The following is a 144,179-nucleotide window of genomic DNA, read 5'->3' on the forward strand; positions in this document are numbered from 1 at the left end:
AACTTAAAAAATTTTGTGAGCAATGTGGCTCACTAGCTGCCAATCTGTAAACTCCAAATGCTAAAGAAATGGAAGTGTGAAAAGTGTGACAATTGAAGCATGTACAAAGTAAAGTGGTGGCATGGAGGAAGCAGTAATGAACTTTTTTGGTGAGGTGGGGTATAAGAAGCTTCCTGGGAAAAGAGTCTAAGGTTTACAAGACTAGAGAAGACATTCCAAGAGGGAGGCCCACACAAACCAAATACTGAGCACACACCATATGCTGGGCATTATGCTAAGCACTGGAGATAAAACAATGCATAAAACACATCTTCTACAGTTATGGAGCTTGTGCTCTGGTGGAGAAGAAAGAGATTAAATGCATCTTTACAAGACGAGGTATGCCAGGAAAGACACTGTCTTTGGCAGTGAACACCAGGAGATACAGCCTAGTCCTGGGTGCTCAAGAAAGGCTTCTCTGAGGAAGTGATATATAGGCTGAGACTTGATGGGAGAAAAGAAAAGAATTTCAGGTAGAGGGAGGAACATATGGAAAACAGCAGAGAACATGGAGTTTCCAAGAAGCTAACAAAAGTCCAGTATGGACTGAGTGGAGAGGAGCAAAGTGAGTGGAGCAAGGTAAACCTAGAGAGACTGGGGGCCTGATGATGAAGGCCTTTTCAGGCCAAATTAAAGATTTTGGAAGTCACTGATTGAAATGAGATGCTTATAGTGATTTTTTAAGACACTACTGACTGCATTAAGGAGAGACTGATGTGGAGGAAGAAAAGTGTAGGCATAGGGAAACCACTAAGGAAAATAATGCCATCATCCAAGCAAAATAACATGGTCATTTACACTGGATGAAGCAGCAGAGATGGTGCAAAGTCAACTGACAAGAGATATTTAGGATGTGAAATCACAATGTTGGGAATTGATTAGATATGGGCTGGGCGTGAGGTAGAGAAAAGAGTTCAGGAGGACTCCTTGGTTTCCAGCTTGAATAAATGGATGAGATGGTCGTCTAAGTGTGATGAGAGAAGCAAAGTGAGGAGTGGGGATTAGCATGAAGATTTTAGTTTTGGAAATGTTATTTTTGAGGTATCTCGGGGATAGCCAAGAAAAAATATTTGGTAAGCAGTTGATTCTTGTGGTCAATGCTGTGATGAACCACCCAGGTTCCCTTCAAAAACAAAAGACTTATTCTTGGGTGCTGGGAGCTCTCAATTATCAGCTCCCTAAGGTGGTTGCCTCAGCTGGAGAGAACTCTTTCTCCCAAGGTCACAACTCCTTCCGAGGGTGGCACACATCAGTGACTGGTCAACAGGAGTTATAAAGAAAATCCCCCCTCACCGCAACTCAGAACAACTTTAAAGGGCGATCCAAGCTGCAGAGCCCTCCATGGAGTTGGCTGACGCCACTGGTTGAAAGTTCTTTACAGCTCAACTTCTCCCATCCTGCTTCCTTCTTTTCCCTTCCACACATGTGGATCCTAAGAGAATGCCCTAAAAACCATCTTGGCTGCTAATTTCCATCTCATAGCCTGCTTCCCTGGGAACCCAATCTGTGGGAGTTTATATAAACCTGGACATCAGAACAGTGTACTGTGCCTAATTTGGAGTCATCAGTTAGTAAACATTGATTAAAACTAAGGTACTAGATGAGTTTATCAGGGTGAGGTTAGAAGTAGGCCTAGTTCAGGGTTTTGAGGGTATCCAAAGTTTAGTGATTGGGTATAGGAAAAGGTATAACAAAAGAAGTTGATAAGGAATGGCTGGACTGGTCGAATGAAAACCGGAAGAGATGAGGACTAAAAATGCTGTTGGGATACTTGAAAGGAACAGCATCGTTAAGCATGAAATTGAGATGGGAGCAGGTTGAGGAAGAAGTGTAAGGTACAAAAAAAGAGGGACATGAATGTAGTGAGCTTGGCATTAAGTGTGACAGTGAAAGGGAGAGAGGTAGGGTGGAATGGAGGGAGAGACAGCATAATAAAGGAGTTCTTTTTGAGTAAGATGGGAGAAATTCGAGCATATTCAAATTAAATGAGAGTGGGTCGGTAAAGAAGGACAGTGGAAGATATGGGGAAAATATTGTATAATAGATGGCAGAGGTTTCCTGGAAAAGTGAGAAGAGAGAGGACCTAAGCACAAGTAGAGAATGGCTCTTGGCTGGAAGGGGGGACTGAGTGTGTGGCTGGAATGAGGTGATTTACGTCATGTTTTGTATTTCCTCTGTGAAGGATGGGAAGTCACCTGCTGAGAATGTGGAAGGATATTCGGGGAGAGAAGTTAAAGGATTTGGAGACCAGAGAAAGTTGAGAAAAGTCATGTGGAGAGAGAATGAGAGGATAGCAGAAGTAAAGGATTGCTTGACAAAGAAGCACAATTCTGCAGGTTGATTTGGCAAACTGTAACTGTTTCATTGAACTATCACTTTAATTAGATGTGTGAGGTGTTGAGAATAATGGTACAATGACCATTTTGCTTTTTAGAGAACTGTATGTTGTAAGATAATTTTTATCACGATGAATACGAAAGCAAACTTTGCTTAGGTGATTTGCGACCCTTGTAGTACAGGGATGGTGTCAAAGATCCAAGAACTGCTAACATGGTGATTGCCCTGGGGGATTCCAAAGCTTAAAAGGGTGCTGCCCAGTTCTGCAGAGAGAAATTTTAATTTTTCAAAGGGAAGCTAAGAATTGATAGATATCTGCCTATTTCTTCATTTAAAAAGGAAAGATCAAAACACTGGAATACATTGCACATTAAAACTGAATTCAGGGGAACTCAGCATGATTCCTTTGGAGAAAAACTGGAGTAACTGGAGAGTGTAAAAAGTCTACCTCGAACTGAGAAGTAGTTTCCTAACATACTTCTTCTCAAATATAAATTGAAGGCTAGTTACTATGCAAGCTTCACTATGACAAGGATTTTAATTTGTTTTTATATACTTCGAAAACAGCTTATGAGAAAATAAAAATTCAGTTTACATATTTACTTAACATCAAGTAAATTTTTCTATAACCAGATATTTTAAATATTACAATTTTAAAATAATTTATTATTTTTCTCAAATATGAGAGCAACTCTTTTGACATCATAGGACAGTTCAAACAATACAAATGTAAATAGGATAAAGAATGAACATTCTTTTTATTCCTCCCAATACCCCAGATCTACTCTTCAGTCCGGAGATTAGCACTGTAAAGAATTTGCTCTGTATCTTTCAGATGTAAATATACACACTTAAATATGTATTTATATACACACATGCATATTTTTATTTATATATATTAAAGGGGATACACATTGCATATCATACTGTATATATTGTTCCAAGACTTTCATTTTTACTTGATATACTATAGACCTATCACCATACCAATTCACATGGATTGATCTTATTCTTTATAATATCTGAATAGTATTTTATAAGCTGGAGGTAACATAGTTCACTTAATTATTCTCTTATTCATGGACTTTTCAATTTTCTATCTTCCTCATTTCCTTCCTTTCTTCCTTCTTTCTGACCTTCTCTCCTTTCTTCTTTCCTTCTTCCCTCCATTCCTTCCTTCATAGGTTATAGGAGGCAGTCAAATAATATAATTTAAAGCTGAAATGAAATAGTATAATTCTAAGTATATAAACGAACAAACAAGCATAAACACCAAGAAAGATATTAACATTCAATAAAATTAGATAATATAGGAAAAGAAGGGAAAGGGAAGGAAGGAACAAGTTCTAAGTGAATTTTATGTATTTCTCATGATAGAGACAAATAGACATTGTCCAAAACTTGTGGGAATAGGGTATGATTAAAAGATATTAGCATAAAGATAACTACCTGAAAAAATACATTCCTTTCTAAATAGCAAAATAGATAGAAAAACAATAGCTGCAGCAACAACATAATGAACAAAGGGACCACATGGTGAAAAACTGGAAAACTACACAAATAATCTGTAGTTACGACAAACTGTGAAAGAGCTTAACTCACCTACTATAAGAGAAAAAGATTTTCTAATTGAGCTGCAAAGCAAAACCCCACTCAATGTATGAAAGACACAACTAAAACTAAGTTCTTCAGAATAGTTAACAGGAAAAGAAAGGACACAATCAAGAGTGAGAAGGCAACCAATGGAATAGGATAAAATATTTGCAAATCACATATGTGATAAAGGATTGTGTCTAGAATCATAAGTCAAAATAAAAAGACAACCCACTTTAAAAAAGAACAAAGGATCTGAATAGTCACTTCTCCAAAGAGTATGTACAAATGGCCAATAAACACATGAAAAGATGCTCAACATCACTAATCATTAGGGAAATGCAAATCAAAACCACAGTAAAATACCATTTTAACACCTTTTAGAATGGCTACTATCAAAAAGCAGATAATTTAACTATTGGCAAGGATGTGGAGAAATTGGAACACTTGTGCACTCTTGGTGGGAATAGAGAATTGTGTAGCCACTATGGAAAACAGTGTGATAGTTCCTTAAAAAATTAAAAATAGAATGAACATACGATCCAGCAATTCTACTTCTAGGAATTGAACGTAGGGACTCAAAGAGATATTTGTACACCTATGTTCATAGCTGCATTATTCACATCAGCCAAACAGTAGAAACAATCCAAATGTCCATTGACAGATAAATAGATAAACAAAATGTAGTTTATACATACAATTCAGCCTTAAAAAGGAAGGAAATTCTAACATACTACAACATAGATGTATCTTACAGATATTATGTTATGTAAAATCAGCCAATCACAAGAGGAAAAATATTGTATGATTCCACATATATGAGGTACCTGGAGTAGTCAAATTTATAGAGACAGAAAGTAGAATAGTAGTTGCCAGGGCCTCGGAGGAGGAGTGAAAAGGGAGTTTCTGTTTAATGTCTACAGTTTCAGTTTTCCAAGATGAGAACAGTTTTGAAGATGGACAGCGGTGATGGTTGCATAACAACGTGCATGTATTTAATGCCACTGAACTGTACAGTTAAAAATGGTTAGGGTGGTAAATTATATATGTGTATTATACCACATATTTTTTAAAAATCAGGTAAAAGTACAACAAATTCAAACAAAAAGAACGACAAGGATGCCAGTCATGACAAGGTGGATATGCTGCCACAAGCAGTAAATGAGTCAAAGAAGCTTCAACTGCAAAGTAAGACACAATTCAGTTATGAATATCTATACAGGAATTAATACAGCAGTAAATTTTATAAAGCAGAAACCATATAAGACGGGTAGTAAGAAGGCAAGTTAGTAAATTTTTTAATCTAAAATACTTCAAGTGAATAAAATATAAGTAAAGGATATAGAAGATTCTAGCAAATAATCAATAAGATATATCTTAAGGATTTATGTCAATTCTGTACCCTAATAATAAAGAATATACTTTATTTTCCAGCATACATGAAACAGTCATGAAAACTGGCCATGTATGTTAGGCTATAAAGAAAATCTAAATTCCAAATAGATTAATATAAGCAATGTTCTCTGATCATAGTGCAATACATTCACAACTTAAGCAAAATAAAAAGGTCATTCTCCCTAAAAATGTACAAATTTTCTATTAAACAACTCAGGTCAAAATGGAACTATAAACAAAAATTGCAGAATTTCTAGAAAAAAATAATGAAAACATTACATAGAATTTACTGGCTAGAGCTAAATGTACTCAGAGAGAAATTATTAGCTTGAAAAATATATGTGAATTAATATAAAAATAATAATAAATGGATTAAACAACCAAATCTGAAAGCTAGAGAAAGAAAAATAAGTAAAGCCAAAGAGAAAAGGGAAGAAATTAACCCAAATAAATAGAAACCTTAATGAAATAGGAAACATAAAAAGAGTAAGTAAATAAAAATCGGCTTTTTTTTAAAGATAGCAAAATAGACAAATGAAGAAAGATGCAGATAAACACAAATATAAATAACAAGAAATGATATGGAGTAAATAACTTCTCAACTCACTGCAAATTGGTCTCTTGCCCCATTATTCAATTTATTCTCATCTGGAAAATTGAGGGAACACCTGTACGTCTCAGCCTTCATTTTACTATGTGTCTCTGCTACAGTGAATAGTGACTATTCCTTTCTTCTTTTTTTTTTTTTTTTTTTAATTTTTTGTTTCTTGCAGTAACATTGGTTTATAACATTGTATAAATTTCAGGTGTACATCATTATACTTCTATTTCTGCATAGATTACATCATGTTCACCACCCAAACACTAATTACAACCCATCACTACACACATGTGCCGAATTATCCCTTTCGCCCTCCTCCCTCCTAAAAATCAATACAGGCATAGATTTAAGCCTCTGTTTTGAAGCTTTGGGAGAGTAGAGCTTTGTCAGAGGTGTGTGGAGTTTCATGTGAGATCTACAGGAGTTTCAAATGGTTGCATTTAAGATAAGAACCTTTATAAGAAATGCTGGTGACTGTGCCTTGACAGCTAAGCACAGATTGCCTCATCCTTTTCATGTTATCTTTTATATAATAGTTGGGGGTAATGTGTTAAACGGGTTTTTCTGTATGTTAGGGGTTATTTGTGTTAGGTACTTTCATTTTTTTTTTTTTTTGCAACCGTCTTTCCTTGGCTCCCATCCCCGCACTTTGTCCTGACGATGCTTCTTTCTCTTTGACCCGTGTTCTCGTCCTTGGTCACAGGCTTTTGGCTCCTACTTCCTTCCGTTAAATAACCTTGAACTTACTCAGGGTCTCATCATCTGCTCTGTGTTCTTCTCAATCCACATCCTTTCCTGAACCTCTGCTCAGAGATTCAGGCTCATATATAGCCTAAAATGAAATATTATAAATTGAATTTATTTTACACTCACCCACCAAACACACATGCACTCTCCTCTCACTACAGACATCATCATTTACCAATTCATCAAGGTCATAAACCTGACATTTGTCCTGGATTCCTGTCTTCATTTTGTCCTTGGTCCCCTTTAATTCAATCATTGTCCAGTTCATTTCATCTCCCAAATATTTCTTGAATTTGCAGTTCTCTTCATTTTCACTACCGCTGCTCTGGTTCACGTTTTCATCACCTCACGTCTGGCCTTATAAAATACCCTACTCCTGATTTGTTTCTCTGCCACTAGTCTTGTTTCTTCTCTAATCCGTGCTTCACACTACTTTCAGAATAATCTACTAAATACAAAAGCATCTCAGTCGCCTGGTCAGGAGTATCTAATGGCACATAATCGACCCTTTGCTTGGCATTGGCAATGGATTATGGGAGAGGTCATTTGAGTGAGAAACAGAGCAAAAAACTCACTTCCCAGCCCTTTGGAATCAGGCCTGGTGATATGATGTGGGGCTTTCCTTAATGGGTCATGTGAGATTTGTTTGACACGTTCCTGTCCCCCGGCATGGACCACCAGATGGACTGAGTGAGATCAACTCAGATCAGAGCCCCCAACCTGAAATAGATGTGATGTGCGAATGAGAAACAAACCTTTGTTGTTTTAGGCATTGAAAAAGATTTTTATATATGATTACGGAAAATTTCAAATATACACAAAAGTAAAGCGAAAAAAGAAAAAGGAAATTTTTTGTCAGTCCTATTCTACTTAAAATCCTGCAAAGTCTCTGCTTTCCCATCAGGAAAAGCCCAAATTTTTTATCTTGTCACACAGGCCCTCCGTAAGTTATCTCTTTTCTATCACATAGTCCTTGTTCCAGTGTGCTCCATAATATCTATTTATGCTCTATAATATCAATTTGAGTGATATTTCTCTTCAAACAAAATGTTTTTCATCTCTGTAGTCTTTGGTAATTTGATTTCCTCTGCCCAGAATGTGGTACCCATCCTACCCCCTCCTACTCAGCAGTTTAGACTCGGATCACAGCCATCTCCTTCAGAAAGTGCTTCCTGACTCTCCTTCCTCCAAATTGGAGATGTCCTTCATCTACCCTCCCACAGCAACCTGCACACGTTACAGCATTTCTCATTGAAAGCATCGGTTTGATAGATAAATGGCAAGCAATGGGATATACTGGAGCACATGAGGAAGACATTTGGGGTAAAACTAATTCAGCCTGAGTTTGTTTTTCCAAAAGGGCCTATTGCCTGCATTGTGTATCTGCTTTGCCGTGTCCCAAAGAGAAGAGTAAATGCCCTTAAGATAAGGATGCAACTTCCCTCACACTGGCATTTCCTTAAGGATAAGCATTTCTCCCTAGGCTAGGATTTGATTGCTGCAGTCATTCTGGGACCACCCAGCTCGAGACAACAGACCGCACACCAGCCACGCCCATCGAAACAGCAGACCTGCTCCCCCATGTGTCCATCAATAGCTATTCTGGCAGGGCAATCTAGCAGGGCAATCTTGTGGCTATTGTAAAAGGGACATTGTAATCCTATGTGATACATGCTCTTTGACGGTATATAATGGCTCCACTTTTTCGGTGCCCTTCCTTGGGGAAGGGCAAAAGTTGGCTCATAACAAACTCACCCCAATTTTGATTTATAGATTGATTATGGATTATTTACATCGACAGGTTCATGAATGTCGTCCGCACAAGAACTTCACCTCCTTGAAAGAGGGAACTGTGTTATGTTTACATCCCCCAATCCTAGCATGGTTCATTCAATCTACTTTAATAATTCTTTGGCCTGAATTCATAATTCCTATCTTACATACAACACTTTAGGAAGACTGGATAGCAGAGTCATGGCCTAAGCTTCATACTGTGCCTCCTGTCAGAAGCAGGTTCTGTCTTCTCTCTTTCTTGCTTTTCTCCTTATACTCACCTCCCCCTCAGCCTCTGCATCTACATCTTATTCCACATATGGCCTTCTCCTTGGTTTAAGGCAAAGGTTAGAGTCTCTTCCATTCCTCAAATTTTCTTAACAACATGGTTGGCTCAGACTGAACACTCTGATATTGGGGTGGCAGCTCGTATCTTATTTCAGTTCTTTAATCCTTGTCCGGGTTGCTTTGAATCTGCCCAACACATAGATATTTAAGAATCATTTGGAGACTTGTGTAGAATTTATACACAAAATTTGGGGTCCTTTTTTTGCTGTCTCTAGTCTGATCTTCCCTCTTCTCTCCTTTTTCAGTAGACATGATTGCCCCATACTCTCTTCACTGGCTCCACTGGCTAGATGGCTGTGGACTTAAAAAAAAAAAAATCAAAGGTTTAACTGCATTGCAGGGATGCTGACTGCAGACTCCTCTCAGGCAGCAACCTGTGAAACTGGGAGATTCACCTAGCTCCCTTGTCTTCTTTCAATTAAATACTCCCACCCAGACTCTGCATGCTGTTTTTCGTTCTGCTATGCATCTGTGTATTTGGTTTTCCGGTTTTGATTGGTGGTTAGTTTGGATTTTGTGCAGAGTTTATAGTCGTTACCTCTTAGAAGCTTACTTGTGCATTTTGGAAGCAGAAGTTGTAGATATGCTTTACGGTCTGTTTTATTCTCCTTTAAAAAATATGTCTCTTTTTACTTTTAAAGAATCAGTTGAGGACATGATATATGAAAATTTAGACATAATATAAGGCTCTGAATGATGTTATCTTCTCAATAGCAAATTTACTTTGCTCCTAGCTGACAACTAGGCTAGAAACACTCACTATCTCACATCACCTTTATCCAACTTACACTGATGTGGTTTTGAGCTGGACTTCAGTCCCTAGGTGGGCTGGTCTATACCTGGTTCTCATCTACTCTTATTTTTCAAGCCTCTAGAGTTCTCTGTTCTCTGACAGCCTCCAGAAACCAATGTTTGCTTTTCTAAACCCCAGGGTCTGTTGATAGCTAGGCTCATCTTAGTCCTTTTACCACTACTTTTAAATCAGCAATTGCTTCAGGAGGAAAAGTACCTCCTAAGCCCTGGGGTGATGCCTCTGGGCTTTCATTCTCTCTTGAATCTTGGCGCTGCAATTCTTAAATGTCTTAGTAGCACACTGCTCCATTCCGACAGATTTTACAAACATGTTCATGTATTTATAGTTGCTACCAAGAAGAGGATGGAGCCAAAATAATGCAATCCATCTTTCATGGAAGAATTTCTATTCTTAGGATTTTTAAAAATGCATATTGAGGACTGGCCCAGTGGCGTAGTGGTTAAGTTTGTGTGCTCCACTTCAGAGGCCAGGGATTTGCAGGTTCGGATCCGGGCGTGGACCTACACACCACTCATCAACCATGCTGTGGTGGAATCCCATACACAAAATAAAGGAAGATAGGCACAGATGTTAGCTCAGGGCCAATCTTCTTTAAGAAAAAAGAAAAAAGAAAAATGCATATTGAAAATGTTGAATACAACATGATGAATTTTCATGATGTCAGCAACTTAGTTGGATTTGGTTCAATGAAAGTATAGAGACAAAGATAGATGGATTTATGTAGCTGGATAGTTAGCTGAGTAGGTTCATAAGGCAAAGAGGGTAAAATGTTAACAATTGTTGACTTTAGGTGTTTCAAGAATTGTTGCATAGAAATGCTTATTCAAATCTTCTGTACGTATGCTTGTCATAAAAAAGGTAATAGTTTCCTTTCAAGGCCTCCCCCTCATAATTGAGGAGGAGAAACAAAACTTTTACCTGCAATCTTCCTGACCAAGAGGTCAGTCATGTTAATAGGCAGCAAGTGTGAGTTACAAGTTCTTATTTTTTATATTCAATCCCATCAATCATTGAGTTAGTATAAATTCCTTATAAATTCTGATACTATCTTAATTTTTTTTAAAAAGTTTTTAATTCCCAGTGTTTCTCATGATTTTGAAGTGTTGACCACTGTGTTTTTTGGAATCACTTTATTGAGATATAATTCACATACCATATAATTCACTCATTTAAAATGTACAATTCAATGTTTTTTGGTATAATCCCAGAGTTGTACAATCATCACCACAATCAATTTTAGAGTGTTTATCACTTTTACGTGTCAGCCGCCACTCCCTCTGCTTCAGCCCTAAGCAACCACTGATCTACCTTCTGTCTCTATATATTTGTCTATTCTGGGCATGTCACATAAATGGAATCATATAATATGTAGTCTTTTGTGACTGGCTTTTTTCACTTAGCATAATGTTTCTGAGATTCATCCATGTTATAGTATGTAATAGAACTCATTCCTTTTTTTACGGCCAAACAATATTCTATTGTTTAGAAGGTTGTTTCTACTTTTATCTGTTATGAATAATTCTGTGATGAACATTCATGTGCATTGTTTTTGTGGACATAAGTTTTCATTTTTCTTGGGTATACATCTAGGTGTGGATTGCCGAGTCAATGGTAATGCTATGTTTAACTTTTCAAGAAAGTGCCAGATTGTTTTCCAAATTGAGTGCACCATTTTACATTCCCATCAGCAGTGCATGTGGGTTCCAATTTGTCCACATCCTTAACAACACTTGCTACTATCTAACTTTGATTATAACCATCCTACTGGATGTGAAGCAGTATCTCATTGTGATTTTGATTTGCATTTACTTAAGTATTAATGATGTTAAGCATCTTTTCACGTGCTTATTGGCCATTTGTACACCTTCTTTGGCGAAATGTCCCTTCAGATCCTTTGCTCATTTTTCAATCGAATTATTTTTCTTTTTATTTTGAGTTGTGGGGGTTCTTTTTATATTCTAGATACAAGTAGTTATCATATATAAGATTTGCAACTATTTTCTCCCACTCTGTATGCTGTACTTTCATTTGCTGTATGGTGTCCTTTTAAGTGCAAAGGTTTTCAATTTTGATGAAGTTCAATTTATCTATTTTTTCTTTTCTTGCTTCTGCTTTTGATGTCATATCTAAGAATCCATTGCCAAATCCATGGTCTTGGTGATTTTAAGCCTTAATTTTCACCTGTGTTGGTAGTTATCTTTTTCATAGATACTTAAAAAAAAAAAACTTCTGGCCAAAAAATATTTTAACTGGGAAATGCTGCTGTGGGAGATGAAAATTTGGCCACCCTGAAATATGTCACTTTACCTTGATTATTTTCTCTGATGGACATTTGACCTCCCCGACCAACTGCCTGAAGGAATTTAACTCTGGGTATGGACAGACTGGCAGGGTCCTCACTAAGCCCATTCTTTTCAAAGTTCTGTTTACCAAATATTTACATTTGTAAAGATGTCTCCCCCTCTGTGTAGTGGGAAGATGGGGGAGATGACCTTATCTGTGAAAACTCTTATCGGGACGGAAGAAGACTTAAATCTACATACTCTTGATTACTATAATTCCTGCCTCTCCAGCCACATTCTCTATAGGTGGCCCTGCAAAGCATTGTCTGACAAACATTTACATTTCCCTCTCCATGTAAATTGTCTTCTTCCCCTCTGAAATCCCAAAACACCACCCACCCGCAGCATCCTCCTTTGTCTTTAGCTGAAGATAGTATTTAAGATGAGAATCTCTGCCATTGTGTTGAGACACTCAGTGTCCCTGGTTTCTCCCATGTATACATGTTATTAAACTTGGTATTATTTTCTCCTGCTAACCTGTCTTGTTAATTATTTGGCCAGCCATAAGAACCGTAAGGGAAAGGACAGAGGGGGATTCTCCCTCTTCCCCTATCACTATCTAAAATACAAGAACATCCGAAGTATATTTCTAAAGCCTCCTATTCAGTATTTCCCAAATTATGGTACATCAAAAAACAATGGGGCCATTGCATGAAGTCAGCATCATGACCTACAGGGTCTTTACACTCTCCTCTTGTATTTTCTTTGTCTCTAATCACAGTTCTTGATAACTCTCTTTTGACTGTAAAAGTAATACATATTCAACATGAAAAATTGTAAAACACAGGAAACATAAAGAATTTGGAAGTATTCTAATTTCTTAAAACTATTAACCTCAAACCATGTGTAATTATTACAGCCATCATTTGTATTTCCTCTCAATCTTTCTTCTTTAACCATTTCTACAGATCTAGATAATTCTATAAATGCAATATTGCAACCTAATAATTTTCACTTATAATCAGTTACCTTTTTGTATGTATATATCATCTCTTGACTATATTAGAAGCTCTACACTAGGATTTGACTAAATTTCAGTTTTCTTTAATCCTTTAAGGGGTATTTAGTATTTGATGGATAGTTATGCTCACATTAGAGGACTTATAAATAATTATTAACACTTGCTGCAAGCATAAGAGGTGAAGTTTTTGTACTTTTATGAAGTGATAATAATACAAAGATAGAGATTACCGTAACAACTCCATTTCCTTTGAAACAAAGTTGAGTCTGTCGAGGAAGAGAGAAAATCCCCCTCCGCCCTTTCCCTTAAGGTTCTTATGGCTGGCCAAATAATTAAAAGACAGGTTAGCAGGAGAAAATCATACCAAGTTTAGTAACATGTATACTTGGGGGAAACCAAGGAAACTGAGTTTCTCAACACAATAGCAGCGATTATCATTTTAAATACCATCTTCAGCTAAAGAGAAAGGAGGATGTTGGGGGTGGTAGTGGTTTGGGATTTCAGAGGGGAAGAAGACAATTCCTATGGAGAGGGAAATGTAAATATTTGTCAGACAATTCTTTGCAGGGCAACCTATAGAGAATGTGGCCATAGAGACAGAAATCACAGTAATCAAGAGTATGTAGATTTAAGTTCTCTCCTTCCGTACTGATAAGAGTTTTCACAGATAAGGTCATCCCCATCTCTTCCCACTACACAGAGAGAGATACCTTTACAAATGTAAATATTTGGTAAACAGAACTTTGAAAAGAATGGGCTCAGCAAGAACCCTCCCAGTCTGTCACTTTTAGGCATAACTTTGGGGGAAGGTTAAAGTTTCTTTCAGAGACATTAATCAAGGTAAAGAGATATATTTCAGGGTGGCCAAATTTTGATCTCCCGCAACTCAGAAAGCCTTGAAGTTATCTTTTAATTTCAAACAATTTGAAGAGGTTAGATGAATTAAGTACTGAAGTGAGGGTACATAGCCTCTTTCTGTGGGTATTATATGAATAGGAGACCCAGTACTGTGATTTGCCCAGGTATAATACAGTCCTCCTAATAAGTGAAGCCTTGCTGTCTCAGCTTATAAATTTGTGAACTTTTGAAAATCTAGGGTTCTCAATAAAACTGAGATAAACAGTCCTTTAAAGAATAAGAACGATAACTACAGAATTGACTACATAATCTATACTTATAGCATACGGGTGGGATTACTTTTAGGAATACAGTCAGAGAAACTATGCTTGTTTCATGCACATACGAGATCTTCAAACTCCCCTTCCTGACAGATTACTCAAAATGATTATGTTGATGTCATTGCTTTATGTGGCCATTTACATTCAAATTCAACAAAATCCTCTGTTTTTGCATAAAGTTTTTTGTTGTTTATCCATTTTAACTGTATGTTATTTTTGTTCATGTTTTCTTTGTATATTACCCATGCATCTGAAAGAAGAAATAATAAAATAAATTATTAATAATATATTTTTTCCCTTTCTAAGAATAGCCATATTGCATTTAAGAATATTTTGGAATTAAATAAAATTATGAAAGAATATTAAAAGATGATATTTATTGAGTTGTGCCAGGTATTGTTGTTAGTACTTTGTATGTATCCTTCTCTAAACACTTTGCATTATTTCCCTGGACTGAACATGAGGAGATAGAGGCTCAGAGAGGTTGAATATTTTTTCCACAGTCACATAATTTAGTGAGTGTTTTGAGCCAGAATATGGACCCTGGCAGTAGGACTTCAAAGCCTGTGCCCTTGATTACTATGCTTTACTTACCTAAAAACTGCACATCAAGTAGGATTCAATTAAAATATTCTGTGATCAATTTAATGTGTTCACGATACAACATTGTTTTTCACAATAGTATCATTCACCTTCCTTTCCTAACTCAGGATTCTTTTTATATTAACAGTTTCCACGATGTACACAGTGTGAACACTGCAAATATATTAACATTTTACTAAATAATATAGTAAAAGTAAGTTGATTTCCTTCTATCATACATACAGTTCAGAAAGTGAACTAAAGAAGACACAACATATCTGAAAAATAATCATCTCTTTGAATGTTCACTTAGCATATTCTTGCCGATAACTATTTGTCAATGAGACTAAAAATTCTATCAGCTTTTATATTGTTTCTTTAGAGCTCCTTTTCCACAATGGAATCATCTGTGGATCTTAATTTTTGTAACACTTTGATTTCTGTAGAAAAGCAATGTTACCTTCCCCCATGATCACTGACTCCACTCATTCTTTTTTAAATTCAGCATTTTGAGAGACAGCATTCCCTTGAGTAAATAGCACACTCTAGCACTACTAGGCAGCATGTTCTCTTCAGCCCATAATGTCTGTTATAGGAGTTGTTCACTGATGGTTAAATAAGCCAAGGGATTAATTTGAGGAGTGATGGTGCTCAGAGCAGGCCACCCCAAGATGCTGGGTGCGGTATGCGGATTATTTCAAGCTGAAGACAACAAAGACTCAGAAAACTCAAGAAGAACATTTGAATTTCCCCTCCCAAACTGCCTAAAGAATTTAAAATAAAAGATCTGCTTCAGGAAGGAGTTATTATCATGATGGCTGTAATATAATGTAAAATAGATGTTATAGTAGAAAAGGCACCAAGCCCCTCTTATCAAAAATTCTGTCTCTCCCTGGCCACATTCTCTATAGGTGACCCTGAAAAGAGTTGTCAGACAAACATTTGCATTTCTATCTCCCCGTGAATTGTCTTCTTCCCCTCAGAAATCCCAAACCACGACCCACCCCCAACACCTTCCTCGCCTTTAGCTACAATACTTAAGCAAGCAGCTTAGACAGAAGGACGAGCTGCTCATTTCTGAGTTTCTCCCATGTATACATGTTATTAAACTTAGTATTATTTTCTCCTGCTAACCTGTCTTGTTAATTATTTGGCCAGCCATAAGAACCTGAAGGGAAAGGGTGGAGGGGGATTCTCCCTCTTCCCCTACAGGAGCCATCCTAGGAAGTGGCAACCATAAAGAACTACTTTTTGTACCTAGATTTATCCATGCCCAGGGGATCCCAAGATACATTACCAAGTATTTTCCCGATAACAAATGGCAGACCAGTCCTGGTACTGTTAAGGTGAGTTTGACCTTCTTTCTCCTGACTTTTCTATAGATAAGAGAGGCCACCATATTATACAGTTTAAATGCATGGAATTTGGAGCCAGATTGCTGTGTCTGAATTCTGGGTCCACCTAATTACTCACCAAGTGGCTTGAATCAAATACTAAGGCTCTCTGTGCCTCTGTTTCTTCATCTGTAGGCACAACTTGTCAATAATACCAATTTCATAAGACTATTGATAGAAGTTAGGTAGTTTCTATTTGTTACTATTACCAACAATGAGGCAATGAATATCCTTGTACATACATTCTCCACACTTGCAAGAGTGCATGTACAGATTAGTTTTCCAGAAATAAAAATCATTAGGTCAAAGGATGTGTGTCTTTAAAATTGGAGACTTATTCCCAAACTGTGCTTCAAAGAATGTGCCCCAGTTTATAATTTCAACAGAGACTATGAGATTGGTTAATTCCCCGCACCATTGCCAAGTCTTTGTATTATATATATTTTTTTCCTTTTGTCCATCTCCTCATCAAACATTGACACTTCATTAAAATCTTACTTTGGTGTAGATAAGCATTTTTTCATTTTTATTTGTCATATTTGTTTCATTTTCTGCTTATGTACTTTACACATTTTTCTACTGAGTTTTTATTATTTTTAGGAATTCTTACATGTTAAGGATCTGAGAATTCCCCCATAACTCACTAATTTTGAGGTTATCTTTAGCTCTTCTGTCTTTTGGTCCAAATTTTCTTGCTTACAAGTCAAGACCCTAATCTGACCCTTGCAGGGCCTTAAACAATCTTCCCAAATTATATGTTTTCTCATTCTACTATAACCACATGTTCTTAGCGGACTGATTGTTTTAAAACACTACATCAGAAAACCCCAATTAAAAAATTTAATTGCTCTCTATACCCTAACTGTGAACCATCCACATAAGTTTATGTTTGGCTTTGGAAAAAACTTTTCTTCAGAGCTATCTTGAATCTTCTATTCCAAGGAAAATTTTAGATCATTTTCCTTGAACAGTCTACATGACAATGGTGGGGGTTTTTTTGAATGTTGTTCAAAGCGTTGTTTCCCGTTGGCATTCATCTACTTATCAGTTACTCCAACTTAAATCCTTCAAGTTTCCTCTGAACTCTATCTCTTCATTGTAGCAAAACCATTGAGATGATACTTCTGCCTTATTCTGACTCAACATTTTCTGAGTTTGGTTCCCACATTATTGTAATGATATCCTATACAAAGGGACTCACACAAGAGTGACTAGTGGCTTAAGGCATAATGTAGGCCACAGCAGCATCGAGATCATTGTTCACTATAGAAGATAAGAGAAAGTGGTATAGTCAAAGTGATGAAGTCTCAAGACTGTAAGGAGCTTCTTCTCGAGCCCCGTGGATTGAGGAGTTGGCAGTATTGAGAACTGCTGCAAGCACAGGTCCTTATTTACATGGTGTCCCTTTTAGGAATAGAAAATAGAAGGGCTTTATGGAATCCTGGATTTTCCCACTTAGTCTGGAATAGTCTGGTGTTCAAGATTTTAATGGGGTTACCATTATTATTGAGATACATTTCTTTGTATTTTGTCCGTTTCAGTTTTTGAGACCAGTAAAAGAAGCTCCCATAAAACCTGCATGTGACTCTCCTTTTCATAAAGTGTCGACTATGTTCATTTTTCTTAATGCTATGAGGTTCACTTAGTTTTGGGGAGACTGAACATATGTATTGATGTCCTTGGGTAGAGGAAGAAGATAGAGTAAAAAGAAGGGATAGTGCAGATTTAAGAAATGGCTTACTAACTCTTTCAGTTTGTCTACCTTCTTTACTGGAAACCCGGGGAACACACAAGTAAAAGGCCATGTCCCTAAAGTCAACTAAGAGTTCCACCAGAGAAGATTTCAGGTTTACAGGTAGAAACTTATGTACCAATAAATGACAACTAACTCCTAGACCAATATTTTGCAAATGGTCTCTGTGAAAAACCCTCAGGTGTTTATAACATGAAGATATTTAATGGTGTGAGAATAGGTTCCCTGATTAAATAACACTGGATTTTATTTATGGAGCTTTATAATGCACTTTAGTGTATTTAGGTATCTTAAAAATTTATTTATAATTTTTAAAGAAACTTTCTTCCACTTTGTTTAAAGCAGACTTTTCAAACATTTTTTCTTATATATTTACATGTCAGACAAGTTTTCAGCTGAATGAAATTTAAGTAAAAATCATCCTGTGAAATTAGTCCATAAAAATTATACTATAAATATCAAACCTCAAACTCCAGGAGAACATGAAGAACTCATCCATGCACTTTGGTGGTTCTGACCACTGTCCATTTCTGCATGTTACATTTGTGGAGCCCCAGAGTTCATAGAAGGGTTGGCAATAGTACCCAAGAGTTGATCCTGGAGGATATACTGATAAAGGGAGTGAGGTGATATCTCCAGTGTTAAGAGGTGGAGGGGGCCACATTATTGGGTAGACTCTGGAAAATAACATTTATGTGTTGAGAGAAAATCAATACGTAGTTTAAATGAAACAATATAAATAAAGTTCCATATATCATATCTTCAATATCTTCTATGATTTCTGAGAACTCAAATAACTCATTATAGAATTTCTATCATGCAACCTGATAACCAAAAAACATTCTAGCACTTCCTTTCACCTTAAAGTAAAATACATATAAAATAGGTATTAAGTATATAAGTAGTATAAGGGCATATAAGTATTAAGAATAGTTTTCATGTGAAACATAACAGACAGATGAGTAAACCTCTGGTCTATTTTTCCCACCCTTGATTAAAGTTTTTATTTCAGGAGGAAAGATAAAAATAAATAACTCCCTTCCTGTTTCTTTTCTCCAGGACAACTGTTATTTCATGCAGATAGCATGCAATAGCATTTTATGCAATAGCATGTATTGATCATATCAATATATGATCATAAACTTTTGATTTCACTGAAATGAATTAAAGACATACTGTTCTGCATTTATTTTTTGACTGCAAATAACATCATAGGCATCTTTCTCTGTAAATAAATGTTTCAACTTCATGTTAAGACTGGCTGGGACATAGTACATTGTACTGATTGATCTCCCTATATATCATCAAAGATGTAGATATAGAACGGCCAAATAAATAATCTTATACCAAATAACTTGTTCTAACTCTTGTTTAATTGAGTTACCGCCCCTGCTCTATTCTCAGACTAATTCCTTCACGTGGGCACTAAATTCCTTCCTCCTAAAACTAGGCAAGGAACCTCCTCCATGGATTGTCCCCTTTTTTCTGTATCATCAATTTCTCCTTCCCTACTGAATCATTCAACAACACACAAACATGCTAAAGATGTCACAACTCAAGAAAGTAAAATTTCTTTCATCCACACCCCCTTTCCAGCTACTGCCTCATTTTTCTATTCCTTGTAGAACAAACCTACTTGGTTTCTATCCTCCCTGATCTTACTTTATCGCCCTACATTTTCTCTCTCTTTTTTTTTAATTAATTTATTGAGGTCACCTTAGTTTATAACATTGTGTACATTTCTGGTGTACATTATGGTGTACATGTATAACATTTCTGGTGTACATTATTATACTTCAGTTTCTGTATAGACTGCATTGTGTTCACCACCAAAAGTCTAGTTTCTATCTATCACCATAAATATGTGCCCCTTTACCCCTTTCACCTTCCCCCCACCCCCTTCCCCTCTGGTAACCACCAATCTGTTCTCCTTATCTATGTGTTTGTTTACCCTCCAGATATGAATGAAATAATACAATATTTGTCCTTCTCTGTCTGACTTATTTCGCTTAGCATAATATCCTCAAGGTCCATCTATGTTGTTGTAAATGGCACAATTTTGTCTTTTTCATGGGTCAGTAGCATTCCATTGTATATATATATATGCCACATCTTCTTTATCCACTCATCCATTGATGGACACTTGGGGTTGATTCCAAGTCTTGGCTGTTGTGAGTAATGCTGTAATGAACATAGGGGTGCACATATCTTTTTGAATTAGTGTTTTCACGTTCTTTGGATAAACACCCACAAGTGGAATAGCTGGATCATATGGTAGGTAGTTCTATTTTTACTTTCTTGAGAAATCTCCATACTGTTTTCCATAGTGGCTGCATCAGTTTGCATTCCCACCAGCAGTGTATGAGGGTTCCCTTTTCTCCACATCCTCTCCAACACTAGTTATTTCTTGTCTTGGTTATTATAGCCATTCTGATGGGTGTGAGGTGATAGCTCATTGCAGTTTTGATTTGCATTTCCCTAATAATTAGTGATGTTGAATATCTTTTCATGTGCCTATTGGCCATCTGTATATCTTGAACACACTGCAATTAGGTATTCACCCTTTACTGAAATAACTCTAAGCTAACTTACCAGTGACTTTTAGGTAGCTAAATCCGTTGTTCAATGATCAGGCGTCTTGCCCAGTTCTAAGCAATCTTTGACATGTTTGATGTCCTGTTGAATGACATTTTGAAATACGTGTTTTTGAAATAGGCTTCTGGGACACCAGTTAATATTGATTTATAATAAGAAACAAATATTTGTTCTTCCTGTTTCTGGCACAGAGCTCCTAAAACCCTTGGAATTTCCTAAGTGATGAGAACAGTAAAGGTGTCTATTTTTATGTCAGTTAGGTGACTTTTGGAAAGCCCTTAGGTTACCTAAGGTTGGGCTGGTTGTCAGGAGAACCAACCATGTGATTAGAGGGTTGTAACTTTGTGTTCCACCTCCTTGACCTTCGGGGAAGGCAAAAGAGCTGAAGGTTGAATCAATCACCAATGGCCAATGATTTAATTAATCATGCCTATGTAATGAAGCCTCCATAAAAAGCTAAAAGGACAGGGTTTGGAGAGCTTCCTGGTTGGTGAACACATGAGATTTGGGAAGAATGGCACATGCTCTGAGAAGGCAGGGAAGCTCCGTGCCCTTTCCCCATGCCTTGCCCGATGCATCTCTTCCATCTGCCTGTTCCTGAGTTATATCCTTTTATAATAAATTGATGATCTAGTGAGTAAAATGTTTTTCTGAGTTCTGTGAGCTACTCTAGCAAATTAATCAAACCCAAGAGGAGGATTGTGGGAAGCTCCAATCTATAGCGGGTAGGTCAGAAGCACAGGTGACAACCTGGACTTGTGACTGGTATCTGATGGTGCAGTGGGAGTAGGGAGCAGACTTCTAAGACTGAGCCTTTAAGTTGTGAAATCTGATGCTATCTCTGGGTAGAGTATGAGAATTGAGTTGAATAGTAGGACACCCAGAAGGTGTCAGACTTGCTTATTGTATGTGTGGGGGAACCCTCTCTCACATTGTAATTGAATCCTAGAATCATTTTACCAGCGTTCCCTAGTTTTTCCCCTACAGTCTTGTCTGGATCCTCCTCATTGCCCAGATCTCTAATAATGCAAAGTCTTCAAGGCTCAGTCCCCTTGACCTCTTTTCTTTTTTAACTGTTTGAACTCTTTATGTGATCCCATCCAGTCCCATAGCTTTAAATTTCATCTATATATGAGCAATTACTAAATGTGTATCCCAGCCCTGATCACTCTCAAATTATCCATTCTACATCCTAAGCTGGATATTGAGTAAATACATTTAATAGAATTGAGTATCTAATAGGGATCTCAAACTTGATTCTTCTTTGATCGCTGTTGGAAATATCTCTCAGAGAAATAGTGAAAAAAAGTGATAGAATTGGGTAGCTAAATGACAATTTAATGCTTCAGAATGTAGTGTAATAGTTAAGCCATAAGTTACATGAACTGTTCTTTAGATAAAGGAAAGAAGATAAGTAACCTCTTTTTAAATGACATTATTTAGAAATAAACTACTAACCAATGCAGTGTGGTAATGGCTGCCATCATCCATTTTTACACACAATTTCTTTTGCTTCGTGAAGGAGATAATCTTCTTTATAGAGAACAGCTACTTTTTCTCCATTGTGATAATTCACTGTGGTTAGCATAATCTAAGCATTAGGTATCTGAGACGGAGGTGGGCAGAGCGATTTCTTTTTTTCTACAAAATATTGGAATTAAATTCTTTGATTAATAAAAGCTAAGGAAAAACAGCTCAACAAGATAATGTTTCCATATAAATGAACATCCAATAATACATATATGTACATGTATATACGTATATACGATGCTATAGTAATAAATGCACTTTATGTTAACATAGTTTATGGTTAAAAAGCACTTTTGTGCTATAACCATTGGGTTAAAATTTCTCAGGTACTCTGTGTATCTCCTATCCATTATTCTGTCAGTGCTCTTGTATAATTTTCAAATTCAATTTTTAATTTTTTTCTAGCTAACCCATATGATTCAAAAGAGTTATACATATGTGATTCAAACAAATTAGAACAACAACAAAAAAATTAAAATGGCAACAGTAATGCTGAAATCAACTAAGACTTTGCCTAATAACCTAACCCTTTTTTTTTCTGTGAGGAAGATCAGCCCTGAGCTAACATCCATGCCAATCCTCCTCTTTTTTGCTGAGGAAGACTGGCCCTTGGCTAACATCTGTGCCTATCTTCCTCCACTTTATATGGGACGCTGCCACAGCATGGCCTGACAAGCAGTACATTGTGCAAGCCCAGGATCCGAACCCAGGCCGACAGCATAGAGCGCGCACACTTAACCGCTACGCTACGGGGACAGGGCCGGCCCCAATAATAACCTAACTCTGGATTTCAATAAAAGATGGTCATCATTTGCATTTTCTTCTAAACATGACAATGGCAGATGATGGATATAATTAGAATGTGTCTGTTAGCCTAGGAATTAACTTCTTTTTGGTTGCTTGGTTTGTTTTTGGTAAAAATTTTAAATGGTCAACTTGGATGCCAAAGCATTATTGTCTGAGCCACAGTCTCATCTCCTAACCTAAACTTATATGGTAGTCTCTTTTAGCTCATTTTGTCCAAGGCAGAGGCTACTCTCTAGTGGCAGTTCACTTCAAGATTATTGTAAAGAAAGTGATAGATATCTTTTTTCTCCCACTATACTTTTTCCTTTTAAAACCAAAATGGAAGAATGAGCTAATCTCTTTTGGTTTAACTACATTTAAAAATATAACAATAATTTATAATAAATATTTAATAAATTATCTGAATAGAGCCTAAGGTCAGTATAAATTAAGCTAAAGCATGCATACTACCTGAAACCTGAATTTTACATTGAATTGTTTATTTTCTCAAGGGAAGGAAGGTATTATAGCATTCTATAGTGCAAATCTTCTAAACAAAAGCTATGTTTCTGGTAAAAACTAGAGAGATATCTGGGAGCTGGGCTCACTCATGCATATTCCTATGTTCTATATGACTTGCTCTGTTTATTTATTGATTTAATAAATATGTGAAAGGAAAGAATTTAATTCCAGTTGCATCATTATTCTAGTCAACATTTAACAGGACCAAGTCTTTTATGATCTGTTTTGGTTTAATAACTAACTCTGCAAAAGAAGGTAAAGATTAGCCTGATATTATTGCTATTGTACATTTTTGATTAGCAAAGCTTGACTCAGGCTTGAGGACAAGCTACGGAGAGCACATGAAAAGAGAATATCAGACACATTCAATCAATAAATGGGGCTGGCTACTATGTTGTTTACGACGTAGAAGCTTTCCTACTTAGATGTCTCATTTCCTTTTTGTTTAGGTATTTTGTAGTGTCATTCATTAATTTCTGTTTTGTTCAAACATTTTTATTTAAATACAAAGTCACAAGGATGAATACTTACTGGATTACAACAAGGCTCTTGAATGAGCATCAGGCCTGTGCTGCCAATCTTGGGAGTCAGCAATTACCTGCTATCCTCCTCCTAGAAGTTCCAATGCAGGGAAATGGGTAGGTTGAATTTGTCTATAATCTCAAACATATAAATAATGGTAAAAAATTGTAAACAACACCCCAACTAACCAAGTTAGATGTTCAAATATTCATGTAAATACAATTGCTGTTATACTTCAGGTAAAAATAAATTATGCATGATGATCTCAGTTGTCCAACTTACTTTTCCTGCAAAATTATGGACATTGTCTTTAGAATTTCACCCTAGTGTAGGTATAGTCTAGTCAAAACAGCACTGATATAAGAACTTAGAAACAAGTTCCAGTTTTGATTTTGACCAAGTTACTTCTTGGGGCTTTGTATTCCTGATTTGTAAAACGAAGGACTTTATTGTCTTTCTTAAGAACAAATCTGGCAAATTGTGTGACAAATATTTGCCACTTGATAATGTCCTCACCTAATCTCTACCTGCCACTCACCGCTACTTTTCAAAATTGTTATTAGACTCTTCTTTCAACTTGCAGTAAGGCCTCCCTCCCAGTTTTCTACCTCATTCTGGGGATATAATTTTACTAACTATAAGTACAACCTTTATGAAAATCAATTTGATGCAATAAATCAAATTTTTATGATTTTTCATCTAGCTCATGTTGAATATTTGGAGGATTCTAAACACCACTGTTAATAAATGTGTTCTTGTAAATTTTATAGCATTTTATAGTATTAAAACTATCAGTAATCTGACAACCAGCAATAGAGGAATGGAACATTATGCACTGCCGTATTTCATATACAAACATTTAGGTTCTAGTGTTAAATCAACAATACAGGATAGATATTAATGTATGTAATATGGTTAATAATAAAGTACCATTGAAGTAGAATTTTTTTAAATGCATGCTGCTTCTCCACATAGGCAGATATGTTTTATTCCAGAGTCACTTGAGTGGCTCTCTGAGACAAGCATAACACATCCTTGGAGAATGAGAGTAGTAGGATGTTTTGTTTTTGTCGTTTGGCAAAAGCTACTTTTTTTCCCCAAATGGAGATGAGAGTATGGATAAGCTAGAAAGGAGAAGGGGGCAGTCAGGAAGTGGACAAATTTATATAAAACTCCCTGGGATTTCTAGGTAGCAATGGATCCGTAATTCTAATCTCTTTTCCCCAAGACTTTGTGCAGATCTTGTCAAAGTGAAGGGCCGGACCAAGGACTAGTGTATGGAAAGGGAACTCAAGACTCCAAAGGGAACTCAAGGGGAGGAGAGGTGGACATGCTGACCTCATCCCAACACTGAGGGTCAGTGGGAGAGAGAGTTCCTGGATGCTTTATCTCAGGTTTCCTGCCCTAACCTCAGATTTCAGTAGGGCCCTTGGAAAAGATTGACAGATGATTTTTGTTTTCTGAACTCTCAGAAATTTCAATAGTCATGCCAGCCTTCACATCACCTGTAAAAGTTCTTTAAACGTTCTGCTGTTTTATTCACACCTGTGTCTCTGGTGGCTTTCGCATCCTCTCACTGTTCCAGGAAGGATGAAAGCAGCCATGTGATGTTGTTTCCTTGGAGAGACATTACTTTCTGAAATTTCATTCATTGAGTTTCTTTGTGTTCTTAGCTCTCTGATGGACTTAAAAAACGTCTATGATTTTATAGTTCATCTTGAGTATCCTTGGTTTTAGAGTATAAGTAACGTCTTCTTTCTTTTCTTAATAAAAGAAACTAAACTTTACAGTTTAATGTTACTCTTGTGGCATGCCTAGTGTCATTCTTATCTCCAAGCTTATTTTTTCCTAAAAGATGAATGCTTTTAAGGCTATGAATGTCACTCTCAATTTTGGTTATGTTGCACTCGATAGATTTTTACTATGTGTTTTTATAATTATAACGTAGTTCTTAGTATTTTAAACACTATATCATTAGGTTATTCAGAAGTGAATTATTTCACAAAATGAAGGGTAGGGGAGTAGATAAACGTTATTATTACTTTTAAATATTATTTCTTTGTGGTTATAGAAAGTGATCTATAGAGTTTTAGTACTTAGAATTATTTTGTGGTGCAATGATTGGTTAATTTGAGTAAACATACCATGGGTATATAAAAGGCTTTAAAATTCTTGAAACTCGCAGAACAATATTCTACTTCCTTATATAGAAATAAAAATATATTGAACAAACAAAATATTTAATAAAAATAAAAATATCATAGTTGTTTTAAACAAATTATCTTTTTGAAATTATTACTTATTTAAAATTAATAATATATTCCACTTTTTTCCCTTTGCAATTTCTAATGACATGATACTCTTTTGTTAAGATTTAGTATTTCATCTTGTTAATGTATATTTTATACAATTTATTTCAAAGTGCAGCTTTGGTAAATTCTATTAGTCTTTCCTACGTTTGAGAATTTAATTTGTAATCATTAATGAACAATATTGGTGTATAGAATAATTGGTTGCCAATTACTTTCTTTCAGTACTTTGAAGATACTACTGTTTTCTTCTGGATTCTTTGTTGCTAGTGAGAAGTTTGCAGTCTACAATCTTCTCTACTTTATCTTATTGTCATTTCTCTGGAAGCACTCTGTCTTCTCTATATCTGGTTTATTTAATCTAATATGGTGTCCATTTTATAATTGTTTGTGATTTATAATCTTATTGCTCAAATTAAATGATTTGAAAATAAGCCTTTGAGGAATGTGAGACTTATTCTTAGGGAAATAATATCTTAATCAGATACATTTTTCTTCCCAGCCTACTTTCTACTTTTGGTCCAGAATTGCCAATATCTGTCAGTTATCCTTCACAGTGTTTAATTTGTGTTTTAGTTGTTTCTGAATATCATTGAAGATTGAGTTTTTGTTCTATTTTTATGATTCTTTTTTTTTATTTTATGGTTTTGAGACACTGCAGTAGAGTAAAATGGCTTTACTCCATCATCTTTACTGGAAAGCCAGGGTTCTTAAATGATAATGTTTGTCTGAAAACAGTGTTACCAGTAGTTTCTAACTTTAACTTCAACTTAAAAATTGTATGTCACAATAAATAATTTAATTTAAAAACATACTAATTTTAAGAGAATTTTTCTGGTGAAGAAGCAACAAGATCTACATCATCATTAAAATAAATTTTACCTGTGCAGTCTGGTTCAGAATCCCATTTCCCATTTATGCAGACCATTCGTTATGTATCTGTGCTTCGCAATACATCTGTAATTTACTCTGGCATTATGATTAAATTCATGCATATATGAACTGAATAGTCCTCTTGAATAAAGCCTTGGTCTTTCATGCCTCTTACGTTGGTATGTTGCTATAAAAAAAGAAAATATTCTTACATGATAAGAATATTAAACAGAAACTAAGCAATTATCTCAATAAAATATCCAAAATATTAATGGTATAATTAAATTATGTTTGATGCTTTTAAGCAATGTCATATAAAATTATTCTTAATTTCATTGTATAAAGTAGGCTATGCTGTTGAAAAAATAAAAAAGGAAACAAAAAGTTGTATCCTATCTTTGAACGACGGGAAAATATGTCAGAAGGCCTTTTGGGACGTGAGAGTGCAAGATGGATTTCTCTGGTCCAAGGTTTTGACTGGAAGATAGTCCTTATGGAACTACACTCAGCCTAATTTCTAAAGGCTGGGAAAAGGTATATATATATGTGATTGTTTTCCACTAAATCATGTTAAATAAATATCTTCAAAGCACTTAAATAATAAAAACAGGCAAAACCCAAGTCAATCTGTGAAAAGTACAGTATTAGTAAGGAGACAGAAATCTGGATGTCCCTTGAGGTTCAATTACCCTTGCATTTCAGAAGCTTAGCAAAGACTCTGACTTAGTAAGCCAGAGTGTGCTCAAAGGAAGAATTTACTGATAATAAGACTATTGAGCCTCAGAACATGCATTTCCAATAGGTCTCTTTCTTGTCTAGGTAGTTTTTATTGTTACATCTCTCCCCTTTGTCCGTAAATATATAGATCGTTAATGGAATTTTTTCCTTAGTGTGTCAAAGGATAGGATAATGAGACATAGAGTGTTCTGCTATGTCTCACTTAAGTGTTTTTCTTCAATAATCCCTATTTTAAATTTACCCCATGTGATGCTACTGATTGGATGTCTGTGTCCCTCATATAAAAGTTAGTGACCATGAACATATACAATTTACACCTTCTTATAACAGAGTCCAGGCTCCTGCGGGTGAAAGAAATTCCCTCTCAGTAGCTCATCATGGTCGCCAGTGACCAGGTATCCGCCAGGCTCAAAGGGGTGCAGCAGATACAGTTTTTATCACCAGAAGTGGGTAGGCCAGTTGATAATCCAAAAGTCTAGGAGATGGGAGAAGGGAGTGGTTCTGGGTTTTCCATTTTATAATCTAGAAGAAGAACAGCAGAGAGTCTGCTAGTCTTTAAAGCTCAGAATTAAGGGCTTTAATATATTGGGATTGTTGGAGATAGGACAAAGAAGCCCAGTGTCTGAGGATGTCAGGAAAAGAACTTGCAAATACTTATGCGTTATAGCTGAAAGCCCAAGAACTGCTGGAATGCAAAGTGAAAGCAGAGCACACAGCCTGATGGACTGATAGAAAAACCTGGAATGTATTTCACTACTTCTGTGGAGGAAACACATGGACGTGTTAATCAGAAAATCTAAAATAGAGTTATGAGAATTAGGGGCACAGGAAGAGCAAGGATCAGGCCTAGTTCCTGGGTCTTGCTCTCCCATTCTTCCCCTAAGAGCAGACTCCAAACACCCCAGAAAATAATAGAACTCAGGCTACATGATTATTATTTTGGTTGTTGTTTCTGGACCACACAGAGGTATTTTACTGAGCTAAAGCAATGAAATAAAAGATTAAATTGTAACTATTTGTAGAAATAAAATATCCAAATTCATTTTTAGATCTAATATGGGAATTCAGCAAGGTTGCTGGAAACAAAATAAATATGCAGAATTAAATTACAATCTTGCACATACAGCAGTCCCCCCTTATCTGTGGAGGATCCGTTCCAAGACCCCCAGTGGATGCCGGAAACTACAGACAGCACCGGACTCTATAGATACTATGTTTTATCCTATACATACATACTTACGAGACAGTTTAATTTTTAAATTAGGCCCAGTAAGAGATTAACAACAATAACTAATAATAAAGTAGCACAATTATAACAATATACTGTAATAAAAGTTACCATAGATCTTAGCAAACTCAGCATGTGATTTTTTTCTTTCCTTATTGAGAATTTTTGCCTTTTCACTTAAAGGAAGCAATTTATGGCTTCTCATTGGCATACCCGAATTGCCAGCATCACTACTCTTGTGCTTTGGGGCCCTTATTAAGCAAAATAAGGGTTACTTGAACACAAGCATGGACATACCGTGACAGATGATCTGATAACGGAGATGGCTACTAAGTAAATAACAGGCAGGTAGCACATGTAGCATGGATACGCTGAACAAAGGGATGATTCACGTCTCAGGAGGGATGAAGCAGGATGCGTGAGATTCCATCAAGCTACTCAGAAAGGCACACAATTTAAAACTTATGAATTGTTTATTTCTGGAATTTTCCATGTAATATTTTCGAACCATGGTTGACTTTGGATAAATGAAACCATGGAAAGTGAAACTGCGGGTAAGGGGGACTAACTTAATGTGTAACTCTTCAAATACATAAATTAAGAAAAGATCCCATACATATATTTAGTATATAAATTAAGAAAAAATCCCAAAGGAACTGGAGAAGAAACTTATGCAAAAATTATTTTAATGAGAAATTTATAAAACCATGTGTAAAAGTTTAATATAAGACCTGAATGGATAGATAGATGTATTATATTCATGGGAGGAAGAGTCAATATCAATAAGATTTTTATTCTAGCCAAATTTATAAATATCATATAAGTCCAATCAAAGTTGAACCAGAATTATCAAGGAATTTCACTTTAAACTACAGATGGATTAGGGCATTGTGAAGGATAGTCAAGATAATTCTAAAAATTAAGTAATAAAGGTTATTATAAAGTGGTAATAATAACAATTTTGCCTTATTAGTATAAGAATAGACAAATAGGTTAAGGGAATAGAATAGATAATCTAGAAATAGATACACTTATAAAAAAGTTGTTGGTACATGGCACATGTAAAAATAAATATTAGTAGAAAACAGAAGAAACAATTTGTTAAGTATTGATATAGTTAGTTTTCAACATGGGGAAAAAAGCACTCTAATACAACATAAAAATCTCAGACACATTAAAGAAATAAATCTTAGTAACAAGATCATAATGCTTAGGGAAAAAAGGGAGTATCATTATGTACCTATAAAAGAAAGGGATTCCTAAACAAGACACATACACAAACACACATACACCTGAAAAAAAGAAAAATTGATATGTGGGTTTAAAGGAAAACTTCTCAATGAAAAAGACATCACAAAAACACTCTAAAAAGCAAAAATGCTGGGGACCAGCCCAGTGGCACAGTGGTTAAGTGCTCGCACTCTGCGGCGGCGGCCCAGAATTCACTGGTTCAGATCCCGGGCACACACTGATGCACCACGTCTCAAGCCACGCTGTGGTGGCGTCCCATATAAAGTAGAGGAAGATGGGCATGGATGTTAGCCTGGGGCCAATTTTCCTCAGCAAAAAGAGGAGGATTGGCATCGGATCTTCCAGGGCTGATCTTCCTTACTAAAGAAAAAGCAAAAATGCTTTAAAATATTTGCAATATAAATATGAGAAGATTCAACTCAGACTCAAACAAATCTTAAACCCATAAGAAGACACAAAATAAAAGAAAAATGCTCACTGTACAGAAAAGAAAATCCTAGCTGCCAACACATGATTGTACTGATGCTCAATATTACTATTATTTAGAAAAAAATAAAATTAAACAAATATAAGATAATGATTTTGATCTATTGACTTGGCAACAATTCAAAAATATTAAAATATCAAATGGTCACAAAGAGAAGTAAAGTCTCTGTGCATATCTGTCAGTAACTTGTAAGACTGGAAATATCTACACCCAGGACCCACGAACTGCAATTGTAAAGGTAAACTTTAGGAAATATTGAAGCATGTCTTTTATACCAGGACAAAAGTAAATAACTCCCATTTTGAGTAGGGTAATAAAATAATAAAACATGATACATTCTTAAGGTAGACTACAACACAGTAAAATTACAATGGTGAAGGAAAAAACACTTTGCAAGTAGACAATGTTTTGTTTATGTAAATTTAGGAAAAAAAGCACAAAAATCCCACCCTACAATTAAAAAAAAAAATTGATGCATGTATATACATGTAAAAACTAAAAAGGAGAATGGAAAGTACAAATTCTCCTCATGAATGGGATTTCCTCTTGGGAGGATGAGAGTAGAATGGATGCTTCCATTTTTCCTTCAATGTTTTTATTTCAATGTTTTATCCTACTATAAAACAAAATGTTTGAAGGTAAGAATATCAAAAATGCCAATTCTGGATAACAGGAGCATGGATATTTTGCAGTATTCTCTTTATTTTTCTCCATTTATTTTCAACTGAAAAAAAAAATGAGTCTAAGTACCTCAGCTATATCTCCTCATCAAGAACCTCTCTGGGCCTAGAACTGGTTTTGGCTGAGGAGGAGAGATATGAGGATAAATTTCGAGACATTAATTCAACTAAAATGTCAAGTAAAGCCTATACAGGCTTCCTATGTCTATGACAAAGGCTAGACCAACAGAACGTAGAGTGCAGATGTGCAAGACAAAAAAGAAAACTGGCACCAAATGGACCAGGCCCTAGAAGAGGAGCCTATGGAATGGTGACCAAAAATAATTATGATGAGTTGCTGTCACAGAATCCTAATGCTTTAAATCTATGCAAAGCTAAGTGAATGATTACTAAGGCGCTGAATCAGGCATTGAGTCCATACAGTTGGACCCTGTTCTTCTGGTCCTTTACAGTCTAAATGGGAAGACAAATATCTATGAGCTACAAGACAGTGTGATTCTTGTTATAATAATTGTACAGACAGCATAGTGCAGAGATTACATCATTCTAGTGGAGTTTCAAGATGAGAGTGTGGGTGGTAGAAAATGAACCAGGAGAGGTTTCAGAGGTGAGTGAATTTTGAGTTGAGTCTTGAAGGTGAATAGTTTTACATGTGATTAAAATGGAGAAAGATATTCCAGGAAGAGAGCAAAGACTGAGGAAAGGCACAGAGGTTTAAAAGAACATGGCAGTTTTGCATAGCTCCATCATATAGTGAAGGTGGGACATGGCACATGTTCCAGATACCTGGAACAAGTGTTCTGGGATTATTTTAAAGCAGAGGTCTCAAACTTTCTTGGTTCACAGAGCCCTTAGCATTGCAGTAATTTAGCATAGTGTTCATAGGCCAAAGGAAATCCCTAACAATTCAGCTTATTAGTAATTAGGAGAAAACAACTTAATAAGTGTCTTATATCCCAACACTTTAATACCTGATGGGCACCAACACATGCTGCTGTAAATATATTTATTGATTAAAAAATTATAAATCGTCAAATATAAAATTGAGAAATGTAGTCTCACCAACACATCTATGAAGCTTAGTCCACAATCCATCAATGCACGTAATTTATTGTTTCAAATCATTGTATATGTATTTCTGAAATTCAACTCCACTGAAACTGCATGTTGATAGGGAAGGACAAAGGACTGGACATAACCATTCTCAAGTTCAGGTATATATCTATGTTTTCACTTGTTCTAGAAAAATATAATAAAAGACATGCTGAGGACATCAGCATCATAGCAGAGTGAGCTTTCCCACTTAGACTCTCCCTGCCTAAGATACAACAAAAAGAATATTCGTATACCAACAGAGGACATTCACACAAGACAAAAGATGCCTGAGAGACCCACGCAGACTTACATCGGAAGGTAGAGATACAGGTACCCCTAGAGAAAGTGGTAGGAGGTAAGGAGAACTCCTCTCCTTCCCCACTGACAGCAGCCTTGGGACTAGGACTGCTCAGCCTTCTGAGAGACAGGGGGGAGGGGCTGCCCTCTGTGGAGAAACCTTTGCTCTCCAAGTTCTCTCACAGCCTGTGAGAAATTCCCATATGGAGGGTACTGAACTGTTGTGGGGGTGCCTTCATCAGGCTAGCACCCCAGAAGAACAAAAAGTGAGGCAAGACCAAGAAGCCACCGGGATAGAGTAGGCAAAAGAAGGATCCCCTCCCCCCGCCCAGACCACTAGCACAACTGGTTGGCCAGAGCTCCCACAGATCATGGCAGGCTCATAATACACAGCTCTTGACCCCCACCCAGTGGCAGCAGGTGGAAGATGAAACCAGATATTTTCAGAATGAGGATAATAAGCCCAACCCTTAAGCAGTATGCAAAAATATATTAAATCTCCAGACCAGAAGAAGGAAAATGACAAGCACCAGGAAAGCAATCAGCAAGGCACAGAATTTTCTAACCTAAATGTTACAAAATTCAAAATAGCTATCATAAAAGAGCTCAACAAACTACAAGAAAATACAAATAGACAACGCAATGAAATCAGGAAATTCTTCATGAAAGAGACTGAAACTCTAAAGAAAAATCAATCAGAAATGTTGGAAGTGAAAAACACAATGGAGGAGATCAAGATAAATCTGGAATCTTTAAAGAACAGAGCTGACAATATGGATGACAGAATTAGCAAAATTGAGGAAAGGAATGCAACAATGTTCCATATGGAGGAGGAGAGGGACCTAAGACTAAAAAGAAATGAAGAAATTCTCTGAGGAATATCCAACTCAATTAGGAAATGCAGCATAAGGATTATAGGTACTCCAGAGGGAGAAGAGAGGGAAAAAGGAGCAGAAAGATTGTTCAAAGAAATAATAGCTGAGAACTTCCCAAACGTGGGGAAGGAGCTGGACATACAAGTGAATGAAATCAATAGATCTCCTAAATATATCAACATGAAAAGACCCTCTCCAAGGCATATAGTAGTAAAGCTGGCAAAAGTCAATGATAAAGAAAAAATATTAAGGGCAAAAAATAAAAAAAAAAAATAACATACAAAGGAATTCCTATCAGGCTCTCAGCCAATTTCTTGGCAGAAACTTCACAGGCTAGGAGGGAGTGGAATGATATATTCAAAATTCTGAAAGACAAAAACTTTCAGCCAAGAATACTCTATCCAGAGAAAACATCCTTCAGATATGATAGAGAAATAATAACTATCCCAATTAAACAAAAGCCAAGGGAGTTCATTGCCACAAGACCCCCACTACAAGAAATGCTCAAGAAAGCCCTCATTCCTGAAAAAAAAAAAAAAAAGATAAAAGGGATACAAAGCTTTGAGCAAGGAGAAAAATAGGTAGACAAAATCAGAAAAATTGCAGCTCTCTACCAGAATAGGTTAGCAAACACTTAATTATAACACCAATGATTAAGGGATGGAAAACAATAAAAATAAATATAAACTCATAACTTTAAACACAAGATGTCACAAACTGTGATAATAATAACAGAAGAGGAAGAGGAAATGGATGGAATCGACTTAGTCTAAGGAAATAAGAGGCCATCAGAAAATGGACTACCTCATCTACAAGATTTCTTATACAAACCTTGTGGTAAGCACTAAAAGAATAAACAGAATAGAGACACATATGATAAATAAAGAGAAAACTAAGAAAACCATCATACAGAACTACCAAACTGAATTGGCAGTCTGAAACACACAGGATGAGAAACAAAGGAGATGTAAAGAACCAGAAAATGAGTGATAAAATAGCAACATTAAGCCGTCATATATCAATAATCATTTTAAATTCAAATGAGTTGAATTTTCCAGTCAAAGGACACAGAGTGGTGGGATGGATTAAAAAACAATATCCAACAATATGCTGCCTCCAAGAAACACGTCTCACCTCTAAAGACAAACACAGACTCAGAGTGAAAGGATGGAAGACAATACTCCAAGCTAATGGCAAACAAAAGAAAGCAGGTGTTACCATACTTATATCAGACAAAGTAGACTTCAAGATAAAACAGATGAGGTGGAAGTCAAGATGGCGGTGTAGGCAGACTCTGGTGAACTCACCTCCTCCCACAGACACAGCCAATTTACAACTATTCATGGAAAAATTACCGCTGAGACAGAACTGAAAACTGAATAAGAGGAACTCTTGCAACAAAGGACAACCCTAATTGAGGTGGAAGAGGCAGAAACTCCCTTCAGGAGAGAAAAAATGCCACCTTCACAAGCCGCCACCTGCACGGCTGCCCTGGAGCAGCCCACAGGTATGCAGCCCTCCCTGGAGGAGTGGGGCCCAGAGCCAGGGAGCACCCCTGCTGTGGGCGTTTTGTGGGCCAAGCAAAACTGAGATGAGTGGCAGAATAACTGACTTTGCCTGCTACTAAAACATTGGGGAGTACCCCCAGAAAAGCTGGTTCACAAAGAAATTAAAACTGGCTCTAAAGGGCCCACAAGCAAACTCACCCGTTTCAGAAAGCAACAAAATCACCAGAAAGAAAGGTGCACAGTGCTTTGGTAAAAAGAGATTCACCTAATAGGCCCTGAGTGTATTTTGGTGAGAGGTGAGACCTCTCCAGGGACTGGGACATTGGCGGCAGCCATGGTTGTGGCAGGGTGTGGGTGTGCGGACACAGACGCCATTGGAGTTCTCCCTGAGGCCTGCTAGCCCAGGGTCTGCCCCACCCACTAGAGCACTGATTTAATCCAGCTCTGCCAGAGCAGACAGCCCACCCTAGAGACTGGCCCCACCCAACAACAAGCCCTCAGGCAACTTGTGGGCCTGCATAGATTGGTGACTGGATTCTCTGCAGCCTGGCAACTGAGCAGACTTCAGTGGGGCAGGGCATGCACAAGGAGCAGGTAGAGACTGTGGGGTGGTGGTGGAGTGTGTGGAGCTCCCGCCGTGGAGAAACTGGGTCCACTTCAGGAGGTTGGGGCGTGCACAAGGGACAGGACTTTGTTGACTGTGTGTGTGGGCCTGTGGGTGGCAGGGCTTGTCAGCTTCAGAAGACTTGTGCTTTTCAAAGACCCGCATAGGGGGTTTGCACCACCTTCCATAGCCTGAAATATTTGGGTGCTCCAGTGCCTGAGGCCAGCCCCACCCAGCTGCAATCCTCAGAGAGCTGACAAGAGACCTAAAGGCTGGAGGCTTATAGCAATTGTAAGCCCCTGAGCCTAACAACCTGCCACGCTGGGGGCCTACTCATTTAAAAGAAATACTGCAAGACAAATGTGGTATTAGAACTTGCAGCCAACTGTGCTGGGGCTCCCCACACCTGATAAAGAGACTGAAGGGCCCACAACAACTACAAGCAGCTGAGCATTACAACAGCTGGCTAGGAGTATAACTTGGCCAACCTGGGTGCCTACAGGGAGAGCAAACAGGCCACAACAGAAGGACACACATAGCCCACATAGGGGTCACCCCTGGAACATTGAGAACTGAGGGAAGCACAGTGCAAGCCTCCTAAGGCATCACTTATATAAGGTCACCTATCTAAGAGCAGGAGACGTAGCTCACCTACCTAATACGTAGACACAGGGAAAAGGGCAAAATGAGGAGGCAAAGGAATACATTCCAAATAAGGGAACAGGACAAAACTCCAGAAAAGGAACTTAGTGAAACAGAAATGAGCAACCTACCCGACAGAGAGTTCAAACTAAGAGTGTTTAGGATGCTCACTGATGTGGAGAGAAGAATAGATGAACTCAGTGAGAATGTCAACAAAGAAATGGAAGATATAAAAAAGAACCAATCAGAAATGAAGAATAAGATACTGGAAATGAAAAATTCACGAGAGGGACTCAAAAGCAGAGTAGAGGGTACAGAAGAACGGATCTGCGAGCTGGATGAAAGACTAGAAGAAATTACCCAAGCTGAACAAGTAAAAGGGAAAAGAATTAAAAAGAGTGAGGACAGTCTAAGGGACCTCTGGGACAACATCAAGCACACTAACATCCATGTTATAGGTGTCCCGGAAGGAGAAGAGCGAGACAAAGGAGCAGAGAATCTATTTCAAGAAATAATAGATGAAAACTTCCCTAACCTAAGGAAGGAAACAGACATCCAGGTACAGGAAGCACAGAGAGCCCCAAACAAGATAAACCCAAAGAGGCCCACACCAAGACACATTATAATCAAAATGTCCAGAATTAAAGATAAAGAGAGAATCCTAAAAGCCGCAAGAGAAAGACAAGTTACACACATAAGGCTATCAGCTGACTTCTCAGAGAAACCTTAGAGGCTAGAAGAGAGTGGCACGATATATTTAAAGTGCTAAAAGGAAAAAACTTACAGCCAAGAATACTCTACCCAGCAAGGTTATCATTCAAAATGGAAGGAGAGATCAAAAATTTCCCAAACAAGCAAAAATTAAAGGAGTTTGTCACCAAGAAACCAGTGCTACAAGAAATGTTAAAGGGACTGATTTAAGGGGAAAAGAGAAGACCACAAATAGGAAAAATTATCTATTTCCATGATAAGAGGGTAATGGATACAAATGTACAAAAAAGAGGTTAGATATGTATCAGAAACATAAAATGAGGGAGGAGGGGAGGTAAAGAGTAGAGCTTTCAGTCAGAGGTCAAACTAAAGAGACCATCAAGTCTGTATAGCAGGAGAAAGGAACAGAAGAACTACTAAAACATGGAGAAAAAAAAAGTTAAAAAATGGCAGTAAGTACATACTTATCAATAGGTACTTTAAACGTCAAACGACTAAATGCTCCAATTAAAAGGCAAAGGGTGGCTGATTGGATAAAAAAACAAGACCCACATATATGCTGCGTACAAGAGACACACTTCAGACCTAAAGACACTCCCAAACTGAAAGTGAAGGGATGGAAAAAGATACTCCACGCAAATGGCAATGAAAAGAAAGCTGGGGTAGCAGTACTCATATCAGACAAAATAGACTTTAAAACAAAAACTGTAAAAAGAGACAAAGAAGGGCATTACATAATGATCAAGGGAACAATCCAACAAGAGGATATAACACTTGTAAATATCTACGGACCCAATGTATGTGCACCTAAATATATAAAGCAATTATTAACAGACATAAAAAGAGAAATAGACAGTAACACAATAATAGTAGGGGACTTTAACACTCCACTTACACCAACGGATAGATCATCCAAACAGAAGATCAATAAGGAAACATCGGCCTTACATGACACACTAGAACAGATGGACCTAGTAGATATATACAGAGCATTCCATCCAAAAACCGAAGAATACACGTTCTTTTCAAATGCACGTGGAACATTGTCCAGGATTGATCACGTATTAGGCCACAAAACAAGTCTCCATAAATTTAAGAAGATTGAAATAATACCAAGCATCTTTTCTGACCACAACGGTACGAAACTGGAAATCAACTATAGGAAGAAAATTAGAAAAGCCACAAATACGTGGAGATTAAACAAAATGCTACTGAACAACGACTGGGTCAACGAAGATATCAAAAAGTACCTGGAGAAAAATGAAAATTAAAATTCGACATGCCAGAATTTATGGGATACAGCGAAAGCGGTTCTGAGAGGGAAGTTTATAGCAATACAGGTCTATCTCAACAAACAAGAAAAATCTCAAACAATCTAACAATGCACCTAAAGGAACTGGAAAAGAAGAAGAAACAAAGCCCAAAATCAGTGCAAGAAGGGAAATAATAAAAATCAGAGCAGAAATAAATGAAATAGAGACTAAAAAATATTAGAAAAAATGAATAAAACCAAGAGCTGGTTCTTTGAAAAGATAAACAAAATTGACAAACCTTTAGCTAGACTCACCAAGAAAAAAAGAGAGAAGGCACAAATAAATAAAATCAGAAATGAAAGAGGAGAAGTTACAACAGACACTTCAGCAATACAAAAGATTATAAGAGAATACTATGAAAAGCTATATGCCAACCAATTCGACAATCTGGAAGAAATGGATAAATTCTTAGAATCCTACAACCTTCCAAAACTGGATCAAGAAGAGGTAGAGAATTTGAATAGACCAATCGCCAGTAAGAGATCGAAACAGTAATCAAAAACCTCCCCAGAAATAAAAGTCCTGGGCCAGACGGCTTCTCTGGAGAATTCTACCAAACATTCAAAGAAGACTTAATACCTATCCTTCTAAAACTCTTCCAAAAGATTGAGGAGTGGGGGAAGCTCCCAAACTCATTCTACGAAGTCGACATTACCCTGATACCAAAACCAGACAAGGACAACACAAAAAAAGAAAATTACAGGCCAATATCACTGATGAACATCGATGCAAAAATCCTCAACAAAATACTAGCAAATCACATACAAAAATACTTTAAAAATATTATACACCACAATCAAGTAGGACTTATTCCAGGTGTGCAGGGATGGTTTAACATTCGCAAATCAATCAACGTAATACACCACATTAATAAAATGAAGAATAAAAATCACATGATCATCTCAATAGATGCAGAGAAAGCATTTGACAAGATACAGCATCCATTTATGATAAAAACTCTGAATAAAATGGGTATAGAAGGAAAGTACCTCAACATAATATAGGCCATATATGACAAACCAAGAGCTAATATCATCCTCAATGGTGAAAAACTGAAACCCTTCCCTCTAAGAACAGGAACCAGACAAGGATGCCCACTGTCACCACTCCTATTTAACATAGTACTGGAAGTCCTAGCCCGAGCAATCAGTCAAGAAAAAGACATAAAATTGATCCAAATTGGAAAGGAAGAAGTGAAACTGTCACTATTTGCAGATGACATGATTTTATATATAGAAAACCCTAAAGAATCATCCAAAAAACTTTTAGAAGTAATAAACGAATACGGTAAAGTTGCAGGATACAAAATCAACATACAAAAATCAGTTGCATTTCTATACACTAACAACAAAGTAGCAGAAAGAGAAATTAAGAATACAACCCCATTTACAATTGTAAATTACATTTACAATTCTTACAAAAGAATAAATATAAAAAAAATAAACAAATGGGACTACATCAAACTAAAAAGCTTCTGCACAGCAAAGGAAACCATCAACAAAACGAAAAGACAACCTAACAATTGGGAGAGGATATTTGCAAACCATACATCTGATAAGGGCTTAATCTCCAAAATATATAAAGAACTCATGCATCTCAACAACAAAAAAACTAACAACCCAATTAAAAAATGGGCAAAAGACCTGAACAGACATTTCTCCAAAGAAGATATACAGATGGCCAACAGACACATGAAAAGATGTTCAAATCATTAACTATCAGGGAAATGCAAATCAAAACTATGATGAGACATCACCTCACATCCGTCAGATTGGCTATAATTAACAAGACAGGAAACAACAACATGTTGGAGAGGATGTGGAGAGAAGGGAACTCTCATACACTGCTGGTGGGAGTGCAAACTGGTGCAGCCACTATGGAAAACAGTATGGAGATTCCTCAAAAATTCAAGCATAGAACTACCCTATGATCCAGCTATGCCACTGCTGGGCATTTATCCAAAGAACTTGAAAACACCAATGCATAAATATACATGCACCCCTGTGTTCATTGCCACATTATTCACAATAGCCACGACTTGGAAGCAACCTAAGTGCCCATCAAGGGATGAATGGATAAAGAAGATGTGGTATATATACACAATGGAATACTACTCAGCCATAAGAAACGATGAAATCCAGCCATTTGTGACAACGTGGATGGACATTGAGGGTATTACGCAAAGTGAAATAAGTCAGAGGGAGAAGGTCAAATACTGTATGATTTCCTTCATTATGTAGTAGATAATAACAATAATAAACAAACACATAGAGACAGAGATTGGATTGGTGGTTACCAGAGGGGACGGGGGGATGGAGGAGGGTGAAAGGGATCATTCAGCACATGTGTGTGGTGATGGGTTGTAATTGGTATTTGAGTAGTGAACATGATCTAATCTATGCAGAGATAGAAGTATAACGATGTACACCTGAAATTTATACAATGTTATAAACCAATGTTACTGCAATAAACAAAAAATTAAAAAAAAAAACAGGGAACCTCCACCAAGAAGACATATCACCTATAAATATATATGCACCCAACACAGGAGCACCAAAGTGCATAAAGCAACTATTAACAAACCTAAAAGGAGATATTAACAACAACACAATAATAGTAGGGGATCTTAACACCCCATTTACATCAATGGATAGATCATCCAGACAGAATATCAATAAAGAAATAGTGGACTTCAGTGAAAAACTAGACCAGATGGACTTAGTAGATATATATAGAGCACTCCATCAAAATACAGCAGATTACACATTCTTCTCAAGTAGGCAGGGAACATTCTCAAGGATAGACCATATGTTGAGAAATAAGGCAAGCCTCTATAAATTTAAGAAGATTGAAATCATAACAAGCATCTTTTCCCACTGTAATTCTATGAAACTAGAAATCAACTACAAGAAAAAAACTGGGAAATTGACAAAGATGTGGAGACTAAACAACATGCTATTGAACAACCAATGGATCATTGAAGAAATTAAAGAAGAAATCAAAGAATATCTGGAGAGAAATGAAAATGAAAATACACTGTACCAACTCATACGGGATACAGCTAAAGCAGTCCTGAGAGGGAAACTCATAGCAATACAGGCCAACCTTAACAAACAAGAAAAAGCCCAAATAAGCACCTTAAGCTACACCTAACGGAATGAGAAAAAGAAGAACAAACAAAGCCCACAGTTAGCAGAAGGAAAGAAATAGTAAAAATTAGAGCAGAAATAAATGAAATTGAAACAACAACAACAACAAAAAACAATAGAAAGGATCAATAAAACAAAGAGCTGGTTCTTTGAGAAGATAAACAAAGTTGACAAACTCTTAACCAGACTCACTAAGAAAGAAAGAGAGAAGGCTCAAATAAATAAAATTAGAAATGAAAGAGGAGAAATTACAATGGATACCACAGAACTACAAAGAATTATAAGAGAAAACTATGAAAAACTATATACCAACAAATTGGACAATCTAGAAGAAACGGATAAATTCTTAGATTCATGCAACCTCCCAAAACTGAATCAAGAAGAAATAGAGAATCTGAATAGACCAATCACAAGTAAAAAGATTGAAACGGTAATGAGAAACCTCCCAAAAAATAAAAGTCCGGGGCCAGATGGCTTCTCTGGAGAATTTTACCAACCATTCAAAGAAGATTTAATACCTATCCTTCTCAAACTATTCCAAAAAATAGAGGAAGATGGAATACTTCCTAGCACATTCTATGAGGTCAACATCACTCTGATACCAAAGCCAGACAAGGACAACACAAAGAAGGAAAATTACAGGCCAATATCGCTGATGAACATCGATGCAAAAATCCTCAACAAAATATTGGCAAATCGAATACTGCAATACATTAAAAAGATCATGCACCATGATCAAGTGGGATTTATACCACGGACACAGGGATGGTTCAACATCTGAAAATCAATCAGTGTGAACACCACATTAACAGCATGAGGAATAAAAACCACACAATCATCTCAATAGATGCAGAGAAAGCATTTGACAAGATCCAACAACAATTTGTGATCAAAAACTTTCAACAAAATGTACCTTAGGAAAGTACCTTAACATAATAAAGGCCATATATGACAAACCCACAGCCAACATCATAATCAACAGGGAAAAACTGAAAGCCATTCCTCTGAGAACAGGAGCAACACAAGGGTACCCACTCTTGCCACTCTTATTCAGCATAGTACTGGAGGTTTTGGCCAGAGCAATTAGGCAAGCAAAAGGAATAAAAGGAATCCAAATAGGCAACAAAGAAGTGAAACTTTTGCTCTTTGCAGATGACACGATTTTATATATAGAAAATCCTAAGGAACCCATTGGAAAACTATTAGAAATAATCAACAACTACAGCAAAGTTGCAGGGTACAAAACCAACTTACAAAAATCAGTTGCATTTCTATACTCTAATAACGAACTAACAGAAAGAGAAATCAAGAAGACAATCCCATTTACAACTGCAACAAAAAGAATAAAATATCTAGGAATAAATTTAACCAAGGAGGTGAAAGACCTATACAATGGAAAGTATAAGACATTATTGAAAGAAATCAATGATGACATAAAGAAATGGAAACATATCCCATGCACATGGATTGGAAGAATAAATACAGTTAAAATATCCACACTACCTAAAGCAATCTACAGATTCAATGCAATCCCAATCACAATCCCGATGACATTCTTCACAGAAATAGAACAAAGAATACTAAAATTCATATGGAGCAACAAAAGACCCCAAACAGCTAAAGCAGTCCTGAGAAAAAAGAACAAATCTGGAGGCATCACAATCCCTGACTTGAAAATATACTACAGAGCTATAATAATTGAAACACCATGGTACTGGTACAAAAACTAACACACAGACAAATGGAACAGAATTGAAACCCCAGAAATAAAACCACACATCTACAGACAGCTAATCTTCAACAAAGGAGCTAAGAACATACTATGGAGAAAGGAAAGTCTCTTCAATAAATAGTGCTGGGAAAACTGGATAGCCACGTGTAAAAGAAGGTAAGTAGACTATTTTCTTTCGCCATACACAAAAATTAATTCAAAATGGATCAAAGACTTGAAGGTGAGACCTGAAACTATAAAACTCCTGGAAGAAAACATAGGCAATACACACTGACATTGGTCATAGAGAGATCTTTTCGAATTCCACATCTACTTGGACAAGGGAAACAAAATAAAAAAAATAAACAAGTGGGACTTCATAAGACTAAAGAGCTTCTGCAAGGCAAATGAAACCAGGATCAAAATGAGAAGACAACCCACTAGCTGGCAGAAAATATTTGCAAATCACATATCCAACAAGGGGTTAATCTCCATAATATATAAAGAACTCACACAACTGAACAACAAAAAACAAACAACCTGATCAAAAAATGGGCAGAGGATATGAACAGACATTTTTCCAAGGAAGATCCACAGATGGCCAATAGGCATTTGAAAAGATGTTCAACATCACTAATCACCAGGGAAATGCAAATCAAAACTACACTAATATATCACCTTATACCCGTTAGAATGTCTATAATCTCCAAGATAAAAAATAACAAATGTTGGAGAGGTTGTGGAGAAATGGGAACCCTAATTCACTGCTGGTGGGAATGCAAACTGCTGAAGCCTCTATGGAAAACTGTATGGAGATTCCTCAAAAAATTAAAAATAGAAATACCTTATGATCCAGCTATCCCACTACTGGATATTTACCCAAAGAACCTGAAATCAACAATCCAAAGAGGCTTATGCACCGCTATGTACATTGCAGCATTATTCACTATAGCCAAGAAGTGGAAGCAACCCAAGTGTCCCTCAACTGATGACTGGAAAAAGAAAATGTGGTATATATATACAATGGAATACTACTCAGCCATGAAGAAAGATAAAATCGTCCCATTTGCAACAACATGGATGGATCTGCAGGGTACTGTGTTAAGCGAAATAAGCCAGACAGAGAAAGACAGACGCCGCAAGACTTCACTCATATGTGGAAGATTAACACACAGAGAGAACAGTTTGGTGGTTATCAGGGGGAAGGGGGTTGAGGGGTAGGCACAAAGGGTGAAGAGATGCATTTATATGGTGACTGACAAATAATAATGTACAACTGAAATTTCACAATGTTATAAACTATTATGACATCAATTAAAAAATACTTCATCAAAAAAAGACATGCTTACCTTTAAAATATTTTAAATCTCTTTACATATGTATTTATATATAAGTGCAAAGTACAAGTAACTGTTCTATTTAAAAATTAATATATATTTACCAACACAATCGGGCAAAGTTGTCCATTCTCCATTAATACATTGTATTTTCTTAGGCCCCGTCATTAGAGACTTGGGATTGCAATCAAATTCCACCATTTCACTGTGTCCACCTTCTTCTTTCCTTTTCTTCTTAATTTTACCATCGGGGAGTTGAGGAGGTTGACCACACTATTTTACTTGCCCTACCATAAAGAAACTGTGTAAATGATGCTTAAATAGTCTCATAATTATAAATCTGGCAAAATGTGGAGTTACTATTTTGGTTGACCTAGAACTAAATTACATTTATACTACATTTTTATTTTTTTCAGGTTTGTTTTTTCAGTGTACACAGTGTAATGATTATTCTTTTTCTCAAATATTGACTTTTTATTATGAACAATTCTGAACAAATTAAAGAAGAAAAATATTTAATGAACACATACACTGATCACCTATATAGGAACGTGACATTTTGCCCAATTTGCTTTACTTTTTTTTTTGTGAACTAACTTAAAGTAAATGACAGACATAGTGAGATTTTACTTCTAAATTCTTCAAAATGCCTGTCTAGGAAAAGGACATTTACATAAATATATAAAACATCTTATTACATTTCTTCAAATTAACAATAATTTTTTGGTACAGTCTTATATTTTTTCTATATCCAAATATCCTGATTGCTTCTACCCCAATACCGTGCAGTTCATTTATTATAACCAGGATATTAAGTTGTCCCCTTGAAGATTTTAAAGTAGGTCAACAATCTGAATATTATATAAAACTAAGTATTTATCAAAAATGTATGATGTGCACATATAGTTATAGTTTTTGTTAATTAATATCTATAAATATATAAAATATTTGATCAAAAAATTTGGTGAAAATAATGTCATCTGAAGCAAGTAACAAATCATCATTGTTTTATGTGGAATAATCCATATGTATAACTATTTTACTATTTTATTAATTACTTAATACAAGATAATAAGACCCATACAGTATTTTTTAAAGTATAATATTTTTTATTGAGCCTAGGGGGAAAAATTCTAACACTTCTCAATCCCAGCTACTATATTTTGATTTATAAAATCCCATTACATATTTTAAAACACAGAGATACAATTACCCCTTGATAAAGGAAATTTAAATACTCTATACAACTCAGTTACTATGGCTAAGCATCTCTCCTTCTTTCCAGTTAAAATACCATTTTTGCCATTTTTTTTGCAGTTTGTCAGATTATGGATACAAGATACAATAAAATACATAGACCTTAATATAAAATAATATAAATTAATATAAATTGTTTCTTCACTTCTAAACTAAATATTGACCTTTGCATGTTGGAAAATTAGGTGACCATCCAAATTGGTAGCATTGAGCTCAGTCTGGCCCAACTCTTATAAGTTTTTCTCTGAAGGAATATTTCAACAGATCTCCAACTGTGTATTTTTTACGTTTTGGATGAGCATCTACATTTGCTTCTGAAAATGGAAGAGGACATTCTATTTCTAAAAATAAAATTAAAGTAAATGGATATGTGTGAAATAATCATTGCAAAAATAGGTTTAATATATGCTATATGAAAACAACATTCATGGGGCTTCACATACAGAGGGACATATAGTCTTGCCTTCAAAAAAAATAGTAATTATTTACCCTCAACAAATACGTGCAAGACCCTTTAGGGAAATTAGGATATTGAGCAGCAAGGTAAAATTCTGTATGACAGTCTCTTCAGGATCATAATACGTAAGTCCTGAGAAGTTACTTGTAAAATAAATTATTTAATTTGTTTAACAATAAAAGCTTCATAACTTTTACTATTTGTTTATAAAATAGAATATGAATAATTTTCACACTTGTCACATGAAATTCATTCTTTCAGGTAATAAAAATTAACATGCAACATATTTACTTACTTTTTTTCATTAAAAATGATAGTTATGTTTAAAAAGTAGATAACTGGTATACTCGAACAACACATCTCTAATAAATTTTAAGTAGGAGGAAACATTAAAAAGCAAATAATTCCTGGGGCCAGCCTGGTGGCGTAGCTGTTAAGTATGCATGTTCCACCGCAATGGCCCAGGGTTCAGATCCTGGTGCGCACCAACTCACTGCTTGTTAAGCCATGCTGTGGCAGCATCTCATATAAAGTAGAGGAAGATGGGCATGGATGTTAGCTCAGGGCTAATCTTCCTCACAAAAGGAAAAAAAGCAAATAATTCCTAATTTTACAAATGAACTAAATATCATAGACTTTTTCAAAAACACAGGGCTAGGTTGCTTCTAGGTTTTCTGAATCTTTCCATTATACTCAACTGTATCTCTAATATGTTTATAAAAACTAATGCATTATGAATACCTTCTGACAAAATTAGAAATGGATATATATGAATATATATGTATATTTTTCTCTCTTTTTTTTTGTGAGGAAGATCAGCCTTGTGCTAACATCTGCCAATCCTCTTCATTTTTTGCTGAGGAAGACAGGCCCTGGGCTAACATCCATGCCCATTTTCCTCTACTTTATACGGGACACCGCCACAGCATGGCCTGCCAAGCAGTGCGTTGGTGCACACCCGGGATCCGAACCGGTGAACCCTGGGCCGCCGCAGCGGAGCTTGCACACTTAACCGCCTGTGCCACCAGGAAGGCCCCCTATATTTTTCTCATTTAATCTATTATTGATAGTTCATTTATAAAATTAGATGTTGAAATTCACATGTGAAAATAACACTGAAGACAAAATAAATACTCTCAATAAATCAAGCAAGCATCACAAGTATAATGAAATATTTTCTAATTAAATAATCTCAGGAATATTGTTTAAGCTAGCCAGTTTTATGTATTGTTATTGGCAATTTAATAGTTTAATAACAGTTTATTTGTGCATATCACCTTGGGATGTAACTCACTCAGCTTCTATAAAATTTGCACCCCTGTATCTCTGTATGTTATTCCAATATTTTGCATGATAATTTTTGTTGGTTGTTAACATTATTTTTCTTATCCAATTGTAAAAAAAAAAATGCCATTGAACTTAATTGATCTTGATGATGTAGGATTTTCCAGCTGCTTTACTTGTGTATAGTTATTATATGGTGTTGTAGACAGAATAATGGCCCCCAATGATGTCCACATCCTAATCCTTGAAACCTGCAAATATGTTACCTTTCATGGAAAAACAGACTTTGCAGACATAAGTAAGTTAAAGAACTTGAGATGGAGAGACTATCTTGAACTATCTTTGTGGTGATGTGCCCAATGTAATCACAAGGGTCCTTATAAGAGGGAGGCAAGAGCGTCAGAATCAAAGTAGGAGATAAGAGAGCAGAAGCAGAAGTTGGAGTGATTTGAAGAAGGAGCCATGAGCCAAGAAATGCAGATGGTTTCTAGAAGCTGTAAAGGCAAACAGACAGATTTTTTTCCTAGGACCTCCGGAAGGGACCTTGATTTGACACCTTGATTTCAGGACTTTTGACCTCTAGAACTGTAAGATCATAAGTTTGTGTTGTTTTAAGTAATTGGGTTTGTGGTCATTTGTTACAGTAGCAGTAGACGACTAATATACAGAACAAAATGTACAGCCATATTTAAGGAAGGGTATGATTTCGCATGACCTGAAGGCATTCTGTGCCTTGTTTAAAACCAAGATTCTGTGCAACACCAAAAGTGAACTACAATGTAAACTAGACCTCGAGTGATTATGTTGTGTCAACACAGGTTCATCAGTTGTAACGAATGTACCACTCTCATCAGTGATGTTGATAAGAGAAGAGGCTATTGCCTGTGTGGGGCAATGAGTATATGGAAATTTCCGTACCTTCCCCTCAATTTTGCTGTGAAACCTAAAGCTGCTCTAAAATAATAAATTTCTACCCCGAATAGCCAAAACAATCTTGAGAAAGAACAAAGTTGAAGGCACCATGCTCTCTGATTTCAAACTATATTACAAAGTTATAGTAATCAAAACAGTATGGTATTGGCATAAAAACAAACACATAGATCAGTGGAACAGAATAGAGAGCCCAGAAATAAACCCACGCATATATGGTCAGTTAATTTACGACAAAGGATCCAAGAATATACACTGGAGAAATGATACTCTCTTCAATAAAAGGTATTGAGAAAACTGGACAGCCATATGCAAAAGATTGAAACTGGACCACTATCTTACACCATACACAAAAATTAACTCAAAATAAATGAAAGATTTGAACATAAGAACTGAAACCATAAAACTCCTAGAAGAAAACATAGGCGATAAGCTCCTTGACATCAGTCTTGGTGATGATATTTTGGATTTGACACCAAAAGCAATGGCAACAAAAGCAAAATCTGACAAGTGGAATTACCACAAACTAAGAAGCTTCTGCATAGCAGAGGAAATCATCAACAAAATGAAGAGTGAACCTACTGAATGGGAGAAAATATTTGCATATCATATATCTGATAAGTGGCTAATATCTAAAATATATAAAGAACCCACAAAATTCAATAGCAAAAAACCAAACAATCCAATTAAAAAATGGGCAGAGGATCTGAATAGACATTTTTCCAAAGAATAATACAGAGGGCCAATAGGTGCATCAAAAGGTGCTCAACATCACTTTATCAGGGAAATGAAAATCAAAACCACAATGAGATATCACCTCACACTTTTTAGAATGCCTATTAGCAAAAAGACAAGAAACAGCGAGAGTTGGTGAGAATGTGGAGAAAAGGGAACCCTTGTGCACTGTTAGTGGGAATGTAAATTGGTGCAGCCACTACGGAAAACAGCAGGGAGGTTCCTCGAAAAACTAAAAGTAGAACTATCATATGATCCAGCAAATTCCCTTCTGGGTATTTTACCCAAAGGACATGAAATCACTGTCTCAAAAAATTATCTGTAACCCCATGTTCATTGCAACGTTATTTACAATAGCCAAAATATGGAAGCAAGCTAAGTATCCATCAATGGATGGATGGATTAAAAAAATGTAATAACACACACACACACACTGCAATATTATTCAGCCATAAAAAAAGAAAATTTTGCCACTTGTGACAACATGGATGGACTTTGACAGCATTGTGCTAAGTGAAACAAGTCAAACAGAGAAAGACATATACTGTATGATCTCACTGATATTCGGAATCTAAAAAAAAAAATAAAACAAGCTCATGGATACAGAGAACAGATTAGCGGTTGCCAGAAGTGGGGGATTTGGGGGTGGGGGAAATGGGTGAAGGGAGTGAAAAAGTACAAACTTCCAGCTATAAAATAAATAAGTCCTGGAGTAACAGTATGGTGTACAGTATACACAGTATGGTGACTACAGTTAATAGTACTGTATTATATATGTGAAAGTTGCTAAGAGAGTAGATCTTAAAAGTTCTGATTACAAGAAAAAAATGCTGTAATTATGTGCGATGATGAATATCAACTAGACTTATTGTGGTGATCACTTCACAATATGTACAAATATCAAATCATTATGCTGCACACCTGAAACTAATATAATGTTATATGTGAGTTATATGTCAATTATATCTCAGTTAAAAAAATAAAGTAAAATTATACTGTCAAAAAAGAAAATAAAGTCCTTGTAAAACAAACCAATAAAGAAATCAAACAAAAAAACCTAGTTTCTGACTATAAATTATGAGTTAATAATCAAATGACAGGGGAAAGGAAGAAGGTCAAGGAGCAAAATATTTCAAGTTGCTGTAGGATGTGTAACAAAGTATAACTAGTAACTACAAACTATAACTATAACTGTGTAAGCCTAGTTTTGAATTATTTGGCAGTTTGACTTCAAGATGCTTTGACAATAGCTTTCATGTTGGTCATCAGTATGACAATATGTGCGGCATATACCAACCTCATTTTGGATAGACTATGTATTGTTCGAAGATCTGTTATTATATCAATAGTTAACTTTGGTTTCTGAAAGCTATGTTGAGACACCCTGAATTTTGATTATTGTTCCTTAGGAAATATCTTTATATAGAGCCTACTAAAAAGAAATACTTTCAGAATTGTTTTTATTTTCTAGAAGAAAAAATACTTACCATAGCATGTGGGCAAATGGGACCAGCATCTTCACCACATACTGTGGAAGCCGCAGTGCGTCCATCTCTGCTTTATATCCACTGCGGCTCAGAGTCCAACTTGTCGTTGAGTCTAAGCCACGTGCCCTTACCTTTGTTTCTGACACTCACTAATACTGACATATCACAAGATTCTAAGGGATTTTTCAAAATCAGTGTTTTATTTCTCATGTTATCCCAAGCACACAATAAGCAGACAAAAACCTTTAGCAATCGTTATGTACTAATGAATCAATTACCTTTTAGAAAATATCATTACTAGTATTTAATAAAAATTGATTTTACGTACGTTTTCCTTATACATAAACTCTGAATAAATTACACTATTTTTTAAATATATATATTATACTATATAAATATATATGTATGTATATATATTTATACATATTTATATCTATCTTCTATAGCATACTATATATTCTAATAGTAATGCAGTAAATATCAGATATACATATATATACACACATATATGTATATATGTTATATATGGGCTATATGATATATATATATATCCTTCTGACAGAACACATTAGTTCTCTGGGTTGGAATGAACTAAATAGTTTATTACTCACAGAGCGCCGTGGTGCCAATTCTCTGAGCCCCAATCTCTAATTCATCAGACTCCAATCAGTCAGATGCAGTGACAGCCTGATGTTATTGTGCTCATGAAGTGGCTTTGCACCATGGGAAAGGAACCTCAAAATTATAAAATTTGGAGCTTTTATAGGGCAGGTGGCACATTGGCCCACCCTCCCCTCAGGTGAGAGAGGGACCTTTGCTCTGGAACAGAGACAAATCTTCTTGGGAGGGGAGAGGAAGGCCTCCGGGTTCGTACTACTCTGAAATATAAGCAAATGGCTCCATAGAGATGTCTCTGAACCTTACTGGAGGTATGTGTGCACTGTCTCTAACTCCCAAGGCATGTTTGCTGTTTCATCACCCGTTAGCCAAATTTGTCAGTGCTCTTTGTTCAGAAAGTCTGGACTATGCAGAAGTGTGAAAATATTCATGGGGAATTGTCTCCTAGACATGTGATGTAATAAATTAATTGAAGTATGAAATGCATGTAGAAAAGTGTAAAAATCATAAGTTCAGGGGCCTGCCCAGTGGCGCAAGTGGTTAAGTGCGCACGCTCCACTTTCTCGGCCTGGGGTTCGCAGGCCCCAATCCCCCCTCGAGCACTGACATAGCGCTTGTCAAAGCCATGCTGTGGTGGCGTCCCATATAAAGTGGAGGAAGATGGGCAGGGCTGTTAGCTCAGGGCCAAGCTTCCTCAGCAATAAAAAAAAAAAAAGAAAAAAGGAGGATTGGCATCAGATGTTAGCTCAGGGCTGATCTTCCTCACAAAAAAAAAAATTCATAAGTTCAATAAATTATTACAAAATAAGCACACCTCTGTAGCTACTATCCAGGTAAAAAAATGGAATATTACTCACATTTTCAGTCTCCCATGACTCCTCCCAATCACTATCCCGCTCATTACTTCAAACACCACAGAATAATTTGGCCTATTTTAAAATTTATGTAATCAACAGGCACGTGTATCAAAAAACAATTTCTGGGGTTTGAAAACAATATTAAAAAATCTTTTCTTTCAGTGATAAAAAATAATAAAATTTATGTAATTTTTAAACCTCATTTTTGTATTTGTGAGTGCCAGCATTGTTTTGGGGATTAGCTATAGTTTATCACATTATTTCATTATTTAAATATATCAAATTTTTAAAAGTTAAGTACACATTTTCAAATCATCTAAGAGGAACAGCCTGTGGTAACTTGTTATTCCAATATAATTACTAAAAATTGAAAACTGTATACTTGCATATTACTTTGCCCATATGTCAAATCCTCCGAAAATCACTGTTTTGTAAATAAGCCAAAGAGGACCCCTAAGCCGTTTGCTTCTTCATACCTTGTTGATCATTAACTCAGACTGAGAGCACCAAACTCAACTTCTTTTTTTGTGTGTGAGGAAGATCGGTCCTGAGTTAACATCTGCCAATCCTCCTCTTTTTGCTGAGGAAGACTGGCCCTGGGCTAACATCTGTGCCCATCTTCCTCCACTTTACATGGGACGCCGCCACAGCATGGCCTGAGAAGCAATGCCTCAGTGTGCGCCCGGGATCCCAACCCGCGAACCCGGGGCTGCCGCAGCGGAGCGCGCGCACTTAACCACTTGCCCCACCGGGCCAGCCCCCAAACTCAAATTTTTATACATCCAATTGCTTTAGACAAAATTAAAATAAACACGTTTTAGTCGGTTAGAGCCTGTCTGCTTAGCACACCCCGTGAGTCTCTGCTAGCCAGAGATAAGATACACCCTGTGGCTAGAAGGCACCCCAAGCTGCCACAGGCTTCAGAACTCTCTGCCCCAGTGACTCCCCCGCCGGCTGCTGAGCAAAGTCACACAGACATGCAGAGCCTCCGCTCTGATACCCCTCTCTCCCAGAGTGCCCTCGCCTTCTTCCCCTTCTGGGTATGCCCCCGCACTTTTGTCCCTGGAAGTTTCTCCTGCTGTGAGGGACTTCTCCTTCCATGCAACCTGTCCAAGTGCCACCCAAATAAAGCTCTTTGTGGCCAAAGGCCACTTCATGGTCTTGTCTTTTTACTTATCAGCCTCGGAATCCTCGAACTCACCACAATTACATAAAGGGCATTTTTTTATAACTATTTATTTTACTTCTAAGCAAGTCAATAGAAGGAGAGACAGCAACAGAAAAAATATTATTTTTTTCCAGGCCTTGGAGTAACATTTTGTAGGTTTAAGTACTAATACACATGTTCAGTGACATTTAAAGCGTAATGCAGTAAATACTTGAGAGAGTTGTATTCATTAGACACACAAAAACATACATTAATATAAGAATTTTCTCTTTTATACTAGTGTGGTTTGTGGTGGATTATTCATCGTAGTTTGAGTAAAAGTAAAGAATACACACTTGGCTTTTAGAATTCCATAAACTGAGGATATTATGAGAAAAGATTTCACACCTCTTTACTAAGAGCCTATGAAAAGAACAGAAATTGAAAAAAAAAATGTAAGAAGCAGAAGTGCATATCTTACTTTCTGGGAATACGACTGAGTAAAGTTTGGATAACGTAAGCTTATAACGTCAGTTTTAGAAGTCTTCACTAAGAAAGAGAAGAAAAATATCTACATAACTTCAAATTCTATCATATTTAAGCTTTTCCCATGCCCCTTAACTTGATTTCCTTCCTTTCCTTACACAAAAGCAGCAATTTTTTTCCTGAGAAAAACTATAAAAATTAGAAATCCATTGTTAGTATAAGGTTCCCAGAAATCAGAGCCTTCAACCCACCCATGTCTCTTGAATATTCAGGAATTACAAGAATTTCTAGAGCTGTTCCAATTATAGATTGAAAAAGCTGAGTAATATAGTGTTCTTTTGAGCACCACACTGTGGATACAGCTATACACATGACTTGTATTAAAAGGAACAAGAAATCAACCACAGGAGATTGGTAATTGAAAAATGGTGAAAGAGAAGTGCACAGATATCTTAGTCACAAATGAATTAAGTTGTACTTGAAGTCCTGTAAAATTCTGTAATTAGTTTTCTTTCTTTTTTAAAAATAATGGCATTTTTTATAGGAAAATAGTAGACAAGTGAAGAAATTATGTCCTTTGAAGAGATGGAAAGGCATAATCAACCAAGAGAGTTAAATCAATTTGGCATAGGAGTACATAAGTATTTTATTAATATATTTTTTTAAAAAATGAGTTTGACATTATTTTGTATGGTACCATATAAACCCCAAAGAAGGGAAAAAAATAGTTGAAATAAACTTTCATGTTATTATGTTCAGAAAAACTCATAATAAAATGTAAAATTACTTACTAATGCAAATTGGTTGAACTGACCATCCACTTTGCAGACATTAACTGTCCCTGATGTCTTCCCATCTGCTGTTGCATATCTTGGTTTATACTTATGTTGTGTTTCTTTATTTAAAGGGTAAATATATTCTGCTTCAGACAAAAACCCATTGCCAACTAGAATATCTGATTTTAAGCATTTTTCTGAAAAAAAGAGGAAAATATAAGTATTTGTTCATTAAAAATTTTCATGAGGGGCCAACCTGATGGCACAGTGGTTAAGTTCTTGTGCTCCGCTTCAGTGGCCCGGGGTTCACAGGTTCAGATCCCAGGTGTAGACCTACACATAGTTTGTCAAGCCATGCTGTGGTGGTATCCCACATACAAAATGGAGGAATATTGGCACAGGTGTTAGCTCAGGGACAATCTTCCTCAAGCAAAAAGAGCAAGATAGGCAACAAATGTTAGCTCAGGACCAATCTTCCTCATCAAGAAAAAAAATTCATGATAAGTCAAGGAGTATTAATATCTTTTTTTTTTTTTTTGGTGAGGAAGATTTGTCCTGAGCTAACGTCTGTGCCCATCTTCCTCTATTTTGTATGTGGGTTGCCACCACAGCATGGCTGGCGTGTGGTGTCCATGCCTGGGATCTGAACCCGTGAACCTGGGCTGCTGAAGCAGAGCCTGCCAAACTTAACCACCACACCATGGGGCTGGCCCCTGAATACATTTTTATAAAAAGATAAAAATTAGACCTTATTCTAGGGAAACCTCAACCTGGAATTATCTTCGCTGTCTACATTTTTCGTTTATTAAAAATAGACTAGCTGTAAATCCTCAAACAAAATATTTTAGGAAACTATGTAAAATATATTAAATTTTATATAGAATAAGGCAAATTATAAATAAATGTATTGTTTTTTGAGAAAACAAGAGCAAAGAACTCTCACCAGTAAAGTTGTGGCATGCCCAAGAGAAATCCAATTCAGTAATCTAATAATTTCCTATAAATATTATGGGTGATTTGCAGTAAATTGGACCCCTTCGTTAAGTTTTCACAGTGGTTCAGACTTCCTAGCAGGCAGAACTCATTTAACTTGGGAGTCTCAGACGAGGTCCTGCATCAGACCAGAAATGGCTCTGAATTCATAACTGGAGAACCAAATAGGAAATAATAAATAGGAAAGCAATTGGCTCTCGAGGTTTGGGATATGTTGTATAGAGACAGTGCAATGAGAGTAAGGAAAAGGAGTCCATGTATAAGCTCATCTGAGGCCAGAGGTTTGTATTCAGGTAGACTGTGTATTCCTTTAGCTGTTAAGTAGTAGGGTTCTATGAATTAATATGCTTGTTGCTTTTACTGTAAATGACTATGGTAGGCTGAATAACAGTCCCCCCAAAATGTCCATGTTCTAATCCCCAGAACCTGTGAATGTTACCTTATATGGCAAAATAATCTTGCAGCTGTGATGAAGTTAAGGCTCTGGAGATGGGGAGATTATCCTGGATTATCTAGGCGGGCCTGATGTAATCACAGTGGTCCTTATAAGAGGGATGCGGGAGGAGTCCAAGTCAGATGGGAGGTGATGTGATGATGGAAAGAGAGGGACAGGGAGAAAAATATCTGAAGACTCTAGACTACTGGCTTTGAAGATGGAGGAAGGGGCCACAAACCAATGAATACAGGTGGCCTCTGGCAGCTGGAAAAGGTAGGGAAACAGGTTCTTCTCTACAGCCTGTAAAAGGAACCAGCCCTGCTGACACCCTGAATTTAGCCCAGAGAAGTTGGCTTTAAACTTCTTGCCTCCAGAACTGTAAGAGAATAGATTTGTGTTGTTTTAAGCCACCAAGTTTGTGGTAATTTGTTACAGCAGCCACAGGAAACTAATACAATGACAAACAAAATCAATTGTGAAGCATCATTTCTTAGTTACAGTATTTGATAAATTAATTTTAAAATTTGCGTTTAACTACTCTATAAATTTAACTACAGCCTATAAACATATCATCACATATGACCACAAATGTCCTCTGACTTTTCCAACAAGAAAATGGCAGCTATGCTGAAAATCATTTTGATCCCCAAAGCCTATACGACGTTCACTAAAATAGCTGAGTTTCAGAATTTTAAGCTTTATTCATTTGTGAAGGATTTTTCTCAAGTATATTCTTGTTACATATAATTGTGTATCAAAAATAAAAAAGAGGTAAACGAGTGGCAAGTAGAGCTGATACAGTGGTCTCCTAATCTTTAATAACTGAGAATTAAAGAAAGATGTTTAAAGTTGATAGAACACTTTAGAGAGGTCTATGTGTATTTAATAATCCAAAAATGGCCAAAATAAAACTGTTCAAATATTGTATTAGGATCTCAAAAGTAAGCATCGATATGTTATTTTATAAAATAATATAATAAATTCTATTAAAAAGAAGCTGCAACAAAGTATAGAAAATGTTAAATGTAGTCCTCTTACTGTGAGTTTACAATTTAGTAACATTGATATGTAAAGTAGAAACAATTCATAAAATAAGTTTTGTTTGTCAAACCCATGAAAATTACCATAAGGGAGAAATCACTGCATCTCTCTATATTAAATATGTGTAGATATATATATATATGTATGACTAGGCAGACAGATAGATAGATAGATAGATAGATGTCATAGATTATTGTATCAGGACTGCAATGAGTTTTTGCACATATTTTACACTATACACCTTCAAGGAGCACCATATATAGAACTTGAGCAACCACGTGCAGGTACCTATTTTGGAACATAGGCTAATATTGTTTTATGTTGACTACCTGCACTGGTGGTGACTCTGCGATGCTGGGAAAATAAAACCAAAGATAATTTGTTTCTGTAAGAAAATCGTGGTGGTATTTCAAAAAAGTTTGATACAATGAAAAGAATTCCTTGAAGATTTATTTGCTGTACTTAAGAAAATATTAGGGGCCAGCCCTGTGGATTAGTGGTTAAGTGCGAGTGCTCCGCTACTGGTGGCCTGGGGTTCGGATCCTGGGCACGCACTGATGCACCACTTCTCCGGCCATGCTGAGGCTGTTTCCCACATACAGCAACTAGAAGGATGTGCAACTATGACATACAACTATCTATTGGGGCTTTGGGGGAAAAAACAAGGAGGAGGATTGGCAATAGATGTTAGCTCAGAGCCGGTCTCTCTCAGCAAAAAGAGGAGGATTAGCATGGATGTTAGCTCAGGGCTGATCTTCCTCACCAAAAAAAAAAAACAAAAGAAAATATTACTGTGAGACATGTTTTTTCTCACTTTTGCAGATCCCACTAAAGGCATGAAGCTGCTTAAATATGAATGATATGGATGACTTTCAAAAATGTGCCTTCTTTCTAAGACAGTAGCATTAAGAGTAAAGACAATGCATTTTTTAATGTTGTTATATTACAATGTCGTTAATATTGCCACACAATTTAAATGCATGTATCATAATTAATTTAATGAAATGATTAATGATTTTATCAGCATTTCTACAGACTAAACTTGGGAACAAAAAATGTGCAAACTTCAGAAAAAGTTTAGAACTCTTTTTCTAGATATTCATTTGTTTTTTTCTATTTTTTTCCTGTATATCTCTTAGCTGGTTTTTTGTCTTTCTCTCTCTCTTGACCATTTCATTATCCAGTCTTTTTTATTTTCTACTGCATCACTCGAATTCTCCTTTTTTAAAGCCATTTCTCCAAATATTCACCAAATATTTGTCAATATATATATAACACAGTTGGTAGAAAAATTAGAGTTTCCATCACAGGTGGAAACAATTTAGGGATTTAAATAAAGAAAAATCTTTAAAGTTTTAATCACTGTTAACTAGATAAAAGTGGAAGGAACCTACTGGTTTAACAGTCTCATTTCGCAGATGAGTAACCATAGCTCAAAGAGGTAATCATTTACTCAAGGACACAGAGGTCGTCTTTCTCAGAACCCGTGCTGGAGTCCAGTTGCACTGAACGCCATTGACTCTCCATGGTATTCTTGATCCACCAGCTAACCTTGGATACACAGTGTTCTGCTGAATACTTCCACTTCGAAGAGTGACTTCCTACCTCTACCCCGGTAACCTCAGCGTGTCATCTTGTGTTTGCAGAGTATTTAGCAACAGGCAGACAGGGAAAGCACCAAGTTTCTGATGAGAAATTGAAAGATAAGATACTACGCTTCTTGTCTGAATAAATAAAATGCACTAAATTTTGAAGCAAGTTAATTTTGGCAACTTAGTTTCTAAATACTGTTACCCACTAAAAGGAACCAGGACCCATTGGAGATGTGGCTGATTCTGTTACCAATTTCATCTCACTCCAGTGGGACTCCAACCCACATTCAGAGGAGCTCTGAGGACGGGCTCATGGGTGGGCCTTGTACTCACAATCTGTCCTTTCCTCAGAGGGTTCTTTTCTGTTCCATGTCAAGGATTTGAAATGCAACTGAAGCTAAGCATTCAACAGCACAAGCTTTTATTCAAGGGCAAAAGAATGGAGAGGTGGAAACTTTGTTCACAAATCGACTTCTCAGCTCTTACAGTGAGTAAGCAGCTGTTATAAGGGGTTGAGGTAATGAAGGGGAGGGATCTTCATAGTATTTGGGGGAACAGGGCAGGCTTTTCAGGGGAACAAGGATGCTACCTCTTTTCTTTCCTTATTTAGTCATATCCTGCTGTTGCCACGGCAATTGTAAACTGTCATGGCGCTGGTGGGTGTGTTATGTAGCATGGTAATGCGTTACAGTGAGTGGATAATGAGCTGCAGGGTCTATGGCAGGTCAAGTGAGACTGCCGTGTTGCCTTCAACTGCTGTTAACTGGTTTCAGCTGTATGTCTCAGCCATTTCCTCCCTCTGTTTGTGGTTTCCTGTCAGCTAAGGAGAACGTGTGAGGCTTGTTCTGAGCAGGTTGTGGGGCCAGGGGCAGGGGTAACAATTCGAGTACTGGGGCAGGGAAAGTATGAATTAAACCTGGGATACTTTTTGTGCCACAAAACATCAGAATTGTTCAAAGGCTGATGGACAACGTGAGCCATGCTGTGGGTTACCACTGGTCAAAATGAGTTTGTCACACTTCTAAAATACAATTGTTAGGCTGACAGTCACCATCACCCCACAAAATGAAGAGAGCTCATTCTGGAGATGGAGAAGACAACAAAACATTTATACCATAGCCAAAGCCTAAAAGTCAGAGCCCTGTTCAGCCACGGGACAGTTCAGGCGCGACGTCGATAAGTCTCCTTTTATTTAGTTATTTTGCAAATATTAGTCATGTTTAAGCCCCTTGTAATTTAAAGAGACAATGGCCTAACGGGTAACTGAAAGAATATTGTAATTCAAGCTCTTTTGAGAAGACTCTATTTTCTAGAGGTTTAAACTTAAATACTGAAGATGTGGAATCATTTTGATAACATAATTTTTTAAGAAAGCATAACAGAAGACTATTTTCATACCCTCCCACTGGAAAAAGAGTTAGAAAACTGTACCAAATATATTTCCAGAAAACTGGAAAACAGGCAGCACATGTCTGTTTTGGTCGAGAAAAGGGAGGGAAAGTCCAAATCCCAAAGTCCCATCTATGACTGCCCCAGCTCTCTGCTAGAACGTACTTTCCAAACTGGGTGCAGGGAGGGAGAAGCCATGCAGAGCCCACTGGTCTCCCTGAGTTGAGAATAGCAAGATCAGAGTTTTGGAGACCATGATGGCTAGAATTTACAGGCCAAAGTAATGGTAACAAGTTCTAAGCCACTGACGATAAACATAACTCATACAAGTATGAAATATTTAATACATATAAATTGATTGTTATTGAATCATATATACAAATTTAATATTAACACATAAGGATAAATATAGAAAACTGTCCTAGTTATAAGATATTTTAACTAATATTGAACTTATTTGCCCTTTAATGCTCTAGTTTTGTAATCATTTATTTTCAACTAATGTGATAATTTTAATGTCAACAACAAATTGGCTTAATTTAACATAAAAGTACTGTCTTCAAAGTGTTTATATTCTTGTCCAATATTTCTTCTTTTTACATGCATTTGATTTGTTTAGATAGGCTAACTGCTATTTGTACATCAATTCAGACACAATTGGAACTAAAACACAAATGCATAACGATAAAAGCAAGTGGTGAAACCTATATTTAATTTCTGGCAATAGATTTGTTTCTTTCTTTCGTGTTTTTTTTTTGTTTTTTTGCTTGAGGAAGATTTTCCCTAAGCTAATACGTGTTGCCAATCTTCCTCTATTTTGTATGTGGGTCACCACCACAGCATGGCCACTGACGAGTGGTGTAGGCCCGTGCCTGGGAACCGAACTCGAACCACTGAAGTGGAGCATGCTGAACTTAATTTAATATAGGACTAGACTCTAGATTTATTTCTTCAAAAAAAATTGCAACACATACCAGGATCTGAGAGGACAGTATTTTACTTACTGGTCAAGCTGCATCTGGGATGAGATAAGCAGCTACCTTCTGAACGTGAAATGGTGTTCTCATTATTTGGAAGGCTGTAGCCCATATCACAGACAATTCGTACAGTGTCACCTTACAGATGTGTTTGTCCTGAAGAAGCAGAATAATCATTTTCTACAAAAGGAAAGAAACACAGTCCTAAGGACCAAAAATTGTTTAATGTACAAGATGAAAGTAGTAAAAAAGAATAGTAAGATATATTTCCATTTTACGATATTTAAAAAAGTACAGCAAATTTTCAAAACTGAAATCAAGTATGAAAATAAAGTTTCAGAAGAATTTAGATCATGCTACTATATATGAGAGGAAATATATGTTTTTCATATATATTTAATATATGAAAGTAAGTTAACATTTCATTCTGTTCTATGTTTTTATAATAAAAGATTTTATTTTTATAAACTTTTCTAGGTACAAAACAATATCCTAATATAGCTATTTCTCTTTTAATTCTTATAACTGTTTCTTACAAAAGGAGAAAGACCATTCTATCTCTTTTGTTGGCTTGTCTATTCTGCCTCCCATGGTTTTTCTCTTTTAATAGACTTGTTATCTCCTGAGTCTGCTCTTCACATTCATTGAAGGATTAATAGAGATACAATTTTAAGGACAAAAGAAGCGATTTATGGAAAATATAAAAGTGAAAATGCTAAACCTTACGTGATCTTTGCAATGTTGAAGAGAACAGTAAATTTCAAAACAGAATGTGTATATATAAAGACTTTTTTTAAAAGGAAAAATATGACCAGGCTGATACCAAAAAAATATTGGGAAATGTATATCAGTAGTCAAATGTATTAATCATCACCTTTTTAAAATTAAAATATGTAGAGCACTTCTAGATAATACGAGAAAATTCACATGTTTATTCTTCATTGGGTTTCCACAAATGCTTCTCAGGAAGGACTACATCTCTCACCTTTGCTGGCTCTTTAGTCCTGCTCCTGTGATCCCATCTGGCACATCCTTGTCTGTTCACTGGGTGATTCATCCACATCTAATGATCAGGCCATTTACTCACTGAGACACTTCGGTGTTGGTCACCATCTTTCTTCTGTGCATGGTACGCAAGTCCAAAAGGATTTTGAAGGAGACACAAAATTATATTCACAGGAATAATAGAAAAATTTCCCAATAGGAACTAGGAAAAATGGCTTATATTTCTTTTCATCATATAGAGTTCCACGGCTTATTCTTGGAAAGTCACAATGTTCCACTGGGAAAAATAAAACAGAAGAATTAATTTAATCTATATTAATGAATCATTAAATCATATTTTAATCATCTCATTTATTTTTTTGTTTTTGTGTGTGTGTGTGTGTGTGTGTGTGTGAAGAAGATCAGCCTTGTGCTAACATCTGCCAATCCTCCTCTTTTTGCTGAGGAAGACTGGCCCTGGGCTAACATCTGTGCCCATCTTCCTCCACTGTATATGGGACGCCGCCACAGCACGGCTTGCCAAGCGATGCATGGGTGCACGCCCAGGATCCGAACCAGCAAACCCTGGGCCGCCGCAACGGAGCGTGCGCACGTAACTGCTTTCGCCACCGGGCTGGCCCCTCATTGATATTTTTTTATCTAGCTTAAAATCCTGTAGCTTAAATGCCATCCAGTGTACTAATTAGTCAAGTACAAAGACAGACCTCTAATTAAGAGTAAAAGATTTGAGGAACCCATTGTCAATGAATATGAAATTTACGTTTTGGAGTCTTGTGAATTAAAATTTCTTTTGCAGTATCTTCAAGAAGAAAACTGCACACAACAAGGTTAAGAACCAAGGCAGAGTGCAACAGTAGCAGACCTCACTGGTCACACAGTGTGCAGGTGGTGGGATGACAGGGTTGTGCTAGGCTCCCCATACACTTCCTTTCTCTATTCTGACTAACAGTCACAGATATCTCCACCTGAAGTCTCTGTCTTGTCTGTTTTTCCCTGGTATGGTGAAGATGAAGTAGTTTTGTTTTCTCCTTATTTGCAAAAAGAAAAAAAAACTTACAGAAATTCAGCTCACAAATCAGTTAACCAGGGAAATTCCCTTTTTTCATTTACCTAGAGGTAATTTTCACTGTTGCACAATATTTGAAACTAGTAACTCTTGTGGTGTTTAACCTGTGAAACCTGAAGTAGTTTATCTGTTTAAAATTTGATATTAGATAATTTTGGAGAAGATATTGGGGAAAAACCCCCTCGGCGGGGGGTCTCTGACAGTAGCACCTCCCATAATTCTTTTTCAGATATCCTTTGCCCTCCCCTCAAGTAATAGTATTTGATTTCCAAGCATTTCTATCTAAATATTCTTTGCTATCCAGAATAACTTTACTTTCCTGTTCTTTCCATTCTTCAAAACTCATTCTACAACATTTAGCAAATATTTCGTTGTGCACATCAGCAACCGTGCTGGCTCTGAATGTTGACTTCTCTTTGCAGGTCCCCTTTACCCAATCACCCACTCCAAAACAGAAAATAATTTCTCTTGTCTCTACATTCTGATAAAACCTTATGAATATATATTTCCGATGGGATGGATACATGTATGCACGCGTGCGCACACGCGCGCACACACACACAGTCTTGTAATCTATTTACTTGTTTCTATGTTTTGGTTTCCTCTTAGGACAGACACAATAAATTGTAATGAGGCATGGAGTTTTCATTTTGTTTTGAGCTTCCTTGCTGCAGCATGAGGCATAATATAGTACTTGATAAATATTTTAATACTGAAAGCATGAAGAGTTTTCTATTTATATGAAAGTGTTACTTTAGTGTATTGCTTTTGCTTTTTGGCCAGCCTCTGAATAGCCAGCTAAACATAAGTGTGATGCAAACTTACAGGTAGTTTAACATCTACACAACTTTGGGATAGAGCTTCACTGAAGGCTTTCCAGGAGACTAGATTGAAGCTTAAATATCTTTTTCTGTGTTAGGGGTTGTCAAAGTTCTACACATTACTATCATATTTTACATATATCTCCCTCTGCTTTTTCCCCATTTAGAAATCCTCCCTTAATGCCATATCTAACACGTGTTTAAAACGCTTAATATATACCAGATGCAAAGGTAAAAAAAAAAAAATCAAATACGCTGATTCACACAGTTCTTCAGCGAGGTCACTACAAAGATCTAGCCTTCACCATAGGCTAACCAGAGAGGTTAGTATTTTTAATTAAGACTAAGAAATGTCTGTTATTGGAGAAAAAGTTCTTTTCCCCTGTCAGCTAACTGCTCTCCTGTGATTATAACTCAATGCTAGAAGTAGAAACAAACTAAAATGAGTTTCAAGTCCATAAAAATAATGTTTTGCAACTTTTATAAGAGTAGGTCTTAAAAGGAAAGCATTTTTATTGTTCCTATTTTTTTCTTATGTTAGGACTGAAGAGAAACTGCCCAAATAAAACTTCCATTACACGCAAAATATAGCAACAAAATAGGAAAATAAATACTTCCTGGAAATCAAACAGTAAAACACATGACTGAAACTTCATTTACACACATAGCTTAATCAGTTGTCCTAGACCTTGTTAGAAGTTTCATTTGCAATTCCTTGGATATGATGGTTTTTATTTCAATCCGAAATAAGATGGGACAGTTTTTAAAATATTATAAGACATAGTTTATAGTACTAACAAAGAAGTAATGTACAGTTTCCTTTCACTTTAAACATGTATTGAAAGTTCAGAAAAAGCAAATAATTTGCGGGTATTTCATTGGTTTTATCACATACAAAAATAAGGATACACTCTACTGTTTTATTAAAAGAGATTTCTTTTTGTTAAATGTTAGATTGAGATAGGAAATTTCTTGTTTTAATGATATTTAAATCTTAAACTAACAAATCTATGAAAACATAAACATTTTGAAGTTGTCATATTTTCTTGGGATGCTTTTCCTGCTCAGTGGCATTGCAAAATTTATGCAGAACTACACTGGTACTTCACCCTTGCAACTATTATCTGCAAGTTGTTCATCATTTAAGTCCTCTCCAAATTCTATATTTTGTGGCTATTCACACTTTAGAACTTAAAGAACAGAGGAAATACATTTCATTCTATTTTTCCTTAATTGCATATTAGAAAATATTTTCAAAAAATAGATTAAAATTATGAACCTTTATTCATAATGTTATCACCTATTTATTCACTTAAAAATATACTTACACACACACACGCAAAACAAACACGCACATTTGAGAAAGGAACTAAATATTCAGATCTGTTTTCATGTTTTCAACTTACCTTGTCCCCCAACAGTAGAAATCCGTAAGATTAGAAGGACATGAATTAAGAGCAAGATACTAGATTATCCCAATTGCACATAGCTAAAAATGGCCCAACAATGGTGGTGTTGCTCTGAATCTTGCTTTAATTTACAGTTATAAGTATGACATTGAATTTCAGTGCACTAGCGGGAAGCTAGTTTAGTGAATTCCTTCTAGTAAATATCAAAGTTCACAGAGGTAGTGTGAATAGTTAAATAATATCTTATCAGTTCTTTCACATTAGTACTCTGAATTCATCACTTGATATTTGAGTAAAACAGCAGCTGTTCAACTTCCTTGTTGTTGCAGATATTAAGTTTCTGAGTTTGAAACATTCAGAAATGGACCATTGAGGAGGAGAGGTGAAGCCCCTTCTTGTCTTCTTGCTAGCCAGGAGGTCAGCTGTTTCAGAATGCAATCAAGTTAAATCATAGTGCTTATTTTAATATACCATCAATCTCATAGTTTTTATAAATTCCTCTTAAACTTACACTAAGAATTAGGTTCCCTTTCAATAGTTTTCATATTTTTGTAGATATTTTGAAAATCTAGTCAAGAGTAATTTTACCATATAATGCTTCCTGAAATTTTTCAACAAACTATATTTCAAAATAATTTTATTTAGGTGGGACTTTAAGAATGGCTATGTGAGGAGCTTGGTACATTCTCTCTCCAAAAGACAGAAATAAGACTGGACAAAATTATAAAAAATAGCCATTTAAGATTTCTAGAAATTGGCCAAAGAACACATTGCTGAAAAATATTTATTTAAGGAAGCCTCCATAAATCTTAGTAAAAAGAGTGGCTGCTCCCATCCTCCTCTCTCCCCATGCCCAATTCTCTGGCTTAGAAGTTTTACCCTGGGTGGGTAGGCGGGCCATGTGGACTGGCAGCCCTGCTGCCCTGCTGGAGGGGAATGAATTTACAGCAGAGCTTGAAAAAATCCACACCCAATGACACTGTTAAATACAATAGAGATTACAGTGGGAAACAATCTAGGAAGCCTAACATCTCTAGATAATACTAGTTGGGGCAAGTAACAAAATGGCAGACCAGCCAGAAATTTAACAGGGAAATTTGGAGAAAGAGACAGCCATAAAGGGCCCCACTAAGATAACACTTATTGCTGGTAGTCCAGAAGTCAATGGACACGCACACGACTCTGCCCAGTCAGAGAAACCAGAGAGGGCCCTGTGAGCTACTAGTTCCTGACTAAATGTGGAGCAGACGTGTAAACTCCCTGAACTTTGAAAGCATTTTCCAAACCACACACAGTTCCAGAGACAAAAGGTGGGATGTTTACTGGGTCAGTGTGTTTAAGCACATCCTCTGACCAATTATTGGTTGACTACTAAGCTATGTTGATTCAGGGATGATTCCTAGGAAGTCAGACTAAAAAATAAAAACAAGAAATAAAATCTGAACAATGACATCAAAATATATACACTGCAGGAGAATCAAACTCCACAGAATTAGTCCAGGCTAGTCAGTAAACAAATAAACAAACAAAAGTTAGCAATAGCAACAAGCCCTTGGTTGGGGAGAATTCAGAATTGTTACAATATATTATCTAAAATATACAGTTTACAACAAAAACAATATGATGATACAAGGAAAGAAATAGGAAAGTCTATCCCATACACAGGCAGGAAAAACAGACGATAGAGATTTTCTTTGAGGGAGCCCGGATTTTGGAATGTCAAATAGCTATTATAAATATGTTCAAAGAACTAAAGGAACGATGTCTGAAGAACTAAATAAAAGTGTTATGACAATGACTCATCAAATGAAAATGTCAATAAAGAGAAATTATCAAATGGAACCAAAAGGAAATTCTGAAGTTGAAAAACAAAAATAACCAAAATAAAAAATCCACTAGAGGGACACAACAGCAGATTTGAACTGGTAGAAGAAAAAGAATCAACAAACTGGAAGGTAGATCTATAAAAATTATCCAGTCTGAAAATAATTTTATTCAATATTTTCTAACAACTATTGCACACTGAAGAAAATCAAGGAAACGTTAGATCTCAAGATCAATGCTTAGAGGGTTTTATAATTCATGTTTTATTGCCTTCTTTTTAATCATTATTACATTTTTATAATGTAATATGAATATTACATATTTCATTTTTACATAACAACATATTTCTAAAATGTAATGAATGTTAAGTAGAAAAAATAGAAAGTATAGACAAATATAAAGTCATCAAATCAGTATTATCTCCAAACTCTGAATAGTCATTGTAAACATTATATTCTACATCCTGCCGATGTTTTTATATAAATGTTTACATAAAACTAAGGATATTCTGCATACTTAAAATAGTGTAATGATGTCATTATTTTCACTTATTTACTATCTAAATTTGTTTGATTTTTTGTTTTAACTAATGACAATCTAAACTCCTCTCTAGAATTTGTTTTAATTTATAAGGGTACTACACAATTTGTAAAGGGTCATACATTTCACCACTATTGGTATATTCACCTGTTGATATGTAGGCTAATATCAGGGACTGAAAAAAAAGATTGGTATCTTGGCACAAGCGCAAGGGATGATTTAGTATGTTTTTACATGTTTGTGAAGGGATATTAATTTGAAGATTGAGATTATCATATTTTCTGCAATTATTCTGAAATAGGGAGTCACAGAAAGCCACTGTAGTTATCTCAGGAAATGAGAAGGTTACGAAAGTGATAGGTGGAAGCAGACGCCTATATGTGAGGTCATCTAATTTCTTGCCATCGTGTTTTATGACTAGGATACATATAGCATGATGCTTTTCCCAGTTTTGATTTATTACTTCAAATAATGAGGCATTCACTTAATATTTTATATTAATTCTGAATTATGATGAAGATGAGTTCAACTGCATTTATAAAAATAAATAAAAGAGACAAAATTATATTAACAAAGAAAGTGTTAAGAAAATAAATGTACATATTTTGATTATATTCATTAATGATAAACATGTCTAATTGTTTTTACATCTGGGATATTCCAGCTTCCCTTCCCAACATGTTGCTCGAAATGGTTGTCTTGATGTCTCTGCATTATATCCCTGATTACATACAAATTCAATAATATCTCCTGTTTTTGCATAAAGTTTTCTTTCAAGTCTCCGTCTGAATTGTATGTTATTTTTATTCATATTTTCTTCAGATATTACACACGCATCCAAGAGAAAAAAAAAGCAGCATAGAAGAAACTAATCATCTCAACATTCCCTTTCATAGACTAATGAAATTTTAAGTAATGAATATTTTAGGATTAAATCAAATAAATAATAGTAATCTCTAATATTTAATTAGCAGTTCTAGAACTTGTCCTCACAATTTTTATCTTTTTTTTTTTTGCTTTTTTTTGGTTTTTTTTGAGGAAGACCAGCTCTGAGCTAACATCTATTGCCAATCCTCCTCCTTGTTGTCCCCAAAGCCCCAGTAGATAGTTGTATGTCATAGCTGCACATCCTTCTAGTTGCTGTATGTGGGCCGTGGTCTCAGCATGGCTGGAGAAGCGGTGGGTCGGTGCGCGCCCGGATCCAAACCCGGGCCGCCAGCAGCGGAGCGCGCGCACTTAACCGCTAAGCCATGGGGCCGGCCCACAATTTTTATCTTTTAAACCCAAAACTCTTTCTTCAAAGTGGGCATAATTATCACAAGGTTACCAGTGATGAGCGTGAGACAAAGAGAAATTAAGTAAAACTTTCCCAAGGTGACATTTCACACGTGCAGGAGATGATTGTGAGCCTGGCAGACTTAAGCCAGAGCTGTGCTCTGCCTGCCTATTTCACAGTGGCCATATTGTACACTACATATTAAGATTCTGTTAAACAATCATATTTGGGTCATGGATATTCACCATTCTTGCTCCATTATGAAAACTTTCAAACTAAGGGTCACTATGAACATTTTAAGTTTGTTTATATTTTATTAAGGTTAAAATATTTATGAATATCCTACTCTTAGAATCATATCGCTGAAATAGTATTGTTAAGAGTCCTAAACTTTTAACAGCCAGTATTTTATTTAAAATCTACTTTTTCTAGTTTATCCTCTGGCCAGAAGACCCTTAGATCTATTATGCAACTATAATATATAATACAGATATTTTATATGCAGCGTTATATCTTCCAAAGACCCTCAGGAAAGTACCACATAACTCAGGAAAATCCAGGCACTGAGTTAGAGTCTATGGTATGATCTTCATTCCTCTCAACCTTTCTGTAGGAATGAGAGGTGACATAAATTAATGGGTAAGCACATGGACTAGATCTGAATCTTACTTGACCATGTGCTAGCTATGTGATATTAAATAAGTTATTTAATATCTGTGTGCCCAATACACTCAGCTGTGGTATCAAGATATTATTACCTTCAGTAGACACAGGTAGTTTCCAGATGCTTTGATGTAACAGCAAACATCTTTTCCACAAAATTTCATTAGGTGAGTATAATTACAGGTTAACTTCCCAGAGTAGAATTTTAAAAGAAGATAATATATGCCTTTTAAATTTTTGTATATATTCCCAGATTACCTTCCCAAGGAGTTATCCCATTTATTAAACCACCAAGTGTATGGAATTGCCTATTTCCTCATCTTCACCCAAACCATATATTATAAAAATTTTTCCCTTTTTGCCAGTATGATGGTTGAAACTTGGCCTCTTAATACATTTATATTTAGTACAGCTGTTTAGTGGAGGCCATGTGTTTACTGATCATATTTGTTTCTTTACATGATATTATACATCTTTGTATATTTTTTATTGGGTTGTTCTTGATCCATATAAATCTTATATGTCACAGACCTTATTACTTTTTCTCTCTCAACTTAACTAAAGAATACTTGAAGAAGCCCTTGACTTTTTTTTTCCCGTAAGCAAATTTTCTTGATTCCCAGTACTGGCCCCTACTTTCTTTGGTAAGGCCTTAAAAAATGTTCTTATAGTACATGTTTACTTATTGTAATACATTTTAGATGCTATAATTCAACTGATATTTTTAGAAAACAGCATATCATCACTAGCATCAAAAACCTATAGGAGCTTCCCATTACATTTAGGGACTATTTAATACACAAAGGTGTCTATGAACTGCCCTCTATCTACTTCTCCAAACTGTTATTTCCCAGAATGTTTTTATTTGAAATCTACTGTTTCATAGACAAGTTTCAGCTCATTTTTCCTTGAATATGCCATATGCATATGGAATACTTTTCATAATGTTGACTTCCAATCTAGCACGCGTTTTGTGAATGCTCTGTGCTTCTCTATGTGCTACACTTTGTTTTAGATTCAATTTCAGTCTCACTTCTCCCAGGGAAAGCTATTTTATGGCTACAGGCTTTGAAAATACCTTCCTATTCTTCATTCTTAGACTACTCAATAATTACTTTGATGAATTACATACCTTGGCATGGGCATCTCCATATATACACAGCCACTCAAGCTTTAAACATAGACTCTTCTCTGAAACTTATCATCATTTATCTGATCAAATCTATTCAGGTTAATTTCTAGCCTATTTAGACTTGGAAATACAAATGTGTCTCTATTTGCAGGGCCACTATCTGAATTCACTATTCATACTACTATTGCTATGATCTGCTAAGAATGTGGAGAAGGATTTGAGTGACAGTGACTAAGGCTTCAGACACTTTAGAGCAGCAGTTTCTATAATCAACCTTCTTTAATTCATTAGGTAAAACCAGTATAGTCACAGAGGAAAGCAGTCACACGGCTGTGTGGAAATACTGGCTCCACTCTGTATAGAGAGAGTTTGGACACCCTGAGAACTTTAGCAGAACAGGTCATCATTCACAGAGATTTGTACTGGAAACAGAAGGGCTTTATGGAAGTCATAATTTCCCACTACATAGGTGAGTAAGTATTGATTTCAAACATTGCTCATATTTTGTTATTTTGCTGTTTTTATAGTGACCCCTATTCTTTCACTTTTATCCCATCACATTTATCCTTCCAATTAAAAAATATTCTGAGCCAGCCCTTAAGGCCTAGTGGTTTCAGCTCAGTGCATTCTGTTTTGGCAGCCCAGGTTCCGTTCCTGGGCACAGAATAACACCACTCGTCTGTCAGTAGCCATGCTGTGGCGGAAGCTCATATAGAAGAACCAGAAGAACTTACAACTATACACAGCTATGTATGGGGGCTTTTAGGGGTAAAAAGACTAGGAAAAAAAAAAGGAAGAATAAAGATTGGCAACAGATGTTAGCTTAGGGCGAATCTTCCCATGCAAAAAAAAAAAAAAATCCTGTTACTCCCTGATGTTTACTAAGGGGCAAACTTTTTTTAAAATTCCCTCAAATACCACAAGTTTCTAAAATGTTGGCATGGGAGATTTGGAAGGATATTCATGAAAGGAAATGTCGTGAATATATTTATTGGGATTTGGGTGAGGGAAAGAAGCGATGGAGGTGGTATGAAAAACGGCTGGCTCTCTCATCTTGTGTCCCACCCCTGTGAGTATCTGTGCAAAAATGCAGGTAAGAGAGGTTATCAGAGAAAAGATGTGCTAGTGGCAATCAGCTTAGCATTCTACCAGGTGCACTTTCCACGATTTTAATTAGAAACATTTATACTGGTTCAGAATACTCTGCCTAGAATAATATATTCTTAACTCTCTCTTTGAAAAGTCTTAAGGAGATGTTCATACTTAATTAGAAATTGTTTGGTAAGGGTAATATGTAGTTCCACGGTTAAATATGTTTGGGATCATCTCAATGCAAATCTTGATGAGTTATAATACACATCAGCATATTCACATATTAATATTCACATATTCATATCTTATTAATTTTGATATATTAAATAAACTATTTTGTTCAAATCAGAATTGTAAAAATTTATTCTATCATCTATTAATAACTTGCAATTAATTATTCAGGTCTTAATATGTACAACTGGCTGTTAAAAACGGGTCTAGATTATTACTACATAGAAATTCTACAACGAATGTAAAAACTCTATGCTTATTACTCCGATTTTGCTATAGCATATTAAGAACTTACCTAAACATTTTGGTGGTTCTGACCACTGTCCATTTATACATGTAATATCTTTGGAGCTCCAGAGTTTATAGAAGGATTGGCATTGATACTCTACTGTTGATCCTGTAGGATATTCTTTTAATAGAAAAGAAGTAATATCTCCATTGCTAATAGATGGAGGAGGTCCGCACTTTTCTGTAGAATCTGAAAAGTGGCATTTGACTTCTTGAGAGAGCAAATCAATACATAGGTAAAATTTAAACAATAAATATAAGTAAAGCACCATATATTTATCCATAATACTTAAACAGTGTCTGAGAACCCAAATCACCCGTTAGAGACTTTCATGTATATATCTACAAAATATATACTTCCTCTTTTCACCCTAAGATAAAACACACATAATACATTCTGTGAAAAATCTCAGAGCCTTGAAGGCATAGGTATAAATAAAATTTTGTATGAATAATGCCAGAAAGAAATGAGGTTAAGAAAATTGTCTTAGAGAGAAAGCACTGTACTCTCATTAATAGAAGCTCATGTCGAGTTTTAGACATCTTTTTTATTATTTTTTATAACAAATATTAAAGAAATATTTTTGTTATATTTTATCCTTGCAAAATTTCAAAAAAATACACGATATCCAAAGTAAAATGCAAATGGTACATTCCCTGCTAACATTCTCAGAGACATATACAATCTATCTCTGCAGTCCTATACACTTCTATTTTCACAAAAATTGGATGATATTCATTGTGTTCTACATGTTTTTTAATGTAAAAATATATTGTGGACATCTTTCCCATGCAGAAAATGTTATCTCAGTCTGATCCTCGTAATAGCAGAGTTGTATTCCAATGTACAGATTTACCATCCTTTACGCAACTCAAGACATAGTTGGGCAGTAACATAAGAGAGATCTCTTTAACAGCTTTAGAGAATAACAAAATTTTCATGGTGGAGGGTTGTACAAATCGAGACCTAAATGATGATTACATTTTATCTCTCAAAGGTAAGGTTTTTAGATCATTCTGAGCTGATGGCACAGCTAGAGCTAGATCATGAGGTAGGAATAATCCTGGCATATTTGGGAAATAAAAGTAGATGAATATTTATGGAGTAACGACAAAAAAGTGAAAGGGGCATAATGTAAGTCTGAAGAGGTCAATAGCATGAGAGGTTGCGTAGTTAAAGCTGAGAAAACAATTGAAGAGAAAAAAAGAACAAAGTTGGAGGACTCACACTTCCTGATTTCAAAATGTAATACAAGGCTACAGTCATCAAAACAGTGTGGTAATGGTATAAAGACAGACAAATAGACCAATGGACTAGAATAGAGAGCCCAGAAATAAACCCTCATATATGGTGAAAGAATTTTTGAGAAGTGTGTCAAGCCCACTCAGTAGGAAAAGGATAGTCTCTTCAACAAATGGTACTGGGAAAACTGGACGTCCACACGTAAAAGAATTAATTTGGACCCTTATCTTACACTGTATGCAAAAACGAACTCAAAATATATCAAAGACCTAAAGTAAGACCCAAAACTTTAAAACCCCTAGAAGAAAACGTAGAGGAAAAGCGTAATGAAATTGGACTTGGTAATGACTTCACGGATAGGACACCAAAAGCACAGGCAACAAAAGCAGAAACAGACAGATGGGACTACATCAAACTACACAGGTTGTGCACAGCAAAGGAAACAATCAGTGGAGTGTAAAGGCAACCTACAGAATGGGAGAAAATATTTGCAAATCGTAGAACTTATAACGGGTTAATATACAGAATAGAGAACTCTTACAATTCAACAACAAAAAATCAAATAATCCAAATGTAAAATGGGCAAATGACTTGAATAGACATTTCCCCAATTAATAATATACAAATTGCCAATAAGCATATGAAAAGATGCTAAACATCAGTGATCATCAGAGAAATGCAAATCAAAACCACAATGTGATATCACTTCATACCCATTAAGAGGGCTACTATCAAAAAAACTAGAAAATAACAAGTATTTGTGAGGATGTGGGGAAATTGGAACTGTTGGTGAGTTTGTAAAATGGTGCAACTGGTATAGAAAACAGTGTGGAGGTTTCTCAGAAATAAAATACCGTATGATCCAGCAATCCCACTTCTTGGTATATACACTGAAAAGAATTGAAAAGGGTTGAAAGCAGAGTCTCAAAGAGATAATTGCACACCCATGTACATAGCAGCAGTATTCACAATAGTCAAGAGTTGGAAGTATGTCTATTGATGGATGAATGGATTAAAAAAATATGGTATATGATACAATGGATTATTATTCACCCTTAAAAAGGAAGGAAATCCTGTTACATCCTGCTACAACATGGAACCTTGTGGACGTTATGCTAAGTGAAATAAGCCAGTCACGAAAAGACAAATACTGTATGATTGAAGAGCCCTTGGCATACACTCTCAATTCCTATGCCTTTCTTTCTATCTGTACAGTCATGTGTTACTTAATGATGGAGATAAATTCTGAAAAATGCATCATTAGGTGATTTCATCACTATGAGAACACCACAGAGTGTATTTTCTCAAAGCTAGATAGTATAGTCTACTACACATCTAGGCTATATGGTATAGCCTATTGCTCCTAGGCTACAAACCTAGCTACAGCACGTTACTGTACTGAATACTGTAGGCAATTGTAACACAGTGATAAGTATTTGTGTACCTATACATATCTAAACCTAGAAAAGGTATAGTAAAAATATGGTATAAAAGATAACAAATGGTACATCTGTATAGCGCACTTACCATGTATGGAGCTTGCAAGACTGGAAGTTGCTCTGGGTGAGTCAGTGAGTTAGTGGTGACTGAATGTGAAGGGCTAGGGCATTACTGTACACAACTGTAGACTTTATAAACACTGTACACTTAGGCTACACTAAATTTATAAAAAAAGTTTTCTTCAATAATAAGTTGACTTTAACTCACTGTAAATTTTTTACTTTATAAACTTTTTAATATTTTTTAACTTTTGACTCTTTTGTAATAACGCTTAGCTTAAAACACAAACATATCGTACAACTATACAAAAGAATTTTCTTTTCTTACATTCTTATTCCATGAACTTTTTTCTATTTTAAAAATTTTTAATTTTTTTTTTTTTTTTTTTTACTTTTTAAGATTTTTGTTAAGAACTAAGACACAAACACGCAAATTAGCCTAGGCCTACACAAGGTCAGGATCATGAATATCACTGTCTTCCACCTCCATATCTTGTCTCATGGAAGGTCTTCAGGGGCAATAACATGCGCAGAGTTATCTCCTATGATAACAATGCCTTCTTCTGGAATATCTCCTGAAGGACCTGCCTGAGGCTTTATTGAGGAGGTGTCACTGTTTTCACAAATATGTCCATGTTGGTTTGCTAGGTTTGTTTCTCTCTCGATAGATAGGTAGATAGATAGATAGATAGATAGATAGATAGATAGATAGATAGATAGATAGATACACAGAGGTCATATATAATATGACCTCTATGTATACATCATATTTTCTTTATTCATTTATATATAAATGGGCACTCTTGAAAATTGTGAATACTGCTGCAATGAACATGAGGGTGCTTATTTATCTTCCAGACAGTGATTTTATTTCCTTTGGATATATACCAAGAAGTTAGATTGCTGGATCATATGGTAGTTATATTTTTAAATTTGGGGGGAAATTCACTACTATTTTCAATAGACGCTGTAGAACATGTAAATTCCCACCAATAGTGCATAGGCTTACCTTTTCTTCACATCCTCGCCAACACTTGTTATCACTTGTGTTTTGGATAAAACCAAATCTAACTGGTGTGAAGTGATATTTCATTGTGGTTTTGATTTGCAGTTCCCACGTGATTCATGATAGAGTCCAGAAAAACAACAGAAAAGATCAACATACTCCATGATCCAGTAGGATTTATCCCTGGGATGCAAGGATGGTTCTACATACATAAATCAATAAATGATACACCATATCAATAGAATGAAGATGAAAATCATATAGTCATCTCAATAGATGTAGAGAAAAAATTTGATGAAATTCATGATAAAAACTCAACAAATTGGGTTAGAAGGAACATATTTCAACCAAATAAAGAGCATAAATGACAAGTCTACAGCTAACATCATACTCAGTGGTGAAAGGTTGAAAATTTTCCTTTAAGTTTGCAAACAAGAAAGGGTGTTCACTCTCACCGTTGCTATTCAACATAGTACTGCAAGTCCTATCCAGAGCATTTAGTCAACAAAAAGACATGAAAAGCATCCAAATCAGAAATGAAGAAGTTAAATGGTCTGTGTTTGGAAATGACATGATATAGAATATCCCAAAAATTCTACCAAAAAAACTGTTAGAACTAATAAACAAATTTAGTAAAGTTGCAGGTTACAACATCAACATACAAAAATCAGTACATTTCTATACACTAACAATGAACTCTGTGAAAAGAAATAAAGAAAACAATCTCATTTACAATAACATGGAAACCAACAAAATACTTAGGAATAAATTTAACCAAGGAAGCGAAAGATCTATACACTGAAAACTATATGACATTGATGAAGGAAATTAAAGAAGACACAAATAAGTGGAAAAATATTCCATGTTCATGGACTGGAAGAATATTGTCTAAATGTCCATACTACCCAAAGCCATCTGTAGATTCAATGCAATCCCTATCAAAATTCCAATGGCATTTTTCAAAAAATAGAAAAAGCAACCTAAAAGACATATGGAAACACAAAAGACTCCAAATAGGGGGGAAAAAAAGGCTGAAGGAGTCATATTTCCTGATGGCAAACTATGTTACAAAGCTTAATAATCAAAACAATATGTTAACGGCATAAAAACAGATACATAGACCAATGGAAGAGAATTGAGAGCCCAGAAACAAACCCATGCATATACAGTCAAACTAAGATTTGACAAGCGAGCCAGCAATACTCAATGGGAAAGGATATTCTCTTCAACAAATGGTTTTGGGAAAACTGGATATAAAATGCAAAAGAATGAAATTGGACCTCTTTCTTCCACCACTCACAAAAATCAACTTGACGTGGATTAGAGACTTAAATGTGATACCTGAAACCATAAAACTCCTAGAAGAAAATGCAGGGAAAAAACGCCTTGACATTGGTCTTGGAAATGATATTTTTGGATATGACACCAAAGCATAAGCAACAAAAAAAATAAACAAGTGTTACTACACTACACTAGAACACTTCTGCACAACAAAAGAAACAATCAACAAAATGAAAAGGCAATCTACTGAATGGGAGAAAATATTTGTAAACCATCTGATAAGAGGTTAACATCCAAAATATATAAGGACCTCACACAACTCAATAGCAAAAACAAACAAACAAACAAAAATCCACAAATAATCTGATTAAAAAATGGGCAAAGAATCAGAATAGACATTTTTCCGAAGAAGACACATAAATGGTCAACAGTTACATGAAATAATGCTCAGCATCACTAATCATCAGAGACTCACTTTGGATTCAAAGACTGAAAGTGACTGAAAGTAAAAGGACGAAAAGACATTCCATGCAAATAGGAGCCAAAACTGGACCCAAGTGTTGAACAGATACTTCAGAAGGCAAATATGCAGGCCGGCCCTGTGGCTTAGCGGTTAAGTGCATGTGCTCCGCTGCTGGTGGCCCAGGTTCAGATCCCGCGTGCGCGCACCCACGCACCGCTTCTCCAGCCATGCTGACGCAGCGTCCCACATACAGCAACTAGAGGGATGCGCAACTATGACATACAACTATCTACTGGGACTTTGGGGGGAAGAAAAAGAAGGAGGAGGATTGGCAATAGATGTTAGCTCAGAGCCCGTCTTCCTCAGCAAAAAGAGGAAGATTAGCATGGATGTTAGCTCAGGGCTGATCTTCCTCAAAAGAAAAAAAAAAAAAACAAGGCAGATATGCAGATAGCCTATAACCACACGCAAACGTGCTCAGCACCACTAGTCATGAGGATATGCAATATATAACGAAAGTGAAATACTGTTTCACAGCCAATAGAATGGCTAAAAGCACAAAGACTACAAACATTAATGTTACTGAGGAGGTGGAACAATTAGAACCTCCTACAGTGTTGGTGACAACCACCAGAACTTTGTAGTTCTGTCTTATAGAGGTAAGCATGTTTCTAGCTTACGATCCAGCAATTTCACCTCAAATATTTATCCAAGAGAAATAGAAATGGATATCCCCTGCCACTCACTAAAGACGCAAACAAGACTGTATGTAACAGACTTATTCACAATCAGAAACAGCAGCCCAAATTTCTAGCAAGAGGAGAACGGATAAACAAATTGTAGTATATTAATACAAGGAAATATTATTCAGTAAAAAAAAGAATTAACTACTCATACATTCAATTACATGAATAATTTTTAAAATATTATAAATGTCGTTGAGTGAAAAATATCAGACACAAAAGTGTACATATTGTTTAATTCTTCTAATTATATATAATATATGTTTTTTTGCTCAACTGGAGTTTCTTAAGATTCTTCTCGATTTCTTTTGTTTTCCATTTTTTAAAAGTATACTTGACATATAGTAATATTTAGCCTGTATGAGGCAGTCCAATTCTCTTCTTCCACGTTGCAAATAACATAAACTGAAACCCCAGAAAAATAATTCTTTTCTCCACTTCCTTGAACCCCAGAGCATGCCACATTTGAAATATGGTACCGTTCTGCGATCTGGTCTTCTTTTCTCTTCTTGGTCACTTTTGATCCATTTTCCAAACAGCAACCATAGTGATCTTGTTTTAAATTCATTTTGTGTTGTTTCCCCGCTTAAAACCTCCCAGAGGTTTCTAATTGCACATGGACTAAAATCCAAAATATTTATCATGGCTTATGACTCCTAAGTTAATTAATTCAACACTTTGCCACATCCTGAGCCACACTGGTATCCTTCTTTTTCTTCAAAGATTCCAGGCCTTTTGATGCCTTAAGACCATTTATCTGACTCCTTCTCTCCAGACGTCAATCTTAAGGTTGGAGAAGATTCCAAAACTATCTTAAGTGAAACATGCTCCTTCCCCAGTCACTTTCTTAATATTATCTTTTATAATGTGCACGATTCATAATCTTTAATTTTCTATTTTCTCCTTTTACCTTATTGTTATTTTTACCATCATTCTCCAACTTGACATTATAGTCTATGATAAAGAGACACTGACTCTTGTAGAGCATTGATCTCCAACATCTGTAGTAGTGCTTGGCATATAAAAGGTGCACAATAAATATTGATTAGATGAATGAATGATAACCAATGTTCCCGATGGAGTGGGAAGATATGGAGGGCCAGAATAGAGGCTTCTCTTCGAGACTTTGACTGTGCTTTAGGAATCTTATTCTCAGGGTTCCCAAGCCCCATATTCAAATTCAGCAACTCTTCGGATTCACATAAAAGTATGAGAAACTCCAACTCGACTTCAGCTCCAATATATTCCTATTATTGCTATGGTTTCTTATGAAATGGATTACCACATTATGAATTATACACTGGAAACCTAAATTTCAGAAGTACAAAGTTCTAACAATGTGGAAATTATCAATACTTTTGTGCTAGTCTCTATATGATCTTAATGTAACATGTACCAAAAATGATAAATGACAAGTAAATATGTTTGCTAGCCACAGGATTTTGCAAATGTGATATTTTAACTATCACTCTATGCAAAATTTAATTTTATCCTCACATTGTGTCCACTGATTTTGCATTAGTTCATTACAAACATTAAATTTGTGTTACTTAAACATATACGTGTCTTTCAAAGTTTTTTGCTGTGTTCTTGACTAGTTTTTTCTAATATTGCCTACGTTATATTTATGTAAGTAGACAAAATGATTTTCTAGTGAATACCCAGAGATTTGCTTATCTATCTAGACACAATTGAAATCCTAAGACTAAAAAGGTGACAATAGCAACCACAATCCGACATATATTTAAAACATTTCTTAAAAAAAACAAACAATATGGGATCCCAGAGGACAATATTTTACTTACAGATATGCCTGCTATTAGGAGGAATGGACCAGTCACTTTCTACACATGTAATGCTGCTCTGATTATTTGGAAGGCTATAGCCCGAATCAGAGACGATTTGCACAGTGCCACCTTCCTGGTGTGTTTGTCCTGAAGATGCAGAATGACAATTGTCCACACAAGGGAAAAAGCACTGTCCTAAAAACCCAAAAGATGACTAATATAAATCTTGTAATGAAAGGGTATTACATTTTGCAAACTTCAAAAGAAAAATCAAGCAATGAAATTAGTTTATTAAAAATTAGTTTATGCATATTAAAAAAAAATTAATGTACACGGGCCAGCCTGGTGGTGTAGCGGTTAAGTGCGCGCTCTGCTTCCGCGGCCCCAGTTATGCAGGTTCGGATCCTGGGCCTAGACCTACGCAGAGCTTATCAAGCCATGCTGTGGCGGTGTCCCATATAAAGTACAGGATGATGGACACAGATGTTAGCACAAGGCCAATCTTTCTCAGTAAAAACAAGGGGATTGGTAACGGATGTTAGTTCAGGGCTAAACTTCCTCAAAAAAAAAATTAATGTGTAATGTCATTAATCATTACTTGCAATATAAAATATTGTACATTTCTAAAGTTCCTTCTGTTATCAGAAAAAGTTACTGTTTTTATTTCTCATTTGCTTGTATAAATCGCTTTCTAGAGGAGGAGGAGATGATGTTCATCTCCTTTGTCTCTTTTGCTTTTCTCTTTCGTGATTCTGTCTTCTTCACTTCTCTGCTTTTTCTCTATATTCACTGAGAGAGTGACGTGTAATTTTAAGAACAAATATGTGATTAATAAAAACCACAAATATAAGGAAAATAGTAAAAAATGCTTCCTGAATATTCAAAGGAACAGCACATTTTGAATCAGAAATTACACATAAAAACCAATTCTCTTGAGAAAATCTATGTTCATTAAATTACCAAATGATTGTGTTTGAATTAAATATTAGCAGTTAAAAATATTGACCATTAGTATTTGAAAAGCAAACACTTAGATATTCCACAAAAGTTTGTATCTTGTTTTATTCTGATTTGATTTCCACCCACAGCTTCTTACAAAAGAAGAGTGACATGTCTTATCTTTGCTGGCTTCTCCAGTCCCTTCCCCCATGGCTGTCTAAGGCTCTGTGATTCCGTCAGGCACCCTCCCTCCACTCACTGAATATACTGAATAATTTATGTGGATGATGATCGGGGTATTTACTCACTGAGACACTTTGGTGTAGGTGACCATCCTTCCTCTGTACACGTTATTGGAGTCCAGAGTGATTATGAAGGAGACACAAAACTGTAATCACAGGAGTAGTAGAAATACTTTCCCATAGCAACTGGGAAGCTTTGTTTATATCTGTTTTCATCATATGTGCTTCCATGTTTTATTTCTGGAAAATTACAAGCTCTTCCTAAAGAAGAAAAATAGTATCCTACGTTAATGAATAATTCTACTTATTCTTAATAATCACATTGATGAATTTATTCTGTTTAGCTTAATAATTCACTTGTGTTAGTGATTCGAGAACTGGGACAATCTATAATTAAGACGACAAAGTGTTTGAGGAGCTCATGTTGTTTAAGTTCTTTGGAAGTATTTCCAAGTGTAAAATCACACAGAAACATGTAAACACTGAGAAAGAGAATAAAAGGGAATAAGTCAGAAGGAAAAGGTCAAATATCGTATGATTTCCTTCATTAAGTAGTAGATAATAACAACAATAAACAAACACATAGAGACAGAGATTGGATTGGTGGTTACCAGAGGGGAAGGGGGGAGGGAGGAGGGTAAAAGGGGTAATTCGGTACATGTGTGTGGTGATGGGTTGTAATTAGTATTTTGGTGGTGAACATGAGGTAATCTATGCAGAAATAGAAGTATAATGATGTGCACCTGAAATTTTTACAATGTTATAAACCAATGTTACTGCAATAAACAAAAAATTTAAAAAAAAAAAAAAAAAAAAAAGGTACTCTATCCACTAAACTTCCCAGATCTAAGAAATTTGCTTCTGCTGGGTTGGCAGGACTGTTTACAGTTCTCCATTCACTTCCTGTGCCTCTTCCTCTGTCTTCTGCAGAAATCCCCAAAGATATCCTAGCCCTTTCCATCCCTCTTCTCCCAGTCCAGATAACATGTTGCATAGGATATCTGTATGAAGAAACATACTTACGCATATGAATATATATATATGCGTATATGTATATATGACTATATGACTATGTATAGCATTTTCATGAGTCAGTGAAGAGAATTTGAATATAAAATATTCATAAAGGACAAAATTCAGCAAGAAAAATAAAACCAAGATATAATTACTGAATTCTGATGAAAATCTTCCAAAAATATGGATGTAGGTATGTATATATACTTGAGAGGAATATAGGAAATAATTTTTGATTATTACTGTCCATTTAAGAATATATAAGTACCACCGTATTCATTTGCTAGAGCTGCCATAACAAAGCACTACAGCCCGGGTGGCTTAAGTAACAGAAATTTATTTTCTCACCTTTCTAGAGGCTAAGTCTGAGATCACGGTGTCAGCAGGGTTGGTTTCATCTGTGGCCTCTCTGTGGCTTCTAGATGGCCACCGTCTCCCTGTGGTCTTCCTTGTATGTGTCTGTGTCCTAATTGCCTCCTCTCATACAGACACCGGTTTTATTAGATTAGGGCCCACCCTCATGACCTCCATTTTAACTGAATTACCTCTTTAAAGATCTTGTCTCCATATGCAGTCATGTTTTGAGGTCCTGGGAGTTAGGAATTCAACATATGAATTTTGGAGAGATACAATTCAACCCATGTCCACTAAATACACAAAGATGTTTCTATCTACACAAAAGTGTTCTTCCCCTAAGTGGATTCCTTTCTCCTTTGAGAAACATTGGTGCAACCCAAATTTACAGGTCATTCAGCCCAAAGGCTACTTTTAGAAAGAGTTCACTGAAGGAAAATAGTTTTAAACTGGACAGAAAGCTTTGTGTGTTCCTGTTATTTGCTAATGAAGGAAATTGATCAAATGTAGATTTAAATAGCAAACAAAACCCAGCATGCAGCCAATTATTAAAATGAATTCTTCTTGTAATTAAGGAATAAAGCATAGTGATTTATATTGTATTCATAAATGGTGCAATGAAGGATTTTAAAGCACATTAGAGTGTTCGTTTACAATAAATTGGAAATGTGAGTATTTGACTTTAAAGGAAATAACAAACTTTAAAAAGATATCATAATGAAGATTTTATAAAGATTTTAAGGAAAGAGAAAAAAGTAACAATGTCAATAAAATCCTAAAGGTTTTATACATTCAAAGAAAGCTATTAGAACTAATACACACAAAAATATAGTTGCTTTTTAATTAAAGTTAAGTTAAAGAATCTACAATTATATTTATGTTGTAAGATATAATTCTCCATTATATAAGGATTGCATTCAGAGATTATTAATATAGAAAATCTATAAAGGTAAAAATCAAATCAGTGAACAATATGCTAGAGTTAATGCTCTAAAACAATTTATTCATTTACTAAACATTTACCAGTGACCTCAGAAATATTAATTAAGATTTATTGTCATTCCACGGGAAACAAAGACCATACTCCACTTTTTGTTGAAGTAGATGTTCCTTTTCACCTGCTGCTATTTTGTTGAAATAGTAAATTCATTGTGATGTTAATGACTTTTAAGAGATTTTTTAAGGTATAATTCAAATAAATAATAACAGTAAATCATTAATTGAAGTAAATTGCATATATTTGAAGTGAATGATTTAATGAGTTTTCACATATGAATCCATAAAATAATCACAATATGCAGGATTATGAAGATGTCCATTACTCCCAAAGATTTCTTTGTATTAAAAATAAGAAAACTCCATACATTTTTTGTGTCTGTGTGAGGAAGATCAGCCCTGAGCTAACATCCATGCTAATCCTCCTCTTTTTGCTGAGGAAGACTGGCTCTGAGCTAACATCTATTGCCAATCCTCCTCCTTTTTCCCCCCAAAGCCCCAGTAGATAGTGGTATGTCACAGCTGTACATCCTTCTAGTTGCTGTATGTGGGACGAGGCCTCAGCATGGCCGGAGAAGCGGTGGGTCAGCGCGCACCCGGGATCCGAACCCGGGCCGCCAGCAGCGGAGCGTGAGTACTTAACCACTAAGCCACGGGGCGGGCCCGAAAACTCCATGCATTTTGAAGTCAGATTCTAGCCTTTCTTGTGATGTATTTCCTAAAGCCGTGTGAGCACAGTCACCTATCTCCATAAATATTACAAGTTCTTTCTCTGTGGAACTCAGGAAACAGAGAAAACATAATATATTTTATTTTCCCCTTAGATGAATATGAGATGATTTTTCTATAAAGTTATTCTCTATTATGATGTCACAATACAAACTATTCCTACTAGTTGATTCAGTTTAAAAAAAGACACGTGAAAGTAGACATAACATGAAGTCACATTTAAGAGGGAAGCTGAGAGTTCAGATCTGTTTTCCACTTACCTTGTCCATGAGCACAGGAAACCCAGACAGTGAGAATGATGCGGATTAGTAATAGTGTCTTAGACATTCCCAATAGCATATTGATATAAATATTCAGTTGTGATGTTTGGGGTTGTAAATCTTCTTCGTTAGCAGTTATCCAATGTGACTCTCAATTTATTTGCTCTTCCGTGAGGCAATTTTATTGAGGTCAGTTAGTAAACATCAAAGTTCAAAGAGCTTTGCAAAATCTCTCAATTCTTGTTAGTGGTTTCACAAGAATTTCTTGAATTCATTCCCTGATATGTGCTTGTACAAGTTTCCTTATGAACAGTAATAGACTGGCTCCAGAATGGATGTAAAACACTAATTTTTAAATTAAACGCTTCTTGACAATAGGATGAGGTTCTTTCTCAACCAGGTGGATCATGTGTGAACAACCCTGAGTCCATAGCACTGCTGAGTAGTAGAGTTTCAGCATAGTCTTGGTATTGAAATATTTTTAACTGATGTGCTGTGAGGTAACTTTTATTTTAGGGTGGAATACATCTAGATGCATATGATAATGTCCCTTTTGTTGTAGGAATATAACTAAAGCATCATCACTTGTCCATTTGCTGACTTATTAATTGCATTAATCTTTATTTTCTATATACGTATAGATAGATATATATTTACACATATGTAGTCAATTATATTTGTCATCTTTTAAGGTAAAAGTACTTAATATAAGAAAATTTCTTTCAAGCAGATAATTAATATGGAAAAAATATTACTATAGAGGAGTGGAAAATAAATGTCACCAATGTTATACAGTTAATGTATTGAAATGAATTTATTTATTTCCTTCCTTACTATAACTATAATAATTTCAAAATATTAAATAATTTAGTAATGTATACAATTAAGACTTCCAGAAAGCAAAAGAGCTTATATCAGTCCAAATCTTTTAGAAATAACAAATATAAAATCAACACACATTATAAAAATGAACTGCTGAGTGAGTAAAAGCAATCAGAAAATGAAAAGCATCCCATCTTTGATAGAATAGAATCAGACTGGGAGATCCATATTTATCCATTTTCTGAACTTAGAACTCACCCACACCCACATGGTGCATGGATGGTAGAGATCAAGCAGAAAGAGGGAGTCTTACTTGTATGACAATTGAGAGATCTGAGTATGGGGCTGGCAGAACATCTGCCACGTGAGAAGAGAAATCCAGGGAGCCCACCAGGGAAATCCCTAATAGTCTTCATATTTCCCCTAAATTATTGGCTAACTCTACATGAGCATGCATGAGGTGAAACTCCAAGCAGTCCAGTGAAAGAAATTGCTGCAAGGCTGGAAACTTTGAAAATTTCACATTATATCCAATGTGGAGCAGAAGGAGCTAGAAGTTCAAGGCCAGCAGAGCTTATGAAATTCCTCACATTTTCCTTGAACCCAGGTGGATGTGTCTTTGGAGTAAACACTATGTCCCAAGAGCTGACTGAGGGCTGTATACTTGTATTAAGGCAACACTGAAATAGACCCTCCTTAAAAACACTTAAAACCAAGACTTCACAGATAATAGTGTTCTACCAGGCACATAACTTCTGTTTTGTATTGTTTTGTTTGTTCACATTGGTTTATAATATTATATAAATTTCAGTTGTACATCATTATATTTTGACTTCTTTATAGACTGTGTCGTGTTTACTACAAAAGTCTGATTGTTTTGTATTTTTCTATGGAATGGTCACCCTGATATGGTCATAGAGGAGACAGAGAATAGGTTCAGAAAAAGTCATAGTTTATTAGATTCACAAGTCCTAGAGACACAGACAGAAGATAGGAGTGAGGGATTTTGGCCATGGACTTTATTGGGGTTTCCTCAGGAATAGCAAGGCAGAACAGAGTGAACAGATTCAGACTGGCTAGTTTGAATAATTATAGTGGGCTCTGGCCTGTAGAAATCGTCTCTAGTTACCTGGCACCTGGACCTGAAATGAATAAGGTGGAGAAATATTGCCTCATGGGTTGAAGGGGCCAGATAGAAAAGGTATGACTAAGTGTTGGTTAGTTTGCATATCAAAGACCTGCTCCTGGCCTGGCCTTTCGCTATCTCTAAGATATAGTACTCTCTTCCAAGCCAGAAAGGCTTTGTAAGATGTGAAACCCTCATAATATACAAAAAAAATGAAAAATATTTATAATAGAACTTCCTGCTAGAAGAAAAATCAGTAATATTCAGAGGTAAATATCAGAATCTATAATCTCTACAATGTGTTACTGGTGATGTTGAGTGTAGAATAAAAAATTACTAGATATACAAAGAAGCAGAAAATATGAACCATATTCAGAGGGAAAAAGTTATCAAAAGAAACAAACAATATGCTAAAATCAGTAAGAACAACATAACTTGAAAATGACTATGAAATATAAGTTAAAGAGTCTACAGGAAAAGTTATATATAGTTAGTTAAGAGTGTGGAATTTAATAATAGAGGTATATAGAGTCTAAGAAAGAAGCAAATGTGAATCCTAGAATTAAAAATACAATATTGATAAAAAGTGAAGAAAAATAACCAAATGAGCAATGTAAAAGAAGACAGAAATGGACTTGAAGACAGGTTAATAGAAATTATCTGAAATAAATCTTAAAGATAAAACGAAGAGTAAAAATTTAAAACGGAGAGCCCAGAAATAAACCCACACAGTATGGACAGCTAATTTGGGACAAATGAGCCACGAACACACAACAGAGAAAGGAAATTCTCTTCAATAAATGGTGTTGGCAAAACTGGACAGCCACATGCAAAAGAATGAAAGCAAACAATTATTACACCATATACAGAAATTAACTCAAAATGGATTAGAGACTTGAATGTAGGAACTGAAACCATAAAACTCCTAGAAGAAAACATAGGCAGTATGCTCTTTGACATTGGTCTTAGCAGTATCTTTTGAATACCATGTCTTCCCAGGCAAGTGAAACAAACGAAAAAAATAAACAAATGGGCCTACGTCCAACTAAAAGTCTTCTGCACAGCAAAGGAAAAATAATATTTGAATGAGCAATGTAAAAGAAAAAAATCAATGGACATGTAGAAGGTTAGTAGAAATTAATTGAAATAAATCTTAAAGACAAAAAGAAGGGTAAAAAAGTAAAAACTCAATGACCTGTTGGACAGAGTCTTGTAGTGAAACAGGAAAAAGAGGAATTTTAGGGCAGAAGTCCAATTGACAAACTATAGATAACAATCTTAAAATGTTATTATAGACATGAAGCCTCAGAACAAAGAAGCTCAACTAACATCAAGAATGAGGAACACAAAGAAAACCATAATTAGGCAAAGAAAAGCAAAACTGCTGCAAATCAGCAATAAGAGAAAAATTTAAAGCAACCTGGAGTAGGATGGAGAAACAAAATCCGTGATCCATAGACAATGCTAACACAGAGACAAGGCTAACGCTGTCAGCACACTTCTCACCCAAAACAACGGGACTGAAAACTGTAGAATAGCATCTTTAAAATGTTAAAAGAAAAATAAACAATAAAATTAGAATACTATACTCATCAAAAAGAGTCTTCAAAAACAAAAGTGAAATAAATACGTTTTCAGAATAACCTAAACACAGAGAATTTGTTGCAAATGATCCATGCTACCAGTAAGGTGAAAAGAATTGATTCCAGAGAAAGAAATTGATACTAGCTGGAAATGTGGCTCCCAGAAAAAAAACGAAAAGCCGTGGAAATATTACAAATGTGAATGGTAAACATATATATTCCTATTCTTAAATTTGGTAAAACATAATGGAGAGTTTAAAACAAAATATAAGAAAAACAATATAGGAAAATATATGAGAAAATACATGATTGCACAGTTCTTACATTTTACATGAAGTGATGAGATATTAATTACAGTCGGTCTGTGATTGGCTAAGGAGGTATATAATAAGTCTTAGATCAATTACCAAAACAATGGATAAACAATAACTGACAAATTATATAAAATAAAATGCAAAAAGCATCAGATTAATCTAAAAACATGTGGGAAAGGATTCTAAAGAACAGATGGGACAAAGAGAAGCAAGGGTAAATGCTATAAATAAATCTATTAATGCTAATTATTGGTATTAAATTTTAATTACCTAGGCCAGTGAAAAAGAAGATAAAGTAGGATTGGATAAAAATGGAAAACCTAATTATATGCTGTTTCCAAAGAGAGAAATTTAAATATAAAGACACTGGCAAGTTGAAAGCAAAGGCTGAAAGATATGTACCTTGTATAAACTAAGTGTGTGAAAGGTGGAATGGTTATGTGATATCAGAAAAGGTAAAGATCAAAAGAGAATTACCAGAGAACAATGAAGAGTATTTTGTAATAATGAAGTGATCAATTCAGGTGATGTCGAATTCACTAAGGCAACGAAATAAAAAGGCATGAAAACTGTAGGAAAAGAGTAAAAGATAATTAAGTAATTCAAAAAAATTTAGGGATTCCACAAAAAAAGAACTATTAGAACTAACACACATAGCGTCTTTCCATTAGGAATAAAAACTGGAAAATGAAATTTAAAAAAAAAACAATATCCATTATAAATATTAAAACACTTAAAATATTAAGAAATCAATTCAAAAAAATGTTGTAAGTTTTCTCCACTGAAAATTGCAAAACATTACTGAGAATATTTAAAAAGACAAATAAGGAAGAAGTACACGATATTCGTGGATTGGAAGACTTAATATCATTAAGATATCAATTCTCCCCAATCAATTTATGCCTTGACCACGACCCAAGTAAAATTGTCTCAATTGACCAAAAAATAAATGGTTTAATAACAACTTCTCCATGGCCCAGTGGGGCAGCTGACACACGTCCTGAGGTGAGGCTGAATGTGCAACATGATTCAAAAATGCATATGGAAATAGTCACAGAATTCTTTTTTTTTTTTTTGGCCTATTTTAATTATCTTGCTTAGTGACATTTCCAAAGACAGTCTCATGTTTATGGATGAGTTTCAAAGGGGGATGCAGATAACTACAGAAGAACCTTATACAAGTCATTAAACCCAACTTTCTCTTGCGTAGAAAGAATTTATTCACCTAGCAACTAGCCTTCCAAAACTCTTCCTCTGTGTTGATCTGAGTTTTTTGGTAACCTTAGAGAGTGAATTTTGTACGTGGAAAATAATTATTTAAATAATTGTCTACTGAAATTAGTCCAATTAAGACAAGGAACATATTGGGATATTTGTAATACCAGATATCTAGATTTCCAATAAAGACACTCTGTTTCTCACAGTGTGGTGGTATCCTAATGATAGACAAATTGATCAATCGAAACAAGAGAGTCCAGAAATACACACCCACCAAAGATCACTTGTTTTATGCAGCAATGGAATTCAATGAGGAAAGAAAGTTTTACCCTAGAGATGGTGAGGTAACAATTGGATTTTGGTATGATAAACAAAATGGAATCTTGGCCTCTTTCTCATACCAAAGGGATCAATTAAAGTTGGATCATACGGCTAAATATGAGCTTCTGAAAGAAAGGATAGTGTTATACTTCCAGTCGCTCATGGTAGACCAAATGGAATTCAAATTGAATTTCAGTAACAATTTAAATTTCTAATCCATCAAAAACATCAATATACACAAATTATAGATTCGGAGAAAACAGTTGTAATACATTATTGGATAAAAGAATCATATGGATTATACATAAAGTAAGTTCATAAACCAAGAGAAAATATAAACAACCCCATTTAAAAATTGCAAAAATCACCCACAAACCTAACACAATGTGTTCACTATCACTACCCGTCAGTGATACTCAGAAGAGAAGCACATTAAATGTCACTACACACTCAGAGCATGGCTAATGTTTAAAAGTCTGCCATTTCCAAGTCTTTGTAAGGATCAGGGCAACTAGAACTTTCCTACGTTACTGCAGGAAGGTGAAATGGTACAATCACTTTGGGAAATTCGTTGGTAACTGATTCCACACAGAAGTAAATATTTAAGAGAAATAAGCGTGTATAGCTATCAAGAGTTATAGACTTGACCCTTCAGAGCAGCTTTTTTCATAATAGCTAAAGGTCGAAATAGGAGAATGGATGAATATTTTTTGCTCTATCTATCCAGTGCATACTACTTGGTAATAAAAAGGATGACTTACTGCTACCCACAACACCTTGGGTGCGAATCACAGACATTTTCTTGAGAGAAAAATGCCAGACACAAGGATGTTAATAGAGTATAATTTCACTCATATGAAGTTCAAAAACAGTGAAAATTAGTCAGGATTTATAAGTCCAGAACACTGGTCACCTCTGGAGATGAGTAGTAGGACTAGGAGATGCCATCACAGGGTTACTTACCGGGTGCTGGAAATTTTCTATATTTTGACCTGCTTGGTGGTTATACAGGTGTCTAAACACGTGAGAAATTTCTAAGATTACCCTAAGATTAAAGCAGCTTTTACACTTGATAATACGTATGTGTCAGAAAAAAAAAACTATTATAGGTCTAAAGTGTGAAATTATGCTTCTTTGATTTTGTACAAAATGCTCTGAACCAATCCACCTAAGTCTCCACCTTTGTTGCTAATGAAGCAATAGAATAATTAATATTAAGTGAAATTAGAAGAAAACACTGACAGTTGTGTTGGTATACATTTCAAATTTGAAAAAAAGATTTGAAAATTGTATTCTGTCACATAATGTTTAAAAACTTGAAGAATCACTTTACTATGTTATTTTCCTTGTATTAACACAAAGAATAGAAAAATTGAGAACCCAGACCATATTTTTAAGCTGTAGGATAGTTTTTAATATAATGATACCAAGAAATTAAAAGGAGATAACTTTTTTGAGCAAAGTCAAGTGTCGAGAAGAATGGCGGAAATCAGCTGGATAAGGAACTTTAGCCACGAATGACACATGAATAGAAATATCTTCAGTTTTAATGAAATTTCACTCTTGTCATAAGTAATGTTTGTAAAGAATTTAAAAATTAGTGTTATTTTCAAAATTACTGGTAGTATTTTAAATGGAGTTGTCAACATTTGAAATCCTAAAAAAAAAAAAAAAAAAAAAAGAACATGTCTCAGAAAAGAATATTTCCTTTTCCAGAGTCATTGCTTTTGCAACCAGCTTGGGCTGGTCATAAATAAGGACTCTAATTAACTTTAAAAAGTAGCACCAAGTGTTTTCACAATTACTTGCATAAATATAATCAGCAATTACTCACCAAGAGTCTTAGTGAAGGGCATCATGAATCTGTTAATATTGTTAACTGGACTCTTAACAGAATTGAGTAAAGTCTTTATTAATTGATTGATTTTTAGTGTATTTGATGGCAAAGAAAAAGATATTGAATATCCAATCCTACACATGAAAGCAAGAAGGTTCTTCAGAGTAAATTGTTTTACGAGATGGTATGCGTTATTTGATATTATTGTAGTGTTTTTAATTTAACGAATGCAAAATTAAATATGTGAAGTTAAATTTTTAAATATTTTACTGTGTTTTTACATAAAGCTTTTATTATGACATAATTTTAGATTAAAAGAAAAACTGCAAAGATCATTCAGATGAAGTCTTTGTTAATTTGAAAGTAGATGAAGGAAATATGATTAGATTTATTACATAGACATCAAATAAACTTACAATTTTTTGTAAAGTAAGCATGCTTACAACCAATTTTTAGTTTCTGTCTCTGTAGTAGTCAAGTGAGGCTTAAATATATTAAGTAGGAAATAAATGGCTGTCATTTACATAGGTTTTTTTCTTTTTTTTTGCTTGGTGAGGAAATCAGCCCTGTGCTAACATCTGCCAATCCTCCTCCTTTTTTGCTGAGGAAGATTGGCCCTGGGCTAACATCCTTGCTCATCTGCCTCCACTTTATATGGGACATCGCCACAACACGGCCAGACAAGCGATGCGTTGGTGGGCGCCCAGGGCGCGCAGGATCGGAACCGGCGAACCCCGGGCCGCTGCAGCAGAGCACGCGCACTTAACCGCTTGCGCCACGGGGCCAGCCCCTACATAGGTTTTTAAAATAGATCATGATTACACAATGATTCACTTAAACTTACAACATTACATTGAATAACATACATTTGAAATAAAGGGGGATCATATTTGTCAATTGTTGCAGGATGAGTTGAGTCAAAAGATTATATAAAAATTTAATTAATATAGTTAAATTGTTCAATTCATGTAGGACTCATAACCTCTGTTTCTGAGAGAAGCTGAATTACCTTTGAAAGCATTTGTACCTGCACTTTTCATTGAAAATCATGTCCGGGAAGTCGTTCAGCTACAGCCGTTGGTAATGAAGCGGGTCGGAAATAAATAACAGAAGCGATGCAGGACTAGACAGAGCATCAGATACGACAGAAATAGTGGAGACACAGGAAACGCTGAGGTGAAACCATTAGCACATGTTCTAAGTGATCAGATAATGGGCTTTACCTATGTTTAAATATTTCTTAAGACGAAAAGAAATCTCTTTTGTAATAAACACAAAGTATAGACACATCCTGCTTGCCCTGGGATAAGAATGCGTTGATCCAAATCTCTCTACAAATCTTTAAAAATACAAAAATGGGAGCCAGCCCCGTGGCTTAGTGGTTAAGCGCGCGCGCTCTGCTGCTGGCAGCCTGGGTTCGGATCCAGGGCGCGCACTGACGCACCGCTTCTCCAGCCATGCTGAGGCTGTGTTCAACATATAGCAACTAGAAGGATGTGCAACTATGACATACAACTGTCTACTGGGGCTTTGGGGAAAAGAAAAGGAGGAGGATTGGCAATAGATGTTAGCTCAGAGCTGGTCTTCCTCAGCAAAAAAAGGAGAGGATTAGCATGGATGTTAGTTCAGGGCTGATCTTCCTCACAAAAAAATAAAAATAAAAATACAAAAATGAAAAACACATAGATCAACAAAGAGAGCAAATATTTCCTGTCTTTAGCATGACTAATTGCCCGAGATTCTTAAAACTTCAAACTAACTATAAGAAGGGGAATCACCACAAATTCAAGCAGAACTAATTCTGGATGATCAAGGCACCAGCCTGATTGCAGAAGGGAGAGTCTAACGAGACTGTGTGGGAGAGAGAAGGAACAGAGGGCCTAACCTTGGGAGAATACAAACAAAATCACCTGGGTAAGACAGCATTTTAGGAAAGTGCAAAACTTCTGAAAATAGAAGTGGATAGACTGGAGGACCCACTACAGGGAAAGATCTTCAAAAGTGTGCAGGAGAAGAGGGGGCAGTCTTAGAAAGCCATTGTTTCTGAAAGAGAAAAGAGTGTGGGCACCTCAGCTCCAAATCTACCCTTCTTTCCTTGCCTCCTTACACTGTGATAATACAGCTGGACTCTGAGTGTTCTATCTTTGATGACGGGTGTAATGTTAAGCCTTGTCTGGAGGAGGATTCCTGAAGGAGAAAAGAATTCCTCTTCATGTGTCCTTCTCTCTTCAGGCTTCTGCAATGAGATGTTCTTCTGCAGTGATTGAAGGCCAGCAGGATGTACCATCCTTCCATGGGCAGCTTTCTATGGCACTCCCTTGGGTGGCTTTGCAGGGGAGTGCCACTGGGAGGTCACCTCTCTGTGAATGGCTTCTCATTATTCCCCAGAGGTTTCCAGTGAGTGCTGCTCACTTGGCATCCCACTGCCCCCTTGGTTGATACAACCTGTGACCACTAGCTCTGCTGACTTACTGGAAAACTGTTGAAAGTGAGGCTTCACAAAAATTGAAAAGAAAATTGAGAGACACCCGTGGCTTCATCTGTTGGGGAAAGAAATGCTACAGATTTAGTGCAGGCAAAGCAACAGAGTCACTGAACAAGGATACAGACAACTGCAGCAACAAATAGTGATGGGATCAGAATCCATGTGGTTACAAGTCATATTCTAAGAAATGTCAAGTTTTCCAAAAATCATTGAGACATGCAAGGAAACAGAAAAGTGTGACCTATAGAACAAAACAAAACAAAAATCAATAGAAAGAGTCACTAAGAGGGCCCAGGTATTGGACTAAGAAAAAATAAAATCTATACCAGTTGCCATAAACATGCTCAAAGAACTAAATACATATTTAAATGAAAATGCTACATTTTCCCAGGTGACAGACTCAACATTCGTTAAATGGAATCATTGTTGTGTCTTCTGATGGAAGTATTCCTCCCTTTGTAACTAAGACCTACAGACAAGCAGAGTATAAGTTCACAGGTTCAGGAAGCAAAAATTCAGCTTGTGGCTCATTAGGGGTAATATAAGTGGTGGCATTCCCATCTCCACACTTTGATTACTGGACCTGTGAATCACAGCAAAGAGATAGACGGTACTATATATTGAACACTTGTTTAGAGCATCTGTAGCCTGCTGAAGCACCTTGCCACAGCCCTGCAAGATATTGCCACGCAGCCAGCATTAGAACTGAGTCTTCAAAAAGCTAATGAATTTTAGATTTCATTTGTATGTCAAAGGTCTGACAACCAAAAGAGCTTGGGAGTAAAGACATTTCAACACCATTGAACACTCCCATCTGGCACCAATAGCACAATTCTTGACTTCTAAACATAATGCCCAATAAAAAAATCAGATATTCTTAGAAAGACGCATGATTATGGGTGTTGGCAGGGAAAGTACATAGTGAACCTGGAGCATCACGTGCTAAAAGAAGAGAGATGCTCAAAGACTAATGGGACACCACAAAAGCAATCAGGAGCCAGTTTCAAGAGATACCTACTTGCCAAATTTGAGATATTGTGAGCTTTAAATAGAATAATGACTATAATCGATTGTGACAAATTGAATAAATAAAAATACGTGAATCCATGCTGATACGCACAACATTTTTAAAAAGGAAAGGAAAACATCTCTAAAGTCATCATGGAAGGTCACTATTACATCAAGCCCTTACTCCAAAAATTGGAAATTAAATGGCCCAAATAGAGATTTACCAAATCTTTTTAGGTGAAAGTTTAATTTAAACAGAGTTGGTAAGTTAAAATTCACCTTTACAGGAGAATGACGACTGATAAATGCAGAAAGGTGATAGAATTGGTCTTAAAAATAACTATCTTGCAGCCAACAATGAAATAATTGATTATAGGCAAGTGTCATAAATAGATTCCATAACCATTAAGTGAAAGATTTTGGAAATACAGTATGTACACAAATGGTAACATTAACAGCAAAAATTACCTGCCAATTGTAACAATGTTACTTTAATATGAGAAAAATGGCTGTCACCAGTAATTCAGATTTATATAAATCAGCTCCATTGGTGACAGTCAGGTCTTTCATTCTAATATTGCCACTTGATTTGATGCATTACAAAGTAACAAGGTATCACATTAAAATATTTTTACCTTAATTATGTATATCTTTACTTTCATCTTAAAGTTTTCATATTTTGTAGAAATTAAAAATGTTTATAGTCAGCAGATTTTAACTAATTATGCTGTTTTGAAATGTGGGAACATAAAAATCATATTTCAGATGCTTGTGGTTGAATGTCTCCAAAACCTTCTATACCAGCAAAATCATGAAAAAGCTACTAGATCTGAAGATCATTACCAAAGAGGTCTTTATAGTTCCCCACATGTATTGTCTTACTTTTCATATATCTTTGTTTCAAAACAACATATTCCTGGGGTTCAAAATGATATATATTAAAGATAGAAAAATTGGAAAATACAGCTAAGTATGAAGAGTTAAACACCAACTCTTACCCCAATTACCTCTTAATTTAAGTCTAGTTATGGTAAATATTTTATTGTACTTCCTGCCAATCCTTGTTCTATAAACATTTCTCAGTGCTCAAAGCCAGTGTGTGTGCATGTTTATACTTGATATTGGAGAGCTTATCACGTTTCATGTCAAGGTTATGCCAGCAATGCATCCATTTAGATTCTAATTGCTCTTTATGATCAGTTTGAATTGTGATGTGTGCTAGATAGACGTCTTGTAGAAAATCATGCATTTCATCACCTTTTGGTTTCTTTATCTACTGTGAAGTAAGCAAAAGTAAGTAAATACTACTGACATCTTATTACTAACTTCGATATGACATAGTTTGCTTTTTATGTGTTTGCGAAGTGATGTTATTTTGAAGATGGAGACAAGCCTTTTTTTTTTCCATTTCCTCTGAAATAGAGAGTCTCAGGAACCCTCAGAAGCTATAAAGAAAGCTTTGAGAAAGTTGGAAGATGGATGGTTGGAAGCAGGCACTGAAGTGAAGTGATTGCATCTAGTTTCCAGCCACAGATATTTGATGGACAGGACACACAGCACTTTGGTTTGCCAAGTTTTAATAAGGTCATTTTAGAAGTGATTCATTGGTCTCTCAGATTGTAATCACATCGTCCATGTAATAGTTTATACAAATTCTGATTTATGAGAAAAATGAGTTAAACAATACTTGAAGAAATAAACTGAGAGGAATTGGATTAATAATGAAAAACTCAGAGTAAATTTACCTATGTGAATTTTATGAATCGATTTTAACTATTGTTCTATCCACAGGTGGGATACGCCACTTTCCCTTCCCGACAGGTTGTTCGAAATGTTTCAGGCGGTGTCTTTTTACGATATCCATGTTTACATGTAAATTCAACAGTGTCCCCTGTTTCAGAATACATTTTTTTGTCATACGACCATCGCAGTTCTATCTTATGTTTTTCCATCATTTCTTCTGATATAACACATGCATCTGAAGGCAAAAAAATGAAAATAAAACATTAAGGAGTACACAAATATTTTCCACAAAATATCAGACTCGAGTAGAATCTTCTACACTGGTCCAGAACTTCATTCTTAAACCCTTTTCTAAAGGAACTCACTGAAAATCCAGCATGTAAATTTAAACCATTTTAAATAACTAATGATGTGAAAATGAGGTGCTATGTTTAATCTATGATAATTAAATGTTATAATCAAAGATCCATAATGTCAATTATCCCCTGAAGAGCTTTCATTAAAGAATATTTTGTTGCTGTTTGTGCTTCAACAAGAATTTTTCAAACTTGACTTCATCACATACTAATGTTTCATAGCAAGCATTCAACAGAATGGTTGGTTGTTAATCCATGAAAACTCTATTATAAACAGCAAACATCATACTCATTACACTGATTTTCCCAGGATCCATGAGAATATTAAAATACTTACCTAAGCATCTTGGTGGTTCTGACCACTGTCCATTCCTACATATTATATTCCTGTTTCCCTGAAGCACATGCAAGGACTGGCATTGGTACTCAACTGAGGATCCTGGAGCATATGTTGGTAACGGGAATGAGGTAAGGTCTCCATTGTCAATGGGTGGAGGGCGCCCACATTTTCCTCTAGAGTCTAAGAAAAAAATGATTTGATTAATTCAAAGACCAAATGAAAACACAGGTTAAAATTAAGCAAATAAAAATAGAGCTCAATATGTAATACCAGGATTTGTGATATCTGAGGACAGAAATGATTCATTGAAGAAATTTGAATCACATGAACTGAGTCACATTTTTCAGCCCTTCCTTCACCGCACCTGAATGCACACATAACACATTAACAATCTTGTGTACCTTTGGTGAGATTGTAAAATGGTACAACTGCTGTGGAAAACAGTGTAGAGGTTCCTTACTAAATTGAAAATAGAATACCATATGATCCAGCAATCCCACTTTTGGGTATATATACTCAAAAGAATTGCAAGCAGAGTCTCAAAGAGAGATTTGCACACTCATGTTCATAGCAGCAGTATTCACAATAGCCAAGAGTTGGAAGTATCCCTATTGATGGATGGATGGATTAAAAAAATATATGGTACATGATACAATGGATTATCATTCAGCCTTAAAAGAGAGGGAAATCCTATTACGTCCTGCTACAACATGGAACGCCATGGACATTATGCTAAGTGAAATAAGCCAGTCACAAAAAGACAAGTGCTGTATCATGGAAGAGCCCTTGGCATACACTCTCAATTCCTATGCCTTTCTTTCTATCTGTACAGTCAGGTGTCACATAATGACAGGAATACATTCTGAAAAATGTATCGTAAGATGATTTTGTCATTATGCAAACATCATAGAGTGTACTTGCACAAACCTAGATGGTATAGCCTACTACACACCTAGGCTGTGTGGTAGAGCCTATTGCTCCTAGGCTACAGACCTAGCTACAGCACGTCACTGTACTGAATATTGTAGGCAATGGTAACACAATGATAAGTATTCACGTATCTAAACATATCTAAACATACAAAAGGTACAGTAAAAATACGATATAAAAGAAAGAATGATACACCTTTATAGGGCACTTACCATGGATGGAGCTTGCAGAACTGGAAGTTGCTCTGGATGAGTCAATGAGTTGAGTGATGAGTGAATGTGAAGACCTAGGACATCACTGTACACTGTAGACTTTATAAACAATGTATGCTTAGGCTACACTAAATTTATTTTTAAAAATACTTTTCTTTCTTCCAAAGTAAATTAACCTTAACTTACTGTAATTTTTTACTTAAAAATTTCCTAATTTTTTTTAACTTTTTGACTCCATTGTAATAACAATTAGCTTAAAACACAAATACATTGTACAACTACGCAAAAATATTTTCTTTCTTTATTTCCTTAGTCTATAGGCTTTTTTGCTATTTTAAATTTTTTTAATTATTTTTTTTTATTTTGTAACTTTTTGGTTAAAGACTAGGACACAAACACACAATTAGCCTAGGCCTACACAAGTCAGGATCATCAATAGGACTGTCTTCCTCCTCCACATCTTGTCCCACTGGAAGGTCTTCAGGGGAAAAACATGCATGGAGCTGTCATCTCCTATGGTAACAATGCCTTCGTCTGGAATACTCCCTGAAGGACCTGCGTGAGGGTGTCTTGAGGAAGTGTCACTCTTTTCAGAAATATGTCTATGGAGGTTTGCTTGGCTTATTTATTTTCTCATCATAGATTTGCTTTTAAGCAGATAACATACCATGAACATTACTCTGTAGTAATGAAAAACTTTTAGTGTGAGGTTCATGTTTTCAAACTTTTTTTTTTTTTTTTTTGCAGAGGAAGATTTGCCCTGCAGTGACATTTGTGCCAATTTCCTCTATTTTATATGTGGGTTGCCACCACAGCATGGCTACTGATGAGCAGTGTAGTCCACACCTAGGAATCGAACCTGGGACATGAAAGCAGAGTGCGCTGAACATAACCACTAGGCCACAGGGCCAGCTACCCAAACTTTTTAAGGAGCTTGTGGAAGTCTGCCAAAGCTTCTGCCAAAACTTATACTGTAAATCTTCTTGGGGGGTTTTCTTCTTTTTCTCCTGCATTTTCCTTTTCTCTTGCCTCTTCTTCAGTTATGCATTCCTGTTCTAGTTTCAACAACTTCTCATTAATCAACACCTCAGCAACAACCTCTAGGAGCTCCTGAATATCATCATCATCTACACCCAGCTTAAAGTTTTTTTGCCATCTGAACCACAGTCTTGTTGATTTTTGCAACCTCTTCTTCCTTCGCAAATCCTTTGAAGTCATGGGTTAACCTCTTGAGTGTCTTCTTCCAGATGCCATACATATACTCCTTCGAGACACCACCTAAAGCCCAGGTAAGGCTCTTGATGCGGTCATAGATGCTACAATCCTTTCAGAATTGCATCTTTCTCAGATTCAGCAATTGCCTGGGCAAGGGTCCTCCTCAGGTAGCAGGCCTTAAAAGTTGCTATAACTCCTTGATCCATTGGTTGGTGGTGTTTGGAGGAAGAAACACTGCTTTGATATTGGAATGAAGATTACCAATAAAAGGAGGATGGCCAGGAGCATTATCAACAATAAGCAAAATCTTGAAAGGTATATTATTCTTCAAAAGTACTTCTTCATTTCAGTGGTGTAGCAATTGAGGAGGGCATTTTGGAAGAGGAACTGGATCATCCATGCCTTCTCATTGCTCCTCTGATACACTGGCAGCGTGTGCTTACTGATATGCTGGAAGGCCCTTGGGTGATCACTGTGCCAGGTAACAAAGGATTTCAGTTTGTAGCTTGTAATAGTGTCCCCAAGAAAGACTGTTGTCCTCCTCTTAAAAACTTGAAACCTCACATTGACTTGGCCTCCTTATGGAAGAAAGACCATTTAGGCATCTGTTTCCAGAAGAGAGAAGTTTCATCTGTATTGAATATTTGCTCTGGCAAGTAATTTTCCTCCACCATCAGCTTACTTAGAGCTTCCAGAAATTCTTCAGCTGCCTTTACATCAGCACTCATGACTCACAATTCACTTTCGCATTATATAACAAGTAACAATTCTTGAATCCTTTAAACCACTGAGAGCCACCAGTAAAAAAAAATGTTACTATTGGGTCCAGCCTTTCCTGTCAAGATTGCAAGCAAAATTTTGCTCTGACAGTGATTGTCATGGTGCTGAGAGGGGTGCACTTCTCTGTCTAGTCTTCAATCCAAGCCATTAGAAGTTTCTCCATGTCTGATACAGGTCCTTCTTGAAGTTTTCTTAGTCTCATTGCCTTCAATGAACCAGATCCTTTAACAGCTTCTATCACTTTGTTCTTGTTCTTCAAGATTATGGCAATGGTGAAAAGGGACATGCCTGACTGGTGAGAAATAACCATCACTGATTTCCCACCTTCATAGTCCTTCATCACTTTTAATTTTGTTTCCAGGCCCATCCCTTGACATGGCCGCTCACTGACAACATTATTAGTCAATTCTGTACACTGAGGGGCCATAATGAGGAAAACAACACGAGATAAATCAAATGGAAGAGAAGAGGATGCAATCAAGAAACACAGCAAACAGGAGATGTGTGAGGCTACTGCTGCTGTGCCATGGCACACTGCTTTAGAGTGAACTTTTTTTTTATAAGTACAAAGAGTGTACTCTAAGTATAGCATAGGAAATAAATAATTCAATAGCATAGTCCTTTATTATCATTATCAAGTATTATGTACTGTACAAAATTGTGTGTGCTATGCTTTTATATGAATGGCAGCAGGGCAGGTCTGTTTACACCAGCATCACTACAAATACATGAGTAACGCATTGCGTTATAATGTTACAATGGCTACAATGTCAGTAGGCAAGAGGAAGTTTTCATCTCCACTTATTACCTTGTGAGACTACCATCACATATGGGGTCCATCACTGACCCAAACATCATTACACTGTGCATGACTGAAGTACAGTATTGTCAACTATAGTCACCTTGCTATACATTAGATCCCCAGGACTGATTTATTTTATAACTTGAAATCTCTACACTTAGACCAACGTCTTCCCATTTCCCACAACCCCCCACTCCAGGCAACCACCATTCTACTCTCTATGAATTCAGCTTTTTTAGATTCCACGTATATGTGAGGTCATACAGTATTTGTCTTTCAGTATCTAACTTAGCTCACCTAATGCCTCAAGGTACACCCATGTTGTCTCAAATGGTAAGATTTCCATTTTTTATGACTGAATAATATTATATCACAGTTTCTTTATTCATCCATCAATGGACACAGGTAACTTCCATCTCTTGAAAATTGTGAATACTGCTGCTATGAAGATGGGGAGGCTGATATATCTTCAAGATAGTGATTTTGTTTCCTTTGGATATATACCAACAAGTAGAATTGCTGGATCATTGCTGGTAGTTATTTTTTTTTTAATTTTTTAGGGAAACCCTATACTGTTCTCTATAGTGGCTGTACGAACTGTGCACCAACAGTGCACAAGGCTTCGTTTTCTCCACATTCTCACCAAGACTTGTTATCTCTTGTGTTTTTGATAATAGCCAATCTTTCAGGTGTGAAGTGATATTTCATTGTGGTTTCTATTTGCAGTTCCCTATTGATTCACGATAGAGCCCAGAAAAATAATAGAAAAATCAAGAGACACCATGATCAGGCAGAAGTTATCCCTAGGATGCAAGGATGGTTCTACATACACAAATCAATAAGTGTTATACCACATTAATAGAATTAAAGATAAAAACCATATGATCATCTCAATAGATGCAGAAAAAGCATTTGACAAAATTCAACATCTTTTCATGATAAAAACTCTCAACAAATTGGGTTAGAAGGAACATATTTCAACCTAATAAATGTCATAAATGAGACGTCTACAGCTAACATCATGTTCAGTGGTGAAATGCTGAAAATTTTCCTCTAAGTTCAGAAAGAAGACAAGGTTGTCCACTCTTACTGTTGCTATTCAACATAGTACCGGAAGTCCTAACCAGAGCATTTAGCCAAGAAAAAGATACGAAAGGCATCCAAATCTAAAGGAAGAAATTAAATTTTCTGTGTTTGGAGATGACATGCTGTAAAATATTCTAAAAACTCTACCAAAAAACTGTTAGAACTAATAAACAAATTTAGTACAGATGCAGGTTACAAAGCAAACATGTAAAAATCAGTGCATTTGTATACACTAACAACAAACTATCTGAAAAAGAAATAAAGAAAACAATCTCATTTACAATAACATGGAAACCAACAAAGTATTTCGGAATAAATTTAACCAAGGAACTGAAAGATCTACACACTGAAAACTAGAAGACATTGATAAAAGAAATTAAAGAAACACAAACAAATGAGAAAATATTCCACCTTCATGGATTAGAAGAATATTGTTTAAGTGTCTATACTACCCAAAGCCATCTATAGATTCAATGCAATCCCTACCAGAATTCCAAAGACATTTTTCACAGAAATAGACAAAGCAATCCTAAATTTCATATGGAACCACAAAAGACTCAAAATAGTCAAAGAAATCCTGAGGTGGCTAAAAAACAAAAAACAAAGCTGGATGCAGCACACTTGGTGATTTCAAAATAGATTACAAAGATTAATGATCAAAACACTATGTTAATGGCATAAAAACAGTTATAGAATAGAATTGAGAGTACAGAAATAAACCCACGGAGATACGGTCTACTAAGATTTGACAATGGAGCCAACAATACTCAATGGGAAAATGATACTCCCTGCAATAAATGGTGTCAGGAAAACTAGATATCAAATGTAAATGAATGAAATTGGACCCATAACTTTCACTACTTACAAAAGTTAACTTTAAATGGGTTAGAGTGTTAAGTGTAAGACTTCAAACGATAAAACTCCTTGACGTTGGTCTTGGCAATAATATTTTGGTATATGGCACCAAAGCATAAGCAACAAAAGAAAAAATAAACAAGTGGTACTATATTACACTAAAATACTTCTGCACAACAAAAGATAGAAGCAATACACTGAAAAGACAACCTACCGAATGGGAGAAATATTTGCAAGCCATCTATCTGATAAGGGGTTAATACCCAAAGTATATAAGGAACTCATGCAACTCAATGGAAAAAAAAAAAACACCCACAAATAATCTAATTAAAAACTGGATTAAGAATCTGAATAAAAATTTTCCCAAAGAAGACTTACAAATTGTCAACAGTTACATGACACGTTGCTCAGCATCACTAAGCATCAGAGACTCACTTTGGATATGAAGACTGAAAGTGACTGAAAGTAAAAGGATGAAAAGACATTCCATGCAAATAGGAGCCAAAATTGGGCCCAAGTGTTGAACAGATACTTTAAAAGAAGATATACAAATGGACTATAACCACATGAAATTGTGCTCAGCACCACTAATCATCAAGGATGTGCAATCTACATTGCAAGGGAAATACTTTTTCACAGCCAATACAATGGCTAAAAGCACAAAGACGTACAAACCTAAATGTTACTGAGGAGGTGGAACAATTACAGCTCTCCTACAGTGTTGGTGACAACCACTTTGGAGAACTTCGTAGTAGTGTCTTATAGAGGTAAACATGTTTCTAGCTTACGATCCAGCAATTTCACCTCAAATATTTACCCAAGAGAAAGAGAAATGGATATCCCCTGCCACTCACCAAAGACTCAAACAAGACTGTATGTAACAGACTTATTCACAATCAGAAAAAGCAGCCCAAATTTCTAGCAAGAGGAGAACAGATAAACAGATTATTGTATATAAATACAAGGAAATATTATTCTTTAAAAAAAAGAATAAACGACTGATATGTTCAACTGAATGTATAATTTTTTAAGTATTATAAATGTCATTGAGTGAAAAATGTCAGACACAAGTGTGCATAGACTTCAATTCCTATAATTATATATAATATATATATATATTTTGCTCCACTGTCTTAAGATGCTTCTTGATTCCTTTTGTTTTCCATTTTTTAAAAGTTATACTTGACATATAGTGATATTCAGCCTGTATGAGGCAGTCCAATTCTTTTTTTTCTACATTGCAAATAGCATAAACTGAAAGCCTAGAAAAACACTTCTTTTCTCCATTTCCTTGACCCCCAGAACATGCCACATTTGGAATATGGTAATGTTCTGATAATTGTCTTGCCCTTCTCTTCTTGGTCACTTTTGATCCCTTTTCCAAATAGCAACCATAGTGATCTTGTTTTAAATTCATTGTGTGTTGATTCCCTGCTTAAAACCTCCCAGAGGTTTCTAATTGCACATAGACTGAAATCCAAAATATTTATCAAGGCCTATGACTCCTAAATTAGTTAATTCAACACTTTGCCTTATCCTTAGCCACACTGGTGTCCTTGTTTTTCTTCAAAGATTCCAGGCCTTTAGATGCTTTTAGGCCATTTTTCTGACTCCTTCTCTCCAGACGTCAAGCTTAAGGTTGGAGAAAATTCCAAAACTATCTTACGTGAAACATGCCCCTCCCCCAGTCACTTTCTTAATATTATCTTTTATAATGTGCACAATTCATAATCTTTAATTTTCTATTTTCTTCTTTTACCTTATTGTTATTTTTACCATCATTCTCCGACTTGACATTATAGTCTATGATAAAGAGACACTGACTCTTAGAGCATTGATCTCCAACATCTGTAGTAGTGCTTGGCATATAAAAGGTGCACAATAAATATTGATTAGATGAATGAATGATAACTAATGTTCCAGATGGAGTGGGAAGATATAGAGGGCCAGAATAGAGACTGTTCTCTTCAAGGCTTTGACTGTGCTTTAGGATTCTTATTCTCAGGGTCCCCAAGTCCTGTATTCAAATTCAGCAACTCTTTGGTTTCCAAATGAAAGTATGAGAAACTCCAACTAACTTAGGCTGCAATACATTCCTATTTTTAATAGGGTTTCCTATGAAAGGGATTTCCACATTATGAATTATACACTGGAAACCTAAATTTCAAAAGTACAAAGTTCTAACAGGGTGGAAATTATCAATACTTTTGTGCTAGTCTCTAGATGATCTAAATGTAACATTTACCAAAAGAGATAAATGACAAGTAAATATGTTTGCTAGCCATAGGATTTCCCAAATGTGATATTTTAATTATCACTCTACGTAAAATTTAATTTTATCCTCACGTTGTGTCAACCGATTTTGCATAATTTCATTATAAACATTAAGTTTGTGTTACGTAAACATATAAGTGTCTTTCAAAGTTTTTCACTGTGGTCTTGATTAGTTTTTTCTAATATTGCTTATGTTTCATTTATGTAAGTAAACAAAATGCTTTTCTAGTGATTATCCAGAGATTCGCATATCTATGTAAACACAATTGGAATCCTAAGACTAAAAAGGTGACAATAGTAACAACAATACTGCATATATTTAATATCGTTATTTCATAAAAAAAATACAGGATATTAGAGGGTGGTATTTTGATATTTTACTTACGGATATGACTACATTTAGGAGGGCTGGACCAGCCACTTTCTGCACATGTAATGCTGCTCTGATTATTTGGAAGGCTGTAGCCTGAATCACAGACGATTTGCACAATGTCACCTTCCCGGTGTGTTTGTCCTGATGATGCAGAATGACCATTTTCAACCCAAGGGAAAAAGCACTGTCCTACAAACCCAAAAGTTGACTAATATAAATCTTATAATGAAAGAGCATTACATTTTGCAAACTTCAAAAAAGAAATCAAGCACAAAAATTAGTTTTCTAAAAAATGGTTCATGCATGTTAAAAAATTAATATATAATGTCATTAATCATTACTTGCATATATAAAACATTAGACATTTCTAAGTTCCTTTAGATATCAGAAGTTACTGTTTTATTTCTCATTTGCTTGTATAGATCGCTTTCTAGAGGAGGAGGAGATGATGTTCATCTCTTTTGTCTCTTTTGCTTTTCTCTTTCATGATTCTGTCTTCTTCACTTCTCTGCTTTTTGTCTGCACTCATTGAGAGAGTACGACAGAGGCAATTTTAAAGAACAAAGATATGATTAATAAAAACCACAAATATTAGGAAAATAGTAAAAAATGCTGCTTGAAAATTCAAAGGAACAGCACATTTTGAATCAGAAATTACATATAAAGACAAATTCTCTTGAAAATATCTATGTTCATTAAACTACCAAATGAGTGTTTAAATTAAATATTAGCAGTTAAAAATGTTGACCATGGTATGTGAAATTCAAAGATTCAGATATGCCACAAAGTTTGTGTCTTGTTTTCTTCTGGTTTGATTTCCACCCACAGCTTCTTACAAAAGAAGAGCGACATGTCTTATCTTTGCTGGCTCCTCCAGTCCCTTCCCCCATCGCTGTCTAAGGCTCTGTGATTCCCTCAGGCACCCTCCCTCCACTCACTGAATACACTGAATAATTTATGTGGATGATGATCGGGGTATTTACTCACTGAGACACTTTGGTGTAGGTGACCATCCTTCCTCTGTACACATTATTAGAGTCCAGAGTGATTGTGAAGGAGACACAAAGCTGTAATCACAGGAGTAGTAGAAAAATTTTCCCACAGCAACTGGGAAGCTTTGCTTATATCTCTTTTCATCATATATGCTTCCATGTTTTATTTCTGGAAAATCACAAGTTCTTCCTCAAGAAAAAACATAGTATCCTACATTAATGAATGATTCTACTTGTTCTTAATAATCACATTGATGAATTTATTATTCTATTTAGCTTAATAATTCACTTGTGTTAGTGATTCGAGAACTGGGACAATTTACAATTAAGACGACAAAGTGTTTGAGGAACTCATGATGTTTAAATTCTTTGGAAATATTTCCAAATGTAAAATCACACAGAAACATGGAAACATTGAGAAAGAGAATGAAAGGTGTTCTACCCAGTAAACCTCCCAGATCTAAGAAATTTGCTTCCCCTGGGTTGGCAGGACTGTTTACAGTTTTCCATTCACTTCCTGTGCCTCTTCTTCCTCTGTCTTCTGCAGAAATCCCTGAAGATATCCTAGCCCTTTCCATCCCTCTTCTCCCAGTCCAGATAACATGTTGCATAGGATATCTGTATGAAGAAATACACTTACGCATACGAATATATATATATGCGTATATGTATATATGACTATGACTATGTATAGCATTTTCATGAATCAGTGAAGAGAATTTGAATATAAAATGTCCATAAAGGACAAAATTCAGCAAAAAAAATAAAACCAAGATATAATTACTGAATTCTGATGAAAATCTTCCTAAAGTATGGATGTAGGTTTGTATATATACTTGAGAGGAATATGGGAAATAATTTTTGATTATTACTGTCCATTTAAGAATATATAAGTACCACCACATTCATTTGCTAGGGTTGCCATAACAAAGCACTACAGACTGGGCACCTAAACTAACAGAAATTTATTTTCTCACCTTTCTAGAGGCTAAGTCTGAGATCACGGTGTCAGCAGGGTTGGTTTCCTCTGTGGCCTCTCTCTGAGGCTTCTAGATGGCCACCCTTTCCCTGTGTCTCTCCATGGTCTTCCCTCTACATGTCCCTGTCCTAATTTCCTCCTCTCATACAGACACCAGATGTATTGGATTAGGGCCCACCCTCATGACCTCATTTTAACTGAATTACCTTTTTAAAGACCCAAGACCCTATTTCCCAGACCTGCTGAGTGGTGCAGCTGTTAAGTGTGCGTGCTCAGCTTCGGGGACCGTGATTCGCAGGTTTGGATCCTGGGTGCTCACCACGCACCGCTTGTCAAGCCATGCTGTGGTGGCGTCCCATATAAAGTGGAGGAAGATGGGCACAGATGTTAGCCCAGGGCCAGTCTTCCTCAGCAAAATGAGGAGGGTTGGCATCGGATGTTAGCACAGGGCTGATCTTCCTCACAAAACAGAGAACAAAAAAAGACCCTATCTCCACAGAATCAGTCACATTCTGAGTCTGAGGAGTTAGGAATTCAACATATGAATTTTAGAGAGATACAATTCAACCCATGTCCACTAAATACACAGAGATGTTTCTATCTGCATAAATGTGTTCTTCCCCTAAGTGGATTCCTTTCACCTTTGAGAAACATTGGTGCAACCCAAATTTATAGGGCATTCAGGTCAAAGGCTACTTTTAGAAAGAGTTCACTGAAGGAAAATAGTTTTAAACTGGACAGAAAGCTTTGTGTGTTCCTGTTATTTGCTAGTGAAGGAAATTGCCCAAATGTAGATTTAAATAGCAAACAAAACCCAGCATGCAGCCAATTATTAAAATGAATTCTTCTTGTAATTAAGGAATAAAGCATAGTGATTTATATTGTATTCATAAATGGTGCAATGAAGGGTCTTAATGCACATTAGAGGTTTTGTTTACATTAAATTGGAAATGAGAGTATTTGATTTTAAAAGAAATGAGACTCTAGAAAGATATCATAGTGAAGAATTTATAAAGATATTAAGGAAAGAGAAAAAAGTAATTACATCAATAAAATCTTAAAGAACTAATATGTGAAAAAAGCTATTAGAACTAATACACAGAAAAATATAGTTGCTTTTTAATTTAAAGATAAGTTAAAGAATCTACAATTATATTTGTTATAAGAGATGATTCTCTAATATACAGGGATTGCCTCCAGAGATTATTAATTTCTATTAATATAGAAAATCTACTATAAAGGCAAAAATAAATCAGTGATCAATATGACAGAGTTAATGATCTGAAAACAATTTATTTATTTACTCAACATTTACAAGTGAACTCAGAAATATAAATTAAGATTTATTGTCATTCCACTAGAAACTAAGACTATATTCCACTTTTGTTGAAATAGATGTTCTTTTTTTACCTGCTGCTAATTCTGCTGAAATAGTAAATTGATTGTGATGTTAATAACTTTTAACAGTTTTATTAAGGTATAATGGAAATAAATAATAATAATAATATTAGATAAATAATTGAAGTCAACTGTATATATTTGTTTTAATGAGTTTTCATGTTTGAATCCATAAAACCATCAACATATGCAAGATTATGAAGATATCCCAGTCTCAAGGTGTTCCTTGTATTAAAAGCAAGAAACCTTCATACATTTTGAAGTGAGACTATGGCTTTTATTGCGACGTATTTCCTAAAGCTGTGTGAGCGTAGTCACCTATCTCCATAAATATTACGAGTTCTTTCTCTGTGGAACTCAGGAAACAGAGAAAACATAAATTATTTTATTTTCCCCTCAGATGAATATGAGATAATTTTTCTATACAGTTATTCTCTATTATGATGTCACAATACAGACTATTCCTACTAGTTAGTTGACTAAAAAAAAACGACCCATGAAAGTAGACATAACATGAAGTCATATTTAAGAGGGAAGCTGAGAGTTCTGACCTGTTTTCAACTTACCTTGTCCCTGAGCACAGGAAATCCAGAAGGTGAGAATGACATTGATTAGTAACAGCATGTTTGATATTCCCAATGGCATATTAATACAAATATTCCAGTTGCGATGTTTGGGGTTTTAAATCTTCTTCATTAGCAGTTATCCGGTGTGACTCTGAATTTATGTGTGCTACCATAAACCAAGTTAATTGAGGTCACTTAGTAAATATCAAAGTTCAAAGAGCTTTGCAAAATTTCTCAATTCCTGTTAGTGGTTTCACAATAATTTCTTGAGTTCATTCCCTGATATGTTCTTGTACAGCTTTCTTTAGGAACAGTAATAGACTGGCTCCAAAATGGATATAAAACACTAATTTTTAAACTACACCCTTCTTGAAAATAGGATGAGGTTCTTTCTCAACCCGGTGAATCACGTGTGAACAACTCTGAGTCCATGTAACTACTGAGAACAAGAGTTTCAGCGTAGTCTTGGTATTGAAGTATTTTTAACTAATGTTCTGTGAGGCACCTTTTATTTTAGGGTGGAATATATTTAGATGCATACGATAATGTCCCTTTTGTTGTAGGAATATAACTAGAGCATCATAACTTGTCCTTTTGCTGAGTTATTAATTGCATTAATCTTTATTTTCTAGATAGGTAGATGATAGATAGATAGATAGATAGATAGATAGATAGATAGATAGATAGATAATTACCTGTATGTAGCCAATTATATTGTCTTCTTTTAAGGTACAATTACTTAATATAACAAAATGGCTTTTGAGCAGATAATTAATGTGGAAAAATATTACTATAAAGGAGCAGAAAAGAAATGAATCACTAATGTCATAGAGTTAACATATTGAAATGTATTTATTTATTTCCTTCCTTACTATAACTATAATAATTTCAAAATATTAAATAATTTAATAATGTATACACTTAAGACTTACAGCAAGCAGAACAGCTATGTCCGACTAAACCTTCTAGAAATAACAAATATAAAATCAACACACATTGTAAAAATGAGCTGCTGAGTGAGTGAGTAAAAGCAATCAGAAAATGAAAAGCATCCCACCTTTGAAAGAATGGAATCAAACCAGGAGATCCATATCTATCCATTTTCTGAACTTAGAACCCACCCACACCCACATGGTGCATGGACGGTAGAGATCAAGCAGAAAGAGGGAGTCTTACTTGTGTGACAATTGAGAGATCTGAGTATGGGGCTGGCAGAACATCTGCCACATGAGAAGAGAAATCCAGGGAGGGAGCCCACCAGGGAAATCCCCAATAATCTTTGTATTTCCCCTGAAATTATTGGCTAACTCTACACGAGCATGCATGGGGTGAAACTCCAAGCAGTCCAGTGAAAGAAATTGCTGCAAGGCTGGAAACTGAAAAATTCAGATAATACCCCGTGTGGAGCAGAAGGAGGTGAAGTTCAAGGCCAGCAGAGCTTATGAAATTCCTCACATTTTCCTTGAACCCAGGTGGATGTGTCTTTGGAGTAAACACTGTGTCCCAAGAGCAGACTGAGGGCTGTATACTTGTATTAAGGCAACACTGAAATACACCCGCCTTAAAAACACTTAAAACCAAGACTTCACAGATAATAGTATTCTACCAGGAACAGAACTTCTGTTTTGAATTTTTCTTTTTATTGAGTTCACATTGGTTTATAATACTATTTAAATTTCAAGTGTACAGACTTCTGTATAGACTACATCGTGTTTACTAACAAAAGTCTAGTTGTTTTATATTCTTTTATGAGATGTTCAGCTGGGTGCGGCTGAGACAGAGAATAAGAGGAGACAGAGAATAAGTTCAGAAAAAAAATCAAAGTTTAGTGACACAGTCCTAGTGACAGAGAAAGAAGATAGGAGTGAGGGGAAGGTTTTGGCCATGGACTTTACTGGGATTTCCTCGGGAATAGCAAGTCAGGAATACAGTGAACGGATTCAGATTGGCTAGTCTGAATAATTTTAGCAGGCTTCGGACTATAAGGGTGGTCTCTAGTTGTCTGGCATATGGCCCTGAAATGATTAACATGGAGGACTATTGCCTCATGGATATAGGAGCCAGAGAGAAAAAGTATGGCTAAGTGTTGGTTAGTTTCCTTATCAAAGACATGCTCCTGGCCTGGCCCTTAGCTATCTCTAAAATTTGGCAGCCCCCTCCCCACCTAGAAAGACTTTGTAAGATATCAAACCGTCATTATACACAAAAAATGAAAAACATTTATAACACAAATTCCTACTAGAAGAAAATCTATATTATTCAGAGGCAAATATCAGAATCTATACTCTTTCCAATGTGTTATTGGTGATGTTCAGTATAGAGTAAAAACTTACCAGACATGAAAAGAAGCGGAAAATATGAACCATATTAAGAGGAAAAGAGCTGTTGAAAGAAACAGACCGAGGGCCAGCCCGGTGGTATAGTGGTTAAGTTCGCATGCTCTGCTTCGCTGGCCCAGGGTTCACCGGTTCGGATCGTGGGTGCAGACCTATTCACCCTCATCAAGTCATGCTGAGGCAGCGTCCCACATAGAAGAGCTACAACTCTACAACTGTGATATACGACTATGCACTGGGGCGTTGGGGAGAAAAAAGAAAAAGAGGAAGATTGGCAACAGATGTTAGCGCAGGGCCAATCTTCCTCAAAAAAAAAAAAAAAAGAAAGAAACAGACCTAAAGGCAAACAATACACTAAAATACATAACAACAACATAACTTTAAAATAGCTAAGAAATACAAGTTAAAGTATGTACCAGAAAAGTTACATATAATTGTTTAAGAGTGTGGAATTTCAGAAGAGAGGTATATAGTTTTTAACAAAGAACCAAATGTGAATTCTAGAATTAAACATATAATATGAATAAAAACTAGAGATAAATAATAACAGAATGAACAGTGTAAAGAAGACTCAATGGACTTGAAGCAGGTTATTAAAAATTATCTGAGGGCCGGCCCTGTGGCTTGGTGGTTAAGTGCGTGCACTGCGATGCTGGTGGCCCGGGTTCGGATCCCGGGTGCGCATCGAGGTTCCACTTCTCCGTCCATCCTGGGGCTGAGTCCCACATGCAGCAACTGGAAGGATGTGCAGCTATGACATACAACTATCTACTGGGGCTTTGGGGGGAAAAAATAAAATAAATAAAATCTTTAAAAAAAAAAAAAAAAAAAAAATTATCTGAAATTAATCTTAAAGATAAAAAGAAGAGTGAAAAATTAAAAACTCAGTGACCTGTGGGGCAGCATCACGTGGTGTAACAAGACGAACAGAGAGAAAGTTTGAGGCAGAAGTCCAGGTTGACAAACTATAGATAACAGTCTTCCAAATGTTATTACAAACATGAAGCCACAGAACTAAGAGGATCAGCTAACATCAAGAATGATAAATGCAAAGAAAATCATACTTAGGCAAAGAAAAACAAAAGTGTTGAATGTCAACATTAAAGAGAAAAGTTAAAGGCAACCTAGAAGGTAAATAGAGAAAAGCACGCAGAACACATAGACGATGCTAACACAGAGACAAGGCTAATGCTGTCAGCAGAACATCCAGAACAATGGGGCTGAAAATTACAGAGTAACATCCTTCAAGTGTTAAGAAAAAAAAAAACCTTGTCAAATATAGTATAGAATACCATAGTATAAAATACTATACCCATCAAAATAATATTTCAAAACCAAAAGTGAAATAAGTACATTTTCAGAATAACCGATTTCAGAATATTTGTTGCAAAAGATCCATGCTACTGGTAATGTGAAAAGAAACTATTCCAGAGAAAGAAAATTAATACTAGCTGGAGATATGGATCCCAGAACAGAATGAAGAGCCCTGGAAATGGTAAAAATGTGAATGGTAAACCTAAATGCTCCTATTCTTAAATTTGCTAAAACATAAGAGAGAAGTAGAAACAAAGTAGCAAAAACAATATAGAAAAAATATACAATTGCGCGGTTCTTCCATTTTACATGAAGTGGTGACATATTAATTACAGCTGGTCTGTGATTGGCTAAGGATGTATAGTATAAGTCTTGCAACTACCAAAATATGTGTAAATAATCACCAACAAATTACATAAAATTAAATGCTAAAAGCATGAGACTAATCTGAAAGAATGCAGAAAAGGATTCTGAAGAACAGATGGGACAAATACAAGCAGTTGGTAAGTGGTATAAATAAATCCATTAATATTAATTATTGATATTAAATTATAATTACCTAGGCCAATGAAAAGGAAGATAAAGAAGGATTGGATAAAAATGGAAACTCAATTATATGCTTTTTCCAAAGAGAGCAATTTAAATATGAAGACACTGACAACTTGAAAGCAAAGGTTGAAAAATGTATACCTTGTATGAACTAAGCATGTGAAGGGAGGAGTGGTTATGTCAATATCAGAAAACGTAAACTTCAAAACAGAAATACAAGAGAATAAAGAAGAGTATATCATAATAATAAAATGATCGATTCAGGTGGCATTGAATTCCCTAAGGCAAGGAAATAGGCATGAAAATTACAAGAAAAGAGTAAAACATACTTATGTAATTCAAAAAAATTGTCAGGATTCCACAAAAAAAGAGCTATTAGAACTAACACACAAACATAGTTTATCTCAATTAGGAATAAAAATTGGAAAATGAAATTTTGAAAAGAACAATATCCTTTATAAATATTAAAATATTTTAAGTATTAAGGAGTAAATTAAACAAAATATTTGTAAGCTTTCTCCACTGAAAATTGCAAAACATTACTGAGAATATTTAAAAAGACAAAAAAGGAAGAAGTACATGATGTTCATAGATTGGAAGACTTAATATCATTAAGATGTCAGTTCTCCCCAATTAATTTATGCTTTGAACATGACCCAAATAAAATTATCTTATTTGACAAAAATATAGTTGACAACGTGATTCAAAAATGCATATGGAAATATTCAGCACATTCTTGAGAAATGAGAACATATTGCAGATTTGTAATACCGGTTATCTAGATCTCTAATAAAGACGCTGTGTTTCACACATTGTGGTAGTATCCTAAGGATAGACAAATTGATCAATGGAAAGAAGGGAGTCCAGAAATACACACACACACAAAGATCACTTGTTTTATGCAGCAATGGAATTCAACAGGGAAAGAAAGTTTTTCCCTAGAGAGGGTGAGGTAACAATTGGATTTTGGTATGATAAACAAAATGGAACCTTGGCCTCTTTCTCATACCAAATAGATCAATTAAAGTTAGATCACAGGCCTAAATATGAGCTTCTAAAAGAAAGGATATTGTTATACTTCCAGTAACTCATGGTAGACCAAATGGAATTCAAATTGAATTTCAGTAACAGTTTAAATTCCTAATCCATCAAAAATATCATCACACACACACACACACACACACAAACATAGATGGGGAGAAAACAATTGTAATACATTATTGGGTAAAAGAATCATACGGATTATACATAAAGTTCATAAACCAAAAGAAAAAAAACAATTTAAAAATTGCAAAAATCACCCACAAACCTAACATGATGTGTTCACTATCACTACTTAGTAGTGATACTCAGAAGAGAAGCACATTAAATGTCACTACACACTCAGAGCATGGCTAATGTTTAAAAATCTGCCATTTCCAAGTCTTTGTAAGGATCAGGGCAACTAGAACTTTCCTATGTTACTGTAGGAAGGTGAAATGGTACAATCACTTTGGGAAATTCTTTGGTAACTGATTCCACACAGAAGTAAATATTTAAGAGAAATAAGCGTGTATAGCTATCAAGAGTTATAGACTTGATCCTTCATAGAAGCTTTTTTCATAATAGCTAAATGTTGAAATCAGGAGAATGGATGAATATTTTTTGGCTCTATCTATCCAGTGGATACAACTTGGCAATAAAAAGGATGACTTACTGCTACCTATAACACCTTGGATGTGAATCACAGACATTTTCTTGAGAGAAAAATGCCAGACACAAAGATGTTAATAGAGTATAATTCCTCTCATAGGAAATTCAAAAACTGAAAATTAATCAGGATTTATCAGTTCAGACCACCGGTCAACTCTGGAGATTAGTAGTCTATGAACTAGGAGATGGCATCACAGGGTTGTTTATGGGGTGCTGGAAATTTTCTATGTCTTGATCTGGATGGAGGTCATATGGGTGTATAAACATGTAAAAAATCGCTAAGATTACCCTAAGTTTAATGCCCCTTTTTTACTTGCTTATGTGAATGTTAAGTGTCAGAGAAAACAACTATATAGCGTCTGAAACGTGAAATGGCGCTTCACTGATTTGGTACAAAATGTTCGGAACCAGTTCAGCTAAGTTCCCACCTTTGTTGCTTATGAGGCAATAGAATAATTAATATTAAGTGAAATTAAAAGAGAGCACTGACAGTTTTGTTGGTGTACATTTGAACTTTGAAGAAAAGATTTGAAAACTGTGCTCTGGCACATGACGTTTAAAAACTCTAACAAGAATCATCACACTACGCTATTTTCTACATAATAAAATACCAAAAAATTGAGAAGCCAGGCCATATTTTTAAGCTGTAGCATAATTTTTAATATAATGATACCAAGAAATTAAAAGGAGATAAATTTTCTGATCAATTGAGCAGTGTCCAAGGGTCGAGAAGAATGACAGAAATCAGCTGAATAAGGAAATCTAGCCAGGAATGACATGCGAATATAAATGTCTCCAGTTATAATGAAATCTTATTCTTTCACAATTAATGTTTATAAAGAGTTAAAAAATGAATATTATTTTGAAAATTACTGAGAGTATTTAAAATGAAGTCGTCAGTATTTGAAATCCTAAAAAAAAAAAAAAGAACACATCAAAAAAGAATGTTTCCTTTTCCAGAGTCATTGCTTTTGCACTCAGCTTAGGTTGGTCATAAATAAGGACTCTAATTAACTTTAAAAAGCAGCACAAGGTGTTTTCACAGTTAATTACATAAAATATAATCAGCAATTACTCATCAAGAATATTAGTGAAGGATATCAGAATCTATTAATATTGTTAACTGAGCTAGTAAGAGAATTAAGAGTAGGCTCTTTATTTATTGATTTTTAAAATATGTGATAACAAAGAAAAACGTGCTGAATATCCAATCCTACACATGACAGCAAGAAGATTCTTCAAAGAAAATTGTTTTAGGAGATTATATACATTATTTAATATCATTATAGTTTATTTGACTCAAAAAATGCAAAATTAAATATTAAAGTAAAAATTTTAAACACTTTTATACTTTTTTAAAGAAAGCTATTATTTAATAATTTTAGATTTGAAGAAAACTGCAAAGGTCATTCAGATGAAGTTTTTGTTAATTTGAAAGTAAATGAAGGAAGTATGATTAGATTGATTACATTAACATCAAAGAAATTTACAATTTTTTTGTAAAGTAAGCATGCTTAGCAACAAATGTTTAGTTTCTCTCTCTGTAGTGGTCAGATGAGGCTAAAATATAGTAAGTAGGAAATATATGGCTGTCATTTGCATAGGTTTTTTTAAAATAGATTATGATTACACAATGATTCACTTAAAGTTATAACATTACATTGAATAATTTATACGTCTGAATAAAAGTGGATAACATATTTCAATTTTTTCAGGATAAGTTAATTGAGCCAAAAGATCAAATAAAAATTTAATTAGCATAATTAAACAAGTTGTTCAATTCATTTAAGACTCATAACCTCTGTTTGTGAGAGAAGCTCAATTCCTTATGAAAGCATTTCTGCCTGCATTTTTTATTGTAAATCATGTCAGGGAAGTAGTTCAGCTATGGCCGTGGTAATGAAGCTGATCAGATATAAACAACAGAATAGATCTCGTACTAGACAGACCACCAAATATTATTAAAATAATGGAGACACGAGAAATGCTGAGGCGAACCATTAACAGATGTTCTAAATGATCACATAATGGGCTTTTATATATGTTTAAATATTTTGTAGCACAATAGAAATCCCTTTTGTGATAAAAACAAAGTATAAACACTTCCTGTTGGCCCTAGATGAGAATGTGTCCATTCAAAACTCTCTATACATCCTTAACAAAGTAAAAATGAAAACACAGATCAACAAAGAGAGTAAATGACTCTTGCTTTTAGCATGACTAATTGTCTGAAATTCTTCGAATCTTCAAACTGTAAGTAGAGGAACCACTGCAAATTCAAGCAGAACTAATTCTGGATGGTCATGGCACCAGCCTGTTTGGAGAAGGGAGAGAGTCTAATGAGACTGTGTGGGGGAGAGAAGAGAGGAACAGAGGGCTTAACCTTTACGGAATACAAACAAAATCACCTGGGAAAGAGTGTCTTACAGGATGTGTGCAACTTCTGAAAACAGGAGTGGATCTGATAGACTAGAGGACCAACTACAGGGAAAGATCTTCAAAAGCATGCAAGACAGGAGGGGACAGTCTTAGAAAGCCATTGTTTCTGAAAGAGAAGAGAGTGTGGGCCTCCCAGTTCCAAATCCACCCTTCTTTGCTTTCTTCCTTACTCTGTGATAATACAGCTGGACTCTGGAAGTATTCTATCTTTGATGACTGGTGCAATGTTAAGCTTTGTCTGGAGGAGTATTCCTGAAGGAGAAAAGAATTCCTCTTCCTGTGTCCTTCTCTCTTCAGGCTTCTGCAATCAGATGTTCTTCTGCAGTGATTGAAGGCCAACAGGATGCACCATCCTTCCATGGGCGGCTTTCCATGGCACTCCTTTGGGTGGCTTTGCAGAAGACTGCCACTGGGAGATCACCTCTCTGTGAATGGCTTCTCCTTGTCCCCCAGAGGTTTCACAGCGAGTGCTGCTGACTTGGCACCCCACTTCCCACTTCTTTGGTACAAGCTGTGACCACTAGCTCTGCTGGAAAACCATTGAAAGTCAGGCTTCACAAGAATTGAAAAAAAAAATTGAGAGGCACCACTGGCTTCATCCACTTAGGGAGAGACTTAGTGCAGGCAAATCAGTTGAGTCACTAAACAGGTATACAGACAAACTACAGCAAGAAATACTGATGGGATCAGAATCCCTGTGGCTACAAGTCATATTATAAGAAATGTCCAATTATCCAAAAAACATTGATACATGCAAAGAAATAGAAAAGTGTGACCTATAGAAAGGAAAAAAATTTTCAATAGAAAGAGTCACTAAGAGGGCTCAGGTATTGGACTAAGAAAAAATAAAACTCATACCAGCTTCCAAAAATATGCTCGAAGAACTAAAAATATATTTAAATGAAAATTCTATATTTCCCCAGGTGACAGTCTCAACCTTCAGTTAAATGGAATCGTTGTGTCTTCTAATGAAAGAATTCTTCCCTTTGGAACTAAGACCTTCAGATCAGCAGAGCATAAGGTCACAGGTTCAGGAAGCAAAATTTTGCTAGTAGGTCATTAGGGGTAATATGAGTGGTAGCATTCCCATCTCCACCCCTTGATTCCTGGACCTGTGAATTGTGGCCAACAGAGAGACAGCACCACATATTGGATGCTGATTTAGAGCATCTATAGCCTGCTGGAGAACCTTGTCACGGCCCTGCAAGGTATTGCCATGCAGCCAGCACTAGAACAGAGTCTTCAAAAGGCCATTTTACCGTTCTATCAAGCCAGCTACTTCAAGATAATGGGGAACATGTTAAGGCCAGTGGATTAAAAAAGCATGAGCCTATTGCTAAACTTCATTTGCTGTTACGAGAATTCCTAGATCAGAAGCAATACTGGGTGGAATACCATGACAATGGATAAGGCATTCTGTAAGTCCATGGATGGTAGTTTTGGCAGAAGGATTTTGTGCAGGGAAGGCAAATCCATACCCAAAGTAAGTACTCAAGTAAGAACAAAATACAGCTCATTTCATGATGGAAGTGGTCCAATGTAGTCAACCTACCACTAGGTAGTGGCTGATTCCCCCAGGAATTGTGCCATATCAGGGACTCAGTGTTGGTCTATGCTGCCAGGTGTGGGTCCTCAGCAGTGGCCATAGTCTGGTCAACCTTGGTGAGTGGAAGTCCATGTTTCTGACCCCATGCATAACTTCCATCCTGTTATCATAGCCAGTTTGTTCATGGGCCCCTTGGATAATGACAGACATGACTGGAGAAAGAGGCTGACTGGTATCCACAGAATGGATCACCCTATCTATGTGGTTATTAAAATCCTACTCTGCTGAGGTCCCTCTTTGGTGCGCATTCACATGGGATATAAATATCCTCACATTTTGTACTGATTTGATAAGATCTATCCACATGCTTCTTCCCTTGATCTCCTTGTCACCAATTTTCCAATCATCTTCCTTCTAAGTCCCTGACTACTCAGCCAAACCATTGCCCCAAATCTACAAAATGGTTTACAATGGCATATCTGGCCAATTCTTTAATTAAGCAAAATGAACAGCCTGTTGTTCTACTCAGAGTACTTGTCTCCTGGATCATTTTCTTTCACCACTATTATTCATGGATGTCCCAGAAAGAGGTGTATTACTGCAGCTGTCCACTCTCAGGCAGTGCCTGCATATCCTGCAGAACCCTCTGTAAACCAGGACACAGTTTTCTTTCCTCCTGTCCACTGATCTTAGGGAACTCTCCATGAAGCCACAGGTACAGGCTGGAAGAGAAAGGATAATGTAACAGGAGTGGAGAGCATGACCTTTTGGACTACTTCTCCATGGAACTTACTTGTGCCTTCACAGCCTGCTGAGGCCCAACCTCATATATGTCACTTCCATTTGATGATGGAGTGCTGCTGTGCATGCCCAACTTTATGATTTGGTGGATCAGAAACTCCCAGTTCATGATGAGCAGCTTAGGTCATATGGTAACTTGGTGGCCCGTGGTGAAGAAATCGGTCTCTACTAAGGCCCAGTAGCAAGCCAAAAGCTGTTTCTCAAAATGAGAGCAGTTATTCATAGACAAAGACAGGGCTTTGCTCCTGTATCCTAAAGGTCTGCCCTGTGACTCACCTCTAGAGGACTGTGAAAGACTCCAAACAGCATCCATATCTACCACTGACATTCCAAGCACCATTGAATATGTTGGATCATATGGCCCAAATGGCAGAGCATCTTGCATGGAAACCTGGACCTGTTGCAGAGACTTCTCCTGTTCTATGCCTCACTTAAAACTAGCAGTCTTTTGGGGGGCCGGCCTGGTGGCGTAGTTGTCCAGTTTGTGTGCTCTGCTTTGGCAACCCAAGGTTCCCAGGTTCGGATCCTGGGCGCAGACCTACACACGGCTCATCAAGCCATGCTGTGGTGGTGTCCCATATACAAAGTAGAGGACCATTAGCACAGATGTTAGCTCAGGGACAATCTTCCTCAAGCAAAAAGAGGAGGATTGACAACAGATGTTAGCTCAGGGCCAATCTTCCTCACCAAAGAAAAAGAAAAAGAAAAAACTAGCAGCTTTTGGGGGACTGTCAGTAAATGGGCTACAGTATCACCCTCAAACAAAGAATATGCAGCCTCCAAAATGTAGAGAGACCCATGAGGTGCTACACTTATTTTCTGAGTTGTGAGGAATTGGGGGCAGGAGAGATGCAGTAACTTATGTATTACCTTAAAAGGGATACCTCACCATGTCCCCTACTCTTGACTTTTAGAAATTCCACAGAGGCAGAAGCCCTTGAATGTTTGTTGGATTTATTCCTATCATCTGACATGCAAATGTCTTATGAGTAAGTCTAGGCAAGTTAATATTTCTTGCTTACTAGGTCCAATCAGCATGATATCATCAGTGTATGGACCAGTGTGACTCCTTCTGGAAGGGAAAGATGATCAAGGTACCTGCAAACTAGGTTATGACATACAGCTGCAGAGTTGATAGACTCCTGACAAAGGACAATGAATGCGTTTTGATGACATTGGTAAGAGAAAGAAAAGTGCTTCTGCTGGTGGTTACTAATAAGGATGGAGAAAAAAGCATTTTCCAGATAAATAGAGGCATATCAGCATGTTCTCAGATATTATAGGGGAGATGTCAATTTGCTCAAGTAATGAAGCAACATCTGGTAAGGCAGCTACAATTGGACTCAACATCTGGTTGAGCTTACAATAATCCACCATCATTCTCAAAGATCCATCTGTTTTCTGCACCAGTCAAATCGGCAAGCTGATGGGGATGTGGTATGAACCGCCACCCCTGCATCTTTCAAATCCTTGGTCGTGGCCCTCATCCCTGCAGTCCCTCCAGGAATGCAGTATGGCTTTTGCTTTACCATTTCTCTAGGCAGAGGCAGTTCTACTGGCTTTCACTTGGCCTTTCCCACCATAATAGCTCTCATTCCACTGGTCAGGGAGCCAATGTGTTGACTCTCCCTATTGCTCAGAAAAGTACAAAGCATATCTAAGGAAGATGATATAACATTCCTCCCAAAGAAAACAAACGTACACTTGCACAGAAAGAAAAATATAAATTTTTGAATAGGAAGCCTCAGAAGCATTATGTCAATAAATCTTAAGTTCATATACACATTTATACGACTTGCAAATTTACTCTGAGAAAATTTTCACAAGTCCCTTTCTCCAATTTTATTGGAAACTAACCCAGAGTTTACCTTCTTCTATCACTGTTTCCTGGAAAAAGCTGAAACCTGGGAAATAGGAAATGTCTCAGATGGTTAGTGGGAACCAGGCTCAGATTGATAATATAGTACAGGTATAGTTTTAGGGTATTTGAGTCTTGTGATTTGTATGTCAGTGTCCCCTTTGCTGGGTCCTGGGGCTCTGTGCAAATTTTCTTTTGAGAGATATGGACCTCTGTGGAATTGAAGAGTCCAAGTCTAGACGACACCCTCACTGACACACAGGTTTCAATTCTTTCTTACTCAGGTGTCACCTGGGGAGATGCAGCACAGACCTGGACGGCTGCAGGGACTCCTGGTGCTGTCCTTCATGACGTGCTGTATTTTCTGCCTTCAATCTTTCAGCAAATCTGAGATAACTTTTCTCAGAACTGCCTATTAGTTTCTTGTTAGTATGAATGTCTAAACTGAAGACCATCACCGATCTTCAAGCAGAGTGGGCAATACAAATACCTACACTTTTCTTTTTTTTTTTTCGCTGAGGAAGACCAGCTCTGAGCTAACATCTATTGCCAATCCTCCTCCTTTTTTTTTTTCCCCAAAGCCCCAGTAGATAGTTGTATGTCATAGTTGCACATCCTTCTAGTTGCTGTATGTGGGACGCAGCCTCAGCATGGCCGAAGAAGTGGTGCGTCAGTGCGCACCTGGGATCCAAACCTGGGCCGCCAGTAGCGGAGCGCACGCACTTAACGGCTAAGCCACGGGGCCGGCCCGATACCTACACTTTTTACTTTGGAGTCAGACAAGGTCATTCTAAAGTTTCTAGAGACAGGTAACAATAGACAAGAAAGCTCTAAAAACAAAGAATAAATTAGACAATGGCTGGTTCCACTGCTTATCACATCTAAGTCTTTACAATTACACAGTTGGTGCTGGCACAAGAATGGACAGATAGCAAATTGATTAGAATAGAAAGATTAAAAAGAGACATATGCCTCAAGAAATTGTTATACGGTTAAAGTCACACCTCAAATGACTAGGAAAAAGAGAAGGTTTTTAAGAAATACTGTTGAGAAAACTGGAGAGTCATTTAAAAAATAAAAGAATTTAAAATATATGCATACCTCCACATCATCTTTAATTTTAGAGATCTCCTAGTAAGAAAAAAAACCCATACATTCAATACAAAAACAATGGGTGCATTATTAAGAATAGGACATGAAAATCTATGAATCAGAATTTGAAGAAATAAAAAAATTGTTGATAATTATAAGTGCATAAAATTCCAAAATTTCTGCCTAAATAAATTAATGTGAACTCAAAAGTCAAATAACAACTTGGAAAATATGTCTAATTAATATCAAAGAAATGGGAAATGAAAAGTGATAATCTCATTATTTCTAAAGAAAAGAATAATAATAGGAAAAAAGAGCTAGTGTCTTCATCATAAAATGAAGAGAAAAAGACAAAACAAAAAAAAATGACCCTTAGATATCTTAAATGAAAATAAGGACATTCATAATAATGAAATACACATCAAAACTAGACAGGGCTATTTTTTACTATCTACAAAACCAAAAATACACCCAAAAGGTTGACAACACACTCAGTTGGTAAGTCCAAGGAAAAGAACCTCTCTAGAACAATACAGAATAAAATACAACACCCTGGTGAAAAAGAATTTGAAAGATCTAAGAAATTTACAAATACATTTGCCTGATGATCGATTCATTTCACTTCCAGCAATGTATCCTCACAATAGGTTCACACAAATGTATTCGTCATATCATTCATTATCTGAAATAGTAAAATATCAGAATGCTCTGAGTGAGATACATTCTAAAAGGAAAATTGCAAGGTACAGATAATGTGTAAAGTAACCTCCATTCTCTATTTTATAAAAGGGGATTAATGAACACCGGAGGGATGTGAGAAACTAGTAAAATTGTAACTTTATTAAATGAGGAAACAGGTGTGATGGAAGTAAGACTACTCTGCATAGACCCTTCTCGTATTACTTTGACTTTTAAAACATTTAGGTGTATCTCACATTCAAAACAAGATTAAGAGAAAAGAGGAAGAAGCAGCAAAACCTAAAATTGAAAAAAAGTACTAGTGCAAATAAATGTAAAACTCTATTAATTTGGTAAGTGAGCCAACCAGAGATGAGAATGACTTCAAGTCTTTTTTGAAGAGGGTGCTTATGCTCAAACATCCTGGGACAAAATAAATGCAAAGACATTTGAACCTTCATTCACTGGTTAACTGCTAATAATAACATTTGCATTACACTTTTGAAATGATTTTCATGGATGTGGAAAAATAAGAACATATAAGTAAAGAGAAAAGAAAGAAAATGTATTAAAAAGTTTTTTTTAAGCCTGTTATTAAACTTGAATTGTAAAATCTAATAGGAATTGAAGAATTTTAAATTTCCTTTTTATTTAAAGGTCTGAGAACCAAAAGACCCTGGAAGTACTGACATTTCAACAAGATTGAATACTCCTGTCTAACAACAATGGCACAATTCTTGGATTCTGAACACTATTGCCCAATAAAAAGAACTAGACCTTCTTGGAAAGACATATGATTATGGGTGTTGGGCGGGGGAAGTGCACAGTGAGCCTGGAACATCATGTTGTGCTAAAAAGAAAAGAAATACTCAAAGACTAATAGGGACACAACAAAAGCAATCAGGGGCCAGTTGCAAAAGGTACCCACTCGCCAAATGTGGGATAATATGAACATCCAATAAAATAATGACTATAATTGATTGTGACAAATTGAATAAATAAAAATTCATGGATCCATGCTGATACATACATCATGTTTAAAAAGGAAAGAAAAACATCTTTAAAGCCATCATGGAAGGTCGCTATACACTAAATCCTTACTCCAAAAATTGGAAATTAAAGGGTCAAAATAGAGATTTATCAAACCTTTTAGGTGAAAGTTTAATTTAAACAGAGTTAGTAAATTAACACATCCTCACACAAGAACGATGATTAATAAATACAGAAAAATGATACAATTGGTATTAAATATCCCTATTTTTCAGCCAACATTGAAATAACTGATGATAGTCAAATGTCATAAGTAGATTTCACAATCATTACATGAAAGGTTTTGGAGAAATAGTATATACACAAATGTTAACATTAACAGCAAAGACTACTTGTCAATTGTAACAATGTTTCTTTAAATGTGAGAAAACTGGCTGTCACCAGTGATGCAGATTTATATAAATTGGCTCCTTTGGTGACAGCTGGAACTCTCATTCTAATACTGCCACTTGATTTGATGTACTACAAAGTAGCAAGGTATCACCTTAAAATATTTTTACCTTAATTGTTTATATCTTTATTTTCATCTTAAAGTTTTCTTGTTTTTGTAGAAATTAAAAATGTCTATAGTCAGCTGATTTTAACTAATCATGCTGTTTGAAATGTATGAACATAAAAAGCATATTTCAGACTTGTGGTTGAATGTTTCCAAAACCCTCAATACCAGCAAAATCATGAAAAAGGTATTAGATCTGAAGATCATTACTGAAGAGGTCTTTCTAGTTCTCCACATGTATTGTCTTTTATTTTTATATATCTTTATTTTAAAACAACATATTCTTGTGGTTCGAAGGTGACATACAATAAAGAAAAAAAAATTGGAGAATGCAGCTAAGTATAAAGAGTTAAACACCAACTCCTACCCCAGTTGTCTCTCAAGTCAACTCTAGTTATGGTAAGTATTTTATTTTACCTCCTTCCAATCTTTGTTCTATAAACATTTTTTCAGTGCTCAAAGCATAGTGAGTGTGTGTTCTTATACTTGATGTTGGATTTTTTATCATGCTTCATATCAAGATTATGCTAGCTATGCACTCACATAGATTCTAATTCCTCTTTATGATTTGTTTCAATTATGATGTGTGCTAGATAGATGTCTTGTAGAAGATCACGCATATCACCATTTTTTGGTATATCTGTCTATTGATAAGTAAGCAAAAGTAAGTAAAAACTACTCACATCTTACTGCTAACGTAGGTATGACATGGTTTGATTTTTACATTTTTGTGAAGTGATATTATTTTGAAGATAGAGACAAGTCCATTTTTTCTATTTCCTCTGAAATAGTCTCAGAAAGGCTCCAAAGTTATGGAGAAGCTTTGAGAAAGTTGGGAGAAGGATAGACAGAAGCAGGCACTGAAGTGATTGCATCTAGTTTCTGGTCATAGATATTTTTGAACAGGACACAGAGCATTTTCATTTGCCAAGTTTTAATGAGGTCCCTTTGGAAGTAATTCATTGGTCTCTCATTGTAATCACATCGTCCACATAATATTCAATACAAATTCTGATTTATGAGTAAAAATGAGTTAAACAATACTTGAAGAAATAACCAGAGAAGAATTGTATTAATAATGACAAATTCTGAATAAATTTACATACGTGAATTTTATGACTGCTTTTTAACTGCCGTTCTATCCACAGGTGGGATACAACAGTTTCCGTTCCTGACAGGTTGCTGGAAATGTTTCAGGCGGTGTCTTTTTACAACATCTAGGTTTGCACATAAGTTCAACAGTATCCTCTGTTTTAAAATAAATTTTTTTCTCATATTTACATTGTAATTATGTGATGTTTTTCCATGATTTCTTCTGATATTATTTATTAATCTGAAGGTAAAAAAATGAACATAAAATATTAGGGAGTATACAAATATGGTCAAAATTTCAGACTCAAGTAGAATCTTCTATGCTGGTATAGGACTTTATTCTTAAAACCTTTCTAAACCGACTCATTGAAAATTCATCAGGGCCAGCTCCGCGGCTTAGCGGTTAAGTGCGTGTGCTCCGCTGCTGGCGGCCTGGGTTCGGATCCTGGGAGCGCACCAGCACACCTCTTCTCTGGCCATGCTGAGGCCACGTCCCACGTACAGTAGCTGGAAGGATGTGCATCTGTGACATACAACTACCTACTGGGGCTTTGGGGGGAAAAAATTACAAAAAATAAACAATTTGAATTGTAATGCTTTAAAAAAAAAAAGAAAAAGAAAATCCATCATGTAGATTAAAATCATTTCAAACTATTAATGATGTAAAACTGAGGTACTATGTTTAATGTGATAAAGGTTATAATCAAAGATTTATAATGTCAATTATCATATGAAGGGCTTTCATTAAAAAATATTTTGTTCCTGTTATGGCTTAAACAAGAATTTTTCAAACTTTATTTCCTCACATGTTAATATTTGATAGCAAGCATTCAACAGAATGGTTGGTTGTTAATCCATGAAAATTCTATTATAAACAGCACAACATCATACTCATTACACTGATTTTCCCAGGATCCATGAGACTTTTAAAATATTTACCTAAGGATTTTGGGGCTCCATAAAATCTATGCTGCTATCCACTTCTTCAATATGCCCCACCATTCTTGCCCTGTTCATCATGAGGAGTAAAATAGGCCTAATCAGAAATTTTCCCTCGTATTTACAGAGTAACCTAAAGTTTTGTCTTCATTCATTTCACAATAGAAGTGAAAGAAGGCTGATTGATTTGTATACCTAGATTGTAACTCACTGTTTCAAGATAAAACGGAACAGACGTAGAGAAAGATCATCATGTGGTTCATCTACAGAAAGCACAGGAGAGTATTAGCTTATTTGAAAGAAGGTCAAAAGGCAAGTTATGAACTACTGACCCACACAGCGTGGTACTGACTGCCATCTTCCGTCATTGCACACCGTTTCTTCCTCTCCCTGAATTAGATATTTCTCTTGAGGGGAAGGGGGGAGGGAGGAGGGTGAAAGGAGTAATTCGGTACATGTGTGTGTTGAGGGGTTGTAATTAGTATTTTGGTGGTGAACATGATGTAATCTATGCAGAAATAGAAGTATAATGATGTACACCTGAAATTTTTACAATGTTATAAACCAATGTTACTGCAATAAACAAAAAATTAAAATAATAATAATAATATAGTTGGATATAAAAAAAAAGATATTTCTCTTGACAGAGAACAGATATTTTTTCTCCATCCCGATAATTCACTGTAGTTGTCATATCTCGAGCATTGGGAATCTGAAGTGGACATGGACACGATTGTATTTGCACTTCTAAAAATATTGAAATTAGATTTCTTGAACAAAAATCATAAGTTAAAATATTCAAATGATAATTCGGTAAATAGAAGACTCAGTAATAATGTACCATAAATGATCAGATAATAATGTTATGTTCTCTGTTTCAGTGTGCTATACTTTGCATCTTGTATAGTCCTTTAATCTACCATGTTTGGTTTACATTCTCATGGTCTTCTTTGGAGTTTCTTCCTTTTATTCTTTCTGTGATCAATCTTGCATCATTTATGGAACACCTATTTTGATTATTTCTAACCATTAGGATTTTCTAACTGAATTACTCATTCAACACCAGGCACTAAATAAAGACTGATGTGGGGATCTTTTTTACAGATATCCTTGATCAATTGTATTGGGATTGGATTAAAACCTTCACAAGATATTCTACCAATGGAAGCTGATTAGTCAGAGGAAGAATTATATTTAGTTAATGATCAATTAATTTGATAGAGCTTCTTGGCCAAGATAAGAATTAGACATGTTCACTAGTGGTTTATAGTGTGTTGTTAAAATTTCAAAACCTCCCCTGGAGATCTGTTTACCAGCTTGCCTACACTAAGGGATGTATAGCTCAACGAGATGTTGAACAGTAGACAGCCTGGCTTTAGTTAAGTGACCAGCAGAATAAAAAAGATCCCTCTGTAAACTTGTGTCTGAGCGCCCATAAAACAAGATATCTCAGATATATCTTGTCAGTTCATAATCTGAAGACAAACCATGTCTTGTTCAACTGAGGGAAGACTCTGGAAGCTTTAGAACCTCTCCATGATTTCTTGGTTTTACCTTCTCTTGTCATACTGTGTCTTTATTTCATTAAAGAAAATGAATTTGAAAATAATGAAAAAATTGATGAAAGAATGAAATATTGATGAAATGATGAAATAATAACAAAATGTCATATGGTGTCTTTATTTCATACTGTGTCTTTTTTCATTATGCGAGTCTATACTGGGAAGTCTCGTAAATCTTTTCAATTGTCCAAAAGTTTCTATTCAATTCAGGGAAATGTTTAACTGAATATACATCATTTATGCTTACTAATAGAGTCAGAAATATTGTCATATTTCTATCTAAGTCAATAGGAGTATTTTACATTCCATCAAAAATATTTTTTCATACTTCTGTTTTAAATATCTTGGCATACATTTTCTAGGTATTCTCAAGGATTTATTTTCTTCTGTGTCTGATGTTTAACCATCTTTGTCTTAATAATCTTAATTTGAACTTCCTCTTGGTAAGTCCTGCCAGAGTTTGGTCTATTCACTAAATTTCCCTAAAAGCTGAATTATTATTCTGAAAAATCAGCTGTTTATGCTTTTTTAAGTTCTTTAAGTTTTTTAAGTTCTTATGATAAAAAATAATTGATGTTTTAATTATTCTTTCCTTCTACTTTCTTTGGGTGTATGTTCTTTTCTAGTTTATAGATTGTAGTACGTATTGCTTTTATTTTGCTCTTTGTTTTATAATGCAAGTTTTCAAACTATAAATATCTTTGCCTTTGCTGTATCCCATAGACTTCAATGTGTACTGCTCCACTGTCATTTTATTTAAAGTATTTTCTGCTAATAATTGATAAAGCTTTTTTTCCAGATTTGTATGATGAATGAATAAGGTGCGTAGCTAGTTCTCAGTATTTATTTTTGCTTTTAATTTAGAGAGAATAGTTTGAGGACATTGACTGCTTGAAATCTGTTGGGAATTCCTTTATCACATGGAAATGAGCAATTGTTTTCAATTAATTGACTATTAAAATAAGACAATATAGACTTCAAGACAAGGAGTATTACAAAAATAATCAAGAAATATTTTATCATTATAAAAATAATAATTCACAAGGACAAATTTATCATAAATGTGTATGTATCTGAAAATACCTTAAATACATGAAGCAAAGATGGACAAAACCAAAGGAAGAAATAGACAAATCCACAATCCTAGTTAGCAATACTGATAACCTTCTTACTCTGACTGATAGAACAACTAAACTAAAAATTTTAAAAGGACATAGATAAATTTGAAGAACACCATGAATCACTTTAACTTGATCCAATAATTAGAGTATATATATGATTTTATATGAAAATTAAACCATCACAAAGTTAGGAAATAAGCTGTGCAGTAAAAAAAGCATGAATAAATTTCAAAATATTGAAATCTTATAGAGTATGTTCTGTGACAACAGAATTAGATTAGAAATCAATAAGAATAAATCATCTATGCAACTATACAAGATACCCATCAAATTGTATACATTAAATGTGTGCAGTTCTTTATACAACAATCACACCACAATAAAGCTGTTAAAAGAGAATAAATTATTCAGAAAAAATCAATATTTGGAAAGTAACAACAAACATCTAAACAACTAAGTCAAAGAAGAAATCACAAAGGATTGTAGAAAATATTTCACACAGAATTAAATGAAAATAAAATGAAATAAAACTTTTTGAGACACCACTAAAACATTATTTAGAAATAAAAATGTAGTTTTGAAGATTTATATTTAAAAAGTAGGGTGGTTTAAATACATGTTTTCATTTTCTACTCAAGAAATGAGCAAAAGAGCAACAATAAAATCAAAGTAATAAGAAGGAAGGAAACTAATTACCTGGAAGAGAGGAAATTGAGAAAGACAAATAGAAGAGAAAATTAACAAAGCTAAAAATAGTGAGTGTTAATAAAGCTAAAAAATAGAAGAGAGGGAAAATTAAGAGTGTTAAAATTAGTTATTTGAAAATATTAATTAAAAAAAATCCTAGGAAGAATGATCAAGATGAATGAGAGAAACAAATGTCAATATCAAGAATGAAAAAAATGATGTCACCAGAGATATTGTAGAATTAAAAGGAAAATAGAATATCAAGTGATTATTAGAAACAATTGCTTACCCATCAATTTGAAAAATTAGATAAAATGGACATATTTCTTGAAAAATACCACTTCCTCACATTTTGACAAAAAAAAATATAGAAAATCTGAATAACCCACTACCTATTCAAGAAATTCAATTCTTTTTTTTAAATTTTTTGTTTATTGCAGTAACATTGGTTTATAACATTATAAAAATTTCAGGTGTACATCATTATACTTCTATTTCTGCATAGATTACATCATGTTCACCACCAAAATACTAATTACAACCCATCACCACACACATGTACCGAATTATCCCTTTCACCCTCCTCCCTCCCCCCTTCCCCTCTGGTAACCACCAATCCAATCTCTGGCCCTATGTGTTTGTTTATTGTTGTTATTATCTACTACTTAATGAAGGAAATCATACGGTATTTGACCTTCTCCCTCTGACTTATTTCACTTTGCATTATACCCTCAATGTCCATCAACGATAAAATCCAGCCATTTGTGACATGGATGGACATTGAAGAAATTCAATTCTTCATCAAGAAAACCTTCCAAAAAAACAAACTACATATCAGATGACTTCACGGGTCATTTCTGCCAATTATTTAAAGGAAAAATAATACAATAATAAAATGTGTAATAATCTTACACACGTACTTTCAGAAAACAAAGGAGCAGTGAACTTTCCTCAGTTGTTTTATGAAGGCACAATATCCCTGATAACAAAACCTGGCAGAGACATTACAAGAAAAAGTAATGATAGAATAATATCCCCCATGAACAAAGATGCAAGAATCTTTAAAAATATATCAGCAAATCAAGAACATGAAAATATAATAATTATAGTATCACCAAGTAGACTTAATTCTAGGAATGTGAGATTTGTTCAACATTAAAAAATTTATATATGGAATTCACCACATTAACAAAATTCAGATAAGTCATATCATCACATCAATAGATGCATAAAAAGCATTTAAAAACATTCAACAGTGGTTGATGGTACAATTTCTCACTCAGCTAAGTAGGAATAGAAGGAAATTCCCCTAACCTGATAAATGGCATCTATAAAAATCCTAAACTGATATTATATTCATGGTAAAATGTTGAATACCCTCTCCCAGTGGTCGGGAATAAGACAAAGATGTTTGCTCTCATCTCTTCCCTTCAACAGTTTACTGGAAGTCCTGGTCAGCACCTGCAACAGGATAAGAAAATAGACAAAAACATCAAAATAAAAATGGACAGCTGAAATACAGTCTTGCATTTGCTATGATATAGTTGATTACAAAACAATACATAAAATGAGTAAGGCACCTTAGTATAGTTTCAGAGGATAAAGTAAATATACAAAAATCAAGTGCATTTCTTTATACTTCCAGTAAAAATACTGGAAATGTAAGTGTGAAAAATTGCATTTGTAATATGCAAAATATAACATATGAATAAATATTTTAGAACTGTAAACCTTCTACATTTAAAACATTACTGGGAAAATAGTAGCAGAAAAATAATTGAAGGGGCCTAGTGGTTAAGTTCGGTGCACTCTGCTTTGGCAGCCCGGGTTTGGTTCCTGGGCATGGACCTATGCCACTCGTCAGTGGCCATGCTGTGGTGGCAACCCACATACAAAATAGAGGAAGATTGGCAACAGATGTTAGCTCAGGGCGAATCTTCCTCACCAAAAAAAAAAAAAAAAAAAAGGGAAAGAATTGAAGAGATATATCATGTCTATGGATTGAACACTCAATATGGTTAAGATGTCAATTCTCCCTAATTTATCTTTCATTATACAAGCAGATATTTTATAGAAATTGTGTTCCCTGAAATTTCTATGATAATGAAAAGACCAGTATGACTAAAACAATCTTGAAAATGAAGAACATGGGAGAATATATATATCAGACTCCAAGATTTGCTATAAAGCTACAGTTATCAAGGCAATGTGGCAGGGCTAAGGAGAAATAAATTGATAAATGCACTGAATAGAGAGTCCAGAAATAAATTAACACTTCCATAGTCAATTGATTTTCACTTCAAAATCTTTTCCACACGTATTGCTAGAACAAATGGCTATCCATATATATTAAAGAATACCAACCCCTGTTTTATACCACACTCACAAATTAGTGTAAGGTGGATAATGTACCTAAATATAAATGTTAAAACTATACAGCTTCTTTTTTTTTTTTTAATTTTTTGTTTATTGCAGTAACATTGGTTTATAACATTGTAAAAATTTCAGGTGTACATCATTGTACTTCTATTTCTGCATAGATTACATCATGTTCACCACCAAAATACTAATTACAACCCATCACCACACACATGTACCGAATTATCCCTTTCACCCTCCTCCCTCCCCCCTTCCCCTCTGGTAACCACCAATCCAATCTCTGTCCCTATGTGTTTGTTTATTGTTGTTATTATCTACTACTTAATGAAGGAAATCATGCGGTATTTGACCTTCTCCCTCTGACTTATTTCACTTTGCATTATACCCTCAATGTCCATCCATGACAGCTTCTTGAAGAAAGTGTAGAACATGTGTACTTTACTGCTTTGTAAATGTTACTTGTTTCTTTTACAAGAGAACTAAAAATATGTTAAACTGTAGATAGGAGATTTGTTTTTATATTGCTATGAAACTACTTTCTGTATATCTAGGCATGAGGAAATTGGTAAAAATATTGAGGATAGTGAGTCAAGATGCCCTACACTTATAGAAGAAAAGTACAGGCATAAAAAGTGGAAACCTGGAACGAACACTGTGCTATTCAACTGAAATTAGCGGCGTCAATATGATTCAGAGTTTTCAAGATAGATATGGATAAACAAATAGATAAATAGATGATAGATACATCATAGATATGTAGATACATACACAGACAGATACATAGATAGATATGTACATAGACACCTACATACATAGATACATTGATACATAATGGCCATAGGCATAGGCATAGACAGATTTGCATGTAACATAAGGAATTAGAGGCAATAGTGTTCTATTAGTGATGAGCACACTTAATGCCCAGATGTTAATTTAAAGTCACCAAGTTTCTGGGTGGTTTGTTATATACCTGACTGCTGCACATGATACAATTAATATGTAGAAACAGTGTTTTAGTTAGTTTCTAAATTACCTTCCAGCCAAAAATTATTTGTAATATTAAATAGCTAATTTTTTTTACTTTTACAAGTTAGCAAGAAATAGAATAAAATTTTGAAAACATTACAAGTAAGTTCTCACCTTTGCAAGTTAGTTCAGGATCCCATCTTCCGTTTATGCAGATTGAGTGTTTGTATTTTCCTTTACATGTTGGTGTAATGATTAAATTCAATCTTGTCTGATAGCTTTGCTCTACATGCAATTAACTTTGGTAATTTACACCTCTCAAGTTCATCTGTTGCTATAAAATTAAATATTTCCTTAAAAGTCTAATTATAAGAATCAAAGCAACTACTACAAAAAATAGCTATACAGTCAATTGTATAATGAAAACAGAATGTATGCCTATAAATGCCACCGACCAAGTCATTCCCAATCATATTGCGTAAGATGGGTTGTTGTGTATGCACATAACTCCTGTGTCCAGTGTTTGAAATTTCAGAGGAAGTAATCATCGTATAGACATTATGCACTTTGGGGATTGAAAAAGCATGAGAGGTTCACTCTTTTGGATGATTGATATAGTGAACAGTCATCTCATGACTAAATTTGGTCCCATATTTGAAATTTGTGCAAATGGTCACATTCATTCATTACTTGATCTCAAGCATCTCTTCATTATTTTTAATCCACAATCCTAAAACATTAAAATAAAAACAATTACATATGGAACTAGAATATATTAAGTTACTAGTTTAAATATATTTTTTCAAGAAAGGTAATATAATAAAATAGGAAAAGTACATCTAAGTTGTATTGTATAGAATGTGAATATTTAAGCAGATATTTAAACAGAAACAGATAATTGGAATAAGAAATCAGATGCTTAAAGTCGCGGCCTGTTTTCTATAAATACTATTAGAATTTTTAAAAAGCTATTTTATATACCAGATCATCCTATAATTCAATAATATTATAATGCCATAATAACAAATTTTTGCTGGTTCTAATATGAGTTAATATTGACTATAGAAGCTTTTTATACAGTTACATATTTCAAAAATTCAGTGCAAGTAAGAGTCCTTTTTGACTCTGATAAACTATCCAATTAGGTTTTTGGCAGTATTTGTTAACAATTTGTTAAAGATCAGAGTCAAGTGAGGATGAGCAGAATAAAGAAAACTCCAGTAACTGGCCAACAAAAAGTAATGATTTTGTACCGCAACCTTGAAAAAACATAAAATAAAGGAAACTTATTCAAACAACACCAGAGGCTTGAAAAATAGTCCTATTTTGGGGACTGGTCCAGAGTGTTGAGGGAGACAAAACTAGATATTCTTCAAGAGATAGTAGCTGAAGAATGATCTATAGTCAATAGGAGCAGTGGTGGTGGTTGTCATTATGTCCTATGATTGCTTGGTTTCTGAAAGGATTTCCTTGTTTATTAGGAGAAAATAAACGTATTGAGAGGAGTGAACAGCTAGACTAGAGGGAGGTGCAAAGTAAACATTGAGAGGAGAAAATTGGAATAAGCCCTATGACTGCAGGAAGGGGATTATGTGAAGGTGAAAATAGGTAGAGGATTCACCATAAAAAGGATGACTCTGAGATCAAGAGAGACTAATAATTGAAGCAGTGTTTGGAGTAAGTTAAAATGGAAAGTTGAGAGTTTTCACATCTAATATTACCTTGGGTTTTTCCCCACATGAAATAAGGTGAGATCATTTATGGAGACAGAGATGAGGTTTGGTCTTGAAGGACTGGCAATACCTGTGACAGGAATGTGTTTAGAAAAATGTAAGGACTAAGAAGTGACCAAATTTATTGATTCCTTTAACAAACTCCTATTGAATGCCCCCTATATGTCAGTCAGTCTTTTGGGTCTTGGGAATATGTCAGTGAACAAAACAGCTATGAGTTCCTGCTCTAATGGAAAAATGGCTCAGCTCTACTTTCTTGTTGGAATAATTACTGACTAGAAATCTAATGAATAAGTAAGACTGGACATTCAGGGCTCTCTTTGAATGTAGTATCCAGGGAAACGCCAGGAAAGAACTTATTCTAAAGGAAAATGAAAGAAGGCCCCAAGATTCTCCCAGTTAGTGGTCAAAGACTTGGTCATGCAAAGGTCAGAATGAAATCAATCAGGTTTGTTTCCTGGCCCAACCCCACTGCCTCCTATGACTGAGCTACACTATTGACTGAGAGGGCTTGTGGCCCACCCACCTCCCAGCACATTAACTTCTTTTTGCTGCATTTGAAAGAGACTGAGAAATTATCATTGTTAGAAGCTGTGGGAGAGGCAAGATTCCTATAGGAATGTAGCAAGTGGGGATTTTCTCAACTTTATTTCCTTTAGTTTTCCAGGGCTTGAAAGAAAGAGTGCCATAGAAAACCAAAAAATGGTATTTGTGCAAATATAGTTATAATTGCCTGGTAATTAGTACTCATTTTAATTATATAAATACATGTAAGTAAAATTTAGCTTCACACTTATGAAGATAAACAACGTTAATATCAGGGACAGAAAGAGTCATAGAATTCTACCCTAGTTTATATTTGTCCTCTGTAAATACATTGAATAATCAAAAAGTAATGTTTGGATTCATTCTAATTTAAGACCTGACATTTTCAAGTATATGTCTAAAATTTAAAAGTACGTTTGCAAATATAGTTTTTACAATATATTGAGTTCTATTAAATGTCAGTTTGAGAAGTGTATTCTTACCAATGCACTGAGGAAGTTGGGTCCACATTCCACGAATATGTGTAATTGATCTGTGTCCAATCATTGTGAATGGTTCTGCACAATTGAACTCTACTGAATCTCCATGGTGATAGGGAGGGGCAGAAGGCTGGACATCTCTGTGATCAAGCTCAGGTATATCTCCACAGGTACTCTCCTCCTCTGTGAATTTTCACAAAAATATGTTTATCTTTAAGATAAAATTGGTGTGTGTATATGAAAACAACAAAAAGTTGATTTAAGTTTAAATATTAATATTTTTTATACATTACTAATGCATATAGGCAAAGATGTCAATTTTCCATGAACACACTGAATTTTGTTAGAATCATTCAACAGAAATCTAGGATTGCAAACATATTCCACCACTTCACCGTGTCCGTATTTCTCTTTCTGTGTTTCCTTAACTTCTCCACTGGGGAGTGGAGGGGCTGGACCACACGATTGTACTCGCCCTACAGTAGAAACATTGTGTAATTAATGGTTAAATTGTCTATTTTACAACTTAAAAATCCAGTAAAATGGAGAGATTTTTTCCTTTAATTGATTTATTATTTCCTATATAGTTTACTAGAACATTGTTAAACAGTGACAAAACAACCGTGTTTACACCAGATGCTTGTTTCCCAGTTCTCGTACTTGTACTAGTGAACTAGCACATTGGAAGTATATTTAAGCCCAGAAAATATGTTCAATAATCTAGATATTCTAAAGATATATGCAAACCAGTTAATAAATATGGTTGTGTTAATTATAGCAATATTCCTATTCCATGGAAATATTTTATCAAATTTTTTGAAAAAATATCATCATTTGAGGCAAGCACTTGATCAACATATTTTAGCTTTGATTAAGCCATACCTGTGACTGAATTGACTATAAGCTGCTTGCATATTGTTCAGACATACGCATGTAAAACTTGAGAAAAGGCCCAGGCTGTATAACATGTCCAATATTAATGGTGGACTTGTAGGCAAAAGGAAAAGTAACGAAAGAAATCCCTCCAGTGTCAGACACCATGTATGTATCTATGGAGACTTCCACTACATATTGCAAGAAACAATTGGAGATTAATTTCTCAAAGAAGGAAATCTGAAGTATGTTCTGTGGAACCCATGTCCTTCACGGGTATATCTCTGGCTTAATGCATTAGATTATAGACACACTGGAAGCAAACAGAAAATTACTAGGGGAAAAAACCATTGATATCCACAATTCCAATTCTTGTTTCAGCAATTGCGAGATGCATATTCACCTTTACATGTTGGAAAATCAGGGGACCATCCAAAGTGGTAGCACTGAACTGAATCTGCTCCAACTCTTAGACGTCTTCGTCTGCAGGAGAATTTCAACACATCTCCAACTTTGCATCTGTCTTTCCTGGGCTCAACATTTAACTATCTTTCTATTTGGGGAATACTGCACTCTCTTTCTATAAAAAAAAAAAGTCAAATAATGTAATGATAAAATATAATCATTGCCAAGTAAATTTTATATGTGTCATGTGAAAATGAGGTACTGGGAACTGCATGTATGGAGAGGGACCAGATAAATCCTCTTCCTTGAAAAATGTTACATATTAGGTTTTATACACCCTCTAAATCCATATGAGACTCTGATACATATTAAGGTATTAACAGCAATATATGCATCTTGAAAATGCATAGAGTCAGCTTGCTTATACTGGATCTGATTTTATCACTGACATTTATAAAATTTAATGTTACATTTTTTGTACTCTCAAAACATCCAAGTATTCCCTCACATTAGAAAAAACTAATGCTAAATTTTTAAATTGCACAGTTAAATACAAATTGGTATTTTTGTTGAATATAATTGGGGAACCAGAACACAAAAGAGGCATTTCTAGTGCATTTTAGTTAGAAGAATATTAAAAGTTGCTTAATTACTATTCTATAAGTGAAGAAATCAATCTGAATCATGAAACAAAATGAAAAAACACGTTCGAGACCACAGAGCTAGGCATAGTCTAGGTATTCTGATTATTTATGTTATATACAATTATCTATTCTTATTCACCTATAATTTATACTAGCTACTAATAAATTGTTAATTATTCTGATTCAAATTAGAAATGTCTAAAATTATCCCTTAAATTTGTAAAATTTGTGACATTGTTAAATATTATCAAAAAATGAATTTTTCTTATCTGGAATTTTGCTATCTTGCAAATTGATTTATAAAATTAAAAAGATATTCAAAAACTAGAATCAGAATAAAAAGAAATTTCGTACTATCTAAAACTCAAATATTAACAGAATTATAAACTTAGCTGTATATTAACTATTTTTAAAAGTAATGCCAGAAAAAATTACTCAATAAATTTGCTTTTTTGTTGTTTTAATGTGAGTTTTGTAGCTTACTTGAGAAGGTCACACTTGATGAGAACCACTGGGATTTCTCTCCTAAAATTCTATTTCAATCTCCTACATAGCAATTCTTTTATTTGTATGAGTCTTTGTTTATATATTTTGTGCTCACTTTATATAAATTCTCTATCTCATCATATTGTGAAAAACGTTGCCTTAACAACAACAAAAGATATTGGCTGTTGGCTATTATCCAAATGTTATATTTATAAAAAGATAATGACTTAGGAAATGTGATTTAAAGAGGAGTTTGAATGGGCATACCCTGAATTAGAGATACTTGTCTTTGCCCCTAAAAGTCACAATCCTAAATCCTAGCCCTGATACTTGGAAACATGAGTATGAATTTTTTACTCTGAAGTGTACATTTATTTAAGATTGCTGTAAACATTGTTGGGCTTAAGTGGCTTATGACAGCATCAATTATTTGGAAATCCCTCCCCAAAGGAGAGAACACCCAGGATATTGGGAATAAACTCAGATATCAGTCAATCTGGTTGCACTTTTCTGCTACATGTTTGAGGGAAGTTATTTGAAAAGACTACTAAACTGTCATTTGTTCATTTGATATTTGGAGGCCTAGACCGTGCTGGCGAATTCCTAGCAATGTGTTCACAAGGTCATAAGTTTTTATAAAATTTGCAATAGAAAGCCATGTTGGCCACATCAGTTTCCACTGCTGTCTCTGTCACTCCAACTTCTTCTCCTTCATGTTTCCTGTCATGTGGTGACATTGGAAAGACCAGGGGAATTATATATTCGTGATTTTGCATTCTTTTTTAAAGAAGGCCCCTCAAAATGTAAAAGCTTTTGGCTTCATAAAACCTGGATCTGCCTCTAATCCCAGAAAAGAAATTCATGATCATCTTAAAAGCCTCCCCTTTTACTTAGAATAAAATCCAAACTCTTTACGATCCATCCTTTGCCTGCACTTCCAATGTCATCTTATATCTCTCTCCCCCTGTCAATCCAGACTCCAGGCTTTACGATCTTTGAATTGTTTAAATAGCTCAAGTTCTTTGCTGCCTCAGCTGTGCACAGACCCCTATCTCTATCCTGAACAGTTTTCAATCTTTCTTTGCATAGATGCCTTCCTATATAAAATAGATCACTCAATCCTTCCTATTTTCTAAGTCCTTGGATCTTTTGTTACTTTGAACACAGTTATATATAAAATGTAATTACAATATTTTCACCATTTGGTTCATTATTAGGCTTAATTCACTGGTTATTTCGTGCTGAAATGAAAGCTCTCAAAAGGCAGACACATGTTTGTGTTTTTCACCATTTTCCCCTAGCCTATTTCTAGCCCATGATAGGTGTTTCTTGACAGTTAAATGAATCAACTTTAACTGGGACCAAGATACTGCTAAGCAAGTCTACCTCAGCTCTATAATGAGCTCACTGTGTGTCTCTCACAAGTCTCTATTTGAAACTGTTTCTACTCTGCCCAGTGTGCCCTCTCCTCCTTTCCCCATGCACCACTCAATCTCAGATGACTTTGTCTCATATTCCAAAGGAAAATAGAAACCATCAGCTGCTGCTTCTCCCCAGCATTACGTTTACACATCCATTTTCCTTCTTTCCTCCTGTAAAAAGTTGGAAGTAGCCCCATCACCACAAAACCCTAGTACTTCCACAGGAGCTCCGGTTCCTTTCCCTCCCAGTTTCACAGGGAACCATCCACCTCAAGCATTCCATCTCTGCCTGCTTCCCTCTCTACTCCCTCCTCCTCAGCATTCAGTCCACTCTCACGTCTCCCACTGTTAAAAAAAAAAAAATACTCCCTTCAGTGCATAATTTCCTGTAACAATACTCTGAATTTCCTATTCTCTGACACAGCTAAGCTTCTTGAAAGAGATATGTGAACATGCTCTGTGAAATTTCTTTCTAATCATTTTTGTTCAGTAAATTCTATTTATGTTCTGCCCCATGTACTCCATCCAAAGCCCTTTCTCTAACAGTTATTGTTCGCCTCAATGTAGCCAAACCCACTGCATTCTTACACTCTTCTAACTGGATGTGTCAACTGAATCAAACATATTCACCACTCAAATTATCATAAAAATGGCTTACAATTTCCATGAGTTTATTGTATGGCATGCGCTGCAGCAAAAGCTTTCTATGGGTAATTTAGTCTATCAAGCCACAAAATCCTTTGACACATGGTGACAATTGGAAATCTTAAAACACTTTACAGATAAGGAAGAGTGAAGAAAGCTTCAAATAGGCGTGGTTGCTGACCGAAGAAACACGCTTAGCAAGTGGTGGAACGGGAAGTAGAATCCGGCTGGGCTGAGTCCACACGCTTCACTATTGATCATTCTGTTCTATTCCCTCTTCCCTTAATCATTCTCTTCTCTCCATATCTATGACAACATTCATTCCTACACTTTTCTCTCCAGGTCCTCTGCGTCCTCCTTTCTTCCATCTGCTTTGCTACCTACTCCTCTTCTATCTGACACCTAAATGTTGGCAAGTTTCAGGGCCCAGTCCTGAGCTCTCTTTTCCTTTCATTCTATATTCTTTTACAACTTGATATCATCATTTACATGGTGATAATCCCACATGTATATCTCTGAGCTAGACCTATACATCTAACTCTGTGGTTTACATATCTGATTTTGATTGTCCATGGGTAGCTCAGCCATAATGTGTTCAAGTCAAAAGTTGTGATGATCCTTCCAAAGTGCTCTCTCTTCTGCCAGAACCACTTCACCAAAAGGCACTGCCATTTCCCTGCTTCCTTAGAAAAATAAAACCAAATAAACACGTGAGTTGATCTCTTACTCTTTCTCACACCCAACATTTTGTAACATTACCTGTGCTTTTTACCTCCCAAATCTTTCCTCTACTCTGCATCTCTCAACCATCACCCTATCCCGATCCCCACCCTTTCTCACCCTACCTGGATTCCTGAATCTTCTCTTATCCACCACAAGCACAGCATATAGGAGAAAAAGAAAAAAAACTTTCAAAAATCCAAAGAAAATTATGTCATTCCTTTCCTTTCAACTCCTGTATGGATTTTCATCAATCATAAAATTAATCCAAATGCTAACATGCCCTGAAATAACCTGGATAATCTTTCCTTCGCCTCATATCCAGCCTTAGCTCAAGAAATTCTCACATCTTGAATAGATTTCACTATCCCTGATTTCCCCAAATATTTCCTTGTTTTCAAAGCTTTGCCTATATTGTTCCTTTGGCTTGGAACACTCTACATCCACTCAGTTTTCTACAGATTCAAGCCCTATTTATATCCCTGGGAAACAGATAGCTGGTTGGAAAATGTAAAAGAGATTCTTATAATAGTTCACAGAACTTGGCAAACTCGGAAAATAAAGAGCTCTGCTCAGGACCTGTAGAAATGAACAGAAAGGTGGGAGGGATACAGCAGAAACTCAAGAGTAATATAGTTGAGTAATTTGTAAGAAACTATAATTTTGGTAAAAAGTGCCCAGTTTTAAATAATAGGAAAGCTTGCATTGAGAATAACAAAAACACTTATACATTAATCATGAATCTACGATGTATATGGCCCAAAGGAAACATTAATACACAGTGTTAACGCTTGGTTATTATCTTTGGGCTTCAAAACTCCCTCTCCTCCAAGTTTACATTAAATCAGAAGGAGACACCTTGATTTTAATCATTATTCCATAAAGTGACTCCAGGTAATTCAAATATTTCACAAATTAATGTTAATTTTGTTAATTCTGAAAAAAAGAATACCTGAGAAAACAGAACCTACTAAAACACGCGGGTGTATCGGACCAACCACTGTTACCACAAACTATGGAAACTGTGGTA

The 144,179-nt window shown here is 35.6% G+C and overlaps 3 protein-coding genes across 3 annotated transcripts; all 3 read right to left on the reverse strand.

Annotated features, from left to right (window-relative positions):
* Positions 1–6,743: 6,743 nt before the first annotated feature.
* CFHR5 (complement factor H related 5) lies at positions 6,744–68,379 on the reverse strand. Its single transcript, XM_058533900.1, is given in 18 exon segments — positions 6,744–6,797; positions 6,888–7,037; positions 14,194–14,357; positions 17,867–17,874; positions 18,340–18,517; positions 18,520–18,534; positions 21,911–22,093; positions 27,004–27,052; positions 27,054–27,181; positions 32,441–32,488; positions 32,491–32,603; positions 32,605–32,617; positions 44,725–44,907; positions 46,042–46,218; positions 61,110–61,286; positions 62,170–62,364; positions 65,381–65,439; positions 68,348–68,379. Coding segments are annotated over 18 exon segments (1,926 nt in total).
* Positions 68,380–68,381: 2 nt separating this feature from the next.
* Positions 68,382–85,052, reverse strand: LOC131399561 (complement factor H-related protein 2-like). Its single transcript, XM_058533901.1, is given in 5 exon segments — positions 68,382–68,589; positions 72,442–72,619; positions 80,470–80,646; positions 81,699–81,889; positions 84,982–85,052. Coding segments are annotated over 5 exon segments (825 nt in total).
* A 12,428-nt stretch (positions 85,053–97,480) lies between these two features.
* On the reverse strand, positions 97,481–110,658 carry LOC131399562 (complement factor H-related protein 2-like). Its single transcript, XM_058533902.1, has 4 exons — positions 110,601–110,658; positions 106,678–106,854; positions 98,136–98,318; positions 97,481–97,677 (listed from the first exon to the last, which is right to left on the reverse strand). Exons 1-4 carry the CDS (start codon positions 110,656–110,658, stop codon positions 97,481–97,483), a joined length of 615 nt encoding a protein of 204 aa, XP_058389885.1.
* Positions 110,659–144,179: the final 33,521 nt, after the last annotated feature.

Source organism: Diceros bicornis, chromosome 38 (assembly GCF_020826845.1).
Source record: "Diceros bicornis minor isolate mBicDic1 chromosome 38, mDicBic1.mat.cur, whole genome shotgun sequence".
Classification (NCBI taxonomy): domain Eukaryota; kingdom Metazoa; phylum Chordata; class Mammalia; order Perissodactyla; family Rhinocerotidae; genus Diceros; species Diceros bicornis.

Coding starts and splice junctions, on each gene's coding strand:
- LOC131399562 (XM_058533902.1), bottom strand. CDS start 110,658: ATGCTGTTACTAATCAATGTCATTCTCACCTTCTGGATTTCCTGTGCT. Junction 98,319..106,677: donor TCCTAAATGTAGTCATATCC/GTAAGTAAAATA, acceptor TTTTTTTCTTAG/ACTCTAGAGGAAAATGTGGG. Junction 97,678..98,135: donor AGAACCACCAAGATGCTTAG/GTAAGTATTTTA, acceptor TTTTGCCTTCAG/ATGCATGTGTTATATCAGAA.